Source organism: Dermochelys coriacea, chromosome 6 (assembly GCF_009764565.3).
Source record: "Dermochelys coriacea isolate rDerCor1 chromosome 6, rDerCor1.pri.v4, whole genome shotgun sequence".
Taxonomy (NCBI): domain Eukaryota; kingdom Metazoa; phylum Chordata; order Testudines; family Dermochelyidae; genus Dermochelys; species Dermochelys coriacea.
In genome coordinates this window covers 119003221-119147399 of record NC_050073.1, presented here as the reverse complement: position 1 = coordinate 119147399, position 144179 = coordinate 119003221, and the positions used below count along the sequence as shown (strand labels likewise).

The window sequence follows — 144179 nt, the reverse complement described above, 5'->3', positions numbered from 1 at the left end:
ACCATCAGTCTTATGGGGCCCTAGTAGGCCAAAGTCTTTCCAACCCCCCCACAAGAGTTGGGGCTCCCCATGAACAGCAGGGCCGGTCCATTTGCTGGATCAGAGAAAAGGCCTGAGTCAGTTTAAACCCAGCCTTTTTTCTTTATTAAAAGACTTTTCTTTGTCTGTTTGTTTCTGGAAAAGGATGGTACCTCTCTGTTGGTGTTTAGAACTTGTGATTCACCTTAATCACCCCTCGCTGTCTTTGAGTTCCTGATAGAGCTCCCACTTGGAGTTACATACAGTCCCTGGCCCACAGTGTTACATAAATCATTCACAGAGTTCACACAAAATGGCCCCCACAGATATTGTGTGTGTGACTGCAATATCTGTCACAGAGGGCACATGGGGAGGTAGACTGGAAGCAACTCAGCCACGTGGAAAGAACAGAGTGTAATAAAGTTTCCCTTGTTTGGTTTAACCTGCATTCAGCTTCATGCTTTGCAAATGACACATCCAGGAGGAATCAGTTAGAGTGATTCTACTGCTTTATGTTCTCCAGGCACTGGGTTCAAATCCTGTGTAGGATTTGTTTGAAAGTTGCTGAAGAGTTTGGAATACTCCAAGTAGTGCCAGTGGAGGTGGATTGGTGGGCAGAGTGCAGGTGAAGAAGACAAAGTGTATGATGAATGCTTTTTATTATAGGGGCCTGCACTTTGTCATATGGAGATCACCTCTATAGGGGCATCTTTCTTAAATGGGCTTTGGATCAGACCCTTGTTTAGTATCTATGTTACAGTGAGTATAGTAAATGTTCCCTAAGCATCGCCATTCTAATTCCCTATTTTCAGCTGAAATTTTCCGAGCTTGGGCACTGCCTGAAGCAATTTTTTTGTTTTTTGAAAGCATAAGCAAAATGTTTGAGGCATCTTGGAGTATGACAATGAGTGTAGAAAAAAAATACAATTTCCCCCTTTATAAAATAATTCCTAGGATTTTTTTAACAGCCTTAGAAGAGTATATCTGATGCAGGAGCGCTCTTTAAGACAGAGCCATAAGAAGATCCAGTGACTGAAAGCTGAAGTTAGACACAGTCAAGTTGGAAATTAGATGCACAGAGAAGGTAACTAATAGAGTTGGTCAGAAAATTTTCATCAAAACAGTTTTCAGTCAGAAAATGTAATTTTAATCTGAAGTGAATTTTTTTGTGACATTGTCTTGATTTTTGACAAAATTTTATTTAGAAAGAATTGGAAAAAAATGGTTTGACAATGTCCCATTTTGACATCTTCAGAATGTTTCAATTTTTCATTACAAAATGGCTTTGTGGTTAGAAAGTTACTTTACTGGTTTTATATACAAACAATTACAACAGTCAAAACTGAAACAAAATATTTCACTTTCATCTAAATGAAACATTTCAATTGATCTAAAATGAAAATCACATGTATTTATTTATTTATTTATTCAGACTTTTATTTTGCAAAAAAAAAAATCAAAATTTTGGCAGGAAAAAAATTTGAAATCTCAAATCTCTTTTTTAGGGGATGGAAAATGCATTTTCTGACCAGCTCTAGTAATTAACTAGTGGAACAACCTAGCTGGATATGAGGTGGATTCTCTGTTGTTTGGAGTCTTTAAGTCAAGATTGGATGTCCTTACAAAAAGTTCAGTCACATACTGTTGGGCTCAATGCAGCAATTACTGGGTGAATTTCCACAGCCTGTGTAGTGCAAATTAGACTAGATAATCATAGCTGTCCTTTCTGGCCTTAAAAGTGATGGAAATGTCTAGGATAAAATCCAGCATGGAATTGGTTTGATTTGAGTGAGCATGGAGACTTTTATGCCTGCACATTATATTTGCTGCACTTCTTTTGGCACTCTGTAGCAAAGTGGGCTGCATTTGTGTGTGGCTGACTTACCTCCAGAGTTAAAAATGCAATAAACCTACATACAGAGGGAATGAATGAGACAAGGGCCCCACAGAAGGCATTGACACATTTGTGATGAGTGCCATTTGGGCTGACATAGGGGATTGAACCAGGGACATCCTGAGCTAAAAGCATGAGACTTTACAGCTTGAGCTAAAAAGTCACCTTCTTTAGTTGATGGGGGTACCAGACTCACACCCTCTCTGGGTGATGCACAGACAAGGACTAAAAACACCCGGTCATTTGTGAGTACCTTGTAACACAAAGGCAGAATGGCTCATAGGAATGGAAGGAAAGGGTTTTCCTTATCTGAGGACCAGAGAGACTCCCTCCTACACCATATGTCAGGGGTGGCCAACCTGAGCCTGCGAAGGAACCAGAATCTACCAATGTACATTGCCAAAGAGCCACAGTAATGTCAGCAGCCCTGCATCATCCCTCCTCGCTCCCAGCGCTTCCCGCCCACCGGCAGCCCCGTAGATCAGTGCCTCCCGCTCCCTCCCTGCACCTCCCGATCAGCTGTTTCCTGGCGTGCAGGAGGCTCTTGGGGGAGGAGGGGAAGGAGCGAGGGCACGGAAGGCTCAGACGAGGGGGTGGGAAGGGCTGGAGTCGGGGCAGGGCCTGTGGCAGAGCCCGGGGTTGAGCAGTGAGCACCCCTGCCACATTAGAAAGTTGGGGCCTGGAACTCCAGCCCCGGAGTCGGTGCCTATACAAGGAACTGCATATTAACTTCTGAAGAGCCGCATGGGGCTCTGGAGCCACTGGTTGGCCACCCCTGCCATATGTGATCAGACATTCTGGTCACAAATCATTCCACTATCCACATATAGTCCGATCATTCTGTCTCATCTTTTGTTTTCTTAAGAACAAACCCTGGTTGTAGAAAAAAGAATGTCTGGTGGTGATCTATTGAACTGTTGGAGAAATAGCAGCTGATCAAGCAATTAAATACATGCAATGCACATACGCACAGGGCAGAGTAAAGGCTGCACGAGCTACCTTGTCATGTCCTGCTTTTGGAGTACTTCATCTTCGAATGTATTTTTTGGACTCTCTAGGCTGGGATTTGCGCGCAACTCCCACTGAAATCCCAGTCCTTAGGCACTTTGTTGAAAGAGAAATAAATCACTTAGTACATCATGTGGCCTAATTATAATGACTTGTAATCTGTAAAAGAAAGAGAGCAGAACAGGACTAAGGACTGCTCAGTCTAGGTTCTCTTCCCAGCTGCTATTGACTTGTGGTATCCACTTACCCTATCTGAACCTCATCTTCTCTATCTGCAAATGAGGATAACAATAGTGACTCATCACATGGAGGTCTTGTGAGCCTTAACGTGCTGTTGTTTGCAACACTCTTTGGCTGGAAAGTGCTTTATATATGTTATGTCATAGTTGCTATCTGCCCAGGTGCCCATGACCTTCGTATGTAAAGCCGTCATTCAACAAGGTACCTAATGCATGTGCCTCACTTTAAACTACTGCAGGACCAGGGATCAGTCACTTGCTTAAAGTAAGGCATGGGCTTAAGTACCTTGCTAAACTGGGGGCTAATTAATTGATGTTCAGAGCTGTCTTCAGTGGGAGCTCTTAGAATCATAGATTCATAGACTTTAAGGTCAGAAGGGACCATTATGATCATCTAGTCCGACCTCCTGCACAATGCGAGCCACAGAATGTCACCCATCCACTCCTGTAACAACCCCATAACCTATGTCTGAGCTATTGAAGTCCTCAAGTGGTGGTTTAAAGACTTCAAGGTGCAGAGAATCCTCTTGGTTATGTATGTACGGATATGCAAGTGGGAGGATGGATATTACGTGTGTGTGTGTATACCTATGTCTATATAAATATAGATTGATAGATAGATGTACCCCCATGCTTAGACAAATTACATAATCACCCAACATGGGAATGAGTTATGGTGCTTCACTATATGTAGTATTGAAAGAATTAATAACAAAGGCACATTGTCATGGAGAAAATTTTATGCAAGCTTATAGGCACAATGCAATGAACAAAGAGAGAAATGTTGAGAACAATATCCTCCCTCTATCAGCAGTTCACTTCAGTCTGCTTATACATGATCAAAGACTACAAATATAGTTTAAACAGCATGAAATAATCATTGGGTTTACAATATGAAATGATTTCTTGTTTTAAAAAAAGAAAAACCTACAACAATCCCAGTGCCCCAATGCAAGGAGCATGTGGACTAATTTTGTGATGAGCAGCCAAGCAAAGTCAGTGGTAGGGAAATTAGGGTTAAGAAGCTAAACTCCCTCCTACATCCTCTTTGAAGATTTCTACATTCTGGGGAGAGGGAAATGAAAATATTTTACCTCCTCTATTGCAATAGGGTCAGTGGGCCATAAAAAAAAAATCCACTCACTATACCATACCTTGATGAAAAGGCAATACAGATAATGAAGAGAGGGCTGCATTTCTGCTGCAGGATGCAGTGTCAGAAGAGAAGATCTCAGCCAAGCGCAGTTACAGAAACAGTTCATTCAGAAAAGTCTTTGTCTATATTTACACCCCGCCCGTCAGTCCTTGCACCAGCAAAGCTCCCAGCAATGCCAATGGGAGTTTTGCCCGGGTGATGATCGAATGCCAAATTCTAGCGCCCCCTGCACCTGGCTACGAGGCCCCACACCCAGTGAAAATGCTGCAACTGCACTGCATGGTGCGACCATGAAACAGAGAATCTGCATGCCAAGCAGGTAAACGCCATGGCCGCAGTCTGTGCAGGGCCATAGTTGTGGGTTTGGGAGGAGGGACAGGTACATGGTCAGTGGCTCTGTGCTGCCTATTTTAGATTGGGAGAGAGAATTCTCTTCCTCCGCCCTACAAACTCATCTGCTGGGGCTGTGTGCTCTGCTGGAAGATTTTGCCCTGAGGAAGGACTGTGAGCACTGTGATTTGACTATGGGCAGGAAACATCCAAGAAGGGGAGCCAGGCCTAATACCACACAAACTAAAATCTCACCTTAACAGGATGCCCACAGACCCATTCTGACTATAACAGAAGCAAAACCCGAGATCACTCAGGCAAACACCTCCCAGGCAAGATTTGCCTCTAAAGAAGAGAGAGCTATTAAAACAAAACCCTTGTCCCTAATGAGAGGCAGAGCTGGCAGCAGTGCCTATAGTTAAGGTTTTCTAACACTTTCCATTATAAGCCCGTTTTCAGTTGCTTATAACTTTGCCAGCCTCGGAATGTTTGAACTGATTTTCCTTGTTCATCCTCTGCCTCCGGCTGAATTTGTTTGTAACATTTTATCAAAAATGGCTCAACCATTTCTGAGTCTAGATGAAAAGAGGTAGTTTTTCAAATGCTAAAAATTGTGTCCAACTGGCTTTAGGAAGTGCTATAATGTCTCCATGGTTTGGAAAAGGAGCATGAAATCTGGCAGAGCGCTAGGGGAGTCAGAGAGGTGCTTTTTTTCTGTCCCTGTGATTTATCCAAATTACAATCTTGCAGAAATTGCCATTTGCACATGTCAGTAGAGCTTTCTAGACACTATGCTGTGAAATCTCTGCAAACTCTGTCTGCACTGGACACACTTTGGGCCCCCACTGAGCTTGTGCTTCAGATGGGACACCATCACCAGCCGCTGTTCCGCTACTCTGACCTATGGGAAGGAGTGCTGGGCTGGGAGCCAGGAGGAGACCATGAGTTTTAGTCTCTGCTTTTTCACTGCCTGGTGTTAATGATTCTGTGGATTTCACAGCCTTTATTATTGAGCCAGGCCTAATAATATGACCTTGCAAGGCAAGTGAGTATCGTTCCCCATTAATGATTGCATGCTCTTTGTTCTACAGGACCATTTCCTCATTCAGTGTACAGTATGGACAGTGAAAGAGGCCCAGAGCTGTAAGAAAAGCAAGGATTTGTCCTTTGGCTAAGGGCATTGCAGTGTGTCCCAAGAGACTTGTTTTTCTCCTTGACTATGGACAAAGCTCTATCATAATGCACAAAAGGGACTGAGTTAAGGTCTCACGGGCTACCTTAATTTTGACATGCTCTAACATGGTAGTGGTTGACTTTGCCACCTTACAGTTCTTTACATGTAGTTTCTTGTCTGTGACTGTCATATTGTTCAGTTTATTTGAACTTGTGTGCTGTGGAGAGAAAAACCCCACAGAAGGAAAGCAAACCCATCCCTGCAGCATGACCTCTTTGAGCTGCTATCCAGCTGATGGAGCAGATGAGAGATGCAGTGAGTTACATAAAATGTAGCAACCAGAAACTTAATGAAATGGCTCTAAATGTGACAGCGTTCATGAAAAGATTAATTACCAGGAGTAAAGGGGGAGTGATGCCAGAAATTGATAGGATTGGTACAAAACCCAAAAGCCTGCTGTGCTACTAGGTCCATAATATGCAGTCCTAATCTGCGGGCCTATTGTTTTTGCTACAGAAACAACAGGTTTCAGCCGACGATACAAAAGGGGTTATAATACAGTTTCTGCAGGAAAAACAATAACAGCTATTAGAAATAATTACGTTAAGACAAATCTGCAGTGGTGTGCAGCATGCAGTAATGTCCTCCCCAGCTTAAGGATCTGGGAAGAAAGGTGCAGCTGTTATATTGATCCCCATGGTTCGGTGAATGGAAGAAGAGAGTTGGAGGAAGGAAAGACAAAGAGAGAGGGAGAAAAATTGCACATTTTCAGATTGGCTGTGGAACAGTATCCTCTTCCCCAGTGTGAAAACCGGAAAGGGCCTGATTCTTCGTAGACTTGTGCAATTTCAGCCATGCAAAGTGAGTGTGAAATGTTGTCATTCTGATGTGGTGCTGGTACATTGACTCTGCACCGCTGTAATTGACTCCCCAAGGGGCAGGGCAGTGGCGAATCAGACCCTGAATCTCTCTTAAATAAGATAATTATTGCCATTTTGAACATGTAGGGAAACTTGTCCTCTCCACTTCCCCCGGGGGGGAAAAGGAGTGATTTTCTTGTTTTATTTTTGGCAATCTCTTTGTGTCTTTCTTCTCTCCCGGTTATAATTGATGGGCCTGACATTTGAAAACACCTTGGGAAACCACAAATTACTCATGGTAGGGAAAAAATGAAAAAACTCCATTTTGCAATAGGATTAGACTGACAGATTTGACTAAAGTTGGTTTCCTGTTGAACTTTATGTTGACAGTGAAAGATTGTACAAGAATTTTAGACTCAGATGTCAGATGACTGAAGAGTCTGAGACAATTGTATTAACCCTTAAAACAATGGTATTTTACAAAGTGCTGCCAGATAAATAGTTAGGGAGTATCTCTGGTCTACAAGTTGTATATCTACATTTATGGATATAGATATAAACAGAGCTATCTTGATTTGTCATGGATACGTTTATCTCTGTGTGTGTATATAAAAATACAAATAAGATATAGATATCAAAATATAGACATTTCTGTCTATATATAGATAAAAGTCTATCTATTCACACATAAATATAACATAGAGGTGTGTGTATATAGATGTATAGATACATATAGATGTGTGTGTATATATATATATATATATATATACACACAAATATAGAGAGATTTAAAATATTGAGATAACTATATGGGCATAGATCTGTCTATGTAGTGACAGTTATTTATATAATAATAGATGTAGATCACTAAATAGGGATATGTATTGACAGAGATGCATTTATACCTAATTTTATCTATAAATAAGGATACTGAAATATAGATATATATTCTGCAACATTCAGAGGGTTTATACTTAACATATGGTGTCTCTTTCACACGCTAATAGTAACTTTTTAATTTGAAGTTAACCCCCAATGATCCTAAATCCACACTATCTCCAGGATTAATTATGGGTGCTAGACTACAGTACCAAGCCTCTCTTCTTGATAAGCTTCATAAACCAGGTTTGCACATAGGATAAAACAGATCCTCAGTGGTTAGAGCGTTACCATATGTAACCTACACATGACCTGTATTGCAGCCATTTGGAAAAAGTTGTTTAATAATGTACTTGGTTCAATTATTAGGCCAATCCATGATAGCTAAGAAGAAGCAAAAAACACTGCATTTATGAACATATTATTTTCTTTCCTGAGCAATAAATATTTTTTTAGCATGACTCATGAAGGTTCTCAAGTCAGCTGGGAAATACTGCTTCAGAAGTGATTTATGAAAAATAGGTAGCAGACTGAAAATGTATGCATGGAAAATCCTAGGTCAGTGGGTCTTTTATAGACAGTATCTGCTGACCCTAGCATCATTCCTTCCAGCTAGAGAGCAATGAGAATGGAGAAATAACTAATCTGAGGTAACTGAATTTGCATTGTTCACTTAGACCCAAATCTCCTGAATCAAGTACAGGTTGCAGAAAGCCATTGTGACTCTGGATTATGAGCTATGGAACTATGCTTGGTGGGAGTTTCCTCCGACCTAGCAGAGGAGAAGACTTGAGGCATAGATCATAGTGCAACCTGTAGCAGGTGAGTCTATGTATTCCCTGGACAAAGCTAATTTCATAGCCATACAGACAACCCCTGCACCCCAGTAAATAGGCTGTGTGCAAGGACCAAGACTTTGTCTTAAGTACAGCCTGACTCAAGCTAAACTTCCACTGAAATTCATGGAATTTAAATATGTGGGATTTAGGATTTTTTCCTTAGAACACTAGTGGTTACACACTACGATAACCTGAAACACAGGGTTTTTTCAGTGATGAATGGCCTTTTTTCAAACCTAAACTTTTTACAGAAATGGTCACCGTTGATCAAAATGCTCCTTTCTTATGAAATTTTCTCCAATATTTGAAACTGAATTGTTTTATCAAAAAATTTAATTTGCTGAAAAACATGTTTAAACAGGGTTTTCAGGAAATGGAAAATGTTGAAAATGATTGCAGGGGGAAAATGGAAAACACGTCTGTACGCTGCGTGGCTGTCCCTCCCTGTCTCTGAGGGAGGCCACACCTCCTCGCTACAAGCTCCCAAAGGGAAAGAACTTCAGAATTTCACAAACTTTTGTGAAATAATTTTTCAACTAGCTCTAGCCCTTATACATCCTTTTTTTTGTCCTGATCGTTTTCTGCTCTCATAGTATGGTAAGTTCACAAAGTTGTGGCCTGCAGCCCTGCCACCTGGTATTACAATATGGTCAGTCCTCAAAAGCTAAGCAGGATCAGAATGGATCAGTACTTGCATGGCACACTTCCAAAGAAAGCCAGCATGCCTCAGATTCTGCAAAAATAGTGGTAGTGATTCTGCAAATAGCGCTCTTCCCAGTGATTCAATACTAACCCATTGCCCCAGCATGGTGTTTGAGGGCATTGTACTGCTGGAGGAGCTGCATGTGAGACACCGAACTACAGAGATGACCGTTTATGGCAAGTAACAATCCCCAAAGCGTTTTCATATGAGCCGAGGTGTTTACCTCGTAGTACCCTGGCAGAATTCCAACAAGGGTTACATGACATTCTGCATAGGTAATTATATCCCACCTACCTAACTTCTCCTGCAGTTTCAATTAGATATGATATTCTTCATTACTTCCCTTCTAAAAATGTTTGTCTAGTGTTGCTATACACCGATAAACAGCGGTTTTGTTTCACCTCCAGAGCTGAATATGTTTAATCAGCCAACGCAGATAATTTTGCCATGAGGCTTGAGATTTTTAGTGTTTTTCTTAAAGCCCCAGCTGCTGGAATCATTACATTGCCTGAGAATCTCAATTTTCATTTAATAAAAGGTGTCATAACCATACAGCTACGGGTAGCCTAGAATTCCTCATTACCTGTAAGGGGTTAAGAAGCTCAAATAACCTGGTTGGCACCTGACCAAAAGGACCAATGGGGAAAGAAGATACTTTCAAGTCTTGCGGGGGTGGGAAGGCTTTGTTTTGTGTGTTCTCTTGGGAAGCAGAGAAGCATCAGGTCAGAAAACTCCTTCTCCTATAAACCATCCTAAAAGTCTCTCATATTACACAAATTGTAAGTAAAAGCCAGGCAAGGCGTGTTAGATTATCTTTTGTTCTGCTTGTGAATTTTTCCTTTGCTGGAGGGAGGTTTATTCCTGTTTTCGTAATTTTGAAACTAAGCCTAGAGGCAGTTCTGCTGTGTTTTTGAATCTTTTGATACCCTGTAAAGTTATTTTCCATCCTGATTTTACAGAGGTGATTTTTACCTTTTTTTAAATAAAATCTTTCTTTTAAGAACCTCACTGATTTCTCTATTGTCCTAAGACCCAGGGGTTTGGGTCTGTGATCACTTTGTAACCAATTGGCTAGGATATTATTCTCAAGCCTCCTCAGGAAAGGGGGTGTAAGGGCTTGGGGGGATATTTTGGGGGAATAGGAACTCCAAGTGGTCCTTTCCCTGGTTCTTTGTTAAATCACTTGGTGGTGGCAGCGTACCCTCCAAGGGCAAAGAATTGTGCCTTCGGGAAGTTTTAACCTAAGCTGGTAGAAATAAGCTTAGGGAGTCTTTCATGCGGTTCCCCACATCTGTACCCTAGAGTTCAGAGTGACAAAAGGTAACTTGTTAGCCCTTGTGGTTGCAGAGAAAAGCTTGGAAACATGAAGAACGTGCATCCTAAAGGCTCAAAAGCCAGCAGGCAAATTAAAAGAGCCCCAAATGTATAATTTTATATATAGCATTATTTTTAAGCCAATCTCCTCATTTTGGAAGGCTGATCTAATGATTTTTGAATGTTTGGAGTGGGAAATAATGAGTGATTGTTCTATATCTCTTACCTACCAAACAAGGGTGCTGTGGGGCTTAATTCATTGCTTATTTAATTCATGTGTGCAAAGTGCTTCAAAACCCTTGGATGCACGGTGCTCTATTGGGACAAAGCATGGTTATTAGTGTGAAACCTGAACAGATCTGTTGCCCCAGCACTCTTTTCTGGGGCTACAGTAGGTTCCATTTAAATGATACGCTGCTGTGGAGATGGTTTCTGGAGTAAGAATGCTAGCTGGCTTTGTAGCTCTGAAGGCACCATTTCCCTGTATACGACGTTCACAAACTTCATAGGGTGAACCACTGCTTTACAGAGGGACTGTCTTGTGGACAACTCCCCCTCCGCCTTTTTTTCATGATGGTGCAGTAGTTCCATTAAAGTCAGTGCAACTACTCATGCTTCAAGTTACACGTGTGCATAAGCATTTTCCAGAGCGGAGCCCTACAGTTGTCATTCTGATGCACGGTGCCAGCCAATCTTACGTGAGTCTAATGATTTCCCTTGCTGCCTGGCAGCACTTTCCACCCACCACTGGAAATTCTCAATGGATGTGCCTGGAAGGCTATTCCATTCTGGCTTTGGCGAACCAACAGCTGAAATGGCCCAGCTGATTTTCATTGCCATGCTGCAACTAAGATTGAGTGGTGCTACCTCAAATTTCAAGCCAGATATCAACACCTGGATTGCACCCAGAAGCAGAGGCAACATGTGTGTGTGAGGAGGTCTGAGGGATCACGTCTTCCCAGATTTTCTGTTTGTCTTCCACTGAGCTTGCTCACATGGACTGAGCGTGCTCAGTAACACTGCTGTCCTCAATCTACCCCCCAACCCCCCACCACTATCGGCAGGCATGAGTCGTTTCTGCCCAGAAGCAAAAATATTAGTTTTCAGGAAGAACTGCCATCGCTACTGCTGGAAAGTCCGTTTTTCTCATAGTAAACCCATAAAATCCTATTATATCTTGCAAGGATTCTCTGTATTTTGTCTTGTACAGCACAGGGCCCATTGTCAGCATTTGCAAAATAAGGAACAACATAATAGGATAAGAAGCTCCACTTTGAGCTCTATTTTAAGGACAATAGCAAATGGTGTGATTGGTTTTTCCTTGTATCCAAAGCCGGATGGACAATATTTATGACACAAAATATCCCCAATTTTGAAAACAGCCATATATAAATGAATAGCCTCTGCGTACATTTGAATTTCTTAGAAGTAATTCGGGATAAGATCAGCCTGTGTTCTCCTTCACCCAACTGGCTCTCGGTTAAGGGTAGCGCAGAAAATGGAATGATGTGCGGTACAATCAGGTGCATAGTGATAGGCCATGCTGAAAACTTCTTTTAAGCCAACATAGTGCCAGGTCTTATTTACTTGATAGTTCAGCCATTAATTTAAGAAAGGCACAAATGAATAACTAGCCAGGTTACAGTTGCCTTGTTGGAATCCCTCTGCTATAATCTCATGTTTTTTTCACCTAATTAATTTCCCCTTTCCCTGCACCAGCGTTTCATGAGTGTATCTTGTTTGGAGGAGATTAAGAGTCACACACTTCATTAGCAAGGTGTAAATTATCAGAGAGACCCTCTCCATCCACCTGCTTAATTGGGTTAATGAAGCGTCTCTGTGGGCCTTGCTAAAGCAGCACACTTCCCTGCTCTCTGTAGACTTTACCAACGTGGTTTGGAAAATAGATGGAGGAGCTTAAAGTTGCCACCTTTACGCTTTTCTGCCAGTACAGATTTTTTTAAAAAACAGGTTAATATTGATTGCGAGTTTCAAGGGTCTTGCTGTAAGTCATTTTGTAAATTTGGAGCACTATGTAATTAATAAATGAATTCAGATTGCTCCGTATCAGGCCTTTTGTATAGCCAAATGCAAAATAAAATTCTGCCTTTTCTTCTCATTTCTCTTCCCCCTGCTAAAACAGGTTGACTAGAGTTGGGCAAATAGTGGAAAAAAAGATTCCATTAACAGACATTCCAATTTTTAAATCAGTTCACTTCAGCTGCACACCCACACACACACCCACACACCCTTGTGTGTTTGCTTTTAGTGAATATTCTAGCAAATGAGTTTATTAGCAATAAGGTTCACTGAAGGGATGGGCACAAGTTACAGACTATTCTATCCAAAGGCATTTGCAACTCTTGATTCTGCAACTCTTGATTCTGCAAGTCACGACTTTCTAATCGGGTACAGGGAATATACCATGTAACCTATGAGACTGATTTTCAGAGGTGCTGAGCATATGCAGTGTGTATTGATTTCACTTGGGGTATGTGTACACTGTAAATTAAGTTATGATCGTACAGCGGGCTAGCCACACAAGTAGATACCCAGGGTGGGACCGTGGGGCATGCTGCCATGTTTTCACTACTATTATTACCTGCACTAGCTAGATTAAAGATGGTATGGGTATGCCTACTTGCACCACAATCACACCTTAATATGCAGTGTGGACCTGTGCTTGTGGTTGAGAGATGCTTCGCACAACTGAGGATCAGAGGCACGTATGTGTGCCGTCAAATCATCTTGATTGCTGAATGTCAAAAACCCTCCACACATTTCTCATGAGAAAGTTATAGACCAAGAAGAGTTCATTCAATAAGAAACATATTAAAATTGTGAGCTGTGGGGTGGACGATTTGTGACCAGAATATAAGGTGAAATTCGTTGGGTAAATTATTTGTTACAAATTATTCACCCAGCTCTACCTGACAGAGCAGTGTGCTGCTTTTGATCTCTGTGAGGGACTGTCACAGGAATCAAAAGGAGTTTTGTGAGGGGATTAAGTATAGGAGATGGAGTAGAGAACCACATTACAGATAAGAAATCCACAGTGTGGGCCAAAGTGCCTAATCCCAGCACAACCAGGGAATTATCAAGTTGGCCATTTTGTGAGAAAAAGAAACGTTTTCTGAGATTGACTCAAAAATGTTCTCAATTTTTATGAGACTGTAACAGCTCCCTAATGGAAAAAAAAACAAGCAGGCTATTTTACCACTCACTTTGTTACCTTCATGCTAAAGTTGCGGCAGAAGAGTGACTTCTGCTCGTCACCTTTCAGAAATAAACCACGTCAGTGACCCTTTAAGCAGACCATTCATTCCTTTGCTTTGACAGACCTGGTCCCATTATCTTTTTTCCCCTTATATTTCCTGCATGTGTTCACACTGGCTAGGCAGACTTCATTTGTCCTGTGTTGTTCTTTGCCTGCCACATTTCTGCCTAGGCCCTTAATGCTCATAAGAAGCATATTGTAATGATGCTTCCCATTTTCTCCTTTGGAATTTTTTCTTTGCAATTTCTTGCACCCTGCTCCACCTATTTTCTTGCTGAGTGACTTGACATTTTTATTAGCTCAGTTTCCTGTGCTGGTCACATCACCTGTTCCAGAGGTAGCTCAGACAATAACTGTATCTTTTCACAAATTCCTAGTTTAAAACCTCAACTCCTAAATCGTCTCAAAAGCCATCTTCTTCTTACTGATCCCACTGATCCCTAAGGCTTGCAAGATTTCTTTGGACCTTTGCACCCTCATTCCTGTATTGCATTTCAGTTTTGTAATTAACTGCGCATCAATCTCTTTAAGAGAATGACACATTTATTCTTGTTTCCTTCCTTATTAAAGGCAAGCGATTTATAAATAATTTCAGCTTCCCTCCCCATTGCATATAATAATAGCTATACTTCACCATGGCACTCTCTGTGTTCAGGTTTGTTGTGGGTCAGAATCTGGTGAAGTGGATTCCTGTGTGGGCCACTCTGTGGGCTTATCAAACTGCAAATCACACAAGGAATTGAACTTTGAACATTCGCTTTTCCTCTTATTTATGCTGGATCAAAATAAGTCAACTTCTGACACCATGTCCTATGCCAATGACACAGCATTATCAAAAGAGACACTTTCTTTCAACACTGAACAAGAAACTTTTATTAGAATGAGATCAAAATATTATCCCTAAAGCTGCTTTCTCTCTGCTTCACTGCAGAGCTTCTGCTTAGAATATTTCCCAGCCCCCTGGCTTCCCACAACAGATTTCAATACAAACAGTCCACGTATCCGCAGAACTAGTTCTCTCCTAATGAAATCTTGCGAAAGATTACGTTAACCTCTAACATTTCAGAGATCCACTTTATCCAACACTTTGGCTATTTCCATGCCAATGCAACCATAAAGAAATTACCTGCCTTGCATTATAGCCCTATTGTATATGTTGTTTGCATTGTAACATTATCAAGAATAGATGTTAGCACATGTTAATAACTGTTTGTACTGTACTCATTATGCAAATGACAGCCAGTAAACAGGTGGGAAATTAGATCTATCGGGAGAACCTCGTCTCTTTAGAACGTGGGAATACTCATATGATAGAGAATTGGTCAGGTGCTATGTAAGTCGACTCCATAGTATTCTTTTCAGTAAGGACCTTAATAGAGGTCCAAATGCCAGGTTGAAACTCTGCTTATGCATTTGTCCCTTTGTTGTTGTTGTTCTTAAATAAATCTACAGAAATTGACGTGCAGCTAACTTTCAAGCCATTGAACCTGTATTGGTGTCTCTGGACCTGAAAGGATGTAGCAGGACTTGCTGTTTTCTCTGATTTGAAGGCACATGAAAAATATGTATATTGTTCATGATCTCTGTGGGTAAAATATGAATATTGTTCGTGGTCTCTGCTGGCAATTTGACTCTGGTTTATATATAATTGTTGTCTCATAGAGGAGTTAGTGCAGAAATGGTATGGATGATACTAACAAAGAAGAAATTTATGTTGCGTGTCATTTATATTTTCTCAGTAGAGGTCTACATACACCAATGGATTCTCCATTAGATATAACTGATCAGGTACAGACATATTTATAAAATACAGCTACACATATTTACACTAAGTGCTGAGACACTGAATGGGAGTGTCTTGTTGGCCCAAGGAGTTTGCAGCTCTCTGGATAATATAAGAAATATTATGAGACCATGCATCCTATGCAGATTATTACAAGATGCTATAAATATCTCTTAAGATTTTTTTAATTGTATGATATTGTATTTTATTATCTAAGAAATTGGTTGTGACCATGCGATAGAACATTTAATCATAATACACATGCAGAAGAAAGCAGAGTTAACGTCACATGCACATCCTCAACTTTGTCATTTCCTGCCTTCTGAGTACTTTGCTTTGCAATGCTAATGGCTTTTAGTGGCCTTTTTTGTACAGAATAGCTAGAATGGGGTGTATTTATATAGGCCCAAGGTCCCCAAAGCTAATGTCACTGTTGACCATTGCAACGTGGCATTTGGAAGCTTACCAGTGTTTATGACAAAATGCTTGGCACATAGGAAAATAATGCAAAAATTGCAGAACTTCTTTCAGTAATGGGTGTTGTTCCAGACATGCTTATCTATAGGCAATGTCTCTGTGGAGATTTGAAGACATGAGCACCCAGAGCCTTTTAAACAAAACTAGTTTTTACCCATAAATAACATATGTGTTACTAAAAAAAGAAAAGGAGTACTTGTGGCACCTTAGAGACTAACACATTTATTTATTTAACAAATTCGTTAGTCTCTAAGGTGCCACAAGTACTCCTTTTCTTTTTTGCGAATACAGACTAACACGGCTGCTACCCTGAAACCTGTTATATGTGTTCCTGAAACTCAGCCATCAGAGGCATCTGGCTGTTTGCCTTTGCTAATGAATCAGTGTTGCTGTTTGATGGTATATTAGCCTTGAATTCTGCATTCATTTCTGGCATCTCAGATACCATGGTGATGGGCTCCATATAAGAATCCAAATAGATGGAATCAAATAACAAAATCCAAATAGATGGAATCTGCTGGCACATCTACTGGTGGGTGGTGATGCCATCAAAAGCAGTGTGTGAACTGAGTAGATCTTTTCCTTGGAAATTAATTTGCGGGGAGGGATAGCTCAGTGGTTTGAGCATGGCCTACTAAACCCAGGGTGGTGAGTTCAATCCTTGAGGGGGACATTTAGGGATGGGGCAAAAATTGGGGATTGGTCCTGCTTTGAGCAGGAGGTTGGACTAGATGATCTCCTGAGGTCCTTTCCAACCCTGATATTCTATGATTCAAGCAAAGTGTGGAGAAATTATAATTTGGAATGGAATTAACACTTGATTAAAAATGAGTGCAGTGAGATTCTAATTCTGCTTTCACTTGTGCCGGCGTAAATCCAGAGTAACTCCACAGGTTTCAGTGGAGTTTTTCTGGATTCATACAGATACAGCTGAGAAAAGAATTGTACCCTGAATGAATTATTGAGTGTTTGGGCGTAGTCGTCCATTTTTTGCATCAGTCCATCAGCAACTGAGGCAAAAATTGTGATGTAACAGCCTTTTGCAATGAATCTGGATGACCAGTTAAAATGTTGCCCTCCCCTCCTCATCTGGACCCTGAGAAGCATCCTCAGAACAAAAGTAGAGAGTTAAGCTGAACAATAGAGGTTAATTCAGAGCTAGCTGTAAAAAAAAAGGAAATACTCAAGCAACGCTCAGTGTATACAGAACTTACCCCATTCATGATAGGCACCAGCAGAAGGAAATCCACACTGGCAGCTTTTGTTATTTTTTAACTTGACCCTGACATTACCTGCTGAGTTCCCTGTGCTTTCTGCCAAAGAAGTGTCAGAGGAGGTGGGAAGTTTGCACACCTGGCTGGGTCAGCTTTACAATGTCATTTTCAGGAGCGGGGGACTAGAAAGACAACTCCAGAGAAGAACAGAACCGAGGAGGAGGAAGAGAGGGATGAAACAAACTATTCCAATAAATTCTTTTAAGACATCTTCCAAGATCACCTTTCACCACAGGGGTAAACACCCAGTGGGATAGTAGCAATATCAGTGTGAGAACTCCCTTCTTGAGATCCAGAGAACACATGCCTTGTTCCATATGTCAGGAAAGGGCTGAGACGCTAAGCAATCTGCGGCATTTATTCTGGGCTAGTGCCCAACTATTCTGTCCATATTTCAGATCCTCTGTGGTTGCTTGTCACTGAACTTCCTTCTTCAGAGGGTTATGCTGCAGGTTTGGGACTAAATGGTTACATTACTCTGTTTGAGCCTGATCTTAAGTCAGCTGAAACGTGTGGCGGACCTTCCATTGACTTCCACAGTAGTCCAATCAAACCTGTCTCAGTGAGTTAAATAATTCACTCTAGGTGTTTGGGATTCAGGAAACTTAAGATCTATTCCCTGCTCTGCTACTAACCTGCTGTGTTACCTTGGGTGAGTCACTTTTCCTCACTGTGATTCTGGTATTACACCCTTCCTTTTTCTATATTGTCTATTATTGTCTGTATTGTCTTTTAACTGGGCAAGCGCTATGGGGCAAGGACTGTCTCTTACATATGTTTATGCAATATTAGTACAGTAGGGTCCCACTGTTGATAGGAGTCTCTAGGCCTACCTTAATATTGATAATAATCAGTCAGTTATGTACCATTCGGATCTCTTGCTCTCTGATGGCTATTTCATGACAATGCAGCAGCACCTTAGAGCCTGGCTTAACCAAGTCAGTGATTTTTGGTGTGTTGCACTTGAAGATAGTGCAAAATGAATATGTTTTAATCAGTTACCAGCCAAACCTTTCATCATTGTGGCCTGTAAATGTGGCTGCAAAAACTGCACTGTCTCTTTGCTGTAGCAGAAATAAAATTGTCAAAGCTTCAGCTAGAGCATACTTTGCATTGCAATCAATCTGCTTATATACATGAATGCTTCCAGGTCGTGACCCAGCAAAATGTGATATATATTTGTAGAAGTGTGTGCACCGTGCTGTGCTTCTGGTAGGACAGCTGCAGAAGGAGCAGATCCAACCCCATTGAAGTTCATGGGACCCTTTCTATTGACTTCAATGGAAGCTGTATCCTGTCCTCATGGAAATTATTGACAGTCGGACCTTCCAACTTGAATCTGGTTCTCTTCTCTTCAATTCTAGATAGGTTCATATATGACCCTCATCAGCATAGTATCTGAGCATCTTCCAGTCGTGCATTGAGTAATGTGATTAACATCTGTCACATGTAGTTCATTCTCTCCCCAAAGGGAGAATTGTGTACTCAGTGGAGTGTTTTGTTTTGGTAGGGTTTTGTTTTGGGATTTGTTTGGTTTTAATAAATGTATACCTTGCTCTTTGTTGGGAGCAGAAGGTGGAGAGGTTTATGATGCTCTTTAGGTCCTATGGGAGTTTGTTTCATATTTGGGAGCTGGATCCTGAAAAAGCTCTGTCCCCTGCATAGGTGAGCTTTACCCTTATGGTAGAAAGTTCCATTGTGCCAGAAGAGTGGAGATCTTGACCAAGGTCTTTGTCATGGAACTTTAAGCTCTTTTAGATAGATATGCTGGGGGCAAACCATGGAGTGCCTTGAAAACAGGGTCCGAGCCCTTGCACTCGATTTGATATCCTATTGGAAGCCAGTTTTGAGAACAAAGGACTGGTCCGATGTGCTTGCGGTAGCCCATGTTGCTGAGGACCTGCATTGCAGAGTTCTTCCTAGTTGGAGTTTCCTATGGGCTGATGGCTTTGTGCCCAAGTAAATTGCACTGCTGTGGTTCAGACAGAAAGTGACAAAGATTGTTCATTACTGAAACCAGAATATCATCCTCCAGGATGGGATGGCGTCTCCTCACCAGCTGGAGATGGTGGAAAATATAACTCATAGATGCAGCTATATGAGAGCTCAACATCAGCAAGGAATCCAAGAGTACTCCTAAATGATGGACTGAACTGACCAGCTGTGGGTGTGTACCTTCAATCCAATGGGACTACACTGGGGCAAATGCTTCAAAGTGCTTTCCTCTGCCCACCAGCATCATCTCTGTTTTGCTTAGGTTCAGCTTCAACCAGCCATGAGCTGATCTTGTCTGAGCACTAGGCCATCTTGGTGTAGTGGTATGGTTGAGTGTAGTGAAGGTTAGGTAGAGCTCTGTGTCATCTGTGTATTGCTGGCACTGAAATATGTGTTGTCATATCAGTTCATCTAGTGGCTATTCAGGAACTTAGTGTTCACAAAGGAAGTCAATTATGATGTCAGATCTTAATGTTAGGTGCCATATATTGGATAATTGTATTATTAGATACTGCTCAACTACTGTTGATAGAAGACATAGCTCTAAAACCATCTAGAGACTTGGGAACAAGACCAGTGTTTAATAATATAGAAATTAGAGACAGAAAAAACCTATTAGATTATCTAGTCCATTCCCCTGTCAATGACATAGTGTTCTCCAGTGGTCAAGTCCAGTTATAAAAGTCTTAAAGCAAGGTGAATTTCAGTACTTTCCTTGAGCACTATTCTGCAGTCAAATCCTTCAATCTCTCCCATAGGATTTCTTTCTGATTTTTATGCCATTACTCCTACTTATACCCCTTTGAACCACCCTAATTATTCATTTTAATTGTATTTATTTTTCATTGTTTGTGTTACAGTAGTAACTGAGATGGGGTCCCATTGCATTAGGCACCATACACACATGCATAAGACAGTGCCCCTCTCCTGAAGAGCTTAAACTCTAACTAAACGAGACAAAGGGAGGAGGCAAGAAAGCATTGTTATCTCCATTTCACAAATGAGGCACAGAGATATTAAAACCCCCATCTTGCAACTGGATCCAGAATTCCACTGATCATCAGCGCCACTGACATCCAGATCCAGTTGTAGGATTGGGGCCTAAGTGAACTGCCCAAGGTCACCAGGAAGTCTGTGAGTGAGCTGGGAATTATTAAACCCAGATCCAATGCCTTCACCACAAGACCACCCTTCATATAAAAAATGCATCTCCCTCCTTTATATTTATAGCCTTCAGATCCATAAAACGGATTATCATGACTTCAGTGGGAGCAAGACTGGACTCCATTTATTTGCTCTGTACAGTGACCTTCTGCATATCACCATACATTTAACCTGGTGATTCCTGCATCAAACCCAATGTCTTTCTTGAAACTAGAGCATATCTTTTAGAAATACACCCAGTCATGATTTAAAGGCTTCAGGCGCTGAAGATCCCATCACCTCCCTTGGTAGGTTGTTCCAGTGGTTAATTACCCTCACTATTAAAAAATAATTACACCTTCTTTCCAGTTTGAATTTGTCTAATTTTAACATCCAAGCCCTAGGTCTTGTTATGTCTTTGTCTGTTAGGGCTGGTCTCCACTACAGGGAGATAGACGCTGCTGCAGTTGATGCAGCAGGGATCGATTTAACGAGTCTAGAGAAGACCTGCTATATCGATGGCAGAGCGCTCTCTGATCTACCCCGGTACTTCAGCTCTCCAAGAAGAGTTAGGGAAGTTGACCAGAGAGTGTCTCCTGTCGACTCAGCACAGTGAAGACATCGGGGTAAGTCAACCTAAACTAGGCTATGTCTACACTACCATGGTAAGTCGGACCTATGCTGCGCAACTCCAGCTATGTAAATAATGTAGCTGGAGTCAACGTACCTTAGGTCAAATTACCACAGGAACTATCTACACTATGGGGGGTCGATGGGAGAAACTCTCCCGTTGACTTACTTTATTTTTCTCGCCGGGGTAGAGTACAGGGGTTGACTGGATTGCGATCTGCTGTCAATTTGGCGGGTCTTCACTAGACCTGTTAAATCAACTGCCGGTGGATCGATATCAGAGCGTCAATCCCGGCTGTAGTGTAGACCTGCCCTTAGGTTAACTTACTCCTGTAAAAAGAAAAGGAGTACTTGTGGCACCTTAGAGACTAACAAATTTATTAGAGCATAAGCTTTCGTGAGCTACAGCTCACTTCATCGGATGCATCCGATGAAGTGAGCTGTAGCTCACGAAAGCTTATGCTCTAATAAATTCGTTAGTCTCTAAGGTGTCACAAGTACTCCTTTTCTTTTTGCGAATACAGACTAACACGGCTGCTACTCTGAAACCTGTCATTACTCCTGTAGTGAAGACAAGTCCTTAGACTAAAGAATCCTCTATTATCAGCTTTCTTCATGTAGATGTAGATACTCAGAGAACATGATCAAGTCACCTCTTAACCTTAAACTAAATAGACTGAGATCCTCAAGGCAGGTTTTCCTGTCCTTGAATCATTCTTTTTGCTCTTTTCTGAGCCCTTTCCAGTTTTTCAACATCCTTTTGAAGTGTGGGCATAGTATTCCAATAATGATTTCACCAATGCTATATATGGAAATAATATCACTTCCCTACTCCAGCCTTTTGCTACCCTTGTTTGTACATCCAAGGATTGTATTAGCCCTTTCTACCACCACATTGTATGGAAGCTCATGTTCATTTGGTTTCCATCATAACTTTTCAGAGTCACTACTTCCCAGGGAATGGTTCACCCTCCTATCATTGTGAACAACGTTTCTTGGTTCCTACCAAACTCAAGTTGTTTGATTGTGCCCAGTTTACCATGCAGTCCAGGTTGTTCTGTCTCAGTCGCCTGCCTCTTTTTGTAGTGCTGCTTTCCAATAATCTCCATCCCAGTGAGATCTAGAATAAGTTTCTGATTATTTCTCAAGCTGGATTGCCCACATTTTCCATAGTTGATGTTCTTGCCTGTACCTCTGTCCTCCGCAAGTCTCTGTGTATTATTTCTCTGTCCTCACCGGTGCTGGCAATTCAGTATTTGAGACTTCAGTTTGCATGCTGTTTACCCCCTGTTCCACATCATTAATAAAAATATTAAATAAAGCCAAGCCTCACACTGCTTCCTCCACACCACACTAGGCAAACACCACAACTCAGTATGTTGTCTTTAATCATGGCTCTTCCTTGCTTTCAGTCCTTCAGTCCCTATCATAAGGCTAATACCCAAATCAGCTTGAAGTAATTTTGCAAATGAAATTTACTGAGAGGCCATATCAGGTGTTTCACTAATGTCAAAGAACCTGATTCACCCCAGGAGGGTACAAATTGCAACCCCTGTGCTCTGTAGGCCAGCTACTCCGTAAAGAGTCAATACTACCACATCCCTTCCCTCTGGGTTCTGCCATGGAAGAGCATCCAGAGTTCCAGAGCAGTCCCATTGGCAGAGTCTGTTGGAAGAGGTGCTGAATCAGTCATTCGAGTGTCTGTGATTCCCCAGACTGGATTACTGCAACGAGCTCCGTTTGGAAGTACCCTTGAAAAGCAACCAGTCTAGAACCACTGGAGTTCTACTAGTATAGAATGTGGCTACTTGCCTACCTGGTGATCTGTGTGAAAGGAGCTAGTGGTCAGAATGCACTCCAGTTCTCAGTAGACAAAAGAGCTATCAACACACTCTGTGCTAGTTGCAACCCTTGTTAGCAATCTCTCCAGAGAAACCACAGCTATGGCAACTGGAGTACTCTCTTATGCACAAAAATAGTCCCTCCAAGTCATGCCCATTGACGGCACACTGTGCAGAAGCTTTTGCTTCTGCTACCCATGCTATGCCTATAATGTGGATCAATAGGAGGACTCCAGTCTCCTCGGGTGTGTAGCTGACCGTATTCCTGAGCTCTGATACATTCATTACAGTAAATGTTGATCAGTGCACACTATCCTCCATCGAATGGAGGAAAAGTCCTTTAGCAAGATGATAGGAAGTACAAAACAGCCATTGTATTTCATTGGCAGAGCAGGTCAGGTATTTTTCAATAAAACCTTTTTCATTAAAAGATGCCAGTTTGCTGAAACCAAAATTGTCCATGGGAAAAGATCACTGTTGATCAATTGCTTATTTTGGAAAAAAATAATTGAAAAAAGTTCCAGATTTGTCCAAATGTCCTTTTTGACATTTTAGAAACAAAAAAAAAGTCTGATGTGGGTTTTTTGGGGGAGGGGGGGCAGTTGAAATGACTTTTTGTTTTGAAATTTGTTAATTTCAGTAAAAAATAAAGATTTAAAAAATCAAAATTGAAGGAAAGCATTTTTAAATCATCAAGACTGAATGTTTTGATTTACCTGACCTACATTTTTGGTTTGCTTGTTTGTTTTGTTTGTTTGTTTAGGTGAGTTTTTTTCATTTCATAAAAAAAAATTAAAAATTCAACTTTTGGGATGGGAAAATTTTTCAAAATCTCAATTTTTTTTGTGGGACAGGACCCGCCCAACCCCTGCAGCTCTACTGATTTGAGCTTTGTACACCATCAGTAATGTGCATGCTGGACATAAGTGAAGTCATCTCAAGGCTAAAGGGTTATGATGATCATTTATTTATCATTATTAACAACGTATATTACAGTAGTTCCCAGAGGCTCAGTAACAGAGCTCCATTGTGCTGGGGCCTATAAGCACATGCAAAGACCCAATCCCTGCCCCAAGGAGCTTACTTGCTAAGAAGAACATGTTTTTCTTAATGTTGCATTTGCAGTCCTTTCAGGGCCCTATATCAAGTGCTGAACCAAAAAGCATGAAGGGATTTACTTACATTAATTCTGTCATCTGCTCTCTTTCCCCTCCTGTCACTTCTGTCTCCTCTCTTCTGTCACCCAATCCTTTAGGAGTAATAGGGTTCTGATGCCCAGCCATTGTTAGGGCAAATAAGTCAAACTGATGTGAAAGCAAAATTTACCAGCTTGTGTGGATGGTAAGACTATGTATTTTCTGAGGTTTTGATAGGCATTTTTGAGTCTTTTGTAATCTCCATCCAAATCTGAATAGAAATCAGGCCTTGGAATTGTGTGTGTGTGGTGGGGGACTCCTCACCCCCTCCCAAAAATAGAAAATAATGAAAATAAGGTCAATTTTTTCTCCAGGCAGCTCAATCGGAATCACGGAAACAAGGTCTCTGTTTTCACAAAAACAACCCCTTTCCTCTCATTCCCCCTCTAATGATCCTACCCCCTCTAATGATCCTACCTCATGGCTTCCAAATTGTTTAATTGCCGAGTAATTATACATCACATATAATGACTTCATCCTGGCAAGTGCCTAATATCATTGAATGGTATTTGAGACTAATAAACACATATTTACATTAAGTGCTGAGATACTGAATGGGAGTTATTTAGAACACTGTGCACCATGGTTTGCCACCTAATACCAATAAAGTGCTTAGATCAGCATACTTTCTAAAATGGAGTGTGATGGCATCGTAGACTCAAATGGAAGAACTCTGTAGGTCACAGCATCATTAGAGTTGTTCGTTTTGTTGCATTCTTTATTTTTACTCATCTTCTCTGTATTGTGGCAGGATAATATCTCCAGGAGTTGACAGTAGGTTTCCAGTGACTTTTGGAAATGTTCACCACTGCCCGTTGATATTCTGCTATGTTGATATTATGGTTTACCTGTGATTGGTGCACTTAACATTGATATGGTTCACTTTTTAAGAACATAAAAAATGCCAGACTGGGTCAGACCAATGGTCCATCTAAGCCAGTATCCTGTCTCTGACAGTGGTCAGTACCAAAGCTTCAGGGGGAGTATACAGAACAGGGAAGTTGGAGTGAGCCACACCTGTATTCCCCTTCCAGCTTCTGGCAGCCAGGGGTATAGGTTAACCCTGAGCATAGGATTACATCCCTGACCATGTTAGCCACTGATGAACCTATCCTTCATGAACTTACCTCGTTCTTCTTTGAATCCAGTTATATTTTAGCCATCACCACATCCATGGCCATGAGTTCTAAAGATTAATTATGAGTGGTGTGAAGAAGTACTTTCTCCTGTTTGTATTAAACTTGCTGCCTGTTAATTTCATCAGGTGACCCCGGTTTTCGTATTGTGAGAAAGAGTAAATAACAGATCTTCAGTCATTTTTCCCACCCCATTCATGATTGTGTAAACCTCTATCATATCTCCCCTTAGTTGCCTATTTTCTAAGATGAACAGCCTTAATCTTTTTAATTGCTCCTCCCATGGAAGCTGTTCCATATCCTTAATCATCTTTGTTGCCCTTTCTGAACCTTTGCCAGTTCCACAATACCCTAAAGTCATGTGATAAGTTAACCCTTCAGCAGCAGCAGAGGATGGGAGCAATGTCTTTCCATCACCTTTCTGTCCCTCAATCCCAGGGTGAGCTGGGGATCCTTCCACCAGCCCAGGGTCACTAGAGTGCAAGGCACTCCAGCCATGCACCCTATGCGGGGTGAGGGGGGGATTGGCAGCAGGTTGTACTATGCTGGCTTTATGTCCCCTGGTTCCCCCAAGACACTGAACTTCTTAAGCCACCTTTCCATCCACTGGAGTTGCATAAAAAGGACAGAGTTCGTGATTCTCCTCTCATTGAAGTCAATGGCAAAACTTGATTTAGTTGGCAGTAAGACAGAACACAGTTGCAGACAGTTCTAATGAATAATCATTCTGGAGGCCATCTGATCAGTGAATGACGTAAAAGTCAACAGCAATCCAAAATGGCGTCAGATTCTCCTCTCACATGCCCTTGGTGCACCTCCACTACTGCCATGGAATGATCCCTGTTTTACACCAGTGTGCCTGGGTACAACCAGGCTGCCCTGCTGCAGGGGCCCACACGATGTGAAAGGGGCATGTTCCTGGAGAGAGAGGTTAATGTAAGGGAGCCAGAAGCCTTCACGTGTGCTTCTCTTCTTTGGTCATGTCTCTTTGAAAAAGCATCCTCTGCTTGTGGGACTGCTCCTCACCCTGCTCTCCTGCAGGGCGGGTGTCTGCTGCTGGAGAACAGGAGCAAAGCCAACTGGTGAGGTAACCCCCACAAATAGCTCTATGACTGCATGAGTGTCTGGGTGGAATAGAGGCAATGGGAGAGTAAAGCTGATTGGCTGCAGGTGACCACTGGCTCCCAAATGTGCAGCTTCTGCTGCTCTCGATTGCCTGAGGAACCTGGGCAAGCTCTGGGTTTCTGCTGGCTGCAGACTGCGAATAATGTCTAAGAATGACTTCATCCTGGCAAGTGCCTAATATCATTGAATGGTATTTGAGACTAATAAACACATATTTACATTAAGTGCTGAGATACTGAATGGGAGTTATTTAGAACACTGTGCACCATGGTTTGCCACCTAATACCAATAAAGTGCTTAGATCAGCATACTTTCTAAAATGGAGTGCGATGGCATCGTAGACTCAAATGTCTAAGAATAATGTCCTGGTCCACAGCCTGCAACTGTGGGGCCTGAAACACACACACCCTGCCTTCATTTCACCTGCGAGGGTGATTACTGCGTGGGCTAGAAACCCACCCACATTCCCTGGGGACTGCAACTGCTGGGGGAGGCGAATAAGGGGCACGCTCAGGGCTGCTGCAGAGAGAGGCTCCCTTAGAGAGAAGCTTCCCACCGACCTGAGTGTATGTAGACGTGTGCATATGTGGGCATGAAAGTGTCTTGTATGTTTCTGTATATGTGTGTGTGTATCTATATAATGTATATGTATAGTGTACATATATTTCAATCCACATGTATGTGTATAGTGTGTTTAGTATGTGTGTGTATACAGAATTTGTATGTGTTTAGATAGACATGTATGAATGGTGTGTATGTGTACGCATAGTCTGTGTACAGGGTATATAGTGCATTTAGTGTGTGTGTGTGTATATACATAGTGCATCCGATGAAGTGAGCTGTAGTTCATGAAAGCTTATGCTCATATAAATTTGGTAGTCTCTAAGGTGCCACATATCCTCCTTTTCTTTTTGCGAATACAGACTAACACGGCTGCTACTCTGAAACCTGTACATAGTGTGTGTATATGTAACACCGACAGACCTGGGTTGTTTGGGGGCAGGATTGAACCTGGGTCCTCTGGAGTTAAATGCATGAACCTCTACTGCATGATCTAAAAATCACCTGGGTCTTAACTTAAGGCTGTAGCAGACTCATTAATCTCCAAATGGTCTCGGTGCCCCTAGAGGGGACAGAACACACCCAAGAGGTGTGTGGGTTACATAGACATTGTGTCATGTGCATCCGATGAAGTGAGCTGTAGCTCAGGAAAGCTTATGCTCTAATAAATTTGTTAGTCTCTAAGGTGCCACAAGTCCTCCTTTTCTTTTTGCGAATACAGACTAAGAGGGCTGCTCCTCTGAAATGTGTCATTGTGTGTGTGTGTGTGGTTTATGCACAGTGTGCATATAGATGGGGGGGGGGTCCACATCTTTTTGCTTCTCTTAAACAATAAGACTTTTACAAGTTCCCAGCTGACCTCGGTGACTCCGTGCAAGCCACGGCCCGGGGCAGGACCTGCTTGCTGCGCCAGCCGGGGCAGGGCGCGGTCAGCACGCAGGGGTGTCCGGCCGGCTCTCGGTGGCTGAAGGACCAGGTCAGGATCCGCAATGCGGAGGAGCTGAAGAGAAAGGCCCCGTGGTGCGGGCGGGCACTACCGGAGCACCCTGCCCCGGGCGGGAGGTGCTCGCCCCACGCTCCCTGGGAGCTGCGGATCGAGAGTGACTCGAGGGTTGCTAATGGCCGTGTGGCATCAGTCAAGCGTCGCCATCCGTGACCCGCCGGTGGGCTTGCTCTCCGGGCACCTCCAGAATTACACCTGCAGGCTTCTGAAAACCCTGCTCTTTGCGGTTCTTTCTGGGGCTGTCCGGGCACTGTCCCAGCCAAACAACGCCCCATCCTCCTACCCCCCAAATCCGCAGCCTGTATTTCACGCGGGGTCTTTTTTGTCTGATGAAAGGACAGCTCAAAACAGCGTTTTTCACACCGAAAGCCCTGTTTTGCGAAAGACCCCAGTCTTGAGGAAAGTGGGGAGAGCCTTTATTCATCAGCTGCATTGACTGACTTAAACCCCATCAGTGTTGGCCGTATTTAGGATGCTTTAGTCAACAGGTTGGTGGTGGTGGGTTTTTTGTTTTGTTTTGTTTTTATTAAAGAAGGAATTTCATGGGCAAAAAAAAGGAGGAAAAAACCCACATTATTTTTTGATGTGTTGAGTTAGTAAGAAACTCCCTTTAGGAGCTTGGAATAGATTTCTCCCAGCCTATAAAGGTCAGACATTGGCATAAAATAACTCCCTGCCCGGAAGCGTTTGGCATGACATAGTACTGACCTGGTTCTGTTTGGACTTTACTGGTAACAGTGGTTTGTTTAGTATTGGGTTTGGGATGGGAGGGGTTTAGGGTTTGGTGTAAAATTACATTTATATATATATATAAAACCCATACCATATGGAGCAGATATAAAAACGAATCTCCAGCCTAAGTAAATGATTAAGATTTATTTTCTTCTCACAAACCATATGATGTTGTTTTCCAATCTGTTTAAATGAAGACCATGAAAGTCCTCTCCGGATCGGCTTCTGGGAAGAATGCTTGTTGAGAAGCATCACCCACTAAGAAGTATTTGGTGATAAGCTGATAATCAGGTAGCAGTGACCATCCCCAATACTTTAGACCTTGCTGCTTAGAGACTATTTTATCAGACGGTACCTCCATTAGAAGCTGGTAATCCGCTATCAAGGCATTTTAGAGCCATTTGAACGTAAGGAGATTTTTATTAATGGTTCATGAGCCTAAAAGTCAAAATTGACTCTCGGAGCAGATTTTAACAGTTTGTGGTATTATTTATTATAATGTTTTATTTCCCCCAATTTAAGTGATCTAACAAACGTTAATCAGATCAGGAAGAGGAAAGACGAACGGTGCTGTTAACTAGGGGTGAATTGATGTATTTACTAGGACATTTTTGAGAACTCCCTATAGACCTTTCGCTGTTTAAATCTTTTCTTTTCTTTTCTTTTCTTGTTAACCCGGCATTATAAATAGCAAACTGCAATCATCCAAGAAAATATAGCTCTCCGGATTATAGTGCGTCCTTGTACAGCTGATCTCAGCTGGAAACGCCTACGTGTTTGCTGAAGGTACCCTGACTAGAGTGAAGTGTGAAATCAACACGAGCCCCATCCTAACGCTGTGTAGTCTGAAACATAATTGTCTTAAATTCTCATGAGCCTCGACCTTGCCTGGGTTTGTTCCTTTTGATTTAAAACGATCAGGAGATTTTAAAACCAATTGGGTGTCCTCCCTGCGGGCGGCTTTTGTCGTGGTTACAATAACTTTCTAAAAATTATGTTTACACTTTAAAAAAACAAACAGTAAAGATGGCTAGGAATGAAAGGGTTAAAATCCAGGCTAAGTGCTGTATTGATCGCTATTCATAGTTGTTCAGCGGAGCAAACGATGGGCTTCGGTACGTCGGAAACTCTGCGCTAATTGGTTGGCCAGCTAGATTTGCACTGATTTTATTTGTTGGCTTGGGTGGTGGAATCACCTGTGTTAAAACGCAGTTAAGGTGTGGACGGTGAGGGTCCGGCCCTGCATGCCTGAATGTAGAAGGGTCGGTTGCCCCACTAACCTTTGCATCTGAAAGGTGTTTGTATGCTCGTTAAAAACTCTTGCGAGCTATCGGAAGGAGCAACTGAGGACCTGATGCCGCCCGGATGGCTCTGGGTTTCCTCTGTACTTTTCAGTCACTTCTGGACTGAAACGCATGATTGTCCATCCTTACTCATTTCTGTTCGGTTCACTCATCGGTAACTCCGGAGTTGTCCCTAAGCTAAGTGTGTGTATATACAAAATCCCATTTAGTATTTGAAAGCCTTCTAATGGTCTTTGCTTTTTGGAGGCGATGCACTTTGCAGCCAGAGAGACTCACCGCAGTATGTCGCAATACGCCGGAGTCTTGTTACAATTTCCTGTTCTAGCCCTAATTCTGGAGCGTCTTTGGTGGCTCAAAGACCAGTCCAAACCAGGCGTTCACACCATGCCATCCGAGGGCCCCTAGTATGGCTCAGGCAAAACGCTTTGACTTCAGCAGGGGCTGCAGGAGGGATCCTTTCTTACAGCCTGAAATGGAAACCTGGTAATGCTAGTTGGGGGGTGGGGGAACGATTCTCAGAGAGGAGGTTGGTGGGGACATGATTGTCCATATATATCAAATAAAGCGTTTTGAAAGCCCAGATGGTGAACTGTAGATGTGTATGGGCGTGCGGGGAGGGAGAAGGTATAAAATACACAGGTAATTGAGGACACTCTTGTGTGTGTGATCTGTGTATATCTCGTGTGGGGGTGGGGGGGGGTGTAATCAGAGTACAACTGCACACACACCTAAATATCATGTACTTTAAAAGTTGGCCACCGTCTCTGCAGAGAGGCTGTGGAAATATATAAGATCAGAGAGTAAAACGGGAACGAATGGGACATTTTTAAAAGGGTGATTCTGAAAATGGTTCCAAAAGCAAAGTGTGACGCTCCGTTTGCCGTCTAAACACGGCTGGGGTGGCGTCCCCCCCCGGTAGGAAGTCTCTTTCTAATTCCATTGCAGCAGCCGGTGATTCGTTTTTGGCCATCAAGGGCCCGCTTGACCTCTTTGGGTGACTCTCCACTGTACAGCGCGCAGAAGGGAGACTTTGCCTTGCCAGGCAGCGGATCGGTGGTGTATCCTGTGGGCTTTAGCGCCTGCGCCTTTATTTGAACCGCTGGGCGTGTTCATAGGCCAAGACAGCCACCATCGAGCTGCGTTTCCTCGCTGGAGGCAAGCTCAGTTGGCTTCGTAGATCCTTCCCGGCGTTGTTCAAGGGGGGGAAAGTGACTCCTGCCTCTGCCCGCCCTGCGCTTGCACGGCGGGGGCTGCCAGTGGCTCCCGGGTGGCCAGGGCAGGGGATGAATATTGAGAACAGCGCCTGGCCGGCACTGCGCGCTCCTTTCATGGTCAGCTCCCCCCCACACACTCCCATGGCTGGTGGGGTGGGCGAGGGGTGACACCGGGGCAGCAGCGCCGGTAACAAGCCCAGTAGGGAGGGCATGAGAAGAGGGGAGTTGGGGCCGGACTCCCACTTTCATATAAACCCCAACAACCCCAAACCAGGCGTGCCGGCCAGGGCTTTGGGCTTAACCCGAGCGGGGTGGGAGGCCGGGAGGCAAAGTCTGCGCAGCTGGAGGAAGCGGTTTCTTTTGCACATCTGGCCGGCCCCAGCACGTGTGTGTGTGTGTGTCGGGGGGAGGACTGTTGTTGGTAGCTTGGGTCTTTGCAGTTGTGATGAAAAGCTCCGGGGTCCAGATCTCTTTCCCCACGACACCTCTGTGTGTAATTTGACAGGGACCAAGAACGGGCTCCCAGTGAAGCTAGTGGCAAAATCCCCCCTGACTTCAATGGGGGGGGAGGAGGGAAGACCATAACTCTTTCCAAACGCCCATCGGTAACACAATCAAAGTCTCTGCAGACCCCCATACAACCCCCACCCCCCGCCGCCATCCGCCCCTCCTGCAGGCTTCGGGGTGCTAGGGCGCAATCTCACCGCCTGGGGCGGCCTTTTGGCGCAGGTTTGGGGTACGGGGCGCCGCTGTCCGGTGGGGTGCCCGCCCAGCCCAGTACCACGCCGCACTGAGGGATTCCTTGTCAGGGAACCCACAACTTTGGGGAACTGAGTCAGAAAGAGCAACGCTGTGTTTGGGTGAGCTCCAGGCGGTTTCAGTTCCCAGCCCAGACGGGGATGCTCCTGTGTCTTCTCAGAAGGACACATGCAAGCAGGCGACAGCGATGAGTAAATAACACTGACGTTTCTAAATACCTATCCCCCCACGTAGCCTTGGAAACTGACAATACTCAGCAGTTGGGGGGGGGGGGGAAAGAGGCTTATCGTCTTTTGTTTCAAATAAAAACAAATGATATTAAGAAACTGGAGGGGGCACAGACTGGAGAAGGGGGGGGGGCGAGGACTAATGCAGAGGGGTCGTGAAGCAGAAGGAAAAGCGTTTGTAGATGTGGAAACTTAAAGTAAACAGACACCGGGAACTGCCCCGAGAAAAGCCCATCCAGACGAGCTGGGAGTGCAACTGCTCGTGGAGTTTGCGGCTCTGGCTGGAAAGAATCATCCTGCATAATCGGAGAAGGAACGGCAGAGCCATTGGGGTGAAAGGCAGGAGGTCGATTTTTTTAAAAAAAAGATCTGTCCTCTCGGGTTTTGTTTAAAATTTTCCCTTCCAGATCACAGTGCTTGAGTGAGGGCTCTCACTTATATTGCTTTTTAGAAAAACATCCGCCTTGATACTTGAACCTAAAGCCTCACCGTTTGGCTTAGGCATAACGTAGGTTCGGGTCCCCTGTCTCTTCCCCCGCTAAATCGAATGATTTTGTTCCGAATTTCCTTTCCAGAATGAAGTCTGTAGGAAACGAATCGAACTGGAATGTCGATCGACAAAAGCTGGTAAAAACGCGTCTTGAATGTTTGCTTGCTTGCTTTTTTTCTCAGCCCCTCAATTTTGCAGTTTGCCAATATGGACTCAAAAGACTTTTCACCTAAATCCGCTTTAGCACAGAATAAATAAATATACGGATTTGTTTACATTGATAGCGATCCCTAAGCAAAATTAAAATCCTGAAATTATTTAGCTTTTCTGATTAAGAAAAACGTTAGCTAAATTATTACACTTCCCGACAAGGAAAATCATTTTCAGCTAATATTGCCCTTAAATCCGTTTTTGCCATTGCTGATTTAAACCAGATCAATGGAAAGAAACTTTATGCATTTACGTTGGTAGTCAGGAAGAACATTTCTACAACCATTTCTACATTTTCCTACAGGGGAAATGCACTTATTTATTGATTGTCTTTGAAGTGTTCTGCTCTTTATACACTGGTTAGAAAAGAACTATAAGGATTATTAAGCACTAATTCTCCTTGAACTTCATTTCAATTGAAAACCATTAATTCTTTCTCTATGCATTTCAAAATAGAAAAATAGCAACAAACAGCGTTAAAACTTCCATTCATTTGAGAGCTGACTGATTTGCTGAATATTTGCTTGTTTATTTTTAAAGGATAATCTTGCCTTCCAATTCTAGGGCACACTAAAACAGAAATAAATACATTAATCAGAAGTGAGTCATTTTACATGCATAAAATCTATATAATTTCTACCATCAAGTTAGACTGGGGGAAGGGGGAAGGCTGATGAAATGTAAGAGATTAGGTGACACAACAAGATAATATATAGAGAATTTCCAAAGAAAACTCTCTTTTCTTAACTATCATAAACTAGAATCAAGTGCAAATATCACCAGGTCCTGTAAATCTGTCGTTCAAGAGACTTCAGAGGGATTTCCTTCAACAGATTTAAAAAAAAAAAATCCCCCAAACTGTTTTATTAGAAGTACTTGAGCACAGGTATCACATCCACCTGAGAAAAATGACATACTAGGCTAAGGTTTGAAGTAGATGCATAATAAATAGCTGAAACTGACTTGGCTTCCATTTGTTGAACCGTGGCTACCGAACAGATTATCATTTTAAATCCAGCTAGTGCTGGGCCCATTGCACCATTTGCCCCTCTGCGTGTGTGATGAGAGTGAGAAAAGCAGGTACGGTTTTGTTTTGTTTTTTAAAGGGACCAATTTTCCCCAGCAGTTTCAAGAAAGAAGCAAAACTGACCAGGGCTCTTTGTACTCGGCTTTCGAAATTATAGCTTTAAAACTTTTTTTAAACTCCTTTGTTCAGATATCACTTCTGCCTCAATTGCTCTCAGATTCTGATTGCATCCCCTCCCCTGTTTACCCCAGAAAGTTTATAGTAGCAGGAGAAACAGCCCTTTAACAAAACTTTCTCGTGCCCTCTCTGCATTCCACCCCCCCTAGGAATATGGGCACTGACTACAAAGCCCCTTTCCACTCTCTGAAAATAGCCGATGATTTTTTTCATATTAGCCCAGCCAGTCTTGACATGGCCCACTGAACATTTTTAACACAAAATCAGCCCTTGTATTTTCTACCTGTACCAAAGGAAAAACATCTGCAGGTGGGGAACTTAAATGCAGAGATTTTTCCACTCCATGCATCTGATGAAGTGGGTTCTAGCCCACGAAAGCTTAGGCCCAAATAAATTTGTTAGTCTCTAAGGTGCCACAAGGACTCCTGGTTGGTTTTGCTGATACAGACTAATACGGCTGCCCCTCTGAAACCAGAGAAAAGAGGCTCTCTCAGCTCTGTATAGCAAAGTAATATTTGCATTTCCCTTTTAACCCCCAGCCCCTTTGTTTTTTATGTCCTTTGAAGTATGCTGTCTTGAGGCACTTTCCCACTTTCCCTAACTCACCCTGTACAATTAAAATGGAAGACAACCATAAATTGTGCTAGAACCATTTTAATATAATTATACATATCTGCCAAATCCAGGGAAAAAAAGGTTTATGCATATATATCTTTTTTCTCAATTAACATCTGCAAGCATAAACAACAATGAATTTCTCTGTGTAAATTCATCAAGGTCAGAGCAATTGACCAATGTCCTGTTTTATTTTTACTGCCGGCTTGGCCAGCAGTAAGTTACTACAGATGAGTTTAGTGTCCTTGTGTGTTTTTCTTCTTTCTCTTTCATTCAGAGACAGTTTGTTGTAAAAAGTTTCAGTACAGTTCACCTGTGGTGAAAGGCGATCTTTTTTTTTTTTTTTTTTAAGATGATACTAGGTAACTCAGTTGCTCTGAATTTCACTTATAATTATAACCTATTTAAATCACAGCAGAACCCCTGCTGGGGAGGAGTTCACAGTTGCATACAATACAGGAGATCACAGTTTTGAAGTCTAGCACAGATTAAAAACCACAGATGTACCATTTATATAAGACACACACTGATTGTCTCTTAAAAACTACATATTGACTCCTTATGAACATTTCTTCTTTTTTTTTTTAAATAAAGTAGTGCAGCTAGGACAATCAGTCACACAACCCACACAACCCTGAACCAAGGTCTGTCAGTGCCAACTAGCAAGTTGGGCATAAAACAGTTGAATGAGCTTGAGAAAGAGAGAGAGAGAGAGAGAGGGATGCTGTCCATTCCAAAGATTTTTAACCAAGGGTTGGCTAGCACGCTGGAAACCTCTGGATGAAGGATCTTTCCACACACACACACACAAAAGAAAGGAGAAAAAAACCACAACCAAACCTAGACTTTCTTTTTAAAACTGGCCCATAGGTGGAATGATCTGCCATTCCTTTCAAACAAAGAAACCCAACAATTGGCTAAAACTATAAAGAACACAGGTTGGTCTGTCTGCTTCTGCTCAGTAGATGATCTGTCCTTTTAAGGCCTTCTTCTTTCATTTCTTCTTTATTCCTTTCCAGAGCTTCTGGGCAGGAGGTGAATCTAGGTATGATCACACCAACTGTCTCTTTTTTCTTTTTTTTTTTTCTTTCTTTTTTTTTTCCTCTTTAATTTAACCAAGACCTGACTAAAACTGGAATGTTCAGCCCAGCGTGTATATTATTATTTATTATTATTAATATTTATTCTTATAACAAAGGGGTCCTACAGGCCTTCACAAAACCTGGAACTTCCATGAAGATGTCTGGTCTTTATAATCCAAGCAGTCAGCATTGAAGTTTAGCTTCCAGGAGGCGGTTTGGTCCTTATAATCCAAGCAGTCGGTGGTTGAGTTAAAGCCCAAGCTTGATGCTCCATAGCCCTGGGTGGAGAGGGAAGCTGGAGACTGGTTGAGATGGCTGGTGACTGCATTGGTGCCCATAGGACTGAGTGTGGCCCCTGGTCCAGGAAGCTGGTGATGCATCGGGGTCAAATAAGATCCACAGTCCATCCCCCCGAAGTAGGAGGTTGAGCCAGCGTATCCTTGGCTGTAGCCTGAAGCCTGGGTGTAGGTCATGGGGTAGGATCGCTGCATGCAAGAGGAGGATGTGGACAGTGGGTCTGAGAGTGGGGAGATGGAAGCTGGGCTCCAGATAGACACAGGAGCACTGCTGCTGGAAATGGCTGGGACGGAGGTGCTGGAGGGGGGAGTGAACGGCCCGCTGGTCCCACTCTCCGAACTTACTTCCCGGGCCGGGGAGCTCTTCTTCTTGGCCGGCCGCACTTTGTTCTGGCCCCCGTTCTGCTGCTGCTGCTGCTGCTGGCGGCACTTGGCCCGGCGGTTCTTGAACCACACCTGGGAGAGCAGGCGAGAGAGAAGCCACCGGTTAGTGCTGCTGAGGGCCCTGCCCAGGGGTTAGGTAGTGTCAGGGGCACCAGGGGGCTATTCCAGCTGTGGCTGATTTTAAAGGGGGGGTCCCACACTCTGGGATTGGGAGGAAGAAGAAAGTAGAAATGAGCAAATCAAAATGTTTAATATGGGCATGGCGGGGGGGGGGGAATAACCCTCTCGATCTGCGCTGCCTGCCAGCCTAGGGCCCCCCCAGGGCTTCCAGTTAATTGAAAACAATAGAGCCTTACACCGGGAGGAAACCGAGAGACAAAGGGGAAAGTGTGTTCGCAGAGGCGATGCTGGTCCCTGAGGCAGGCGGTGGGGTGCTCCGCTCCTGGGATTCCACTCACGGCCCAGCTGCCCGGCCACCCCGATGGGGCGTCAGTGACATGCAGAGCAGGTATTTGATTTGGGGATTATTAGGGCCACCGGGAACCCAGGCACCTGGGGCTGCTTCCCACTGATACCAACAAGCCACTGGCACTCGTGCCCTCTCGCCTCTGCCCTTCACTGTAATGGAGGCTCTGCCAGTCCCTAAGGCACTGCTCATTGCCAGTTAGCTAGCTTGGGTCTAGAGAAAGTCTAGGGCCTGTTGTGTGGACAGTTTACTAGGCGATGGGAGAAGAAGAAGAAATAATGGGGCCTTTAACATGATAGCACTGCTGATTTTTACAGATGGCACCTTCGCTGTAGCTAGTTGCTTGTGTTGCCCATAGACTTTATTGCACCAGGCATTGCAGATTCCCAAGATCAGCTGTTGACTACTTAAAGATTTGTTGCCCTTTACTGCAATTGGCCTTTTGGCCCTATCGATGCCCTGGGACCAGTGACACAGAGATGGTAGCATAAACCCTTTCACTCAGGTTTAGGTCCTAATCCTGCAGAGGATCTATCCATTCCTAGGCCCAGTGGCAAAACAGGACCTGTGGGAGCGGGACCCTGGTAAGTTTCAAACAACTGGCTCTGCAGGCTCTCAGATAAAAACCCTACAACCAAGGTGGGTAGCAGGAGGGAGACTAGTGCCCCCAAACAGAGAAGAGTGGGGTAATAAAACACTCTGAAAGTTGTTTGCACCAAAAAATGTTGAGAGCTCAGTCCTTACTCCGGACAAAGGGACTTCCCTGGGATTTTTGGCCTGAGTAAGGAAGGCAGGACTAGATCCCCCCTCTCCCATTCTCTTCCCTATCCATCACTCCAGTCCCTCAGTGAGTGTGAGACCCAGCTTTCTGCTGCTCCTTAGCTCAGTTGGAAACACTGCCAAGGTCCCTCCCCGTGTTGTAGCCTTCATCCACTGACGTCAAAACACCCCTGGCTTTGACTGGGTGCAGGAGGGGTCCCTTGTCTGGAGTCGAATGGCCCCCCAGACCCTTGCTCTCCAATTAGCTGGCTGGGCAGGGGGAGGTAAGGCCTTGCAGCTGTCCCCGTTGCCTATGGAGTCTCTGTAGCCTCCCCCAGTGGCTCTGGGAGCTGTTTCCAAGCTGCAAAGAGGCCCCCTGGGCTGGCGGGCCCAGCCATGGCTGCGGGAGCAGAAACTGGGCCCTGGGTTGGAGTCTGTTTGTGACACAGCTCAGGCAGGGAGAAAGTGGGGAATCAGACTCCCCGCTAAAGCGTTTTGCAGGAGTGCAGCGCCAGAGAGGTTTCCTCCCTGAGCTTCCAATGCACTTTCCCTGGACCCGTTGCAATTCAGCAGGAGCAAGGATCGGGTCCCTTCAGCAGCTTCCAGGAGAGCAAGGGTTGGCTGGGCCTGGGGCTTTTGTCCCTGAGCTGTCCCAGCTCTACAGACACCGGCAAAGGAACTGAACTCGCCCCGGCCCAGCGGCGGATCCTGGCCAGAAAACCTGCCTCTGGCGATTGTGATCCAGGGGGAGGGCTGCTGGGGAGAGGTGGTCTTTGGCTGCCAGGGGATAAAGGCTAGGGCTCCAGGCGGCTGGGGCTCCAGGCTGGGGCTAGGTCAGGGTGGGAGGCAGGACGGCCAGGTGAGCGCTTGGGGGAGGAAAGGGGCTGGTGATGGAGGGTGTCTTGTGGCGCCAGGCCCGGGAAGCTCCCAGCGCTGCGGGTGCCTGGCCCGGGTGGACGGGAGCAGGTTCCCTACCTGCACCCTGGACTCGGGCAGGTTGATTTTCAGAGCTACTTCCTCGCGCATGAAGATGTCCGGGTAGCGGGTCTTGGCGAACAGCGCCTCCAGCACGTCCAGCTGCGCCCGGGTGAAGGTGGTGCGCTCCCGCCGCTGCTTCCGAGGGGTCGCTGCGAAGAGCAGCCGGAGGCCCTTAGTGGCATTGAGCAGCAGCCCCTCAGCCCAGCCGGGCAACCGGGCCAGGCACCGCGCAGACCCCCCCCCGGGGGCAGCCATCACCTCCCCCTCCTGCGCCCCCCGGGCAGCAGCAGCGCCCCGAGCCCCTCATGGCGGGACCCCCGCTCCCCCAGCCCCAAGCACCTGCGGGGAAAGTTAACGCGGCGAGGGAAAGCACAGGGGCGCGTTTCCCAGGGACGGGGAGCCAGATCGCCCTGCTCGGCCAGGGTCCCCCCTGCGCCCCAGCTACCCACCTCCCCCTTCCCGGCCCAGGCCGGCTGCGCCTCTCCGGGCAGGGGGGCAGGGAGTTCTGGGCAGCCCTGCCCCGGCTTCGGAGTGAACCCCACGGCCGGGAGCCGGGGCGAGCCCCGCTCCCTAGGGGCCTAAGCCCCGTCCCCAGCGGAGCCCTTTGCTCCCTCGGCCGCTTACCCGGGTATCCCACCGAAGGATGAAGCAAGTCCATGCCCGAGGTTGTCAGACTCAGCCCGTTGACTGCGTAAGGTGGTTGCTTGAGATAAGACATCATGCTAAAATTGTGCTTGGAGGAGAGTCGGCCAAAAATCCGGGGAAGGGGGAAAGGCCCGGCAGGTCTCGATTCCCTCGGGAGCGGAGAGTCGGGGTCCCGGCGGGCTGGCTGAAATCAGGTGTCTACAAAGTGAAATGGGGGGGGCGGGGGTTGGTTAACCGAGCTGCCTGGAGTCGATCTTTTATCTCCGCTGGCTTGTTTGAGTGTGGCTTTTAACAGGCAATCCCTCTGCTCTTAGACACCGAGACTCGCAGCTACATTTCGGACCGGAGGATACTGACCCGATAAACGCATTTTAAAAAAAAAAAAGTTACACCCCATACAGTAATTACAGCCCGCCTCGCAGGAGCACAACCCCCCCCCCCACGCCCCCCATGCCTTCAAATGCACACATTGTATTGCCTCCCTGGACATTTGCATGGCATTCGTTGGCTGGCACTAGCTAATTGTCTCAAACAAAACTTGATTGGGGCCATTTGCAGACACAAAGACCTCCTTGGCTAAATAAATAATGCTGATAACAAAGCCCATTGGTGAGAAACAAAGAAACAATTCAAGAAACCGATCTCTCCCTCAGTCTGTTGCAGGGCTTTTTAATTACCCCAGCTTTTGCCACATTCAACTGCTACGAACCCCAAAACGCGGAGCTGAAATGCCATCTTGGAAAGAGGCAAACTTTTTTGTCCCACCACAATCATTCCACGTTTGCAGTGATTTCCATCAGCCATTTTTCACCTAATTAGTACTTTGGGTAATTAGATTTAGAGGTAAGTAAGAGATTTATTAGGCTTTCAGAAACTCCTGATTATGGAGCTAACACTAAACAAACAAGCATTTAACTTCCAAACAGAAATCACCACTTGGCTAAACTTGCTTCCAAATTTCCCCTGTTAGTAAAAGAGGCACATTAAACATCCGTAGCATTTTCTTTCCATTGCAACACTGTGTTTACAGGAAGATGCACATCACCATGCATTCCACTCTTGCATTTGGTGATGGTAGAAGAAGAATTTTCCAGCCACAAATTGCCTTTGGTTGTTGTATCCTAGCCCTTCTGACACCTATTTGGAATGCAGCCTCCTTCCCCCCCAAAACTATCTACTTTTTCACCCTGCTTCGGGATTCCAAAGTGTGACATTAACACATCCTGACAGATTAAACCATTAGCATTTCTTTCATAAAATGTTGTCCTGCTCTTGGAAAGAGCCAAGGACTTTGCAACTCTGAGAAAGCTACATTTCCCCCCCCCAAAATGGCGGACAAAGGGTAAGGAATTTCCAAGTGTACTAGTCTGTAGAAGATTTGGATAGTGATATTTAGACTGGCTGGCTTCCTGCACAGACAGCTATTTTAATGAACTCCTTAGCAGGGAAGTTAATTTATTTTTCGTGTAACAAAAACATATCTCCTTTAATTCAAAATTCATGCACCGAAAAAGTGAACGTTTGAGGCACTTCAGGTCCCCCCCCCCCCCAATATTCAAAGATAGACATTTCATTAAATAAATACATCTCAGCCAAGTTATAAACAAAGCCACTTTCCTCTATTTCAGTTCGTATGTTACTGCAAACGCCAATCCACGTCTAAGGAAGCTTTTAAATTAGTATATCACTTGGGGGTTGTTGGCTTTTTTTTTTACTTTCCTGAACTGCATGAATAAATTAATAAATTCAGATACTTATTATTGTATTTCCTCTTGAACCTAATTGTAAATAATTTGCAAATCCTTCTTCTATTAGTGAGAAAAGCGGGATAAGACGATATTTTGTTTTAAAAAGAATATTATGTGTGCATATTTGTGTGTGATATATACATGTATAACACACACATTGTTCATTCGCAGATCTGTTTCACTAAAATCCTTATGGAAGAATTTAAATTAATTTTTTTTTAATTCTCAGAACCAAAAAAAAAAATACCGCTCTTATTTGTATTGTTTTGATAGTTGACCACATCCAACTTTTAGAGGGGCATTCCCAGGCCCGGTTTCCTACTGAAATAGGATTAAAAGCTTCCATCATTGGTGTCAAACTTTTTTCAAGTGAATTCGCTTTAGCCTTTGTGGGAGAGATTCTCTCTCTCTCTCTTTTTTGTTTTAAGTGCCGAAAACCGGCCTCACTTTGAAAGTGGAGGGAGACAATCTAAATCCAAGGCGTTTAGAAAACACACTTGCCTGCAAAAGCGGGAAATACGATGAAAAGTTTGGTTTTCGTCCTACCTGCTCAGGAGCGAAGCCCGGTGCCTGCGGGTTGGCTGATCTGATCTGTTTCATAGCGGGCTCGCTGTTTTATATCTAACGGCTATTCTGCGCAATCTGTCACCTTTTCCCTCTCTCCCAAAGATCCAGTCTACCAGTTGCGCTGCCCTCGCTCACTAATAATTACCCCGTCCGAGAATTAATTATAATAAATGTTTTCTTGATAAACTAACGAGATAATCCGAGTGGCACACGGTCCCTAATTACGGGCCGCCAGACCCAGCTCTGCAGATCATGTGCCCTGATTAATTTTCTGCCTGATGGCAATGAAACAAAACGTATATAGACTGGCACCCTGTTTATCAAAACAAGAAGCCCGGTGTTTGGCCTTTTAGGAACTGCAGGGAAAGTTTTAGGCCTTGGGGAATCCACTGGGCTTTGGCTCAACGTGAGGGAATCATTTCAAGGATGGATCCTGAGAGAACCCCCTTTTTTGTGCGTAGTCACCTTCTGGTTTTTAATTTTTTTTTTTTGACAGTCTCTCTCCCTCTGTCTTTGTAACAGGAAGGGGAACTTTTTGTATTCCAAAGTTGGCCGTGGCTTAAGAGGTCTGATCAAATGTTGCTCTTCATTCGACCCCACCAGTGTAGCTAAAATCAGCCAAAAAAACACAAAATTCCCCCCCTCCCAAAAAAAGTTTTAAAAACCCAGCCCTTCATTGCTATACAATAAAACCACAGGCAGGGTTAAAACCAGAACTCAACCCATGAACGGACTAACCAACCGTATTCTATGAAAAAACCCCAAATCCTGCCAGGTTCGCGCTTTTAAAAAACATTTGATTTGATTTGCACCTTAAACCCGCTTGGGTCTCCATGAACGTAAACAAACATGGACCCAACTGACTGAATTATTCTGCATAAAGAAGAGATTACCACCGGGGAGAAACTTGCACTGGGTGGGTTTAAATTCCTTCCACTAAAGGGGAACACACTGAAAGAGATGTGTGCGTGTATTAGCTCCAGTTTAGTTAATAAAGGTGCTTGCAAAGAAGGAAAGTGTCTGCCACCTAGATAAGCCAGAGTCGCCTATAGAAAGCAAATGGCTCTTTTTTGAAAGCACCTTTCCAAAGCTAGTTCAACTGGCGCTGCAAACCATTCGTCTCCCTTTTAGAAATCGATCCAATTCCTGTCATTCATTTAAACAGCAGTTAGAAGCAGCTTCCCATTTACTTATTTATTTTTCTCTCCACCCCAAGATGCTTTAAAGAGCCCCCCACACACACACACACAGATATACACTTTTTTTTTTTTAATCTGACCCTTTTCTTGTTGCCTCGAGTCCTTTCTGGTCAAAGCCATGTTTGCAAAATGACTTTTCCCTTTGCTTAAGTTATCGATCGGGAGTCTTAGGCAGAAATCTGTTTATCAATAACCGCTGAGGCCAGGGATTTAATTCCAATTATTTTTTATTTAAAAAGTACAGGTACAGCCAGAGAGCGGCTCGAGCCAAGAGGATCAGGCCAATAATCACAACAATAAGGTCTCCCCGCCCCAGCCCCAGCCCCAGCCCCAGCCCCAAGGAAAAGCTCGATCTTGTGGAGGAGAGTCCCGCAGACGACAACATAGAGGAAGGGAAGGGGGGGAAATTCGAGGGGCTGTATCTACCCGCCTCCTCAATTAGCTGATCTGGTCCCTGCATTTTCATTCAGAGGAAAGACTCTAGATTTCGGGGAAATGAAAATGAATTAAATGAGGGGCACACGCGAGCCAGTTTCTAAACACGCCCTCCCTCCCCCATCCGGGCTGCGAAAATCAAAATAACAAGGGGAAACGTTTCCTTCCAAAAATTATTTCTAGAGAAAGTCCTGATGCTGCCCGGTGCAAAGAGAAATCCGCCCTCACCCCTTCCCCAAAAAGCAAGCAGGCGTTTTATTGCAGCTCGCTGCAAACTCTCCCGAGACAAAAAGAACAGGAGCTCAGTTTTACAGGCGAGAATCAGGGGGTAGAGGAGAGTCACATCCACATGCTCCGAAAAAAACCCCGATTCTTTAAAAAAAGCAAACCCTTCTCACTTACCTTGAAGCGTCTAGGGGGGCGTGTGCCGGGGGGAGGGCAAAAAAACGGACCAAATGATCCTGGCCAAATTCAAAATAAAGAGTGCTCCTACAAAAGAAATCACAAAGCAGTAGGTTAGAAATCTTGCATTCTGCATCCACCTGGCCCAAGAAGTCAACGAAAAAAGGGCGAGCGAGGCTACACGCGTCTAAAGGCGATCAATGAGCCGGGGGGTGGATTCGATACGTACAACGGCGGCCGTTGCAGGATCTGGCCAAGTGATTTGCTTTTTAGTAACAGTGGAGAGTGAGTTGGAGCTGAGGTCTCTACCTCTCTCAGGGAGATTTGCTGAGAAAGAGCCGCTCTGGCAACTTTTTGACGCAAACTCTCCAACCAATGGCAGGCAGAGAATGATTGACACATCTAAGCCAGGGGGAAAATAATAAAAACACACAACAGGGGGAGGAAAACAGGCCACTGCTGCACCAGGGAGACAATCAGGCAACAAATAACAGCGACCAAAATGACACAAGAATATCCATAAAAGAAACGATGCTCGCTTTAATAATATACATTCTGGGCTGGGGCATATGAACTAATTGTACAATTAACATGACGGACAGCAAAGATCACGTTACCCTATTGCTGGGGAGAGGAGGAAGTGGGGGGGGAAGGATACACACACACACACACACACACACACACACACACGAGGATATTAAAATATAAGAGTAAACATGATGGGAAAAGGGGGGGGGGGAAGTGGGTAAATACAGGGGAATACAAAGCAAAAGCTGCCAAGGAGCTCTTGGATTAAAAGCAAAACGCCTGTCAAAGACGAAGCATCTGAGGTAGCAAAGAAAGTGAAACTAAGCCAGAGAAAGAGAGAAAGAAAACGCGAGCACAAACTATTTCAGGGGGCTAGCCCCGCACCTGCCATATCAGACACACCAATGTGGATCAGATACGAGCTAGGACAAGGGCAGACAGAAAACGGGCTGCCACTGTCCCTCCGCTAAATTTCCAGGTTAGGATCCAATGGGTTCCTGCAAGAATAAAGAATCCAGAGGGCAAGGAATAGCCAGCGCAAATGAGCCATCAGCCATCCCGGTGTGTGTGTGTGTGTGAATATATATATATATAATCTATGCAGTCAAAATGGGGGATTGGGGAGAGGTGGATTGAATTTACAGTCCCTATCGGACATGCAAATATTTTAATACAAATAAAGGGTCTGCAGCAGGGGAGAGGGATATTGTGCGGTCCTAGCGACAAGCAAAATCCCGAGAAACCCCGAAATGTCAGCTGTCTGCCGGCAGCACCAGGGAGCTGTAGATGCCCGTTGCAGTGATTTACTAGTACACGTTCAATCGGACTGCGATTGCTGCCTAACTCCCCCCCTCCCGCCCCACCAGCGCGGAGAGCAGCCAAATGAACACATTTCAAATAGACTTTAAAAAAACCACCCCCCAAAACTCGCAGCGATCAGGAGACAGAAAGCAAGCGAGCGAGCGGCGCCCCTGCCTCCACTGGCACGGGGGGGGGGGGGAATAAAAGAAAATCAGCTCGATCCTTTGAATGGGGGTGACCTGTGGTAATGAAGTTGGAGTAATTAACGCGTCTCTTTGTGGCGCTTTCTTAGGCGGTATGTGTGTAATCAAATGCGGTTGTCCTTGGGACGGACAGCAAGCAACAAATTATTTCAATGCAGCCGAGTTCGCAATTTGCAGCGCAGCTTCTGGAGCTTTATTTTTTTTTGGGGGGGGGAGGGGAATTAAAACAAAACAAAAACCAAAGCAAAGGTAAAACAACAACAATCCCCCCGCACACACACGCACACCACCTCCCGTCCCTGTCGCTTTGCTCTGCTGTTCTCTCACTTTTCGGGAAGTTTTGCTAGCTGGGACGCACCCCAGAGAACCCGGAACTGAAGTTGCAGCTACTTGCTGGGGACACAGCAGTGTCCAATTCCCGGCTTACCCAAGAGAATTAGAGCATAGATCCATCCATCATCCCTCTTTTTTAGGAGCCCTGACACATTTATTTTGAGGGGAGGGGGATGAGTCCCGGCTCTTTCTAATCCTCCCAGTTACTAGATACAGATCTGTGCACACAATACTTAATTCTGAAATGATGTAAATATCCCGGTAAAGGCACCGCCACCCCATCCCTCAGAATTTCATTCAACATAGCAGTACTAATAAACATCGAAAATCAACTCCCCCCCGCCCCCATGCGTCCCCACACTATTTAGTAACCTTAATCCACCTTGGAAGAAATCGAAAGATAATTCTGCCCCGTGTATCCTGGGCCAGAAGGAATTTTTTTTCTGAGTCGCAATCATTTTGCTTTTAAAGGGGGGGGGGCAGTAAAAGGGGCCTGGGGGTGGAGTGGGGAGGCCTTGGAGATGCAGTTAAATAAAATACAGCGCCCGAGAAATTAGTGAAAAGCGGGGCTAGATCTGGAACGATGTTATTTTCCAAGCCACAGGGCTTGCAGTAAAGATCCAGTCTAGCAGCAGCGCCTGAAACTGACCATGCTTAGATCTTGTGGGGCAGTGTGAATAAGGGAGCTCCCTTCCCCATAGATAGGGGACCGCATAAGGCGAGCTCTCAGCTCTAGTCTAATAACTCTGGAATAATCGCACGGCCAATAAAACAAGTGGCAGAAATGGCCGGTGTTACTTAAATAAACAAGGGTCTCTTTAAAATTCTCATCCACTTCAGATGTCTAAAGTAAGATTGTGATGATTTTGTCACGGTTTGGTAAATTTACCCCTTTAAGAGGCTTTCATAAATCCCAGAACACACCTTCAGCCAGATTTGAATATAGATTTAGGTTTTAAAACCCAGAAGCTGGGAACACCGCTTTATCAAAGAGAATTTCCCTTTAGCTTAGCAATGTGCTGGAATGGCTCTTGCAAAGATTGGATCTGAAAGGGGGGAAAAAAAAGGGGGGAACCTTCTTTCTGGAGGAATTCTGCACAGACTTTGCAGCAGCTCCTGGCTTCAGTTTTCCTGCAGCTAATGGGAAAGTTGCAAAAACTGGTTCTCCAGCTGTAAGAACTTGCGTTTTGTTTCTTTCTTTTTTTTTTTTAACTTTCCAATCTCTTCTTTTCCATTTGGAAACCATTTCAGCCCAGGTGCAGCCCCAGAAACCCAGTCTAGCTCGGGATAAAGTGATAGTGAGTGGACCCTGCACGTTGATCTATAAGAACTTGTGTCCTCTGAGAACCAAAACTCTACTTCTGGGATGAAAGCGCTCTCACTTCTGATTTTCAGTAAGTTCTTCAGCTTCCACTACCAATTGTGTTAAATAGCCATTCATTTCCTCTCTCTCTGCATATATGTATGATCCATTCTCTCTCTTTCGCTCTCTATTTATTGGTGATTCCTTTGGTATTATTTCCCACTCTCAGTTGACTGTTTTGCAAGCGTTTATTGCGGTTTGTATTTATTACCCCGCTGGCTGATAGTTCTGAACTGCTCGGTTTGTATCTGGTGACAAAAAGAAAGAGTTTATCGGAGACTTAAGCAAGCTCCTTTAAAACGAAAAGAGTAATGATTTGCCACCTTTCTGTACCTGGTCGGATCCGGAAAGCAATGCATGGCACTCACTTAGCTTTTCCCTCAGCAGATTTGTGTTTAGTCAAAATATTCTGCACTTCCCTTACAGTTTATCTGCAATCCAGCTGGGGTTTCCAACGCTTCTCCTGACCCCCTAAAAAAACGTATCGGGGGCAGGGGGGTAGTGCGATTTAAACAGCCATTCACAAATACCACGAGACACTTTTCAGAAATGTTACCAGTCCTTGCAATTTTAAAAAGAGCTGCCTTTTCATTTTGTCTCAGAGCTGCATACGCTGCTCCGGGGGTTTTGATTAGTCGCCATCCCAACCTTGATTATACCAACTTTCATAATTTGTATGGGTGGGGGAAGAAATGGGGGGAGAAATCTGACAATCTGGAAGCCGCCCGTTTTACAGCCATCTATTTCCTACAAATGATACAGCGAGTGAGAGGGACCTACACCCGAGGAAGGGCTGAACATGAACTAGGGTCCAAACCAGAAAAGTCTCCCTGAAATCAAGAAATAAATTCGCAGTGCGAATGTGAACATAACCAGAGAAGATCTTGTGTGTTTCCGGAGACAGCTGGATGGGGGTTGTGCCAGACGAGTGTCCTGGGTGTGGGTCGGGTGCGAACGAGTGTGGAAATGTTCTGTGCAATCCCCGGGGAAGTGTGGAAGCCGGTGGGTCAGGTGTGTGCGTGTGTGTTTGTTCATGAAAGGCGTTAACTATCCGCTTCCGTAATTTTCCTCTCTTGCCCTGAGTTGCCTGGATGAGCAGCTCTGTGTAGCAATCAGGTTATAGCTGGCAGTCCTGATATTAAAATAACGATTACACTCCAGTATCGAGCATGCTGGCAAACTTCATAGCCGGCTGGGGGGGGGAGAAACAAAAAAAAAGGGGGAGGGTTGTAAGAAAGAAGAAAATAAATCCTCAGCGAAGCTTGAAACAAGTCTTTCGTTTCTAATCTTTTACAGTCTTTATTTCCCGCATATGGGGGGGGGGACCTTTTTTAGTGAGACCCGCAAAGAACTTTTCCTTTCCTTTGGACTTTTGATTAGAGCCCATCAGTTGCAGCCATATATACAAGAATCGATATAAAGTAATCCGTGGAGGTGGGATAAGGTTTTAATCGAAAATCTTCCTTGCTATTCTTTGCAGATCTTCTTTAGCCGCTGGCTGGTGGTGAAACAAATGCTCATTTAGCCCCCCCTCCTTCCCCCCCACACAATGCAGAAAACTTGCAAAAGATCAGAAACCAACTGTTGTTACCCCATGAATAAGAAATGAACCTCGTGTTATCTTCTTTCTTTCCCTTACTTACATCTATTGCTTGATGGTTTTATACACTCATCGCTAAACATAACCTTGAAAAATATATCCATAGTTTCGTCTTTTAAATGGCACGTTGGAAATATTATTTTACCTGCAAAAGAAAGGGGCGGATTTGTGTGCGGGGGGGGGGGAGGGTATGTGTTACCAAAGATCAAAAAAGTAGAACACGGTCAGGAAACCGTCTAGTAAACGAAATCCTTTCAATTGCTAACGATTAAGGAAGGAATATCACACTTTTTAAACCCGTTTTTGTTTGTTTTTGTTAAATGATGTACAATTTAACTCGCTCCTTTCATTTCAGGAAATATTTATTTTCGAATGTCAAAAAGCAGCCTTTAGTCCTTACAAAATCGCACTAGGTATTTTGCTCAGAGGGGACTGGGGAAAGCCAGCGTTTTATACAATACAACCAGCTCCAATTTGTTTTGTTATTTTAAATTCATTGTAAAGCCATTCTGGCTCCCCTGTGTTCCTGCCTGATTAAACGGTGTTATTTGTCCCCCAAGTGCAAGTCCATTTGAGAGCATCCGCCTCAGGTTTAATGTAAGCAAACTGGACTGAGTAAAAAGTTTACCCGTGTAATTGCAGCTGAGAATCGACCATACTTGGGTTAATCATGATTTGCTAGCTGATGAGTGCGTTTTAAAGAATGGACTCTGGTTGTTGTTGTTTTTAATCTGAAAGAAGCGAGCCTGCCTGGCCATATTTGAAACCCGAGCTGGCGTCTTATCTGTATGAAATTTCAATTTATTTAAAAGCCTGGTATTTAATAAACGACATGGGCCACATTTAGTTTAGGCAGTCCGCCCCCGGTTGTACTTTCTCCGTAATCATGTCTAATGAAAAAGTGGGATTTCCCCATTATTGGGGGGGGGGAGTGAAAATATAATGCATCTTCATTAGGAAAATTGATTGCTGTACTCAAGACAGTTCTTAATTGAAAAGACAACTTGTTTTAATGGTGTGGGTGAGGAGAAGATTACATACTTTATCCAAACACAAAGACAATTAATAACGAGGAGCAGCCTGCTGCCATTAACTCTAATGCAGTTGCATCACTGTCAGTGTAAGTGCCCATACCTGAGCCATACAGTGAAATGCACCCCCGGTCCACTTGCCGGTCGCTAATTTCACCCTGGAACAGGGGGGAGGACTGGCCACGTTGTTTTTGGTCCAGTGATAAACTGATCAAAAGCATGAGCGAGGCATTGATGCCACCGATTTCTGGGTCGTTTTTATAATGGACGCATAAACCAGCAAGTTGTACAAATCCACCTCGTCTCCTTGCGCTTTTTAAAGGGACTTTAATGGAGGGACCGGCATCATTCCGGCCAGAACAAGGCAGCGTGGGGTTAGCATTTAATCGGCCGGCCGCAAACGAGTGTGTATCCCAAAGCCACAGACAAATCGTTTCTCTCATTCCCAGACTTGCTAGAGAGGATCTTTCATCTAAACCACGCCGGAGTTTAATGCATTTGTTTGGGGGTTTTTTTTAACTATTATTTTGAAATAAGCTTTCATTCCATGGTTTTGCTGAAAGCTACATTTATGCAGATCTTAGGGTTGGTTTGTTTGGTTGTTTGTTTCCAAACCAAGCTTTTCTTTTCGGGTCAAAAGAGCAGTGACTCCAGTGTGAAATGTCTGACTAGAGAGAGGGAGAGATGGAAAGATGCATTTAGAGGAGGTGGCTTTCCCTAAATGAAACAAAGTCGAGATCGATACAGCTCCTTTGGCAGAGAAGTTGATTTATGAATTAAAAATAAAACTCATAAGCCAGCAGGCGTCAGTTCCCCTGCCCCACAATAAATACCACAAACACGCTTTTTATGGCTGAATGTCGAGCGTCTCTCCTACATTTTAACAGGTTTCAGAGGAGCAGCTGTGTTAGTCTGCATTCGCAAAAAGAACAGGAGGACTTGTGGCACCTTAGAGACTAACCAATTTATTTGAGCATAAGCTTTCGTGAGCTACAGATCACTTAACTGTTCCTTTCCCGACACGCCCCAGCCTCACTGGAGACGATTTGCACAGAAGTTTTCTGTAGGTCTTTGTAACATTCAAGACAAAAGCTGGGGGGGGGGGGAGGAGACACATGGAAACCGATTTCATTTCACTGCCGCTCCAGATTTAGCTCATCATTTCTTTCTTCTTCTTTGTTAATTGCACCGAGCGGGGTTAGGTTTAATCACTGGATCTGGCCGATGGGCCCCGACAAGGTACAGAGCAGCCCCGCACCACACGTGCCCTGCCCAGGTGCCCATGGAAGACGCGTCGGGAGCTCAGGGGCAGGGGTGGAGGGTGAGTGGTAAGAGAAGGGCAAAGCTTTGTCTGAGAGTTTTGTAGTCCCCGATCCAGCCCCGTCTTCCCAATGGTCTTGGTCCCCCCCCCCACCACCTGCAAATATTATCGCCGGCGGGTCCTGTAACCAGAAGGGTGGGGTCACCCCCGACCTTTCTCCTTCCCCCACCCCCACTCCAGCTGCTGCTGGTGGCGATCGCTGGCTGCAAACCTGGGGGAAGCAGGTTTCCAGGCGGGCCTATTGGCAGATCTAGACGTCCCCCCCCCCCCCTTGCAGCAATCAATCGCTCGCCCTAATGTTCAGGGGGAGGGAGAGGGAAGGGGGAAGCTGCTCATTGCAATCTCCAAGGGGCTGGGGGGTGGCCCAGGATGGCAGCTCCCCAAATAGGATCCACCCCCCCAATAACCCCGGGAGCTTTAGCCCACGCGCCCAGCTGGCTTGGGGGGGGCTCCCTCTGCCGGGGCTGGTTGCAGGCTGGGCCCCCGCTCTGCCAGCCCCTGGCGCAGGGCTCTGGGCCCGGTCGGACCCGGCCACCGAGCCCCGGCCCACGCTGCTGGCAGCTCCCGGCCCTTCCCCGGCTTCAGTCCAGCGAGTCGGGCTTCCCGGAGCTCTTCTCCCCTCGCCGCCCCGGGCCTGTGCCCAGCCTGCGGGCCGCCAGCTGCGGGCTCAGCCCGCCTGGCCAACCCCCGCCAGGGCCAGCTGCCAGGCCGGCTCCCGGCCCGGCCCTGCCCGCTGGCTGCTCGGCCCCCGAGGGGAGAGGGGACGGGACCGGCCAGCGCCTGGACAGCTCCCGCCCTCAGACCGACAGAGCCCAGCCAGCTCCTGTCCTCAGACCGACAGAGCCCAGCAGCTCCTGTCCTCAGACCGACCGACCGACCGACAGACAGACAGACACAGCGTGCCCCTCCAGCTCCTGTCCTCAGACCGACCGACAGACAGACACAGCGTGCCCCTCCAGCTCCTGTCCTCAGACCGACCGACAGACAGACAGACAGACAGACACAGCGTGCCCCTCCAGCTCCTGTCCTCAGACCGACCGACAGACAGACAGACAGACACAGCGTGCCCCTCCAGCTCCTGTCCTCAGACCGACCGACAGACAGACACAGCGTGTCCCTCCAGCTCCTGTCCTCAGACCGACCGACCGACCGACAGACAGACAGACACAGCGTGCCCCTCCAGCTCCTGTCCTCAGACCGACCGACCGACCGACCGACAGACAGACAGACACAGCGTGCCCCTCCAGCTCCTGTCCTCAGACCGACCGACCGACAGACAGACAGACACAGCGTGCCCCTCCAGCTCCTGTCCTCAGACCGACCGACAGACAGACAGACAGACAGACACAGCGTGCCCCTCCAGCTCCTGTCCTCAGACCGACCGACAGACAGACAGACAGACACAGCGTGCCCCTCCAGCTCCTGTCCTCAGACCGACCGACAGACAGACAGACAGACACAGCGTGCCCCTCCAGCTCCTGTCCTCAGAGAAGACCGACAGACAGACACAGCGTGTCCCTCCAGCTCCTGTCCTCAGACCGACCGACAGACAGACACAGCGTGTCCCTCCAGCTCCTGTCCTCAGACCCGATCGGACACCGACCGACCGACAGACAGACAGACACAGCGTGCCCTCCAGCTCCTGTCCTCAGACCGACCGACAGACAGACACAGCGTGCCCCTCCAGCTCCTGTCCTCAGACCGACCGACAGACAGACAGACAGACACAGCGTGCCCCTCCAGCTCCTGTCCTCAGTCTCAGACCGACCGACAGACAGACAGACAGACACAGCGTGCCCCTCCGCTCTGTCCTCAGACCGACCGACCGACAGACAGACAGACACAGCGTGCCCCTCCAGCTCCTGTCCTCAGACCGACCGACCGACAGACAGACACAGCGTGTCCCTCCAGCTCCTGTCCTCAGACCGACCGACAGACAGACAGACACAGCGTGTCCCTCCAGCTCCTGTCCTCAGACCGACCGACCGACAGACAGACAGACAGACACAGCGTGCCCCTCCAGCTCCTGTCCTCAGACCGACCGACAGACAGACACAGCGTGTCCCTCCAGCTCCTGTCCTCAGACCGACCGACCGACAGACAGACAGACACAGCGTGCCCCTCCAGCTCCTGTCCTCAGACCGACTGACGACAGACAGACACACACAGCGTGCCCCTCCAGCTCCTGTCCTCAGACCGACCGACCGACCGACAGACAGACAGACACAGCGTGCCCCTCCAGCTCCTGTCCTCAGACCGACCGACAGACAGACAGACAGACACAGCGTGCCCCTCCAGCTCCTGTCCTCAGACCGACCGACCGACAGACAGACAGACACAGCGTGTCCCTCCAGCTCCTGTCCTCAGACCGACCGACCGACAGACAGACAGACAGACACAGCGTGCCCTCCAGCTCCTGTCCTCAGACCGACCGACCGACAGACACAGACAGACACAGCGTGCCCCTCCAGCTCCTGTCCTCAGACCGACCGACAGACAGACAGACAGACACAGCGTGCCCCTCCAGCTCCTGTCCTCAGACCGACCGACCGACAGACAGACAGACACAGCGTGCCCCTCCAGCTCCTGTCCTCAGACCGACCGACAGACAGACAGACAGACAGACACAGCGTGCCCCTCCAGCTCCTGTCCTCAGACCGACCGACCGACAGACAGACAGACAGACACAGCGTGCCCCTCCAGCTCCTGTCCTCAGACCGACCGACAGACAGACAGACAGACACAGCGTGCCCCTCCAGCTCCTGTCCTCAGACCGACCGACAGACAGACACAGCGTGTCCCTCCAGCTCCTGTCCTCAGACCGACCGACAGACAGACAGACAGACACAGCGTGCCCCTCCAGCTCCTGTCCTCAGACCGACCGACAGACAGACAGACAGACACAGCGTGCCCCTCCAGCTCCTGTCCTCAGACCGACCGACAGACAGACAGACAGACAGACACAGCGTGCCCCTCCAGCTCCTGTCCTCAGACCGACCGACCGACAGACAGACAGACAGACACAGCGTGCCCCTCCAGCTCCTGTCCTCAGACCGACCGACAGACAGACAGACAGACACAGCGTGCCCCTCCAGCTCCTGTCCTCAGACCGACCGACAGACAGACACAGCGTGTCCCTCCAGCTCCTGTCCTCAGACCGACCGACAGACAGACAGACAGACACAGCGTGCCCCTCCAGCTCCTGTCCTCAGACCGACCGCCAGACAGACAGACAGACACAGCGTGCCCCTCCAGCTCCTGTCCTCAGACCGACCGACAGACAGACACAGCGTGTCCCTCCAGCTCCTGTCCTCAGACCGACCGACAGACAGACAGACACAGCGTGTCCCTCCAGCTCCTGTCCTCAGACCGACCGACCGACCGACAGACAGACAGACACAGCGTGCCCCTCCAGCTCCTGTCCTCAGACCGACCGACAGACAGACACAGCGTGTCCCTCCAGCTCCTGTCCTCAGACCGACCGACAGACAGACAGACAGACAGACACAGCGTGCCCCTCCAGCTCCTGTCCTCAGACCGACTGACAGACAGACAGACAGACACAGCGTGCCCCTCCAGCTCCTGTCCTCAGACCGACCGACCGACCGACAGACAGACAGACACAGCGTGCCCCTCCAGCTCCTGTCCTCAGACCGACCGACCGACCGACAGACAGACAGACACAGCGTGCCCCTCCAGCTCCTGTCCTCAGACCGACCGACAGACAGACAGACAGACACAGCGTGCCCCTCCAGCTCCTGTCCTCAGACCGACCGACCGACAGACAGACAGACACAGCGTGCCCCTCCAGCTCCTGTCCTCAGACCGACCGACCGACCGACAGACAGACACAGCGTGCCCCTCCAGCTCCTGTCCTCAGACCGACCGACAGACAGACAGACAGACACAGCGTGCCCTCCAGCTCCTGTCCTCAGACCGACCGACAGACGACACAGCGTGTCCCTCCAGCTCCTGTCCTCAGACCGACCGACAGACAGACAGACAGACAGACACAGCGTGCCCCTCCAGCTCCTGTCCTCAGACCGACCGACAGACAGACACAGCATGCCCCTCCAGCTCCTGTCCTCACCGACCGACAGACAGACCAGACACAGCGTGCCCCTCCAGCTCCTGTCCTCAGACCGACCGACCGACAGACAGACAGACACAGCGTGCCCCTCCAGCTCCTGTCCTCAGACCGACCGACCGACCGACAGACAGACAGACACAGCGTGCCCCTCCAGCTCCTGTCCTCAGACCGACCGACAGACAGACAGACACAGCGTGCCCCTCCAGCTCCTGTCCTCAGACCGACCGACAGACAGACAGACAGACACAGCGTGTCCCTCCAGCTCCTGTCCTCAGACCGACCGACCGACAGACAGACAGACAGACACAGCGTGCCCCTCCAGCTCCTGTCCTCAGACCGACAGACAGACAGACAGACAGACACAGCGTGCCCCTCCAGCTCCTGTCCTCAGACCGACCGACCGACCGACAGACAGACAGACACAGCGTGCCCCTCCAGCTCCTGTCCTGAGACCGACCGACAGACAGACAGACACAGCGTGCCCCTCCAGCTCCTGTCCTCAGACCGACCGACAGACAGACAGACAGACACAGCGTGCCCCTCCAGCTCCTGTCCTCAGACCGACCGACCGACAGACAGACAGACAGACACAGCGTGCCCCTCCAGCTCCTGTCCTCAGACCGACCGACCGACCGACAGACAGACAGACACAGCGTGCCCCTCCAGCTCCTGTCCTCAGACCGACCGACAGACAGACAGACAGACACAGCGTGCCCCTCCAGCTCCTGTCCTCAGACCGACCGACCGACAGACAGACAGACACAGCGTGCCCCTCCAGCTCCTGTCCTCAGACCGACCGACCGACCGACAGACAGACAGACACAGCGTGCCCCTCCAGCTCCTGTCCTCAGACCGACCGACAGACAGACAGACACAGCGTGCCCCTCCAGCTCCTGTCCTCAGACCGACCGACAGACAGACAGACAGACACAGCGTGCCCCTCCAGCTCCTGTCCTCAGACCGACCGACCGACAGACAGACAGACAGACACAGCGTGCCCCTCCAGCTCCTGTCCTCAGACCGACCGACAGACAACAGACAGACACAGCGTGCCCCTCCAGCTCCTGTCCTCAGACCGACCGACCGACAGACAGACAGACACAGCGTGCCCCTCCAGCTCCTGTCCTCAGACCGACCGACAGACAGACAGACAGACACAGCGTGCCCCTCCAGCTCCTGTCCTCAGACCGACCGACAGACAGACAGACAGACACAGCGTGCCCCTCCAGCTCCTGTCCTCAGACCGACCGACAGACAGACACAGCGTGTCCCTCCAGCTCCTGTCCTCAGACCGACCGACCGACCGACAGACAGACACACAGCGTGCCCCTCCAGCTCCTGTCCTCAGACCGACCGACAGACAGACACAGCGTGTCCCTCCAGCTCCTGTCCTCAGACCGACCGACCGACAGACAGACAGACAGACACAGCGTGCCCCTCCAGCTCCTGTCCTCAGACCGACCGACAGACAGACACAGCGTGCCCCTCCAGCTCCTGTCCTCAGACCGACCGACAGACAGACAGACACAGCGTGCCCCTCCAGCTCCTGTCCTCAGACCGACCGACCGACCGACAGACAGACAGACACAGCGTGCCCCTCCAGCTCCTGTCCTCAGACCGACCGACAGACAGACACAGCGTGTCCCTCCAGCTCCTGTCCTCAGACCGACCGACAGACAGACACAGCGTGCCCCTCCAGCTCCTGTCCTCAGACCGACCGACAAACAGACAGACACAGCGTGCCCCTCCAGCTCCTGTCCTCAGACCGACCGACAGACAGACACAGCGTGCCCCTCCAGCTCCTGTCCTCAGACCGACCGACCGACCGACAGACAGACAGACACAGTGTGCCCCTCCAGCTCCTGTCCTCAGACCGACTGACAGACAGACAGACAGACACAGCGTGCCCCTCCAGCTCCTGTCCTCAGACCGACCGACAGACAGACAGACACAGCGTGCCCTCCAGCTCCTGTCCTCAGACCGACCGACAGACAGACAGACACAGCGTGCCCCTCCAGCTCCTGTCCTCAGACCGACCGACAGACAGACAGACAGACACAGCGTGCCCCTCCAGCTCCCGCCCTCAGACCGACAGACAGACAGACAGACACAGCGTGCCCCTCCAGCTCCTGTCCTCAGACCGACAGAGCCCAGCCAGCTCCTGTCCTCAGACCGACCGACCGACCGACAGACAGACACAGCGTGCCCCTCCAGCTCCTGTCCTCAGACCGACCGACCGACAGACAGACAGACACAGCGTGCCCCTCCAGCTCCTGTCCTCAGACCGACCGACCGACCGACAGACACAGCGTGCCCCTCCAGCTCCTGTCCTCAGACCGACCGACCGACAGACAGACAGACACAGTGTGCCCCTCCAGCTCCTGTCCTCAGACCGACAGAGCCCAGCCAGCTCCTGTCCTCAGACCGACGACCGACAGACAGACAGACAGACACAGCGTGCCCCTCCAGCTCCTGTCCTCAGACCGACAGACAGACAGACACAGCGTGCCCCCCAGCTCCTGTCCTCAGACCGACCGACAGACAGACAGACAGACACAGCGTGCCCCTCCAGCTCCTGTCCTCAGACCGACAGAGCCCAGCCAGCTCCTGTCCTCAGACCGACCGACCGACCGACAGACAGACAGACACAGCGTGCCCCTCCAGCTCCTGTCCTCAGACCGACCGACAGACAGACAGACAGACACAGCGTGCCCCTCCAGCTCCTGTCCTCAGACCGACCGACAGACAGACAGACACAGCGTGCCCCTCCAGCTCCTGTCCTCAGACCGACCGACAGACAGAAAGACACAGCGTGCCCCTCCAGCTCCTGTCCTCAGACCGACCGACCGACAGACAGACAGACACAGCGTGCCCCTCCAGCTCCTGTCCTCAGACCGACTGACAGACAGACAGACAGACACAGCGTGCCCCTCCAGCTCCTGTCCTCAGACCGACCGACCGACAGACAGACAGACACAGCGTGCCCCTCCAGCTCCTGTCCTCAGACCGACCGACAAACAGACAGACAGACACATCGTGCCCCTCCAGCTCCTGTCCTCAGACCGACCGACAGACAGACAGACAGACACAGCGTGCCCCTCCAGCTCCTGTCCTCAGACCGACCGACCGACAGACAGACAGACACAGCGTGCCCCTCCAGCTCCTGTCCTCAGACCGACCGACCGACCGACAGACAGACAGACACAGCGTGCCCCTCCAGCTCCTGTCCTCAGACCGACCGACAGACAGACAGACAGACACAGCGTGCCCCTCCAGCTCCTGTCCTCAGACCGACCGACCGACAGACAGACAGACACAGCGTGCCCCTCCAGCTCCTGTCCTCAGACCGACCGACAGACAGACAGACAGACACAGCGTGCCCCTCCAGCTCCTGTCCTCAGACCGACCGACAGACAGACAGACAGACACAGCGTGCCCCTCCAGCTCCTGTCCTCAGACCGACCGACCGACAGACAGACAGACACAGCGTGCCCCTCCAGCTCCTGTCCTCAGACCGACCGACAGACAGACAGACACAGCGTGCCCCTCCAGCTCCTGTCCTCAGACTGACCGACAGACAGACAGACAGACACAGCGTGCCCCTCCAGCTCCCGCCCTCAGACCGACAGAGCCCAGCCAGCTCCTGTCCTCAGACCGACCGACCGACAGACAGACAGACAGACACAGCGTGCCCCTCCAGCTCCTGTCCTCAGACCGACAGACAGACAGACACAGCGTGCCCCTCCAGCTCCTGTCCTCAGACCGACAGACAGACAGACACAGTGTGCCTCTCCAGCTCCTGTCCTCTGACAGACAAACAGACACAGAGTACCCCTCCAGCTCTTGTCCTCTGACAGACAAAGAAACACAGAGTACCCTTCCAGCTCCTGTCCTCAGACAGACAGACACAGCGTGTCCCTCCAGCTCCTGTCCTCAGACAGACAGACAGACATAGAGTGCCCCACCAGCTCCTGCCCTCAGACAGGTAAGTGCCCGGCCAGCTGCTGATCTCAGACAGATAAGTAAGTGCCCAGCCATCTCCCACAAGTTTGCAGACCGGCAAGAAATTTCCTTCCACACAGGGAACCATGCCCCACCATTTCTCTCCCAGAGACAGATAGGGATGTGACCCTCTAATGCTCTTTCCCAGATAGACAGAAGAGTGTTCCCCACCCTCCAATGGACAGACAGAACACAAAGGGGTCTAACCTGCATGCGCCTTGAGATGCCCTCACAATATGACTGTGAAATAATGATAACAAAGTGCTAGCTGGTTCTCTCCCCCAGATGGACAGACAGACAAGCTCTGGCCTGTTGGCTTGGAGGTTTTTCCTCCCTCTTCACTCTCCTGCAGCATGTTCCTACCCAAAGCACCTTGATTCCTTCAGGATCCGTTCCCTGCCCATCACCAGCACACTCCTCATTCCCTAGCTGATCTGCCCTGTAATCAATGCCTTTGGAATTCAAGTATGTTCTCTGTGTGTGTATAAATCTCCCCACTGTATTTTCCACTGAATGCATCCGATGAAGTGAGCTGTAGCTCACGAAAGCTTATGCTCTAATAAATTTGTTAGTCTCTAAGGTGCTACAAGTTCTCCTTTTCTTTTTGCGACTACAGACTAACACGGCTGCTCCTCTGAAACCTGTCAAGTATGGGAAAGTGTAACTCCCTGCTCTCTGCTAAAGCCGGAGGGATGACTTCCCCTCCTCTCCCCCACCGTAGCTTGTGGGAGAGCTGCTCCTCCTCTTCCTTGGCTGGAGAGGTGAGGCTTTACCGCCAGGCAGCACAATTTGAAGTGGGAGCCTGTTGTGTGGTTGAAGAGCTTTTCTGCCAGTAGGGAGAGAGAGACCTTTGCTAGGAGTCCCCTGTCTATGTGCTCTTCTCTAAAGGAGAGTCTGCTCCTCTTGGGGGAAAGACATAAATGAGACAGCATAGCTAGATTTCATGAAAAATCACTATCTTCTGAAATGTCCTGACCCCTAAAATTGCAGGAAATTGCATCCGGCATTTCAAACGTTCTTTGAAAGGCTCCTTGCATTTCTACTGTTAGCTGGTTTTACATCAAGAGCCTAAGATGAATTATCAGTAGATACTAGGAAGAAGCTGGTCTTGTTCCCATTTTCTTTTCTTGGCTGTGTCCTGTCACCACAAGACAATGCAGTCCCAACATCAGGTGGAGGGCATAGTCTGATCTGCTTTCACCACTGCCACTCACTCCTGTCTCTATTGCTTGGTGCAAGACAGAACGCTCTGAGAAGCGTTCTCATTCCAGAGCGGAAATACAGTTGCCCTTATGTAGCAGAAAATCCTCTGTTCCTGTAACCCTTCATTGTGACCATTTCTTGGTGCCTGTGGCCAAGATTTTCTAAAGTGACTAGTGATTTTGGCGGCCTCAGGTGACGGGCACATCACCTGAGATGACGTAAAGGGGCCTAAATTTCAGAAATTGCAGAGAACCCAACTTCTGAAATTCAGGCCCCTTTAAGGTTTCTCAATCTGAGCACCCAAAACCTGAGGTTCCCAATATCACTAGTCACTTTTGAAAACCTTGGCCATATGCGACTGTCCCCATATAGCTTTTCAGTGTCCCAGGCTGAGTGCATGGGTCAGAACAATAATATCTCCTCTGGGATTCTCAATTCTCAGCTTCTCACAATGTCTTGACTTGCCTATGTCATACATCTTTCCCTCTTATTGTTTTAGAGAAAGAAGAAATGTGAAATTTAATATGCCCTGACGCCACCTTAGTCAGTACCATCACTTTGGTAAAACACATAGGAAAGTAGAAACTGTGGCCAAATCTTGCCCTTTGTAAGAGCCATGCATTTAACCTCAACATAGCTGTTTGTGACCAGGGCAGTTGAGCTCATATTGTACTCCATTCTTCGATTTATACACACCTGAGTTTGGGGCTTTGGCTTTGATAAGGTTTCCGTATCTGCACTTTTACTGCGTGCCACCATTGTTTAATCTATACATACAATATGCACCTACTATATATGTGTCTATGCTTTTGTATCTGCTATGAGCAACCGAGAATTAGTTCCCTAGTCATTTCTGTACTGTACACAATACTGACTTTCACAGAGAGTATACTCACAATGTTTTACTGAGATGGCAGAGTTCAAACAATTTATTCAACATATTCATTGTCAAGAAATGCAAAATATTGAATAGATGCAAAACCCACACTGCTATATCATAGTTGTGATGGTTACAATCACAAAATAAACATAGCCCAGCCATACAACATATACAGTACGTGTTACACTACATTTTATATAAACAATTTCCATTCTGTGGTGCTCCCTCACACTTAGAATCATAGAATATCAGGGTTGGAAGGGACCTCAGGAGGTCATCTAGTCCAACCCCCTGCTCAAAGCAGGACCAATCCCCAACTAAATCATCCCAGCCAGGGCTTTGTCAAGCCTGAACTTAAAAACCTCTAAGGAAGGAGATTCCACTTGCTGGGAAACAGTTTAATAAAAAGAAGACTGTTTAAACTTCTATACATAACGCCCATCATTAGGTTAATTATTATATGAAGATTATTGCTCATTAAGAAAATGGAAAATGTTATCCATATCATTGGCCATACATTGCCCCGCCTTTAGTATTCATGGGAGTCTTCCAGTTTGAGATGTACAAATTATTAGTGATCAAATACAAAGCTACTTAAAATTAAAAAAAATTTGCATTGCATTTTGGTCTCAGAGACAAGCCCATATTCTGGAAAAGGTGTGCAACTTTTTCATAGAAAGATGGGCCACTCTCCCAGTGAAAATGGGCTTGGTTTTGAGCAGAAATACTTCTGAGCCAAACGAGCTCCATATTTCTCAAGCAAAGATGGCTTTCACCTTGAAACAAGTTCATTGGCAAGTCTGCATGCTTCTGAGGCTAATATGCCTGGTTTCAAATGCTACCAAAATCGAGGAGATGCAAAAGCATGCACAAAAGGAAATGGCAAATGCATGAATGCAAAATTCTGAACAACGACATTTTCACACATCTCTACACTCAAGGGAGAAAAGGGACCTTATAAAAGTGAAGTCAAGCACTGCTCTGTTTTGGAAGGCTACTGAGCCAGAATCAAAATATCTGGGAGTGATTTGGTAATAGGGCATGGACTTCATTATGGGTGAGAGAGCTACCTATTAGTTTTTTCCTCTGGCCTGCAACCCAGTAGTATCTTACTAATCCTCACAGTACTCCTGTGACCCAGGGATGTATTATCCCCATTTTACAAATAAGGAGAAGAGGTATTGTCCAAGGTCACACAGGAAGTCTGTGGATATCCAGGAACTGATCCAGACCTCCTTACACCCAGTCCACTGCCTTAAACACAAGACCATCCTTCCTCCAGGCTCCCTTGTGTCTGCATTATCATCCCAAGGAGAAGACAATTCACACCAGCTCATTCCAGAGACGGAATTTTGCATGCATAACAACAACCATACACGTGTGAAAAATGAAACACCGCTTACTTGGTTTGTGGACCAAGGGAGAAATGGGCAAATGGACAGCTCCACATGATGTTCCAGAGTGCTAAATTTTTCCCCGATTTAGCTGAAAGAAGTGTAAAAACTCATGTGGCTACACATCTGAGGCAGTTCAGGAGTGTAAATTATTCATTTCAAAGTCAATTGCAACAAACCCTCATCAAGCACTATTTTTGCGCTCACTCCACTTATTACAGCTATGATTGACTTCAGTGGGAGTGCTGCACCTAGGATGAGGCAGCGTGGGTATGACTACACTACATTGTCAGCCTGAGACCTGGGCTTGTTGACGAAACATTTCCAAACCTGACCTGGGCATCCACAGTGCATTGTAAACCTGGGTTTACAATCCCTGAACTCAGTTCTCACAATCATGCTAAAGCGTCCGTACTGCAGTACGCCGACCTTCTGACTCGGGTCTGTGTTTTGAGCTGTGTCTACACTGCAAAATGACAGGGCTTAGACCTGAGTCACAGTGGGACTTGGGCTCTGACATATCCCACTAGTAGGGTCCTAGGACCCAGGTCCAGAGTGCTTTCTGACCCAAGTCAGACTGATTTGGGTGTGGATGGAAGTGGGTGGGGTGATTTGAGTTCAAACTTGAGTCAGAGCCCGGGGTTAGTATGCTGTTTAGACATACCCTGTGGGCATAATCTGAGTCATTAACCCTGTGTTTCAGACGGGGGCACACAACTAACCTATGTGCTTTTGCTAAAACCCCTCACTTTTAGCCCTGTTTGGAGAGCAGCCATTGCAAATACATGGCCCAGAAAGTCCACGCTTTTCAGAGAATGGAAGAACAGTGGTGAATCAAACGTTAGGCAAGCTGGGAAGCCCTGCTCATGCACCACTCTCCTGGGCAAGAGGGGGACACAGCTACTCTGCAGAACCGGATTTCACCCTCTTGCATGAAGCGGTGAAGATGGGGTACTGGGGCAAGGGAGTAATAGGGTGTCTCATCCCCTCTCCGCTCCCTTGCACCAGCACACAAGACAGGCCATGACCTTGCTCCATAGCACTTGACATTACCCCAACTAATTTGAAAGTCACAGCTACACATTTTTTTCTTTGGATTGCATCTTTTCCTAATAGATTTACTTCCTTGCTTCCTTCCGTGCATCACCACCAATTTGTCCAAGGTGAAGGTTACTGGGTGGTCATCCCAGTAGACCTAGAGGGTGCAATGTTTTGTTATGGAATGATGGCTGCCTTAATTTTAGATCACATGATTGTTTTGTGAATTAAGGGAGAAAGCAGGGAATACACCTGTTGGGGCCAGATCCAAAGGCCACTGAAATCAATGAAAATATTCTTATTGACTTCAATGGGCTTTGGATCAAGCCTTTAGTGATTATTTGTTTCCCAAATCATCCACCAAGTATTTGCCATTGAATAACATCTCCAAATCCACCAGATTTTGCTTCCAAATTCTATATTTAGTTTTTTTTCACTCTTAAGGTCCTAGCAGAGCTCATTCTGCTCCCCTTCTCTTGCTCCTCTCCTAGTATTTAAAATCATTGCTCCAAGGTCTCCATCTGTGCTGTTTAAATGGTGCATACTCTGCATGCTAAATCCTTGGCGTTCTTAAGCCACCTGGGACTGGACAGAGTTCCCAGCCTGCGTTAGTGTCCCAAAGACACAAACCTCAGGCTGAGCTTCCTACCAAGCTGGCTGGTTTTAGGGTTTACGGTGCAAGACTCAACAGCCCCTCTCTTGACATAGGGACTCTCCACCTTTTATCCTCTTGAATTGGAGCTAATGAGAGCCTCCTTGTCTGGCTGCCAAATGAGTCAGGAGAGTCATCCCGCATCTCCATGCAGACCTCAAGTCCCTTAATTGCCTCCAAGTGTGCAGGTTTTGGTTGTGTCCGTGCTAGGTTTTGTTTCGTGGGGGAGGGGAAAATCCCATTGTTGCTCTGTCCCAGAGGAAGCCCCCATTCCACCCCCACAGTGGTTTCAACAGCGGAAGAGCTAGAGTAGACATGGAACAGGTGTTCATTCCATTGTATCCTCTCAGAGCAGGTCCTAGACATCATGGGGATAGAAGTGGATGTGCTCTCATGATACTAGGGGGCTCCTGCAGTTACTACCATCTATAAAGCTTCATCCGATTGGTAGTGCAATGATGGGGCATTACTCCCGCTCCCCTCCCCCCCCCAAAACAAGAATGCAGGAAAAGCCTTTGAGATGGCAAAAAATAAGGAAATCTCTAGATTAGGCAGCTATTCTTAAGAGCTAATTATATTCGAAGGGCAAAGAAATCTATTGCAAGTACAGCATCTTAAAAGACAGGAGACAGGCTTCAACTAGACAAGACAGAGGTCACATTTTATTCGTGATTCTCTGTGGTCCCAGAATGCTGCTATGTGGTCCCAGAATGCTGCTTGATTTGTTTCAGACACATACAGAGATTGGCCAATGGCAAATAAACCTGTTTTACCTTAATAGGGTGTGTGCAGAGGCACGAACAATATGAGGCTTATATTTGCGGGTCCTGGCATATGGATTTTTCACACTCAAAGGTGTGCCACAGGGCTCTTTGCTGCTTTTACAGATCCAGACTAACATGGCTATCCCTCTGATACAAAAGGAAATGCAATTAAAAAAAAAAGGACAAGACAACCCAGACAGTCCATCAGCAGCCTAAACATGCCACAGACCCAGAGGCAACTCCAAAGCCCCCTGTACAACCGCCTGTTCCATTTGCCAAAGAGCCAGCTGCTGCAGCTTGGAAGAATCTCTTCCACAGCTTGGTGTCTAGGTCCTGTGATTGCTGTCCAAAGAGCAGTGGTGTGGCATGCTGGGATGAATGGAATTGCAGGATCCCAGTACAATATCCACCCCCCCCCCCACTTTATAATGTTAAAAAGTTGCTTACTATTTTTGATTTCTATATAAACTGCATAAAGCACAAAAGCACATTTCCACTGGCGTGAAGAAAAATGTGAAACTGGGGAAAACTATTAATTAAAACTAAGTTTGTGTCCATTCCACTAAGATCAGGATACTAACATGATCAACTTTTACCTTACCACCAACAGTGGTGAGGCATAACTAACGATATTTGTTATTTGAGAGAGACCAACTGATGCTCTGAATTGTGATGGTTGCATCCATACTGTAACATATGGGCAAGATCCTTGGCTAGTGTAACTTGATCTAGCTCCATTGACTTCAGTGGAGCTACACTGGTTTACACCATCTGAGGATTTGGCCCTATGTGTCCCTATCCAGATTATTCTGATCCCAGGGAAAGTAGAGCAACCTGACTTTCAATCATGAGAGTCAGTCACAATACTATTTGGCAATGCTGGTTCTATATGGCTGAAACCTGGTTCCATGAAGCCGAGGATAGGAGTAAAGATTATATATGTTACTCTTTCCATTCAAAAAATACAAAGCAGCTCTTCATTTTAAAAGGATTGATTTAAGCAGATCAGGCCAGGTTCGTAGTGAAATGCCTTTGACTTCAGCAGAGCTGTACTGATTTCCATCAGCTAAGAAGGAGTCAGCCTAGGTACAAACTAGACTGTTCCCTTTCTATGTGGCATAATACAAACATATGAGGCTCAGACCAGTGAAGCCAATGGGAGTTTTGCTACTGCCGTCCAATGGAGCAGAATCGGGCCCCTGAGGGATCGGGCATTTAGAGACCCAGCTCTCCTGTTTTTTGTAGACTGTGATGAGCTGAAACACTTCTCTGGCAAACCTATTTTTCTTTTCTCAGCCCTGGTTTTTTTTTTAAATTGTCCTGTACATATTGGGTACCTTAAATACTAGGGTAAATGCAGGATAAAAAGCAATGGGGGGGGGAGGGAAGGAGGAAGGAAGCTTCCCTTTTTTAGTGAGACCAAGACTAATTCAATGTAAAAGGACCTACAAGGTACAGTTGAAATGAAAGCACAACATAAGACACAATTATAGCATTCTATAGACTTTCATGTAATTGGCCTACAGTCTACACACTCAGAGTGGCAGCTTTCTAAGCAATGAAGGGTTGCCATGTTGCCTGCTTTGAAATAAAAATAAAGATCCTCCTCCGTCATTATTTTCACTGGATTCTAGTTCCTGCAAAAGTCATTGCCAAAGTGGCCAGTGCCGGGTTCCACCTGTTGCTCATATGTGGTATAGCTTTAAATAAACATAAAGGGACAGCTCCTCAGAATCCAAAGGACAGGGTCTGGCCCAGAGTCCTCATGGAAAAGGAAGACGCAAACAACCTACCGTTAAAGCAGAACTAGCAATGGAAATGGCTTAAAGTGAAGGCAGAGTTCATCTTTCTCTCCTGTCTGCTTTGTAAGCACTCAGTTTGCACATTAAAGATCAGTGTAATATGGAGGGTCGTTATGGTCTGCTCCTTGGGCTGTGAGCTTCTCGGCTCTCACAAGTAGGGTTGGGCCAGGTGAGTAATTTGCTGAAGTTTCCCAGGGTGTAGGGCCTGTAGGAGTGATGAGTCTGTCTTTTGGGAAGATGGGGTGGTGCAAAGCATCCCACTGTTCCAACTCTACGTGTGGTCCTGCAGTAAGCTACTGCACCCAAAATGGGCAACACTGGTAGGGAGCATGTAAATCAGCACATTCCCTGGGCAGCTTCTATCGGTGAGCGCCTGTAAACTCTGAGTGCAGCAGAAACCCCAAGGAGGGTGGAGCTATGAACACCATTATCTCTCTGCTGGGGGTGGGGGGGGGGAATGGTTCTCCAGATACAGGAGCCCCTGCTGGCAATTTGTAGGTCTGGATCATCAGAAGTTAATTAAATCCCGCAATTTGGGATTCTTTGTGTTGACAGGTGCTATATAAACAAAAAGTAGCCTTCTTCATAGCTCACAGCTCAAAATGTCTGGTTTGCTTTCATTTACCGAAGACACTTTTCTACTTACAGAGTTTGATTTATTAATTACCCTAGAAAAATGATACTTTTGATATATATTTACCTAGAAATAGGGTTATAATGTAAGTGTTTTAACTAGTTATATATTGACCAGGAGCTACAACAGGGGATTAACAATAAATGTCTTGTTTATATTCATTTTATAAGTCTGGGTAGTTGTAGGCTACCTACTTTTGCTGTCATTGGCTCTGAGTAAATAAGCAGAATGCACATACCCCTTTTTAGTCAATCCGGAGGCTGAAAGATATGGTTTATGACATTAAAAAAAGGGGAGAAGCACACTGAAAATATTCCAAACATTGTTTCATGTTAATTAAAGGAGATGGATATAGACTAAGATTACTATGCCAAAGAGGAGGCATTTAATTTTTTAATAAAGGTCTTGATTTACAATTACTTTTATATAACCCAGGCATTAGCCACTGCATCTTACTTACAATACACTGACTTTATGGTTTGTTAATTAGCAGATGTTTTCTTCCTTTTTTTTCTTCCATAGTTTTAAAAATTAATCTTGGATGCTTTATAGCATTTCTTTCTCTCTGTGTATATATATAAGCACACAAATACACACACACCTCCCCAGTCAGTAGTATAGTAGGAAGAGCCTCTTAAACTGGTCCAGACATCAGCTGTTATATTCGGGCTTGCTCGATAAAGCTTCTCTATTCTATAGTTAGTTTGCTTCTGAGAGTGCTAAGGCTTTACAATATGCACTGAGATTTTGATAAAATCTCATCAAAGCCTGCTAAAAGATCTCCTTTATCTATTCTGATTGGCTTGATTACATTGATTAATGAAACACTGGAGAATTGTAAGTGATGGGGATTAAATAATGCAATTAGTTTTCATAATTTTAGTAAAAAGTAGAATTAGGTTGGAACAAAGGGGAAACCAGAAAGCAATGTTCAGTGTACAGTATTTATGATAAATCATAATTCCTTAGTTTGCCCCTCAGAATGTTGGCATTTTACAGCCTCCCAGGTGAATGAATGCTTGGGAGGAAATACAAGTCTGCAGTCTTCAAAGGTTAACGGCAAGGTTAGTTTTAGTCCTGAATCATAACGTGCATGTGTAGTGAGCTTGGTAAGGGTGGAAACCAAAGCAGTCATCCAAGGAGTCTTGTAAGAAGTCCAGTAGATAGGAAGTTGGTTTGCTGGATACTGTACTTACCATCTGGTAGTTCATTTTCAGGAGAAGAGGTTTTGTCAGTTAAAAGGGAATTTATTTACTCTCAATGGGTTAAATAGATGCAAGAATCTGATGCAGCAGTGGTGTTGTGTGCAAGGATATGGTGAAACAATTAACACAGCAACTAATGAGACTCACTATAGTGCCAGCTGTTTACTTCAGTCTTGGAGGCTCAATTTTTGTAGAGACTCATTGGGGCAGACCCTGAGTTAGTGTAACCTACCAGAACTCTGCTGAAGTCAAATCCAGCAGAGGATTTGCCCCCTTTATGACCTACCTTGTGAGAGCTCAGAGAGCTGTGGAATTCAGCCTTAAAACCAGCATGGACTGGAGGACAACCATCATTGCCATGACTATGGCCATAGAAAACTAAAGAGAAGCCGGTCTACTGCCAAAAAACCTAAGAGGAACCAAAAGAGGCCAAGGGAGAGAAAATTAAATTTCTCAACTTAATGGTTTCTGTCCAATCTGTGCTCAGTTTAGAAGCAAAAAAGAATGAAGGTATTTCTAGAAGCCAGTCCTGTGAAGTCCCTTTGGAATCTCAGAGTTAAGCAGAATTCTTTCCTTCTCGCACATCCTCACCACTGATAAAGATCCCACAGGTCAAATTAGACCCTCAATTCTGTGCAAACCCACTCTCTTCATGTATGTCCCATAACTAGTACTGTGTGAATAATGGATTTTTCTGTTTGCTGGACTTTCAAAATAATTGGGAAAAAATCATTTTGGCTAGAAGTTGAAGCTAGAAAAATTCAGATGGGAAATAAAGTACAAAATTTTAAAAGGGTAATCAACTATTAGAAGAACTTACCAAGGGTTGTGGTGGCTTCCCCATCAGGGCAATTTTTAAATCAAGATTGGATATTTTTCTAAAAGATGTGCTCTAGTAGTTCAAACAGGAATAAATTCAGGAAAGTCCTCCGGTCCATGTTATATAGGAGGCCATCTTAGATTATCACTGTGGCCTCGTCTCACCTTCTTATCTATGAATGAAGAAGCGATTTTTTTTTCAATTTTTGACAAATCAAAAAGTAAAAAAAATGTTTGAGTCAAACACAATGTTTTGTTCCACCAGTAATGAAACATTTTGTTTCAGTTTCAAGCATTTTTCTTTTATGCTTGGCATTTTTTAAAGTTAAAGAAAATTTTAAAACAAAAAGTCATTTTGACCTGAATACTGGACGCATTTCATTTAGAAAAGGTTGACTGGAAACATTTAGACTTCTTCAGAATGTTGGCTTATTTGTGTGCTTTTCTGGTGGTTGATTTTTTTTTAATTGGGGGGATTTGTTGTTTTGTTTTGTTTTGCTGATGAACAATTTAATGACAGGTTTCAGAGTAGCAGCCGTGTTAGTCTGTATCGGCAAAAAGAAAAGGAGTCCTTGTGGCATTTTAGAGACTAACAAATTTATTTGAGCATAAGCTTTCATGAGCCACAGCTCACTTTATCGGATGCAAGCTGTAGCTCACGAAAGCTTATGCTCAAATAAATTTGTTAGTCTCTAAGGTGCCACAAGTCCTCCTTTTCTTTTTGTGAACAATTAAATGAAACTGACGCAAATTGGCAAAATGTTTCAATATTGCAGCGTCTGCATTTATTTGCTGAAAAAAGTTACAGCCAAAAAATTTACCAGCAACACCAGTGTAAATCCATTGCCTTCACTGGATTTGCACTGGGTGGGATAAATTGGAGCATAGTACATTGATGACGTACAAGAAGGGGTAGAGCCCTCTTCACTCTCCCTTAGTTCTGTTGGCTTTGCAGAGCTAATAGAAGTAAAATGGAATAAAAACATATTTTTGTCACTGAAGCCAGCTGACCTGACTCTGAATGCTCTGGATGGACAGCTGCTCAATAAGAAGGCGCCTTCCTTCCCCTGCCCTCACCCATCCCCCGCACGTTAAACTATTACATCGTTTGCTTCAGTAGGCTTATTTGTTAAACTTATTCCATAACTTTACCATACCTCCTACGAAATAGCTTTTTTAGCATTCCTTGCTTATGATTTTTTTCTTAAAATGAAGATCATACCTGTCCCCTGCTATATCTGCTAACGTGCAAGGAGATGGGGGTATTCTGTTATTAACTCTTTTACTGCTGGATTGCTATCCATATTCCTGTGCCACTCTTTTAAATGGCCATCCGTTGAAATGTATAAGACATTTGGACAGGCCAGATATGATCAGGCAGTGTAGGAGGTACTGTATATGCAAGCCACAGTATCCTGGCATGGCATGATTGGCATTAGTCAAGTGGTTACCTTGGAATCAGGACTTTTGGTTTCTGTTCCTGCCTGCCCATGTGATCATGGGCAAGTCACTTAACCTCTCTGTGTTTCAGTTTCCTCATCTTTAAAATGACTGTAATAGAGTTTGCATCTCTTACAGGGATGTTGTGATTCTTAATCACTGTTTGCAAATGCATCTGTAGAGTGCATGAAAGATGCTGTATAAATGCAAAGTGCTATTATCAGAGATTGAGGTCTAACTGGTATTTTGCACACAGAATATCAATTCTAATGGGCATTTATTTGTCTTCCTATCTAGGTATATCTCTATATCTTGTTTACTGTAGCTGTGCACTAAGCTGTTATTTCAAAGCATTTTCCTTGAATAATGATGATCAGTAAACTGCATAACTGCTTCATTAAATACATCACTTCTCCCTCATAATACCATTCTGAGAAAGAAGAGGTGACAAGCATAAATTGCACAGTTAGAATCCAGATCTGATTTTTGAGGTAGCAGGCAGCCAGGAAATTTAGATACAGATTCCAGCCCTCCTCAGCCCCAAAGTTTAGGGGGGTTTGGAGTCAGGTTTTTTTCTGGGGCCCTCTCTATTGGAAAGCAAATGCTCTGAGAATCAGTGTCTCTAATAAGGCCCACAGTCTAATTATATATATATTCCACCTTACACTGTTAGCCACTTTAAAGTGTGGTCCAGTACCTTGGATAGATGCTCAAATGGTGCAGTGGTGGGCATGCTATAGGAAACTAAATAGAATAGGTTTCCCCGTCACTTCCTTTTTGGGGACTTTTCGCTTTCTCTGTGCTTTTAGCTGCAGTGCATGTGTGGTCTGGCAGACAGGACACAGGACTGGAGCGCCAGAGACCTGGATTCTATTCTGATCTCTGCTAGGTGACCTTGTCCAACTCACTTCCCCTCACTGTGCCTGCATTTCCCCTGCGTCCATCTTGTCTATTTAGACTGCAAGCTCTTCAAGGCAGGGCCTGGCTGTAGGTATGTGTTTGTACAACAGGGTCCCGATCTCAGCTGGGTCCTCTGCGATTGACTGTAATAATGATTATACAATATTTGAAACTAGTCATAAAGAACCCCCTTTAAGTCCACCTTGAAATGAATATGGTACAGGCATTGAGGGAACTAGATACAGAATCACAGCCATTTGACTCCTGCCTTTTCAGACAAAGGCAGCAGCTTTGGTCTCTACCACGCTGTGGAAACGAGCTCATGGCTTGCCACTAGGGTATTTATATGCAGTGCAGCCCATCACCATGGGCTGTACATGTAGGAATAGAAATACTCTTTACCAGACCCAGTCTACTCACTGTAGAGTGCCTACAGCCCAAACTGATTATGAGTTGTTGTACTTGGGGTTGGAGCTCATAAGATCGGCCATACGGCTCAGACCAATGGTCCATCTAACCCAGGATCCTGTCTTATGACAGCAACCAGTGCCAGGTGCTTCAGAGGGAATGAACAGAACAGGGAATCATTGAGTGATCCATCCCCTCTCATTCCCCCATCCCTCCAAATGGTTGAGATAAGCTACCTGTTCTCTTAAAACAAGCACCAGTATCAGATCTAGTTTTATGAAATATCTGGGCCTCAATAGTGCATGCATGGCCTTGCACTGTTTGCAACAGGGAGCTCCAGTGTGAGTGGGGGCTCTGTATGGTTGCAAGCAAGCAAATATCGGAGCATAGTCTGCACTGAAGATAAATAAGGCTCAAATCCACTGTGCACTCTTCCCAAGGGTGACCAGATAGCAAGTGTGAAAAATCAGGACGGGGGTGGGGGATAACAGGTGCCTATATAAGAAAAAGCTCCAAATATCGGGACTGTCCCTATAAAATCGGGACATCTGGTCACCCTACTCTTCCCCCTCACTGTCAAGGGCCCAGGGAAAAGAGGATTGGATCTTGAGTAGAGAAAGGGTGTGGCTGTAGAGATATGGGTTTGAGAGTGATTCTCACCCTGAAAATGAGGCACCTTCACAGGGCTTCAATCCCCTGTTTGCCTTTTCTCTTGCTGAGAGGGAGCAGTTACTTGGCTGAAGCACGGAAGCGCTCTCACTAACATAGGTTTGGGTTCAATTGCATTCCCTGCTCTGGTTAACACTTTTACTTGGTGTTCAGAGGCGCAAGGCTCTATCCCTATGCGGCTCGATCCCCGGAGAGCTCTTATCTTGAGAAGTCTAGCCAGTGAAAAAGAACTGACATTCGAGCTGCCCGGGGTCAACGCATATGTAAATTTGCAACTGCACTGCACTTGCAACCATTCCTGTGCTGACAAAAACGGGCATATGCGAGCACAAGTGATGAGCTAGGTAATGAAATGATGATCTTCGTACGCAAGTGAGAGGACGGTGAACACACTCCTTTTGCATGAGCAACAGAGGCTCTAACCTTTGAAAATTTGACTCAGATTGTACAGTAAGGTGTTTGCAGGGTGTGCTGGTGGCAGATTGTCTGAGTGCTGTATCTCTAAAACCATTGTGCATGCCAAATATGCAGCTCATGAGGCCATGCAAGAGAGCAACTATAGTAAGTAACGGAAATACCCCTTCTATAAAATAATATATTCAACTGCTTATTTGTAGTGTATCAAGCACATAAAGGAAATGGAGGTTTAATCGGGGAAAACATGCCTTAGCACCAGCTACACCACAAGGTTTTTTTGACTAGAACTCTACTAATATGCGTGAATGATTCTGGTAATAGTCCAATTTTATGTTCTGCATGCAAGCACAGTCCAGTGAGGGTAGCAAGTGGGTAGCAACAGGAATCAGGCAGACAAAAGAGAGTAATAGCCAAAGTAGCTATTAAAATTGATCATTTATGAAGTCTCTGCTAATGGCTCATCTCTGAGGCTGGTGCTGCTGCATGTCAGGTTTCTGCTCTTTGTTTTGGACAAAGCAGAGATGGTGCTAAATCTGGGAAGTAATCAAAAGGGGAATGGGGCTTAATATCACCAGGAGTCAACTTCAATAATTCCTCAGTGGGAAAGTGAAATCCGTTCTTCCCAAATACCAGTCCTTTAAATTCTTCCCATTTGATTATACGTTCATTTCACGTAGCAGGGCTAAAATAAACTTTCAGTGGTAGGAGAAAGGTCAGAAGGCAGGAAAGAAAATGAGAATCGTGTCAGCATAGTGCTGAGACAGGCACAAATACACTCCAGCAAAGTTTTCATGGATTGCATTGCATTCTTTGGAACAAATCCAGAGTCAGTTTGAAGATAATAGGAACGTTGAGTACTAAGTAATACACTGACAGAAGACATGACTACATGCTGGCAGAAGACATGTGCATGGCTTTTATAGTAGCTAGGACACTTGCAATAATTGCCTGGTAGTGTGGGGACAGAGAATTAAACTGTCAGGAGGAAGACAAGCTTTGACATCTCATGACTAAGGCTGGAGAAGACTATGTATGTTATGTATCTGGTCTCCTTTGGTCAGACATAAAACTTCAGCTTCCCCATGCAAGTTGAGGAGCTGGGTGAGGGACAGTTGGGGTTTTGGGCACCTGGGAAGGCAATTTGAGATGCTGGGGTAAACACATTAGCTTCTACATTAGGTTTCAGAGTCAATGCACCACAGAAATGAACGTGACAGTTTATCTCTCTTACAACTATTACTGCAAGTGAAAAGATTTTTTTCTAACTTGCAGCCCTATTAACTGAACCTGGGATCTGAGTCACGCTTAGCTCCTTCATTTTTGCATGCCACACTATGCCCTTGGGCACACTTATGAACAGGTGTAAGTAAATGGCTGGCACTGTAAATATTATTTATTACCAACTGCATCCCGAATGTACTAAGCACAGGCTCTCTGCAGACTCAGAAAGACTACACTATGTTGGCCTGCACTTGGTTCATGTTTTCAGGGGCATTTTAACAACCATAAGAGCTAGAAAGATAATCTTGTCTAACGAACAACAACTTAAATGCTGAGCACAAGTCTGAAGCAAGGAGCAGATTCTATGAGAAATTCTGCAGTGGTGGAATCACAGAATATGGGGACCTGGGTGTGACTCTGAGTACATACAGGGGGCAGATATGAGAAGTCAAAAGGCCTCATTTTAACACAGTGACTTTCCAGAGCAGAACCACAATTTACGATATTCAATAGTCTTCTTTCAGCACCGCATCAAACACTCTTTCGAGATAGCAGGGTAACCTCTGGGGATGGGAGGGAAGGTAAAGTCATGAATATTTTCCCAGGCTTTATTGTTGCTTTATAGTCATTCTCTTGTCCTCCCACTTACTTTTCTTCCTTCTTATATTCATTTAGTTAGAGCTGCTGGCCTAAGTATCTTTAAAGCTACTGCTCTAAAAGAAAAAAGAAGAAGTCTAAATACAAGTAAAAGCTTTGTTATCCGGCATGCTGGAGGAATGGGGTTAATCAAATATTCTGGTTAACAGAGAGTTATACGTTACCAATTTTCAAAGAATTAGAATACAATAAATGAATAAAGTATAAATAGTTTAAAGGTACTCACCAATCCGTAGTAGTACTGCCCTGCAGAGTGGCTGGTTTCTTGAGGCACTTAGGCGTATACAGGTAAAGTTTTCTATACAGTAGGTTATCTTATGATACTACATATCACTATGGGCAGCACATGGCGTACACCCAGATCACTAAAAATACACAACACTAAAAATATACTGAACATAATTTAATCTCTCTTTGGTGATTCAGAAGGCATTTCAAGATCTTGCAGTGCCTCAGGGTCATCATTATCAACATCAGTTATCATTGTAGCTGTAGAAGTTGTAGGAGATTGGGCTGAATCTGTAATGACCCTCAGACACACCCTGGAAGCTGCTTTTTTTTAATAAATCACTGATATCAACTTGCTTACTTGTCTTCTGCCTCTTTTGCATAAAAGTAGAGCGCAGAATGTGCAATGGTGTAACCTCCCGGGCAGTATACTAGTCCTGGTTACTAGATTGAAGATTTGTACTGGGAGAGATCAGAAATGCTGGTCCATAGAGCTTTCCAGTTGATAAAGTGCTGGATAACAGCTTTTACTATAAGGCTTCATAGAATATATTCACAAAATACCTTCACCAGTGCACTGTGGGATAACTGAACTATGAATACACAACCCTTCCCAGTCAAGTTTCTTTGCTCTGGCATACATCTTTTGGGCTTGTATTTAGCACATTTTAGCCCTAGGATTTTATTGGAAACCATGGTGTTACACTGCAGCTCGTATTCCTGCTGCCACATTGTCTCCAGCTCAAGGTTCACTAAAGTCTACACCTTTATAGGTAGAAGTAACGATACAAATGAAGGAGCTGATGCGGCTAGGTGCTGTGTCTGATGTGGGTAGCTGGCCCATGGGACTAATCACATGCATAAATTTAAGTAAGTGTTTTGCTGGATCTGGGACAGGGTATGCACCCCCTTGCTGGTTCAAGCCCAAAGTGAATAAGGGGAAATCAAGACTTGTAAATGTCCCCAGCGCCCAAATATTCTCATGCCATCCCTGCTCATAGATGCATTGTTTATTAAAGTCCCACTTGATACTGACCTGACTTAGTGGTTGTTGGGTTTTTTGTGGGAGGGGAAGGGGGAAAAAACAAAAAAATGATTATGCATCTCTGGGCATTGCATTGTTTGAGCCCTAGAGATGAGGAGGTGGAGTTCACAGCTGCGGTTCACAATCGTGTGGAGTAATTTTATCTATTACTACTGAGGCAGGATGAAACACTTCCACTTGAACCCGAGATTACTTCTGTTAGAGGCCCCCACTAGGTACTGTGACACTCAGACATAAAGAGGTACAGAAGGCACCATACAAGTGTCGGGGATCTGGGTGTGACTCTGCGTCCATACAGGGAACAGATCTGAGGATTAAAAAGGCCATGCTTGCACGCATACTAGGGACCGAACCACAGCCAGATGCCCCACATCAGTTCTGAAGAGTTGTTCTGCTTCATGAAATCCCTTTCCTGCTTTTGTGATATTTTTTACTACTATGAATATTTTTGTGCCCATTATGTAAACATAGGAGTGAATCCTGCTGTCCGAACTCAGGCAAAACTGCCCTTAAAGCAAGTAGTAGTGCCTATGTCAGGCTGCAGGATCTGATTATAGTACAGCAACAGCTATCCGTGTTCAAATAAGATAAATCTAGTCCTAAACTCCCATCTAAGAGTAAATTTTCCCATTTACCTTTCATTTGTAGTAGCTTGATTCCACCTAGCCCTCAGCTGCATTACTGAAGTACCTACCATCACAGTCACATATCAGCACTCTCTATTTCAAAGGCATTAGCTGAAATTTGCCAGGCTCAAGCTCTCTGCTTAGGAGTGAGTTTTTCCCAACTTAATGACAAACACTCTGCAATTCCTTTGAGGGGCTGCTCAAAGCCAGGAGTGGGGAAGACAGAGGTGTACGAGATTTAAGTCTGTTTGGCATTTGTATGACTAAAAGCAAACAGCTTAACATGTTCAGATGAAAATGTGTGTGACATCAGTGAATGGTGTGAACCCCAGGCCTTCTGGGAACATTTAAAAATAAAATGTAAGCAACCAGGAGTCCCAGCTCCATGGGGAAATAGCTGCCTTCTGGCACTGCAGGCCCCAGCAGGTTGCAGATCCTGAGGCTGTGGGAAGACAATGATCTATGGTATTCAGGAAAATGATCAGCTTGCGAGGGAAGCCCAAGGGGGTGGGGGTGGGGAGGAGTGAGTGGCTGAATAGTGAGGAGCAGACTTCCTTGTTCACAGCTCCTGATCCTTCTTCCTTTCAAATTCCTCTTTTTGGCTGCATAGAAAATGGAAAGCCCTCCAGTTCCAGGACCCATTAATTCTACTGCATAACCATGATTGATGGAGAAGGAGGGGCCTATGTTCCAGTGTCACAAGAGTTAAAAAACAACAATGTTTTAGAAAGGGCTCAGAAAGCGAGAGAATGAATGTATTACGTGTATACATAGTTTCTTTCATGCCACCCTTAGGTGACAGGTCTAGCTCTCATTCTAGACAAACCAGATTCCTTATTCTAGCCATTTGCTGTAACGCCATTGGGATAAAGTGCTCTGTCTTTGCATCTTTAGGAGAGGATCTTTCACCTACGGAAGAGTTCAACAGCCAAAGTCTTTTTAGTGCTCTCTGTATCCGGGACACCTGACCCATCCAAAAAGGACATCCACAGCCTTACACGAGGAGGTTAATATCATGCTAACGAATCCGACAGGGGGAAGGAAAGGAGGAAGGGGGTGCCATGGCATAATCTGACATTCCGTGACCACTACAAAGGACAGGGTTCCATGGAAGGTTCATGATCAGCCCTTGTAGTTACAAAGCACAAGAGGCCCCATGTGCATCTGTAGGGCAGCTGCCACCGAGGCTCATTTTGGGAAGACTGACCTCCAAATTAACAGTTAAAAACTGGCTTCTGCTTATGAACAATCCCCTCCTGGTGAAATTAGACTGGGACAGCGGTGCATGTCTGATGTAGCAAGCACTCAGAGAGGTTAAATAACCTATTATCAGTTCCAGCCTAAGGGATGTCTCCTTTAGCTCATGTTAGCAAGGCCTATGTTGCTGAAGCTGAAGGACTAGAATTCTGCTCCTGCACAGGCAAGGCTGGGGTTGATTTGTCTAGTCATTATGGCTGTTGCCTGCAACAGCTGGATTCATTACAGAACACATCAACTCCATCAGCGGACAACATGGGAAGAAATACAAGTCATTCCAATCCCGGCTTGGTAGGCAAATATAGGAATATGTTGTCAAATGAAGCTCAACCAATTTAACAGAAGTTTCTTGTGTGTACGCACACATGTGTGCATAGGTTTTGTGGAGTAGCTGTTGTGCAAGGATGTGGTGCATGTATTCACGCGGACACTACTTTTAAGGGTTGATGAACCTCAGGAGGTTCATAATACGGGTTAGGAGCTGGATAAATATCCTAAATTTGGATGCTCACTCAAGGTCTATCCTAACTACGTGAATTCACTGAGTTTGCAAGATTGGGTTGCAAGTCTTCCCAAACAGGTTCTCTCATGAGATTTCTGTTTCTTGGTCCAACTTCTGCTTTTGATACCAGCAAAGTTCCTCTCTTTTGTCATGTTGATCCTTCCAGGCGAAGCTAAAAAAATGATCTAAAATGATTAGAACCTTAAAGAAAGGTTTGGTGTGAATGTGGGCCCACTTTTTTTTATTTGAATTGATGCATCCATTGTTGTCATTAAGACAACACCACAGTTGTGCCTAGAGACCTCCACCCACTATCAGGCATCAGGAGTACACCTGGTAAAGGAGATAGTCCTTGCCCTAAATAGCTTGCCAAGTAAGCAGTCTAGACACAAAGGGTGGGAGAGAGGAAGGATTATTATCCCTATTTTACAGATGGGAAATGGACAGATTAAATGATTAGCCCTAGGTCACACAGGAAGGTTGTAACAGAGCCATAAAATGAATCCAGATCTCTCAAGCCCCTGTCTTGTACCTTAACCATGCCTCCTCAGCACACAAGCCTTTCCCCCTACTTAGTTTAAGGAGAATATCTAATGAGTGGTATGAAAAGTAAAAACATTAAATAACCAATGTTCCACGTGACCAAAAAGACAAACTGTCTGTGATTAAAACACTTGGTTATTTCAAGATCGGGGAATAGCACATAACCGTTATATCTAAATAGCCACATTTCCGAGTGCCTTGGCGGTTTAAGAGCATCACTTCATAGGTCCTTGGGGTACCTGGAGAATTTAGCTTCTCTAAGAGGTTCTCACAACCTACAAACAATTGAACAGCCAATAGACACAGGAGCCCTTGCAGCTGGAGAAAAGAAGTTTGGAGACATACATTTTCCTTTTTCCCTGCTGTAAAATGTACGCATGCAATGGCCTGTGAGAATTTGATGAAAAACCAAGATACCACACTGCTGCATTTGAAGTGTTTTTGTGCTGGTTTTTCTCATTTTATTCAAAAACAAAAGAAGCCAATGAACAGCTAGAGCATACTGATTTGGATCCATAAGCTCAACATGCTTTTTCCTCTCCCTTTTTGTCCTGGATATATCCTAGTGTTGGAACGGATGAACATGGCAGTAGCCAGAACTCAGCAAGATTCTCCACCTAGCTTTACCAAAATCCTGGCCTGAATGTCTTTCCTGTTCGACTCCTAGGAATCATCTGAGCATCATCTGACTTATTCAGCGTTGTGTTGATTGTGAGATGTGAATATGTGTTCACTGTGGACCAGGAAGATATCAAGTTCTATTCACTTACCAGATTTGAGGATTCGGTTGATGAGAGGTTATGTACCAACTTACTATTCCAGCTCTTTAGCAGATTTCTAAGTCATCCTCCAGTGGTGTATGACCAGGCACTAAATGATGAAGTCCAGTATGCAAACAAATAATCTTGTCATTAGAGAAGGGTGAATATCAAAAGGTTTGGAGGATCATTTCCAGCTAGGACAAGTCCCCTGAAGTTCAGATACCTTTCAGCCCTGACAAAGGCCTCTGACCACGACTGCCATGGAAGGCTAAGCTTTCCAACAGTTCTTCCAGCTTCCAGTTAGGCCTGAGATTCCTTGGAAACAACCTTTCTCCATTTGTGACCCATCACACACCCTGCAATGTTGTCTTCTAATGATTAAATGCCTTTTTCAATTCAATACGCACATCTTATCCAATGGATTCTTTCAATCAAATTGCATCTTCTGCCGTGAAAAACAGATCATAGCAAAAGGGTCAAAGGAATAGAGAAAAACTATTTTTTCACCTTATTTGGATATAAATAAGATGTTACTTGTCTTCATTGTAAGGACAGAATGGAGTTGTATGGAGATTCTAGATTCTTGTTCCCCTCTGAGTTCCACACACCCTGAAACTCTCTTTCCTCCATACTCAGATTTAGCCTGGCAGATGTTCCTAGGGTTGCTCTTTCCTGGAAGCCCAGACATTTTAATATTCCATTTAAAACAAGGGTGATTAGGGATGGCCCAATGGACTAGACCATTGTGGAACTAAGTTCAGACCCTGAGCCTGGTTATGGGCCCCCTGAGTTAATAGTAGCACCATGAATAGGGAAACATTTGGCTCCTCAGGGAGAGGGAGGATTGAGAGGCACCCATTTTGGGGGAGGAAGTGACTTGGCTCAGCCAGGGGCATTTGAAGACTGTCTTTGGAAAGAGACAAAGCGTAGCCAGAGGAGCAGAGGTGTGTGTAAGGTAAATGGTGAGATTCCAGACAATTGTCTTCTCCTATAGAAGCAGATTGAGAACATTAATGGGCAAGACAGGGAATCAAGGGCCAGTTCCTGATGCTGCAAGCAAAGGGGGTTGTTCATAGGAATTATGCAGGATGTGGAGGGAGAGAGAATCCTCAGCTCCAGGAGGCCACTACAAGAGGGTGGAATAGCAGATTTGGGCTGATTTTCTCCCCACGTTTGCTTTGTTTCTGCTGTGCACAGATACATGGGCTAGCCCCCACCCGTCAGCCACATTCCAATTTCTGTGCTAAGCCATGGAGCCCCCTGCAGAGATTTCTCAATGGGACAGAGAAGATGCAAATTCCCTGACACAGCAGATCCAAAGGTTTGGCCCAGAGACCCCAGTCAAGATCAAGGTCCCCTTGCGCTTGGTGCTGCACAAGTACATACAAAACCATGTACCTGTTTAAGTGGGTCCAGAATTTGGGCCAATATAGGGGTTACTATGCTGCTCAGTATAGTGAGAAAATGTATTTCTATACTTCTAGTTGGGAAGTCCACAAACCTGAGTTGCTGACAGGTTGAAGACTCATTTTGGGAAGCTTCCTGCAAAGAAAATTGATTTTGGGCACGCACTTCCCCCCCACCCTCTGCCCAATAATTATATATTTATATCATATAAACACACATTACACAAAAATACCCATACCAATTATAAATTATACTATGCACACAAATTATATATTAAGCTACGTATATGCACATATCTTTTTAAGAGGAGTTTATGAGTTTTTAAGCTAACAGAATCAGATATTCACATGTTGCGATATATAATGGCATTTTCCAAATATTTCCATATATACTAAATGAAATGATATCTGTGGCAAAATATAGCTTGACTGTTAATTCTGAACCATGTTGAAGTTGCAACCCTTTTTGCTTTCATCTAAATTGCTCTTTTCAGTGTATTTATATTAGAATTTGAAAACAAATGCAGTTTCCCCAACCTCCCCCCTTTTTTATTGTACTGGATTGAATGCACATATGTTATTATGGGCCTCTTTTTGAAATTTACAAAGGAAATATACACTGACTGTATCATATGCGCCAAATCAATGAAATCCTGTGTTTTCTATTCATTAAGCCCCTAAAGCACTATGTGCAAATTCCCTCACTTTAATTACACACCTCGGGGATGTGCAGGCCAAAAAAGGAGGCAGTCAGAGAAAAAGCCAGGTCTCTGCCAAAAGGAAAAAAAAATAAAACTGGTAAACATTTATTTTCAGCAGGGAAATCTGCTATTAATTCATATAGTGATTTTCCCCAGCTGAAATAATGAGGCAAGCCAATGAATCAAACGTTCACAGTGAGCAAACATGAACAGCAGGAAATCAGCCCATCTCTTATTTACATGTTTATTCCATCAGCATCTGAAGAACATTTGCACGATCTTCTTGTAGTCAAGAGTCAAAGTTTACTCACACTTCTGCCTATGTGATAACATGTGCTGTTCGTGCTAGCCTCCGAGACACCCAGATCTGACACTCCTGTTAGGACTATACTCACCAGTTGCACTTTTTACATCTGTGGTAAAAATGCTGAACCACATTCATTTATTTCAGGTAACAGCAAAGTCAAAGCCTCTCCATTATGAGCAGCATGAACATTTTACCATGCATTTGGACCTGACCCTGCATTCCTTCCGTGCCCCAAATTGCCATTGACTTCAGTGGGAGTCTGACATACAGGACTTTTGCCCTAATCTATATAACTAAGTTCTGTTTTCAAATGTCTGCTACATCCAGATCATGTGTCTGAGCCATCCTTACTCATGCAGCTTGTTCCATAAAGTCACTGGGGTTGCTCCCGTGCAGAAGGGGTTCCAGGATTAGGTCCCTGGGCCTTAACAGGCCATGGAAATGTAATAACTAGTAACAGTATTTGTCAGAAAAAACAGTTTTTCAGACATAAATTGAACATTATTTAAGATTGTAAACTCTTTGGGGCAGGGACTGTCTTCTCATGGTGTGCACATAATAAACCTAAAATAATGGAGTTTGCTTCCTTATTTAGGGCCCTTTGGCGCTCCCAGAACTCAAACAGTAAATAATAATGACAGCATCTGTATTGAATTTAAACACTAAGGCAGCGCATCCGATCAGAAAGCAAGTCAACTGTTACCTCATTTTAAATTGCAAAGATGCTTCCTGTAACTTTCCGTTTTTATATTGTCCTTTACACCCGGGAGCTCCCGGGGGAGGACATGCCAATTTTAACTAGCACGCATTTGATGGTATTTTTTCCAGAGTGTTATGCAAAGAATGGGGTTCCCTTCATGAGTTTTTAATTCCCGCGAACGATCATTCAGATTATAATCTGAAAATTCCTCTAGAGCAAAAAACAAACAATCCCTCCCCCCACACTTATGACCAATGAAGAAAACTTTTAAGTGTCCAATCCTGTGTGGTGGAGCACCTTCAATTCCCACTAAAGTCATAGCTGTCAGAAAGCCCCTGTAGGATTTTTCCATATAGAGCCGAATAATGTAGAATATATTTTTAAGAGCCACATTCCCAAAGTTCAAGTGTAAAGTAGCAATAGTTCAACTAACAGAGTCAATATCTTTCACAGTAGCAAAAAGAGGGTAAATACCGCCCGCATGGTTATAAACAGTCTTTTTATTGATCAGCACCTGTGAAGATCCTCTTTATCATCACAACACTTGAAATTAAATAAAAATGTTTTCAAAAAAAGTTTTAGACATAATGAACATTATTGGGAGGAAACCCCTAAATCTGGACAAAAGTGTCAAATCAGTAATTTAACATATCAGAATTTAAACGTACTTGTACTATAGTTTGAGATCATAGCAGATTTCTGATATCAATAGGAAGTTTTATGCTTTAGGCACAAGTAAGTACGGGGTAACGTCATTGTTAAAGTGCTGCTCCTTCAAAAATCAAAATTTGCAGCTACCAAAGCTTTCTCTAAATAATTTTAGCAGAAATATTTTATTCATTGCTAACAAAAATGATGCATGAGGAATCTTTTCCCTGTTCTATAAGAAGCAGCAATGCCCTATTAATTTTGACAGACAACTTGGCATTAGCCACTTTAAAATCCAACATGGGATAAAGTTATGGATACTAGTCTTTTCTACGGTTTGTCAAGAGATGAGCATTTTGCCAGATTTTTTTAATAATATGCCAAGAGCTTTGTCAGTCCGTTTGTTTAGCTCTGCATGGTTATGCCAGTATTTTTCAACCACCCTACTGTGTGTTACACTGCCCATCACTGCTTTCCTAGCTCCTCCCCTGCAATTAGACAAAGTCAACATAGCAATCATTCTGGGCAGCCCTGAGGTACCTGCAGCTATCAACAGTCCAGATTCACAGTCCTGATGAACAAGCTTTGCTTATTCAATGAATCACTACCCTCAATTAGGGCTTTTTATTATATCTAGGCAATTTATCACAAACACAACAGATGGGACTGATAACACTAAACACATTTAAGTCAATCACCTAAGAAGAAGAAGAAGAAAAAAATCTAGAAAGAAATAGGAGCAAACATGTAAGGCAGCTTGCAGTCAGAACCAGTTACCATGCCGACTAAAGCCTGTGCTGAAGAATTCGCTGGCTGACACACAGGACTCAATGAAAAGATGAAGAAACTGTGCAGGCAACACTACTTTGGCAGGGATGGGGGGAAATCTGAGACGGAGCTGCTGGTATGGGAAGGATCTCACTGCATGCAATTTGCAAACAGCCAATTCAATGGCATGTGATAGACACTAGATGGAATTTAAAGGTCTTAGGGTCTTAAGAGCTGGAATAGCACAAGAAAATTCTGGATAGCAAAAATGGCAGTCCTTCTCACAAAGCGGTGTTACAAATTTAAATCTATATTAGAGACACAAGGAGGGTGTTTACAGAATGCATACTCTAGACAAGCAATCTCCTCCACGCTCTTAGATTTACCTGACTTGTAACAGTATCTTTGCATGGCCGTGATGAAATGGTCTGTGTTTAGCGATGCTGAGTTTCCAGAGACATTCCCATGGTTTCCAGCATGGGGGTCTAAAGAGCAATTACAGTGCTGCAGAACTCATAATGCAACTTCAGAAGGATCTAAATTTGAAAGGGAGTTTCCCAGATTTTTTTTTTTGGTGGGTGGGGGGAATATTGGGGAGGGCGTGGTTGAAGGAGAGCAGAGAAAGGTACGGATAGAGTAACAGGGGGAGAGGATATGCATGGTTGAAGCAATGAAAAAACAAAACCCTGCACTAATTCCACCAGAGTTATTTCCTATATGCATTGCATGTTCCCAGATTTCTTCATGTCTTATAACACTACGTCATCCCCCAAGTTATTTTTAAGGATCTATTTTTTCGATCAGCATCAGGAGGGACACTTGATTGTTGTCCTGGAAGATTTTTGTGGCAGATGGGCCAGTCTACATAGTTTTCAATGTCTGGGATTTTTCAGACAAGATATGTCGATCAATGAGTATGATCCAGCATCGGGCCCAAGCTTCAGAGTTAGAACTTGGAGCTGAACTTCTTCAAAGTCTGCAGTGATAATAGCCGGGGGTTTTGTTCAGCATGTTACTGAGAAAGGGGCCAGCCACAAAGTTTGGATCTGAATCTCAATCCATACCCCAAAGTTCAGGTGCGTTTGGATGTGATATTTTTGGTTCAGCCCTTTCTCTACTAAAACTTAAGGCCAGATCCTCAGATTGCGTAGATTGATATAGCAGCTTGACGTCAATGGAATTGCACTGATTTATACAAAGTGAGGATCTGGCTGGTATGACCAAATGCATTTCACTAAAGATGTAGGAGAGGTAAAATCCACTTCCAAACCAGGGGCCTGGATGCAGGGAAATACTACGGGATACTGAAGCCCCACCGTGGTCCATGCACCACAATGAAATCTACTGCTCAATGTGCAGGTCGCAGCCAAAACAATAAATAAATAAATAAAGTGGTACACCCCCACCTGGAATTTTGTGCTCAGGTCTGGAGTCCCGTATCTCAAAATGCACAGTAAAAGAGACAGGCAATGAAAATGACTGGAGGGATGTGGAGAGAAACATCTGGAGGAGGAGGAGGGGACTGTCAGTTAGAGGGAAGTTAAGCGAGAACATGAGGCAATAAAAGCCCCAGATTTGCCACTCATAGAAAAGAAAAACGGGAACAAAGGGGGTCCAGATCCAACGTAAAAATTTAAAACTGATCCAAGGAAACACCGTTTAACAAGATACAATTATCCTATGGAACTCACTGCCACAAGGCATCACTGAGTTCAAAAGCATAGCAGGATTAAAAAAAAAAGATAAGGCCTTTATAAGAGTATTATAGTCATCCACATTTACATTAGATGGGATAAAAAAGGTGAGTATATAAACTGTCACGCTGAAGGCTTAAATCACCCATTACTGACGGGGGTTAGGAAACAACTTCCCAATGGGCAGGTGTTTCCTAATTGTCAATTACAGGGTTGCTAGCCCTTCCCTCTCAAGTGTCTGTGAGCAGCAGCTGGAGTAGCAGGCCACTGGTTCCTAGCCGCAATGACTGTTTTGAAGGTTTTGTTAATTTCACCTTGAGATAGCACATTTATTCCATATAAATTCTGTACGTGGAGATTCGATTGTGTCAAAGTGATAGACTTTCTTAGGAGCTATTTTGGCTTTTTCCTGGCAATCCCATGAATTTTTGGCCTCAGCTAGTCCTTCTGACCATGCTCCCTTCTTGGGCAGACAGAACCATGCACTGTAGTGTCTACCAGGAGGAATCCAGGAACTCTTTAGGGTATGTCAAGCCCCTTAAATTTTTTGGATGTGGTAACTGGAGCACTTTTATATTCTTTAATGTAAAACTGGGCATTAAAATGACTCCGTACTGTGGTGCCAGGCTCTAAATGAACTCTAAATGAACTGTGGTGCCAGGCTCGCAAACATATTTCATCATAACCCATGTGTAATTAACATTGCCAGTTAAGGACCTGATTCAAAGCCAATGGAAAGACTTCTATTGATTCCAATGAGCTTTGGACCAGACCCTATGCCAGAAGACAATCTGTAAACTCCTTCACGTGGCCACAGTTACACGGACAGCCACTGGATGATGAAAGTGGCTTCCCTCGTTGGATGTCATTCTGACACGAGTTCTCTCTCCCTGCAACTTTAGGAGACAGCTGCTCCTTGCAGACCCAGATTTAGACAAAGATCGTATGCAGCAGCCAATCTGCCACCAAAGTGTAGAGACTACAGGGCTCTGCCTGCAGTTGACCTAGCGTGGCTGTACTGTGTGGGGGAGAGGCAGGATTCTGGTACCCCATGCAGTGGGTCGACACTCCCTGAGCCCTGAAGAACCCAGCTGTCTGGGGGCTTCCAGGAACTGAGCGTGAGGCAATGTTTGGAGAAGGGATGGGACCAGTAGGTCTGTGGCTGTGCATATGTACCATGGAACAGAAGCGTAGCCAGACAGCTGCAGCAAAGGCTGGGTGTAACTCGTCTGCTCTTCTGCAGCCAAGGAGGTTGATGAAGAAATGAATCCATAGGACCCCTGGGAGGTCCCATGCTGGGAACAGGATTTGGCTTAAAATAATGAATGTGTCCTATCACCCATGAGTGTCCCCCTTGTTTTATTATTATCACTAACAATGGAGCCAGTGTACAGCCAGTTGTGATTAAACAGCTTAGAAATTTCTTGTGTATAAGACCGTGATATTCTTGCCTTGGACTTTAGGATGCCAGAGATGTCATCAGTGAAGAAATTGCCACGGTAGAATGTCTCACCCCAAAGATCTGCATCACTGCTGTGTGCCCAGTCAATGCTGATAGTGATTCTGGGTGGATAGCAAGGATGGCAGAAAGGCACCATAATGCTGGAAGGGAGCAAACATATCAGGTGTTGCAGCCAATTGCTAGAGACTATGCCTAAAAATTCTGTATGGCCAGAGTTTTCCAAGAGTACACAGCACTCACAATTGGGGCTGAATTTTTCAGTACAGCGCATCTCCTTGTTAGGCATCACAATAAGGGGTAGGGTTAATCTAGCCCTTATGTAAGTTCCTAAATGAGAGCTGAGCTCCAAGACTTATAGCTATGCTGCTGGGCATAGCAATGTGTATACGTGGGGTGGGCGGGAGCATGGGAGCCACATGGTTGTAGCTCCCTGACTCTAGGGCCATTTCTATGCTGGCTTCAGCATGCTTTGGAGCAGCCTGAGGGCTGCTCTGAGATACACCGAAGATCCATCTGCCAGCCAGGGGTTGAGGAACGTGCATCCTACAACACTGCCCATGCCAAGGGCTTCTGGGGTGATGTAGGAGCCAGCCACACCACTTCTGTAGCAGCTGGGTAGATCTGGCAGCTTCCCGGCCCCTTTGAGCTGCTACATCAGAGCGGAGAATCTGGCTAGCGGCATCTCATCATTTGACTCAAAGACTGGCACCAAGCCTCTTCTGCTCTGGACTGATTTCAACCTTCCATTTTACAGTTTCTGCCATCAGAATGTTCTGTCACTTCATTTCTCCACTGACTTTCATTGAGCCCTGCCTAGGCTTGAAAGCTTGGGGAACTTTTGAAAAAAATCCTTATTTTATTTATATAAATAATTGAAAACACTGAGCGATCGAGTCTGCTCACGGGATGGACTGTCTCTCGGCTCATTCCTAACAGATGTATTGTACTGGGACATGTACAGTTAGTGCCCATGGAAGGCACCAAATTGACAGCAAAGATGACTTAGGACCCTCTCTGTGGCCACTGAATAGATCTAATAGAAGTGCCAGCTTCCAGGAAATGTGTCTCAGTCTCAGAGGCATGGCCGCAAAGGGGGAAAGGGAATTTTAGTCTCCCTGTCACGATTTAGCTTTAGTCTTTCTGCTGACCCACCTAACAAAGGCAACACACCTCAAGAGAAAGGATTGCCTTGTGGCTAAGGCAGTGTCCTAGGACAGCTAGTTAAGGTACCTCTCTATGGCCACCATCACTGTAGTATCTGACCATCTCATGATCCAGAATGTATTTACCTTCACAATTTCCCTGGGAGGGAAAGAGCTTCTCTTATCCCCATTTTATAGATGGGGAACTTTGCCACAGAGACATTAAGTGATTTCGCCAAAGACACAGAAAGTCTGTGCTGGGGCCAGAAACTTGAACCTTAGATCTCCAACATCCTAGGCTCATGCCCCAAATACTGGATCATCCTTCCTTTGGCTTTAATTCTCTGTTCTCCCATAGATTTCCTGTGCCACTGAGGCCCTAATTCAAAGTTAATAGAAAAACTGCCATTGACTTCAATTGGCTTTGAATCAGGCCTATATCACTTTGCCCCTCAATTCCCATCTGTAAAATGGGGTTAATACTACTTCCTTCCTCCTTCCCTTTCCCTGCCTTGTCTATTCTTCACAGCAGGGACTGTTTCTTATTATCCATTTGCCCAGCTCCTAGCAAAGTGGGGTTGAACTTGACCTTGGCCAGGTCTCCTCTGTGCTACTGTAACACAGCTTAGAAACAATAAGAAATGCAGTTCTTGCACTGTACTGTTTTAGTTTTATGTTTAACCGGAATGTACGTAGGTAGAAAATTAGTTCGCAGTCTCTTGCAATAGGCTCCCACGGTGTTCGGCTCAGAGAGGAGAGCCTTTTGCAGAAAAGGCACCCTTAGCTGGATGCTCAGAAATGAGCATTTTAATTAAAGCTTTTAGTCTCGCATGCATTTCACGGTTTAGACATCGGGACAAGAGTTTCTCTTCATGTGTGCTTTCAGACTGCTGTGCCAAGCAAAACGGAGACAGCCATCTTTTAAACGGATATTGTGGTGATGACAATAGCCAAGAAATTAAAGGGTAAGGTGAATATGTCCTTGCAAACACATGCCATTGTGCCTAACTATTGCAGTACCTCCTGTCTTTGAAGATGGTGCAACGTCATGAGTTGGCTATGGGTATCAAGGCAGTATGTATCTGCCTTCATTTATAATTTCCTGGCTTCTATTGCATCCTGTCGTAAACCCGCTACTTACTGTAACTATTCACCCATCCCCACCTTTCCCTGTATTGAAATGTGTTTATAAGGAATATAGCAGAGATTTGAGAAATGAAGGCCCCGATCCTGCTCTGAATCGAGGTACAGTGATTTCCTGTGACTCTAGAGCTAAGAACCAGCGTCAAAGCTGATAGATGCTAATATACCACAGGAGTCTGACTGCTACCAACATGTGACCGGATTAAGAAAGAGCCATCCACAGCCTCAGAAACAACTCTGACATCATAATCAAAAAGGCTGACAAAGGAGGTGCTGTCGTCATCATGAATAGGTCAGAATATGAACAAGCAGCTGTTAGGCAGCTCTCCAACACCACTTTCTACAAGCCATTACCCTCTGATCCCACTGAGGGTTACCAAAAGAAACTATATAATTTGCTTAAGAAACTCCCTGAAAAAGCATAAGAACCAAACCGCACAGACACACCCCTGGAACCCTGACCTACCTATCTGTTACCCAAGATCCATAAACCTAGAAATCCTGGACGTCCCATCATCTCAGGCATTGGCACCTGACAGCAGGATTGTCTGGCTATGTAGACTCCCTCCTCAGGCCCTACGCTACCAGCACTCCCAGCTATCTTCGAGACACCACTGACATCTTGAGGAAACTACAATCCATCGGTGATCTTCCTGAAAACACCATCCTAGCCACTATGGATGTAGAAGCCTCTACACCAACATTCCACACAAAGATGGACTACAAGCCGTCAGGAACAGTATCCCCGATAATGTCACGGCTAACCTGGTGGCTGAACTTTATGACTTTGTCCTCACTCATAACTATTTCACATTTGGTGACAATGTATACCTTCAAATCAGCGGCACTGCGATGGGTACCCGCATGGCCCCACAGTATGCCAACATTTTTATGGCTGACTTAGAACAACGCTTCCTCAGCTCTCGTCCCCTACTGCCCCTACTCTACTTGCAATACATTGATGACATCTTCATCATCTGGACCCATGGAAAAGAAGCCCTTGAGGAATTCCACCACGATTTCAACAATTTCCATCCCACCATCAACCTCAGCCTGGACCAGTCCACACACGAGATCCACTTCCTGGACACTACAGTGCTAATAAGCGATGGTCACATAAACACCACCCTATACTGGAAACCTACTGACCGCTATGCCTACCCACATGCCTCCAGCTTTCATCCAGACCACACCACACAATCCACTGTTTACAGCCAAGGTCTACGATACAACCGCATTTGCTCCAACCCCTCAGACAGAGACAAACACCTACAAGATCTCTATCAAGCATTCTTACAACTACAATATCCACCTGCTGAAGTGAAGAAACAGACTGACAGAGCCAGAAGAGTACCCAGAGGTCACCTACTACAGTACAGGCCCAATAAAGAAAATAACAGAACGCCACTAGCCATCACCTTCAGCCCCCAACTAAAACCTCTCCAGTGCATCATCAAGGATCTACAACCTATCCTGAAGGACGACCCATCACTCTCAAAGATCTTGGGAGACAGACCAGTCCTTGCTTACAGACAGCCCCCCAATCTGAAGCAAATACTCACCAGCAACCACACACCACGCAACAGAACCACTAACCCAAGAACCTATGCTTGCAACAAAGCCCGTTGCCAACTGTGTCCACATATCTATTCAGGGGACACCATCATAGGGCCTAATCACATCAGCCACACTATCAGAGGCTCATTCACCTGCACATCTACCAATGTGATATATGCCATCATGTGCCAGCAATGCCCCTCTGCCATGTACATTGGTCAAACTGGACAGTCTCTACGTAAAAGAATAAATGGACACAAATCAGACGTCAAGAATTATAACATTGAAAAACCAGAGAACACTTCAATCTCTTTGGTCACTCAATTAAAAAAAAAAAGTGTACAAAAATATTACTAAAAGTGGCAATTTTTCAACAAAAAAACTTCAAAAACAGACTCCAATGAGAGACTGCTGAATTGGAATTAACTTGCAAACTGGATACAATTAATTTAGGCTTGAATAAAGATTGGGAGTGGATGTGTCATTACACAAAGTAAAACTATTTCCCTGTGTTTATTCCCCCCCCCTTCCTCAAACATTCTTGTCAACTGCTGGAAATGGCCCACCTTGATTATCACTACAAAAGGTTTCCCCCTTGCCCCCCCCCCCCCGCTCTCTGCTGGTAATAGCTCACCTTAAGTGATCACTCTCATTACAGTGTGTATGGTAACACCCATTGTTTCATGTTCTCTGTGTATATAAATCTCCCCACTGTATTTTCCACTGAATGCATCCGATGAAGTGAGCTGTAGTTCACGAAAGCTTATGCTCAAATAAATTTGTTAGTCTCTAAGGTGCCACAAGTCCTCCTTTTCTTCTCTAGCAGTGGTCCATGATGCCACTCTGTTCTACATATGTGTGTCGTTCCCTCTGCCATAGTATTGCTGCCCATTGCTATCTAATGTCCTTTCTGCACATGTACAGTGCTCCTTCGGGATAACAGTGCTTGGCTCAGCCACCACTGCCCTGTCATTTCCTCAGCCCCCATTTTCATGTCTGTTTCTACTGCTACTGGCCTTATGTCCTCTCCCCAGGCCCTCCTTCATTCTCAGCTAGCCTTCTGTCCATTCTCCACTGTGTTCTGCAGTTCTGTGATGCTGATATAGCAGCCCTCCCTTGCTCCTGCTAGGGTAGCTTCAGAAGCACCGTAATAAAGGGTGTAGATTGGGCTTCTGACCAATAAAACACTCCTGATTTAAAAAAAAAATTAATGAAATCAGTAGTTTGTCCAAACGCACATCAGAAATGGATGCTCAATTCAGGTTGACTTCACCCCTCTTCCAGTGCTGTTTTTACAGGTGATGCCCCTCCTCCCTGACTTCTAAGGGTATGGGTAGGGGGTTGGACTAGATGACCTCCTGAGGTCTCTTCCAACCCTAATCTTCTATGATTCTGTGTCTACACTGTATCTGGGAGCAAGCCTAGATCCACACACTTGTGTTTGCTGGCACGCTAAAACTATCTGTATAGTCGTTGCTTTGACTTCGTGGCTCTGGCAGGAGCTCCACCCAACTCTCCAGACTTCAGAGAGCAAGTCACAACATGTACGCAGCTATTATTAGTGCACCATCATGAGCTCCCTCCCCCCAGTCACAAGTCTGTGGACTGGGGCTGGGAGGCTCATACCCAGATGCCATCTAGACAAGCCCTTGGGCAATGCAGTCTCCTGGGGTGCGATTTCTAAAGTGCACTAATGTGTTGTGCATTAATTGGTCCATGTAGACCCTGCTGGTGTGCAGTGGAGGATCCCTAGTGCACTTTAATATAGTGGTTTTTGAAACAGTGCTTCATTACAGTGCACTAGGGAATTAAGAGATGCCCCCAAAACCCCAAATATTCAGACATCTACACAGAACTAAAAATAAAATAAAATGCTAAAAATAGACTCCAAAAATGAAATGAATGAAGCCCCAAAACCAGAAGCCCTAGGTGAAGGCTATATGTACACTCCATCACCTTAGATATTAAGCAGTGATGCCATTCAGTGCAGTAGTTTTCACAGAAAATGGAAGCTCATTCTCCTCTGAACATCTGGAATGCCTGCAGCCCTAAGGGTGTGAGTTCCAAGTGTCTGTCTGACTGAAGTCATTGTCTTCAATGGGAGCAGGATCAGACCCAAAGCAAACTAATGTTCAAAGGAGTGGCTTGTATTTAAAAGACATGAGCGTGATGGGGATGTGGCGGGGGGAGGGGATGTGTCCATTTTTTTTAGACTAGGATTTGCTAAAATGCTCTTTTGTTTCTCAATAACATTGAAACTAACCATCACTCAGACCAGCAGCTGTAAAATGGAAGCACATGTATTATACATCACTGTCTTGGACATTAGTTCAGAAACTGCAGACTATCATTCCCAACATCAAAGCAGCCCCCTCTACCAAAAGCTTGGCAGAAAGGATAAAGCACTAGCTATTTACCTTGCGACCTGGTTCAAGTCCAAATTGAGCCTTTCATTTAAAAGTAGTTTGGTCGTCTCTGCTCAATCGCTCCTAGACAGTTGACCGTATCACAAAAGCGCCATCCCTGGTTTAAACGCAATTTGGCAAGATTGGCATTCTCTGTTCAGAGGAGACCCTCGGCTAAACTAACACAGACTAAATTACATCTCATATGCCATCCTAGAGATGGCAGTCTTCGAAACTGGACCGAAGAGCCTCAGAATAAGAGCCTGTGGATACTCTCCAAACTGGCGTACGGATAAAGAAATCTGTTTGCAGAGCTGCTACTTTCAAGCCTGTTTCTTAAGCCAAAAAAGAAAATAAAAAGCAAATCACAGCATGGGCTTTTTAAGGATTCAGGCTCGCAGAACCAGGGTGATGACCTCAGGGAGATCAAAACACATTTTACATGGTTGTTGAAATAGCTAAAATTATAAAGGTTATTTCTTTTTTTAAAGCCATCTTGTAAACCACTGGCCTGGCCAGGTTTAAGCAAACAGATACAATTATTAACTCTTTTCAAAGATTCCTAATAGTGATGTTGCCAAAAGATGTTTCAAGAAGGAAACATTCTTTGTGACAAATATATATTAGTTGTTTATTCCCATGCTGAATTTTAAACACATGAGAAATTCCACTGAAGGGAATGAGATTATGCACATGCTTACATTTAAACAAGTCTGTAAATATTTGCAGGACTGGGCCATAAGGTGCATTATGTACATAGAATCATAGAACTGGAAGGGACCTCGAGAGGTCATCCAGTCCAGTCCAGTCCCCTGCACTCAAGGCAGAACAAAGTATTATCTAGACCATCCCTGACAGGTGTTTGTCCAACCTGCTCTTAAAAATCCCTAATGATGGAGATTCTACAACCTCCCTAGACAATTTATCCCAGTGCTTAACCACCCTGATAGTTAGGAAAGTTTTTCCTAATGTCCAACCTAAACCGCCCTTGGTGCAATTTAAGCCCATTGCTGCTTGTCCTGTCCTCAGAGGTTAAGAACAATTTTTCTTCCTCCTCCTTGTAACAAACTTTTATGTACTTGAAAACTGTTATGTCCCCCTTCAGTCTTTTCTTTTCCAGACTAAACAAACCCATTTTTTTCAATCTTGCCTCATAGCTCATGTTTTCTAGCCCTTTCATCATTTTTGTTGCTCTTCTAGGTACTTTCTCCAATTTGTCCACATCTTTCCTGAAACGTGGCACCCAGAATTGGACACAATACTCCAGTTGAAGCTTAATCAGCGTGGAGTAAAGCAGAACAATTACTTCTCGTGTTTTGCTTACCACACTCCTGCTAATACATCCCAGAATGATGTTTGGTTTTTTTGCAACAGTGTTACACTGTTGACTCATATTTAGCTTGTGATCCACTATGACCCCCAGATCCCTTTCTGCAGTACTCCTTCCTAGGCAGTCATTTCCCATTTTATATGTGTGCAACTGATTGTTCCTTCCTACGTGGAGTACTTTGCATTTGTCCTTATTGAATTGCATCCTATTTACTTCAGATCATTTCTCCAGTTTGTCCAGATCATTTTATTTTAATCCTATCCTCCAAAGCCCTTGCAACCCCTCCTAGCTAGATATCGTCCACAAACTGTATAAGTGTACTCTGTATGCCATGATCTAAATCATCGATGAAGCATTCAAAATCACCAGTCACTTTTGCACATTTAGGCTTATATTTTTCAATAACCTTAAATATGCATTTTGTGCCTGCTTCCATTGAAGTCAATGGGAGTTTTGTTACCGACTTGAAAGGGGCCAGGATGAAGCCCTAATGAAGCACATCAGCTATGAAGGAGTTATTAATATGTATTGTGTCCACACTCAAACAGTTCACTGGTAGATATCTCTCCTTTTCTCTTTTTTAAATATCTTACAGAAAAGAAAGCGTCTCACAAAATACCAGGCTAAATGCTCCCACTCTTCTTCACAGGAAAAGGTTATGTAGGTTATGTTGTGTGACATTGAACTCGAGGGAGTTACACCAGGGAAGAATTTAGCCTATTATTTTAATGTAATATATATATATATATACTTTAAAAATACAGGTATGGATACAATAAATAGCATCATCAACACATTTACAGGTAGATCCACGTAAATAAACCAATCACATCAGATTTTCAAAGAGAATTTCAGGGAATGCTCAATACATTGAAAAATCAGACACTGTGTCTAGCTCATGATTCTCAGGCCCCAGCACTGTAAGTAGTCTTAGGCACAAGGTTGAGGTTCAAAATTACTCACAGGTCTAAATGTTTGCACGATTGGGAGCCTGGCTGGCAACGAAGGCACTCTCCAAATTGACGAAGCCTGATCCAAAGTCCACCCTAGTTCTGTTAACTTCAGTGGGCTTTGGATCATACCCCGGTTTGCAAACCTTCTGGATATTGTGTATGAGCGGGTTGTCATGCTTAATGTAGAGACATCAATGTTTAAAAAATTGCGACAGGTGGCTCTGATACATTTTCCATACCACCTATTTGATGTGGTGCTATTTACACCTAGCACACAGTGAGACGGTAAATCGCCCTTCACAGGCAAATATATACAGCTATAATACCACTACTGAAAGTTAAGGATAATATGCTATACAGAGGGCCGCATCCTGGGAGATAACGAATGCCCTCTGATAGGTGCTGTACAACCCCAGCTTCCATTCCCTTCAACCAGAGCTGGCCAGCACCTCACAGGATCAGACCGGTTTTTGGACACGTGGCACTTGATGATATTAGTGAGGCTTCTGAGCTTGAATCAGAGGAAGCATATACTGCTGGCAGGAGGCTGGGGCGGTGTCTAACCTTCCCTCTGTGCATGTGAAACTTTTATGAATCTTAACGGGACTTCCACACATGTGTCAAGGGAAGAATAGATGGGTACGAAAATACAATAGATCATTAGACTAAGCAAATGAACAAATACTCATTTGTTGTATGCAGTGGTGTTGTAGCTGTGTGGGTCCCAGGATATTAGAGACACACATGGATGAGGTAATGAGGCTTTTATTGGACCAACTTCTACTGGTGAGAGAGACCAGCTTTCAAGCTTACACAGAGTGGTGCTGGAACCATTTTTTGTTCTGGGGGTGCACAAGGCGGAAACCCTGTATTTGGGTTGCTATTACTACTTCAATCAATACCCTCTGCACCCCTAGTTCCAGCACCTATGTACACAATGCCCTGAAGACCTGAAATAGAGCTCTGTGTAAGTTCAAAAGCATGTTTCTCTCACCAACGGGTGTAGTCCAATAAAATATATTACCTCACCCACCTTGTCTCTGATTCTCTTTGGACATTTAAAATACTTTTGTGAACAGCACAAATATCAGGCACTTTTTAAACTGTAAAACACTTTTTAAATTCCCAGATCATATCTCCCCTTAACTGAACAACAAAAGAGTAGTAAAGTAAGACCACCCATCTCCCATAAACCTCTTCCAATAAATACAAAGCATTGAAGACCCAGTAACATGATAAGTGCTTTCCATACATACTGCAAACAAATTTTTCATTCTACTTCTCACTAAGCTTTCACATGTATTATGAAAAAACACGAAGATTTCTTTTTATGCACCATATATTATTCTGTAGCTGATGGAAAAAATTGAAACATACGATCTTGTGAATTATCTCCTTCCTTACACTGGATTTGTTTTGTAGTAGTTGCTGACACATTTTAAATGCTAGGGAGGCTAGGGGAAGATCTGAGTATATCTAACTGCCCACAACAGTCAGACTAATTGTCAATGTCCACGAGAATATCACTCTTGTTTTCTTTACAGTGAAACGAGCAGATACAGCTTTGTTATGTTTGGGGAGCAAGCAGGGGGAACATTCTACTCAAAATGATCTAAATAATGGAATACTCTGGAAATTTCCTATAAATGATCTTTGGTCTTCTGGAATTCAAAATGGGTGTGTGTGAATTTTTTCTTCATGTTTGTGTGTTTAAGAAAAAAGGTACAGCGATCACCTAGATCAATGTGGAATAGTCTGTAGCACCAAAATTAGACCCTGATATTGCACTTAGCTCCATGTGGGAGAAGGGGCCAGCCCAAAATGAGCCGATTGCAGAATGGGGTGGGGAATGCTAGTGTCCTATGGGAAAACTGATTTTTTTTTAAGCCATAAAAAAAGATCAATCCTCTTTTCAAATCTCAATATCCAGCAAATGGTATGTCTACCTTAGCAAATACTCCATATCCTTGGGGCTCAGAGGAAATATGTAACAATTAAGGCCATCACTAAACTTTTACTGATGTGCTGATTCGGACACACTGATTTTGTTTAAAAATGGATAGTATGATATAGTTCAATGAAGAATCCCACTGAAAAAACCCAGTGGCACAACTTATCCCATTACTATTACTTTATAGCCAATGCATTATATACCAGAAAAATAGTACTTAGTTTTTGTCACAAACACCACCACACTCAATAAAGAGTTAGTTCTATGTTACTGGACATGACAAATATGATGTATAACCCAAAGGACAAAATGCTTACACAAAAATTTAGTGAATGAAACAACAGTTCTATATTAAAAAGTACTTTTTCCTCATAATCTTATACAAGGAAAATGCGTATCTGCTCAGAACACTGTAAATAATTTTTACCTTGTCTTGTGCATCATTCTTCTTAAGTTATTTACCACATGCAAATTCAACCAACCAGACATAGGAAGAAGAGAAAATAAGAAATTCGGCCCCCTACTTCATGACGTAACATGAGATGTGTGGGAACAAAAGGACATTCCTTTATACTTGTATGCAATCTGAGCTCTGATGCTTTGAAAGCTACTGAAGTCTTCTACAAAACTCCTACCGCCTCTAAAAAGTAATTTATATAATCTCACCAATGGCTTACACAAACACCCACCTCAAAATTCTTCCTTATGATAAAATTGGCTGAACCTGCCTCTGAAGTACAATGGAGAAAACACATGTCTCTTTTCCCTTAATTCACCAAATGCCTGTGGCACATCTCTTCTAAACATACAGCTGTTTATACACAAGTCAGCTGAGCAGAATGTTATAACTGACAAGGGTTTCTTAATATTTGCAGTGTCGCTGTAGGATTTCTTAAGATTGTCCATTGTTATGTTGGCTGACACAGCTATTTTTTAAGATTTATAGATAAGGGGCCCAATCCTGCAAATCCTTACTGTCATTAGTAGTTTTTAATTACCTCTGTAGTCCCCAATGGGATTACTGCGTGAGAAAGGAATATATGAGTAAGTGGTTGCAGGATTTGGCCTTAAATTTTCTTTCAGAAAATGAAGAGGTTTCACACTTAGTGATAATGATAACACAGGGCTAATTTGATCAAATCACTCTAGCATTCTTCATATTGCATGGATAAAATAGCATGCATAATGAGTCATTTTTAATGAGCGTCTGCACCTGTTTATATAGAATGCACCTAATAACAGATAAGTGCCAAGAACAAAAAATGACCGAGTCAAATAAAAATAAATGCAGGTTTCCTGAAAGATCTTGACAAGGGATGAGCAATTTTTGTTTGGGGGAGGGGGAGGGCTGAGTGGGGAGGGGGAAATCTCTCACCTTGTGGAATATCATTAGACAACCCAATAGAAAATGGACACCCAAGTAATCCTCATTAATAAGAGCAGTGGTCAGCTAGTAAAATTTTGACACTGTACATCACAGAAGTTTCACATGCAATAAGGTGTCCTCCTGCAATATGGAACAACTGGGAAGAGTTGCAAAAACATCCCTCCCATCCCACATTTTAAAAAAAAAACTAAGCAGAAAACAAAAGAAATAAAACAACCTGACAACTTTTCACATTGTCTTGTGACTATTAAAATAAAAAAAAAAACTCCTGTGAAGTATCACTGCTATGTTTTAGTCTAATGCTACTTCTAGCTTTTATCCTTTTTAATTAGAAGGCAAATTCTCAGACCTCAGGCCTAATCCCTACACAGTGCAACAAAGCCCAGCAAAGTCTTTGAACACTGCCCAGCCAGGCAGCACAAACCCTAGTAACTGTTGGCAGTAAGAGCAGGACTCTGACCCTCATCTTAGCCATTCTCTTCCAGCTCCTGATGCTCCCTGCCCTTCAGAACCCTGTCTGTTGTTCTTCTGTTTAGACTGAACAGACAAAAGGGGAAACAATGTGGGAAACTTAGAGGATTGGCTAGGTGGGATGCGGGGGAGCTGGTGATGGAACGGAGAAAGTAAATGGAGTTTCACGGGAATGGACACAGTGGGGAGAATTGGATCACCAGATTATGTCTTTAGGTTCAAGAAATTTCTTCATCCCTCACTAAATCTTTTCATGGACAATGCCACTTTTAAACAATTGTTGCATTTCCAATTACTACAGAAGTGTTCAAACAAATGGCAAAACCCATCATGAAAAGTTTGCTCATATTTGAATCTTTTGAGATCAAAATCCATATGACAAATAGCCTTTGCACCAGTTTCTCTCAGACACTTACCTCTCCAAATTATTTACCCTTGTGATATTTCCAGTTCAGAGCAGGATTTGTGCCGAGTCAAGCAAAACATGCAAATACATATAGACACATGAGCTTTCAGAGCTAAGCGGGAACACCACAGAATAAATATTTTGACTCAAAAAGACCAATGTCAGGCATGCCAAAACTAAAAAGGATTGTCTGCATTCTATTACTTTGGCCAAGTACAAATCATTAAGCAAGAAAACAACAGATGCTGCTGCTAGGATTGTGATATCTTCCAGACTGTGTTTATACACAACCATGTAAGTGTGGGAATTCGGGTAGGATGGAGGGATGTTGTGAATGGCACTGTGTTTGTTTGACTACATGCATATTTTCTAATATCTAGTATACCTGTGGAGAGGACATTTCAGAGTGAAGAGAAAAAAACCCAGAAAACTCCACACATTTTGTAGGTTATATCCAGAGCAGCATTTAGCACCAGCCCCAATCAGAGCCTAGCTCGGTGGCTTTTCCTCTAAAGTTTTAAGGAACAGTTTGCCCCAGATCCTCAGCTAATAGCTCCCCAATTTATATCAGCTGAAGATCTGGTGGTCCTTTATCTTTTTTACTCTAGGGGTAAAGTTTGACTCATTGACTTTCAATGAGACCTCTCCTCTTCAGGGCCTAAGCCCCTTTTGAAAATGGGACATAAGTAATTTTGAAAAAAATTGCCTCAGGGGCTTAAAATCCCTTTAAAAAGCCCCAACTTGTGACTGTTTAAATAAAGGTGTAGTTTTTAAAGAGACTTAGTTAAACAAGTGCCAAAGCATTTGTGGACACTCATAAATTGATTTAAACCTGGCTTATACTGACTTAGCTTACTTCAGTTACCAACTGCCAAACTAAATTGATATAAGCCATTTTTAAACCCATTTAAGAGTGTCTCCAGAAGGCTTTACACTGGTTCACTTAAATCTATTTTAAACCAACTTTAGTTCCATTGTGTGTTTAGACAAGGCTGAAGAAACATTTTCATTCTTGATTCACTCATCATGTACTTTTCTGATGCTACCTTCAGTATTAAGTGTAAGCTGTGCTATGATTGTACCATACTGAAGGAAGCTTTTTGTTATCATCATTATAATTGTAGTAGCCACTAACGTCCACAACTAGGTTGGGCCCCATTGTGCTAAGCAAAACTCTCGTGGCAATCATTTCAATGCTAGGAATATTTTGGGTTCTATAACAGAATAGCTGGTTCCATTGAATAGTGCTGCTCTCTATACACCTAAATGATACTGCTCATCAAGAGGAAAAAGTACTTCAACCTCTCTATGTCAGAATGGGAATACAACAGTCTAGCCTTGATGGAATTCTATTTTTCATCTGCAGTTATGATGGTTAGATTCTTACCTTGCTAATGTCACATCAGGGGAGCCGGATTGTGACAGACCCTTGCATGTGTGAGCAGACAGCGGATTGCAATTCCTAGGGAAGTGCAGGAACCTGCAGCTCTGTATCATGTCTTTGATGTACAGTACCGCAGAGGGGGTGGAAAGGGACCGCAGGGTTGGCTCTACCCCTGCACACAGGGGTCTCAAGGAAGAATACTGGAAATCCCTATTCCTCACAATGCCTGAATGGCACAATTTGGCCCCTATGTATTTACAAAGCCCCACAGCACACAGGCACCACTGTTAGACTGTTTGTGAGACAAATATGGTAGTTATTTAGTTAACTGCTCCAAAGCTAACTGTATGCAAGTGTGGAAATCGCATATTGGAGAATGACTGCCTTTTTCTCAGTCTGTGGTTTGATAGGGCTGGGCAGGAAATGGATTTTCCTTCCTATGAGAATTTGCCATTTTGAAAATGTTTCTCATTTTGAATCAGGACTGAAGTTGGAATCTCCAAAACTTTTTCATGAACCAAATATTTAGAACAGTGTTTCAGTTCACACAGAATGTTCTGTTAGCTAGTTTCAAAATGCTTTGTTTTAATTTTGACCTTTTGTCGTGGAAATTGACTACAATTTCGAAACAACGTAATTTTAACAGGAAAGAGAAACTTTTTAGCCTGACAAATTTTTTGTATTAAAACTTTTCCAGTTGGGTGTTTCATCGATCCCAACACTGTTTTGTGAACAGTTTTGGTATTGACCAATCAGCATTTATCATTGAAAAACATTTCATAGACAAGAATACCAGATAGCTCTAGTCCCTGATACAGCCAGGGATGGAAGCACATGCATAACTTTAAGTTTACAAGTAGCCCCATTGACTTCAGACAGGTCCAATGCTTAAAGTTAGGAACCCATGTAAGCAACTTGCTGAATCAGGGTCTAATTCAGCTCTCAAGTACACATTGAAATAACTGCATTGCACTCAGGAAAATGAGGCCATGATCCAGCAAAAAGCCCATAAGCGTATGCTTAATTTTAAGTGAGTAGTTGCATTTTAATGGAACTAGTGCAATGCTTTGCTGGATTGGGGCCAAAGCTCTGAATTTGACCTGAATAACTGGAAAAAATTGGGCACCTAGGTTTCATTATATAATGCAAAAGTGGAAACTGAATAGCTTGACAGACCATTCTGTGCACTTGTTTTGCAGTATTTTATGGTTATATCCAGTGAGAACACTGGTAAAATTTATTATGTGCTGCTGCAGGCAAGTTGTCCTGGGTTTTGTTGTGGTTTTTTTAAGATGGTCAAAGGCAGCATTCTGTGTCTGTCATCAAACTGATTTTTTTTAAATGGACTGGTAGATAGTTTAGGAAAATCCTGCAAAGTTTGTTCAAACTCAGGTCAGATTTACACTCAGACAAAACAAACTTTTGCAGGAAAAGATGCTTGCTTTAAACAAGCATACTTTACTTATTGCAGTCAGGGGCTATCCTTTCCTTTCTTAAAGAGACTCCATCTCATTATCATTGTGTGTAAATTAGTTATTTGCACAAAAGAAGAATGAGCAGATGAATAGTAACATCCCAGGACTCACGTTTATAAATTCACAGTAAGAAATCCTAAATGGTGTGTAAACTGTCGCAGAAAATAGCCCTGCGTATAACTTATTGCTTCTGGTTTAATGATATTTAGCAATTATAATTTTCCTTTCTTATTTCTCTAGCATGCAACTGAACAATATGTGGTGGGGTGTGTTTGTATATTGGGGGATGGGGGAAAATCCAAATCTTTTTTGTATTCTAATTACATGCAAATTTTCAAGTGTTTTTCCATGTCATTAGTCTTAATACTGAACGGTATGCCCTGTAAACAGATTAGAATGAACACAGCTGCTGATAAAATCTTTATATGTCTTTGGGGAAAAAAACCCCACGAATATCTAATTTTCTTAGAGTTAAACGATCAGTTACTGTACATCTCGACTATTTGACTCGTCACAACATAGTCTAATGGGTGAGGTCCCCCTACCGTAGAGTGTAAAGGATCAATGATAACATTCTTTTCTGTCTGGTACACTTTGTGGACCTGCCTCCCAACTGTGGGATGAAAGGAACTTGCTAAACTGTTTCCATTTTGCAACATCTGCTATAATTCCCCTAAATCCAGATTTGTCTGACACAGAGAGCTCCTGTTCTTACATCATTGCCATGTGACAGTATAAGACCAGTCACATCCAGCTTGAGGATTGCAGCTTCAGGCAATGATAATATGAAGAAAACCTTTTTTTGGCCTGGGGTAAAACACTTGTGGCAAAGTATCATTCATCTGGCCAATTTAAATCTTTTCTCAAAAAGGTACCCAGAAACATATGCAGTATGCCTTTGTAAAAGGCTTGAGCTGCTCATAGGCAAATGACCTGAACCAAGAGTACAAAACCCAATGTCCTGATTAATTACTGCTAAGCAGCTCTGATATCCAGAAAAGAGAAGGCTAGTCCTAATCCTTAACCCTGTCCTACATTCTTAAAATAGCCAAAATATTGCTGACAGTTTCAAAAACAGCGATATAAATGTCTTGGACCACAGCTTAAAACAGAGACTGTTAAAATGTTTGTAAATACAGTTTCTGGGAGTGTTACACCAGTGCATTGATTCTGACTCAACACTGGAACAAGTTCTCCATTTCAGTGAGGAAATATTGCCTCAAAAAACAAACACCAGCCCCCGCCCCCCCACCCAACTAAATCCTGTTTGGCTCGTCTGAGTCTCTCTTGTGCTGCAAACCTGCAACTTTCAGCTCCACCACGGCATTATTGTTCCTCATTATGAGCATGAGCAGTCTGAATACACCAAGGCCATTGAAACCCCCCCTTAAGTTTTAACTAGGGAAAGCAGCATCCATCTTCTGGGTATTTATATAAAACGTTGTACAACACCTCATCTGTTTAGATAGATGTTCAGGGTACGGTTTGACTGCTATATAACCCTTCACAATACAATGCTTGGCTGACAATTTTCAAGCCCAATTTTGAAAACTAGCTTCAGCTTCAACAGACAAGATTCAGGTTTTCATGGAATTTTCACATGAGAGAGACGGATTTAACTTGATCTGTTAGTAAAGAAGTCCATATTCCACCAATTTCAATAGGCCCGTGCGTCAGGAGTGAGGGTGGGGGATTTGAGAGGGAGGAGGCAGTCTTTCCACTTCTGCTGGGTATGGGGAGAAGGAAGGAGTTCATCTTGTGAAGGAGGCAGAACACTAGCCAAAAGGGGGGGGGAGTTGCTGAAATGAAGAAGCTCCATGAAATTTCCTCTCCTAAAACCCCAAATGTTTCAGAAATGGAAGTAAGCCAGGCAAACTGAAGCTCCATTTTGGGGCCTTTCAGCTTAAGTATTTATATGCCCCCCCCAACATGATAATAGCCAAGGACCTGACTATCTTTAATGGATTTATCCTCACACCCCAGTGAGCTCTGGCAGTGCTATACAGAAAGGATACATGATTTACTCAAGGTCACACAGGAAGTGTTATGGACCAGGCCATGGGTGGCCTTGCCTAATGGGAAGGAAGCAGGTCTAATGGTTGGGACGGGGTGATCAGGTCTAGTGGCCAGACCCCAAATCAGGAGTCAAATAACTAAGTCCAGGGAAAAAAAGAAAAGGAGGACTTGTGGCACCTTAGAGACTAACAAATTTGTTTGAGCATAAGCTTTCGTGAGCTACAGCTCACTTCATCAAATAGTTTATGCTCAAATAAATTTGTTAGTCTCTAAGGTGCCACAAGTACTCCTTTTCTTTTTTGCAAATACAGACTAGCACGGCTGCTACTCTGAAACCTGTTATAAGTCCAGGGAGTGAACCAGAGCCAAGAGCCAGGAAACAGAAGTTGGAGGTTGGATCCAGAGTATCATCCAGAGCAGGGGCAGGAACCAAGATCCAGGAGCAAGGAGTGGAAGACCTGGAGCAGGAATAAGAAGCTGGAGTCAGGTGAAGGCGCAATAATAGGAAGTAAACCAAACACAGCTGCAGGCATGGAACCCCCTTGAGCAGCCAGGGACCCAGGCTTGCTGCAGGGTTCGAGAATGTCCCTACTGGAGTCTTCAGCCAACCAGGGGTCCAGATTAGTTAGCTGAATCAGCTGAGGGCAAAGGAGCTGGGTCTAGGTTCAACTGTGGGTCCCTGACAGGCAGGAAGACTGTGGTGATGCAGAGACAGGAACCTAGGTGACCTAGACCTGTGCCCTAGTCATGTCCTCTTCTCTTATATGCTGACAATCTGTATTCTGTAGCCATTTCCCCATGAAAAGTGGCGATTGCTAGGGAAGATTAATCCAAACCCAATGTAAATTTTATTTTCAGTTCAAAGGAAACTTGCCACTGTCTGATGCCATTCCACATTTCATTCTCCATTTCACACCACAAGGCCTCACCCTTGTCAGGAGGAAATGGTGTGCAATAGCTATACCAAGCAAATCTGTCATGCAGTCCTGAGTCATCTTATCACCATTGACCATTTAAGATGGTTATACTGCTATAAGTCCATATAATAGTAAAGAATGGATCTTCCATTTCTTCATGGCATGACTCGAGTAAAAAGAAAGCATACACTTTACCGGGGTGCAGTCCTGCTTACTGCATCTAATTTCTACCCGACAGAGAGTTTCAATGTTTTGAATATTTCTAGGACCATACAGTCCAAGATTTTAAAAAGTGAGTGTGATTCGGAGTGTCTGTCTTGAAGGGCCAGATTATCACAAGTTGGGTACTCAGCACTTGGTGAATATCAGGCTACTTTAAGATTTCTCAAGTTGGGCTTTCCAGAACGGACGCACCCAAAATCACGAGGACCTTGGCCATGAATGCTTTCCTTCCATCCAAACCATTTCACTGCAGTTGAAGGCACCTGCAGCCTTCCTGAAATACTTGGCCAGAACCTTGCCATATATGTCAGAGTGGGCGACGAAGGACATGGCATTATTTAGTCTCGTCTGTACTTCTAATGATCTTATGACAAAGGTATGACTAGGTGCATGCATCCCCATACTCAGGGTGACCCTAAACATCTGACTGCCAGAAGCCAGAAGTAGAGGACAGGGGTAGATCGCTCCAAAACTGCCCTGTTTTGTACAATTTCCCTGAAGCTCTGGTACTGGTCACTGTTGGAGACAGGACAGTGGGCTAGATGGACCACTGGTCTGACCCAGTATGGCCATTCTTATGTTCTTATTCATCACAGATGACATAACTCAGAAAGGTTATTTGATTTGTTAATGGTGACTCAAGGTGAGGTAGAGTTTCCAGTTTGGCAGTTGGCTCCCCTCTGTTGTACTTATTTATATGGTGCAGAACAATGACCCCTGTTTGTGAAAATGCATTTTATGGTCCCAGGCCTGCAAGGGGCTCACGGCTGCCCCCTGTGACGGGTTGTGCATGCTTGACTCCTGCTGAAGTTGAGGTCATGGGATTAACTCTTCTCATGAGATGCTCAGCATCTTGTAAAATCAGATCCTATGCCTAAAACGTAGAGTATTGCTGGAGCCGTCAATCTTTCCCAAAAGAAAGTAACTTCCTCTCATAACCACTGTATGGAATGACTTGCCCACAGGGGAAGTCCTTCCCAAACCTGTCAGTTAACAGTTGGCTTAGCCCACAAGCAGAAGGGTTTGTATACCTATACGCTAACCTTTTGAAAGATGACACAAGCTGGCGCAGAGAGATTTCAATACCACCTCTCTGCCCATGCCAGACACCTTGCTCTGAGGAAGGACTCACCTCCAAAGGGATGTCTACACCGCGTTTTAAGCCCCAGGGCAGCAGCCCCAGCTCTGGTCTACAGACGCAGGCTCATGGAATTACTGCATGAAACACAGCAGTGTAGATGTCACAGCTTGGGTGGAAACTCATGCTTTAAAACCCACCACCCTCCCTGGGCTTCAGAGCGTGAGCCCGAATTTCTATGCGGTTGTTTTTAGCACCGTAGTGCAAGCCTCACAAACTTAAATATGTAGACCTGAGCTCAGAGACTTCAGATTTTCAAAAGCGGTGCAAACATACCCAGAAGGAGCCAGGAAGTGTTTGCGCTGTCTTTTCCCTTGGGGATTTCCATGGGGGCTCTCAGCTTTGCTCGACAAGATCCCATGCTGAAGAGAAGAGCTGGTTTTGGTGCCTCTGCTATCCATGGCGGACCATGCCCTCTTTCACCTAGTGCTGGCCATTTTCTGGCTGTGCCAGACCCCTAAGAACCTCCTTGTTGGGGGGATGCTGTAAATACTTTATACTGCTGGCACTTCTCCCTCCCAGTACATTTTTCCTTGGGCCAAGTTCCATGCCCTCAGCAGCTAGCTTAGACCCTGGGTGAGCCTGGCCTAGAATTGTATACAGAAAACAGGTATTTTCAATAGTCAAAGGAAGTGTCTTATGGTTAAAGCACTGGAGTGGGACTCAGGATATTTGGGGTCTGTTCCTGGCTCAGCCAGGGCAAGTCAATCTGGGCAAGTCACTCTGTGCCTCAGTTCCCCCTCTCTAAAATGGGAATAACAGCACTTCCTTTCCCCTACTCTTTGTCTGCATTGTCTATTGCAATGGTGAGCTCTTCGGGGAAGGAACTAGCTATTAAAATCTATTTGTTTATTCACATTTTTCAAATGCATCTATAGTAGCCTATCCAATGCTCTGGGTGCCTATCCCATAAAGTACAAAGCAGAGTGTGAACATAAACAAAGGATGCTCATAAATAACTCCAGCAAAGCCCATCCCCTTCCTCAACAGCCTTAGAGAAGCGGCAGGAGGGGGAAGATGGGTATTGCAGTATGCCTGGAAAGTTAACAGATCCGGGCTCTGGCAGGCCAAGAGAAGGTCCTGCCAACACTCCCTCTCGTTTATATATAGAGAGCACCAATTCCAGCTCCTTTGCTGATCCCAGCTATCGCAGTATATTAGAGAGAGAGAGATGATCTCTCAGGTAACCAGGTCCCAAACTATTACAATAAGCATGTTCTCAATCTCAGGGAAGGCCTATGGGCACTACTGTAATATGACATAATACAGTGTAATAAATGCAATGAAGTAACTGAGTGACTTGTAGCTGGGAGCCAAAGTTTTGCAGCCCATTACCAAGGGAGTGTTTTAAAAGAGAGCTCTATATTAAAGAGAGAGAGAGTGGTGTTATAATCTAGATAGGATTTCTTTACTTGTTAATAGCAGCTTGTTTTTAATTATATAAGGTGTAAATCCATGTGTACATTTTTATTCATTTACTAGACATAGTTTCTTGTTAAATCTACACTCACGATTCTAACTTCACCCCACCTCCCCTTCAGTAAAGCACTTCGCAATCTCCCGAAATTTGGCTATGCCACCATTTCATTTTGCTAATACCCCTTGAAACTGTTAACACTTTCCCCTGAATACTTTCCTAGTGGATGGGAGGCAAAAAGGAATAAAGGCTACTGTCAAATTGATTAAGTGAAAGCTCATTAGAGAAAGTAACAAGAGGTAAAATCTGCATATGCATTGCAGAAATGTGTCTGATCTTGCTAAGTTGTGAAAAGACAAAATGAGCTGAAACCTTCCTTGGCTGTAAGTAGTTCGGAGGAGATTGGGCGGGAGGAGGGGAAGGTCTCTCCAACAGTGTTGTGCTAACTATTCCTACTTATAAATACACATTAGAGCAGCCACTGCTAGCACCACTTCAGTGAAGGGTCTGTCAGTGTTTTAATGATGAACACTGTTGTACAGGGGTTTGTGCCTCAGCTATAAAATTTCATTCTCCCATCGATCCTTGACATACGCAACCTGAACTCAAACCTTCACTGGAAAAAAAAAATCAGTTTAGCTGGTGGCTGCATTTTTTAAAAAAGTCTAAGAATGGAGAAAAATAAAGTTGATGTTAATTACGTGTAGGATGGCAGCCCAAAACCATTTTTCAAACTAAGTTTGGCAATTATTAGCCAGATATTAGAAGGTCTCTTTTGGGGTTAAAATGTTAGCTGGCAGAGTTGTTAACATTTGAAAATCAGCCAGTTTGCCATCAGGAGATAAATTCACCTTAACTAGGGATGGGTTAGAATCATTCATTGAAACTGGATTCAAACTTTCTTTGTGCGTCTGCACATGTGTGTGTGCATGTATTCTTCTGAGATAGCTCCAGTGTAGACTGGTATTACTCTGTAGAGTATAAGGGTCCATGAAAGTCTTTTGCTTACTGCGTTAATAATGCACAGCCTAAATTTCAGAAGAGTGACTGGTGATTTTGGTTGTCCATCTTGTGACACCTTATAGATGGCCTGATATTCAGTGGGTGGGTTGTTTGGCACTTCTGAAAATAAAGCCCTTTCATCTGTCTCAAGGTAGGCACCCAGAAACTGAATCATAAAATCATAGAACGGGAAGGTACCTTGAGTGGTCATCTAGTCCAGTCCCTTGCACTCATGGCAGGACTAAGTATTATCTAGACCATTCCTGACAGGCGTTTGTCCAACCTGCTCTTAAAAATCCCTAATGATGGAGATTCCACAACCTCCCATGGCAATTTATTCCAGTGCTTAACCACCCTGACAGTTAGGAATTTTTTCCTAATGTCCAACTTAAATCTCCCTTGCTGCAATTTAAGCCGATTGGTTCTTGTCCTATCCTCAGAGGTGAAGAAAAACAATTTTTCTTCCTCCTCCTTGTAACACCCTTTTACATACTTGAAAACTGGTATCATGTCCTCTCAGTCTTCTCTTTTCCAGAATAAACAAACACAATTTTTTCAATTTTCCCTTATAGGTCATGTTTTCTAGACCTTTCATCATTTTTGTTGCTTTTCTCTGAACTCTCTTCAATTTGTCCATATCCTTCCTGAAATGTGGTGCCCAGAACTGGACACAATACTCCAGTTGAGGCCTAATCAGCATGGAGTAGAGCGGAAGAATTACTTCTCATATCTTACTTACAATATTCCTGCTAATACATCCCAGAATGATGTTCGCATTTTTGGAACAGTGTTACGCTGTTGACTCATATTTAGCTTGTGATCCACCATGACCCCCAGATCCCTTTCTGCAGTACTCCTTCCTAGGCAGTCATTTCCCATTTTATATGTGTGCAACTGATTGTTCCTTCCTACGTGGAGTACTTTGCATTTGTCCTTATTGAATTTCATCCTATTTACTTCAGTCCGTTTCTCCAGTTTGTGCAGATCATTTTATTTTAATCCTATCCTTCAAAGCACTTGCAACCCCTCCTAGCTTGATATCATCTGCAAACTGTATAAGTGTACTCTGTATGCCACATTATCTAAATCATCAATGAAGCATTCAAAATCACCAGTCACTTTTGCACATTTAGGCTTATATTTTTCAATAACTTTAAATATGCATTTTGTGCCTGCTTCCATTGAAGTCAATGGGAGTTTTGTTACCGACTTGAAAGGGGTCAGGATGAAGCCCTAATGAAGCACATCAGCTATGAAGGAGTTATTAATATGTATTGTGTCCACACTCAAACAGTTCACTGGCAGATTTCTCTCCTTCTCTCTTTTTTAAATATCATACAGAAAAGACAGAAAAGAAAGCGTCTCACAAAATACCAGGCTAAAGTAACATGATAGCTCTGACCTTAATCCACAAAATACAGATACTTTGCAGTTCAGGCTAAAACTCCAGGCTGACAGTTACCCTGACACAAATATGCCTTTGCTTATGAGACCTTATTAAAAAATGTTGAAAATATGCATACATAAGCTTGACATTTATCACTAATTTAAATAGGGAAATGTATCCGTTTGCAATGGAGACAACACGTCTGCATCCAAGTTATGAAAAGAGACACCGTAACAATCTATGGCAGTGACATTCTTTGGCATGTGTAAATTACTGTATTACAACAAATCTGTTCTTTCCATGGGGGTGTTTTGTAGCCTGGTTCATAATATTATGTATTTCAGCAGATCCTTGTAATTACAAATTTAAGTCGTAAATCCTCAGCTTTTCTTTATGTTCTTAAACTACCCCATAGGTATTTTCACTTCCAGCTTAAATCAGACCCAAAATAAAAGGTGAAACAGGGCTGGTTGAATTCCTGCACTTTATAAAGACATTTATTAAAGCCCGTTCTGGGGAGAAATATTGAACGGAACAATCTCCGGCATTCCATTTAAACCCGACAGCACCTCCAAAGAGCCCTGAAATTGTTTAATTAAAACCAAGATGCATGCTAATAAGAAAGGATATCATTTTGTTATTTGGGGTATATAATTTATTTATTTGGTTACAAAATATAAAATAAGAGAAAGAAAAAGAAGGACCAGTAAGCCTGATAATAGCCCTCCATGGAGAAGAAGTAAGTACACGGCCGAAGAAAAGCACAGTAAGAAACATAATGTTAGTAAAACACTCTTAATGCTGCACAAGCTGGAGAAAATGCGACTTTGCATTTGGCCTGCCGCATTGCTAACTGCACGCAATTGAGTCAAAAGTGCACCTTTTAAACTAATACCTTGTTCTGGAGATAGAGCCATGTCTAGGAGCCTACCTCATTAATATGCTATAGTGGTCAAATAGGAGATTAATAGCAAAGTCACCTGCTAAAGCTACAAGGAACCTGTTGATTAACAATAAGCCTCCAAAAATAAGATACCAGACTGCAAAGCAAATTGAGTCCAAGGGCAACAAGTGCTTCTGTAATTTATTCCTTCTTTATACAAGGGCATAAAGCTCCCTTTATAACCGTGTTTTCAAGGCCCTGCTGTGAGCTGTAGGTGTGAGCTTTTCAGCTGATTTATTAATTTTAGTTTCAATCAAAGTGTCACCTGCAGACACAAAAATGTAGGCCTCGCCACAGAAAATACAGTAAAAGAGAGAGAGAGAGAAAGAGAAAGACCAAGGGTTTAATTCCAAGAAACTCTGCCAGCAATTTTTTTGCATGAACACTGGATGGCCTATTCTCTGAGACGCCAAAATAATTCCCAGCGACATAATTAAAAAAATCAAAATTAAACATTTTTGTCATACTTTGAAAGTCAGCCCTAGACCCGGGAAATAGCAGTAACATGGAGGCTGCCAAAACAATCAACCCCTGTTGTCAGGAGGGGTACATTCTCCCCAATGAATTGAGTGAACAACAAGTCCACTGAGCAAAATGTGCAAAAAATTCTCAATTAGTTGTCTTTATTTAGTGAACACTATGGGGTCCTCAACTGCACTATAGAATTATGGCAGGAAAGCTGGGCTCTTCACTGGCTTATTAGCATTCTCACAGGGTTGGAGTGCTGCTGATAGCAGACTGTTGCCTCCAAGAGCTGTTGGTGGGACCCCTACACTCCTCGTGCTTTGTCCTTTTGTTCTTCCCAGCCAGCAGGAAGTACTGCCCCATGTTTAGAGCATTTTGGGATACCTTCATTCCAGTCACAGTTTGCATAACCAACGGGGCCAATGTCTTTGTCAGTGACTCTGAACATCACTGTTACAGGTTTAAATGAGAAGCAAAGACCATACGTGCCATTTAAAAAAACAACCAACCCTGCACATTTGGAAAGTGTTCCCCTTTCCAAATGAACAGCACAGTCAATGGAATAACAGGATTGGGGTTGCAGATGCTAAATGTATGGTGTAGCCCTATTAAATCATATTGGATGGTAGCGACACCATATTAGAGCAAGAGAACACAAACAGGAGTAAATAAAAATATCTTCCCCTACAATTCTAGTCTTCATTTAAATGTACAAGTGAGTTTTTAACAGAAGCAAAACCAACAAAACACACCGTCTTTGCTCATGTTTGAGATGTCTTTTCTGAGCAAGAGGGTATTTGCTGCTTTAGGGAAAACACTATCATTGACTAAATTAACAAGTTGTCTTATCAACTGCCATAAGCCTTGAAGTCTAATTAATTTAGTGCTGATCAATAGCCTTGAATGAGGCATTGATTTCTGTAGCTTTTCAGGGCTGAAACAGAGTGGTATTCTCTGGTACACACACGTTTCTTTCATGAGAACCACATATTTGAGTTATTAACATGTATCCCCCCCCCCATCAATGTACACATGGCATTTTAGGAATTAGTTTCCATAGGGGAGTAGCTTTAAAATTATTTCTAGAAGATAAGGAACATGACAGGGGCTAGCTTTCAGAGTTATATTCAGCCATAAAAAATCTCTTTCTGAACATAATTCACGAAAGAGATATTCTGGGACCAGATCCTGGCATAAATGAAGTCAATGAAACTGCACCAATTTACACAGCGGAAGATGTGGCCCTCTGAATATATCATAGGTGCCCCACTGTCATGCCAATAAGATATTTATTCACTCAGTGCTATAGCTCTTTTGATAAATGGTTGAAAAAGTTGCTGTATCAGCCAAAGCCATAGCCTGTCAGAGCAGCACAGAGTGTGTTTGACTGTGGATGGGAGCCGATAATTATGAGAATACAAGAAAACAATTGGCATGGTATATTCAAACTACAGTTGTTCTAACGGTATCATAATACGAGTAAAACCATCTACAGATTTACCTCTGCAGACTGGTGAAAACAAGAACATTGCCAGCTCCATGGAGGCAGGTGAAACTACAAGGAAAACTGCTTAAATATCTGGATACAGACTCAGAGAAGGTTGCTATGGGGCTAATTAAATGGTTCCGGTGAGCTTTTCCACTAGTTCTGCTTACATTGTCAAAGCAACTCCATGGCATAGCTCCTCTCTCCAGTGTAGCCATAAGGGTAGGGTCAGATTAGGGCTTATTCATCTTGATGCTCAGTTTCTCATGCAAGCACCCCATGGCAGGCAATGGGAATAAGGGCTCATGAAAGTGAGTAAAGAGCTCACAGCTTGACCCTTAGAGAAGCAGCATGAGATCTACCAAAATCCCAAGGATGGATTTTTCAAAGTGCACACGTTCCCTTGAAAGTTTTGTGTTCCTAAATACTTTAGGCAAGTGAGAGAATCCCATCCCTAATTCTTCTATTGCTACTTTTCTTTATTTATAATCGTGCAACTAATGTGATGATTGCTGCCATCACATTGCCACTCTGCTTGTGTTACAGCCCCTGACCCTGCTCTGTTTCTGCCTTGTCTGCCTACACTGTAAGCTCTTTGGGGCAGGGACGGTCTGTGTTTGTACTGAGCCTAGCACAATGGGGCCCCGTTCTGGGTTGATCCTTAGACACTACCATAATAAGCACCACTAATAATAGTAGTAGAATCACTTGTGAATCTTTGGGTGCTGATATGCCTCTGTGAATGTGGACTTGTTTAAACCAGGGAAATTTGCACCAGCTTCATGCAAACCCTACTATAGACACAATGCACTGGTGCAAAGCAGGGTAAGTCACTCGTGGAAGCTCACTGTTTTCCAGAAGTGCAGCATATCTGTGTTGGGGGTTTGCACTGGTGCAAAAATCCCCCCATGTAGAGCCAGGGTCTCTCTCTTATTCATAGCTGTGACACCTGATATTAAATCCCCTAGGGCCCAATCTGCCCTCACCAGCCCTGTGGGAACTGGATTGGACTTGGGGGCTAAATTCTGCCCTCAGATATGTGAATGCAGCAGCTCCCCTTGAAGTCATCCCATATGCACAGTGGAATAACCAAGATCAAGATCCAAGTCATTAAGATTTTTTTCTCTGTCTCTCTCTTTTTAAACGTGTTATTTAATTGCTAAGTACATTTAAAAGGGGGAAGGGGAAAAAAAGAGAGAAAAAAATCCTAAAGGACTGTCTCTTTATCTCATAACATTGGCATAAATAGAGGGTACTTTCCCTGGTTTAAGCGAAATCAGAATCAGGTCCTAAATACATACAAATCAGCATAAATTTCAAACCTATAGTAATGAGAATAGCTGGGGTCTTGCAACTGCTTTGTTTAGCTTCTTTTAATTCCACGGCCCTCCTAAGCCAGACATGCTGCTATATTTATTCCTTTATTAAACACTCCCCATTACCTAAAAAAGATGTACAAGATAGATTCAAAAACAACCTAACTGTAGAAAAGTTAAATTTTAGCTTTAAAAATTTGGCCCCTTTAACTTAAAGTTAAAAAAACCCAACACCACAAAAGTCCCACTCTTAATCTGTTTGGGGGCCTCCATGAGTTTCCATAGCACTTTACAAAAGATCTTTATTGAAGAAAGGATTGGACAAACTTTCCTTATATGTGTGGCCCTAGTCATTAATTGCCCCTATCTTCTTTACTAAGGCCTTATTCCTATGTAAATACCCATGCATAATGTTACAGGCTATTGTTAGGCTAGCGCCAGTCAGTCACCACTTATATGCATTTTTATTTCAATCCGCTGCGCAGAGAATGAAAAGATGTCTGGACTTAAGCTGTTTACCAACTGGGCCAAAGCTGCAGAGAGGCAGAACTGAAGAAAGCACCGAGCAACTGCAGGAACATGCTTTGACAATGCAAGCAGCCATTTTCAGTTGAGTTATTAACCTACCCTGAAACTCTTCTAATCTACGTCTTTTTTGAAAGAACAAATGTGCTGAACCAAACATGAATGAGCCAGAACTATTAAGAGAGAAATCCTCTAAAGGACTATTGAGCGCAACATAGGTTTGTAATCATTTTGTCTCAGTTGCTTGCTACCAACATTATCAAGGATGATCATGCTTGCTCAGTTGTGGCAGATTGTCTTGTAATTAAATGACAGTGCTGTACTGTAAAAAGAACATGCAGAAACACAGGCGACGCCGAGGACTTTAAAGCCGTCCGTCAACAGAAATGTGGGGAAATGATAATAAATTCCACATGAATGTAGAAACTGCACCAAAAATCTGAATCTTCTCTTAAGAAAAACACCAAACCAAAAAACTAAACCATCTTCAGGCTCATTCTTTAATATGTCAATACGTATTTTATACTTTGTGGATCCTCTGGGCAATAAGACATCATGAAAATAAAGAAGTTCTCATCCCACCTTTTTTTTAAAAAAAACCCAGCAACCTTACAAATGTGCTGCAGGCTACTATATTTGCAGTGACTTAATGGCACCACAATCTACATAGTATAGTATTAGCCTTAAGAAACTCTTGACTATTTGCATGCATATTAGAATCCAGTGAGTGCTTAATAAGTGCATATATATGACAGAGGAAACGTCTCATTGCATAGTTAGAACTACAAAAAAACAGCGAGGAAGGCAAAGTCTCCAGTTAATTACCATTACAATGCAATCAAGTACAACAGTCATAGCTGAAAACCTTTTCTATTAAGGCTGCTAGGCTCAACCTTGTCTCTGCAGGTCAGCTAAAGCACTGATAACCTTTCCCGCAGACAAATACATGTAAAATTGGCTCATCTAATTAAAAGCTCAGGGAGGTGTAGAGAAATACCAGCACATTGAGTCTGGGCAAATGAGTATTCCCTCCAGCTGATGAAGCTACAATATGTTGCTACTGTTTGCTCTGGAAGGAAACTGAGTCACTTAACATTTCAATAGGTTAATCAATTGACAATTAAATGGAGAAATTGGTTAACCCTGCCACAATTAACATGACACTCCATTAAGTACACTTTCTAATTGCCACAGTTGTGAATGAAAATTAACGTCTATGTCAAAGCATCTAAAACGGGTTGTACGATTTTTTGTGGTGGTTAAGAAAACGCTGGTAGCTGAAAAGCTTGGTGTTATTTTTATACATTAGGTAGAGTGGGGGAAATTCAACCATCAGCTCCATTTTCAACCACAGGTTTCTAGGTTTCAAAAATGCTTGTAAATTTAAATCATCCAATTGTTTTAATGTATAAGAGTTTGTGACAGTTGATCTTTAAATATTCAGGGTAAATAGGCCAAATCCCCTGAGATGGGATATTAGATGGATGGGATCTGATTTACTATAGAAAATTCTTTCCTGGGTATCTGGCTGGTGAATCTTGCCCATGTGCTCAGGGTTTGGCTGATTGCCATGTTTGGGGTCGGGAGGGAGTTTTCCTCCAGGGCAGATTGGAGAGGCCCTGGAGGTTTTTTTGCCTTCCTCTGTAGCATGGGGCATGGTTGACTGGAGGGAGGCTTCTCTGCTCCTTGAAGTTTTGAACCATGATTTGAGGACTTCAATAGCTCAGACATGGGTGAGGTTTTTCATAGGAGTGGTGGGTGACATTCTGTGGCCTGCGCTGTGCAGGAGGTCGGACTAGATGATCAGAGTGGTCCCTTCTGACCTTAGTATCTATGAATCTATGAATCTATGACAGTTAAAGAAATTAAAAATTCTGAGAAAGGGTGCCTAAAGAGGTATCTTTCTAGAGGTGACATGTCCATGTTCACTCCAAACTAGGGATGAGGAAATCAGATCCAGTCAAACCTTTACCTGTCTCTATAATCAAAGCTTTTCAGAGGTTAAGATTCTAAACTGCAATTGCGATTTCTAGTTTTGGCCCAAGACCCCTGGAAGAAGTTCTAGTAGCCCTCAAGAGTGAAATCTTGGCTCCACTGAAGTCAACGGGAGTTCTTCCATTGACTTGGATGGAATCAGGATTTCATTTCCCAAAGGAGGATGGTCTTGTGAGATTTAGGCAATACGGGTTCAGTTCTTGGCTTTGCAACAGACTTTGTTTGTGACCTTAGGCAAATGATGCAGGCTCACAAAAAGTTTTAGATTAAACCAATCAGATGATCTCTCTGCACTTCCATTGCCCCACCCCCAGCTCCCCAAAATGGCAATAGTAATACAGTAGAACCTCAGAGCTCTGAACACCTCAGCTATGGAGATTGTTCGTAACTCTGAAATGTTTGTAACTCTGGGGTCAGAACTCGGAGATTCTACTTGACTTCCAGTCTGTTATGTTTGTTCAGAGTGTAGGTGTATGTGCTCTGACCAGCATGTAGGGGCCCTCATGTGTTCCTGAAATACATCTGGTTTCTATCGGTACCCATTATTTCTGTTGGAAAACCAGTAACCCCAAGAACCAGACTTGCTGCTCTGTACAAAACATAGTGCCATGGGGAACTAGCTGAGAAATTTCAACTGGAATTTCCACTTGGGAGAGGAAGCTGAAGTGTGGGGAGATCACAGGGAATGCTGTTAAGGTGCCATCGACTCCTTTGGGCTGTGGAACCGGCCCCTGTGGTTGTGGAGCCCACCCGCTCCACAGGAGAGAGCTTATCCCCCTTTGGAGCTCCTCAGTTTGGCAGGGCCCTATTTTCTTGTGGATCCAAGACCACTGTCAGCTAAATTCTGCCTCATCCTTATGCGGGTGACCCGTGGAGGCCAATAGTCCCTTTCCTACAACAGGCCAAGCAGAACTGCAGTCTCTGCACAAAATGCTGTTCTCTGTCTATTCCTGTGTGGGTCAGAGGCAGGTCAAGGTCTCCTGGGGCCATGAGTCAGAGTAAGGGAAGGGGCCCCGGCACTGGAACCATGGCCCTTCCCCACCCCGTCCACCCTTGTCCCCGACCCCATTTCGCCTCTTCCCCCTGTGACCCCGCCTCTGGCCCACCCTTCCCTTTGGCTATGCCCTCGTTCTGCCCATGGCCCTGCCCCCATTCCATCCACAGCTCCTCCCCATTCTGTCCCTTTCCCTGCGGCACTGCCCGCTCCTTTCTGCTCCTCCACCCCCGCTGCAGCACCCAGTCCAGAGAAGCTCTGTGCCCCTGCTGTGGCCCCGGGGTCAGAGCGGGAAGTGAGAGCTCCTCCAGCCCTGGGGCCATGCAGGGGGAGATTTTTCCAGAGGCCCCAAATTGTCTGGGGCTCCTGGGCATGAATCCTGTCGGTCTGTGCGATAATCCATCACTGGGGTGGGTACATGATGCCCTTAGGGTCACGAAGATGTCTGGAAGCAGTCAAGGCCTAGGGCTCTGCTGCCCCTTGCAGAGCTGGCCAGCTACATGTGGGGCAATAAGCCAAACCCATAAAGCATTGCAGTAGTTGGTTTGCTGCCTTGGCATGCCAAGAGCTGAGGCAAAGCAACGTCCTAGCTCTTCACTGCCCCCAATACAGGCCTTTGACTACAAGGCATGGTCCAGCCCCGCGAGAGTATATTCTGTTGCTTACAGACTCCACAGGTGCAACCAACTGATCTTGTAAACTCTGCAAGTCCAAGCGCTCGTAATCTCCTGAAGCCGAATAGCTCAGCATCATCAATTGGTCTTTTTTTTTCCTATGAAAAAAACATGGAAAGACAAACGGTTAAATGAAAGGTCACAATTTTAAGTGCTCAGAAGCTAGGAAATGATTTAGCTGCATTGCACACATGCTTTTTTTTCTATTCCAAATGTATCCTTAAGATACATCTCTACCCCAATACAACACGACCTGATATAACACGAATTCGGATAGAGCGTGGTAAAGCAGCGCCCTGGGGGGGGTGGGGCTGCACGTTCCAGTGGAACAGCGTGTCAGCGGGTCTGGCTCTGATACGTTGCTCTGAGCGGCATGTTAAGGGTGCCGGGGCCGAGGGGTTGGATAAGGGGCAGAGGGTCTCGGTGGGCAGTCAGGGAACAGGGAGCAGAGGGGGTTGGATGGTTCGGAGGTTCTGGGGGCAGGGCAGTCAGGGGACAGGGAACAGGGGTGTTGGATAGGGTGTGGGAGTCCCAGAGAGGCTGTCATGGGACGGGGGTGAGGATAGGGGTCAGGGCAGTGAGGGGACAGGGAGCCGGAGGGGGGTTAGATGGGTCAGGGATTCTGAGGGGTCAGTCAGGGAGTGGGAAGTGACTATTAATAACGGAAATACTCGAGGCTAAAGCAAATTCGATATAACGTGGTTTCACCTATAACGCGGTAAGATTTTTTGGCTCCCAAGGACCACGTTATACCTAGGTAGAGTGTATTAATGTCTTTAGGGGCAAGTGTATTACCCACCCGATAAATAAGATTCATGGCTTCATTGAATTTAAGGCCAGAAGGAACCATTATGATCATCTAGTCTGACTTCCTGCATAACAGAGGCCACAAAACTTCTCCCACTGACTGCTGCATCGAGCACAATCAATCCAAGCACAAGCTATGGGGATGAGTTAGCATTGCTATGCGACTCTATTAACTGTTTCATTTCCCCGCTTTGGGGCATTTAAATCCAGAGCCTATATAGAAGAGCCAATGTGACTGCTGCTCTTTTTTTTTTCTGCAATCAAAGTCAGTGAATATGAGACAAGACACCCCCTCCGCAAAGATAGCTGGTCGGATATTAAACCCGTCTACTGAAAGTAAACCAGTCTTTGATAGTAGCCTGGGAATCCCCCAGTCTGAGATATCAACAATAGTTTCTACTCCACAGGGCAAGAAATCTACATTGGAGCCTTACGGAGTAGGGGACAGAGGTGTGAAGGAGAAAGGATCTTGTCACAACGGAGCCGAAACCACCAAAAATTGAAACAAAGACAGGAGAAAAAAGGGCAAACCCGAGGCTGCAACAAATTGTAGTAGGAGCCATAGCAACTGGCTCCAGTTTAGGAAGGTTCATAGTGGATCACAAGCTAAATATGAGTCAACAGCGTAACGCTGTTGTAAAAAAAGCAAATATCATTCTGGGATATATTAGTAGCGGTGCTGTAAGCAAGACACGAGAAGTAATTGTTCTGCTCTACTCCACGCTGATTAGGCCTTAACTGGAGTATTGTGTCCAGTTCTGGGTGCCACATTTCAGGAAAGATGTGGACAAATTGGAGAAAGTCCAGAGCAGAGCAACAAAAATGATTAAAGGTCTAAAAAATATGGCCTATGAGGGAAGATTGAAAAAATTGAGTTTGTTTAGTCTGGAGAAGAGAAGACTGAGAGGGGACATGATAATTGTTGTCAAGAACATAAAAAGTTGTTATAAGGCAGAGGGAGAAAAATTATTCACTTTAACCTCTGAGGGCAGGACAAGAAGCTATGGGCTTAAATTGCAGCAAGGGAGGTTAGGCTGGACATTAGGAAAAACTTCCTAACTATCAGGGTGGTTAAACACTGGAATAAATTGCCCAGGGAAGTTATGGAATTTGCATCATTGGATATTTTTAACAGCAGGTTAGACAAACACCTGTCAGAAATGGTCTAGATAATACTCACTCCAGACTTGAGTGCAGGGGACTGGACTAGATGACCTCTTGAAGTCCCTTCCAAGCCCATGATTCTGTGATTCTATGCTTTCTCCCACCACTGGGTCCTGAGACAAGTGGACAAGAGACCCACCAACGAGTAAGACCCTCAATATCTAATATTTATATCTGATTTTTCTAAGTAAAGGTTTACAATGCAAAGTTTTACTCATAGGGTAATACTGCACCACTGCACAAGTGCAGAATTAATGTGCCCTGCATATTTTACCTTTTCCCTGCAGAAAAATTCATTCACATGCCCTTCCCAGGCAGCAGTTGCAGGGGCGGGGGCACATCTGGTTCAGACGTCGGGAGCAGCCAGGGGAGATGCAAATCGCCGCCTTGGGGGGCAGAGCTGGGTTCTCTCTGTCCCTCTCACTGACTATTGAGGTGCGCCTGGAGCTGGGGATGGGCAGGGCTGGAGACACCCTGGCTTTTGGCTCCTACCATGCACCTGGCTCAAGTTGCTAGTCCCAGCTGGGCGGCAGGGGGATGGCACTTCCTCTTCCCATGCACGGGCTGCTCCTGGGGATGCATCAGACCCACCTCCGGGAGCCCGGGTCTCTCCACCTGCCTGGGGTGGGGGGCCCGAGAGCAGCCCCTGGCCTGTGTCCCCACCCCCACAGACCTCCCACCCAGGGTAGGTGGAGGGTCCGTGGCTCCCCACATCTGTCTGGGCTTCCTGGGCCAGGCTCCAGCTTCCAGCCTGGCTGGGGGCGGAGCCTCAGGGGGAAAAGGAAGAGCAGGGGGAGGGGCTCATGGTGAAAAGTGGATGGGCCAGCCCCATCCACTTGCAAAAGTGGGAGGGCCATGGCTCCTTGGCCCCCTGGTTCTGGCACCCCAGTCAGGATCTTACCCAGTGTGCAAATGCTTTCATGCTCTGAGATTGGCAAGGCCAAACAATGCAATATTTCTCATTATAGCTAAAAACAAAAGAAAACCCAGCACTTCAGGACCTTCTGGAGGTGGAAAACAAAGTCTGGTCATGCTACCACCGAAGTCAATGGGAGGTTTGCTGTTGACTACAGTGGGCGCAGCCTAACATATAGTTCTAATTGCTAACACTTTCTTTCTAATTATAGCTCAGTTTGGTTAGGATTTTCCTACAATCCCTTGTTTCCCCTAAAGCAAACACCAGAGCACATTCTAACCCCAGAGGGGACGTTTATTAATAACCCCCTTGGCAAATAAGAAAAAAAATCATTATGCTTTATTAGGCACTAACGTATTTCCCTACAGCAAATGCTAATTGATAAAGCCAATCAGACATTATGGGGCAATTAATTTCAGGATGAAAATAAACATGAGAGTAAAACCAAAACAGGATCATGTAGCATATGTACCATCTTCAAGCTTTTTGTGCACATCGGCCATGAGAAGACGAGAAATGATTTGAAATAATCTGCATCCATTGTAAAATGAGAAAATGAATGGGGTATGGAACAAACGATTCTTACTTTGCACCTCCAAGAGGTACAGTGGTTGCACTTTTAAAAGATTTTACCAGTTTTGAAAGATTCTACCAGTTGGGGTACCTCTACACAGAATAGGGTTTGTTCCTGGTTTTCTCTCTTAGAACAGACATCCGTATATTTTGAAATAAAATAAATGTTGGGAACACTTCCACGTTCTTAAATGAAATCCTGGTCTTAAAGCAAAAACTGAAATATGATTACTTTTAATAAATGTATAAGAAAAATGAAAAACCAAACTAATTCCTGTCATGCAGGCTCTACTTTCAAAACATGACTTAACTATCTGGAGATAGGAAAAAAAAGTTACTTAAAATAGCCTTCAACACCATAAGGTCTTGGGGCAAGGATTGTCTTTTTGTCATGTGTTCATACAGCTCCCAGCACAATCCGGTCCTGGTCCGTGACTGGGCTCCTAGGCACTAGTGTGATACATATAATAATAACGATTAAAATGAAAATGTAACAGCCCAGTCACAAACTCTACGCACCAACCCTTTACTAAAAGATGGTAGTGGGGAAAATGATATTTTATTCATTCATCAATCCATATTACTTGCCCCCATTCAAGCAGGGTAGTAGAATTTTGCAAGGCTAAGGGCTGGTTTACATTACACATTTAGATCAACATAAGGCAATTTATGCCGACCTAAAGTGTCTACACTACAGTCTTCCTCCCACTGATGTAAGTGCCCTGCTACAGCAACAAAATAACTCCACCTCCATGAGAGGCGTAGGGCTTCTGTCGCTGTGTTTAGGGCGATGCAGAGTCTGTATAGACACTATGTCTCTAACATCGGCTGTTAGCTGTCTTGTCAATTTCATGGCAGGAGCGGCTGGAAATATAGGCTGATTTACAATTCTAGTGTAGACATATCCTAAATTAAAACACAAATGAAAAAGAAAAGTAGGATGATGTAAAACATTAAGGAAGTACTAGGGAGAGGCTGTGTGGCCTAGTAGATAAAGCACTAGATGGTGACTCAAAAGACTTAGGTTCAAAGCAAGATGACTTTAGGCAAGCTTCAGAGTAGCAGCCGTGTTAGTCTGTATTCGCAAAAAGAAAAGGAGTACTTGTGGCACCTTAGAGACTAACAAATTTATTAGAGCATAAGCTTTCGTGAGCTACAGCTCACTTCATCGGATGCATTTGGTGGAAAAAACAGAGGAGAGATTTATATACACACACACAGAGAACATGAAACAATGGGTTTATCATACACACTGTAAGGAGAGTGATCACTTAAGATAAGCCATCACCAACAGCGGGGGGGGGGGGGGAAGGAGGAAAACCTTTCATGGTGACAAGCAGGTAGGCTAATTCCAGCAGTTAACAAGAATATCAGAGGAACAGTGGGGGGTGGGGTGGGAGGGAGAAATACCATGGGGAAATAGTTTTACTTTGTGTAATGACTCATCCATTCCCAGTCTCTATTCAAGCCTAAGTTAATTGTATCCAGTTTGCAAATTAATTCCAATTCAGCAGTCTCTCGTTGGAGTCTGTTTTTGAAGCTTTTTTGTTGAAGTATAGCCACTCTTAGGTCTGTGATCGAGTGACCAGAGAGATTGAAGTGTTCTCCAACTGGTTTTTGAATGTTATAATTCTTGACGTCTGATTTGTGTCCATTCATTCTTTTACGTAGAGACTGTCCAGTTTGGCCAATGTACATGGCAGAGGGGCATTGCTGGCACATGATGGCATATATCACATTGGTAGATGCACAGGTGAACGAGCAAGCTATTTCACTGTTGTGTGGCTCTGTGTTCCCATCTGTAAAATGGGCTTAATGAAACTGACCCCCCCTTTGTAAAGTGCTTTGTAATCTGCTGATGAAAAGCACTATAAAAGTTAAGTATTATTTTTATTCCTACTCTAATTTTTAAAGTATAACAACTTTTAAACCAGCATCAAGTGTAAGTTTGTAAAATATCATCCAGTTAAAGGTGTTCTGTGGGTCTTGTGTAGACAGATGCCTTGCACTGCTAAAAGGCATCCCTGTCTTTTGCTTTACTCTTACCTCAGTCAGATGCAGGGAACTTAATGGTCCAAATTCTAGAACAGCCCAGAATATGTTGGAATAATGAGGCTGCTGTTGATAAATGGTATGGTCAATTGCTTGATTACACTTTGGTTTGTTATGAAGTATACCCATGAGACCAAATAACCAATGTCAGTCAGGTTTACTGCTATAAGCCAATAATGATACAGTACTGGAAAAAGGTTCAGTACGATTCTAGTCTCTGGGAAGTGATGTTACATTCCCGTTATGCAGAAGGTGTGCTCTCCAAGATACACATTTCACCTGATATTATTTATATGATGATTTTACAAGTTATACATCTCTGTACATGTCATTAAAATCCAACCCATCGGTTTGTCCCAGTTCTATAACTTCTTGTTCTGTTCTTTCCTTATCTTTGTTTTGGATACTAACATTCCAGGTCCTGCTCCGAGAAGGTACCTCCCTAGCTTGTACTAAGACTACAGCGAATGTATCTTGATTTTGACAAGTTTCCTATCCGCTTATGCCAAATACTTACTTCAGCAAATGTAAGGAGTTATGGGATTCTTAGCATAAGTGAACAGGACTATGGTTTAGGACATTTTAGGCTGTATCACTGTTACAATATGTGTGCTTAATATTATTGGTGCTTAATGCACACTAATAGATAGATAGATAGATAGATAGATAGATAGATAGATAGATAGATAGATAGATGGTGGATCATATATATTATTAATATGAGATAGATAGATAGATGCTAGCCAGCATATACTAGGCAACACACCTTCAAAGGTCAATGTTTATGACAAGGATCTCACATTTGGCACTAAAAAAAAAGGGAGTACTTATGGCACCTTAGAGACTAACAAATTTATTTGAGCATAAGCTTTCGTGAGCTACAGCTCACTTCACATTTGGCACTGTCCCTCTACTTTATATGTTTGAATGGCTAAGGGCTGGTCCCGTCTAATCCATATGATTAATTTCTTGCAAAGGGACGAAACCGTGATAAGATTACACTCATTCAGATTCTAACTACAGCTTACTGATTAAATTAAAATATATGAACCATTGGGAGAACCCAAATCTACTTTAACAAATGTACCCACCAAGGGGCAGGGGGATTCTTGGAGTAGTTAAATCAGGATTGGACGTCTTTCTAAAAGACACGCTGTAGTTTAACCACAAGCGATAGGCTTGATGCAGGAATCACTGGGCGAGGATCTATGGCGTAGGTGAGACTAGATGAGAATAATGGTCCCTTCTGGCATTAAAATCTTTGATGGTAACTAACTTCTTTGTTCTATGTAATCACAACTAAGCTGTATCAGAGACTAGCCAACCATAATTCTCTTCCCTTGCATAAGAAAATATATCGGTTATTTCCCCAATGTCATATGCTGCAAATGAAATTTCACTGTATTTTATGGCTGAAACGATCATTTCAGCATGGAATGGGAGGGAAGGGGGTGAATTTACAACATGATTTCCAAGTTGTTCTAGTAAACAAACAAGAACAAAGTTTCCAGTTTGCTTTCCCTTTATTTTCTTTTAAGGGCAATGCACAATCAGAAGGGCCGCGACAGAATCATCTATCTCTAACTATTCTGTCTAGGGTTTTCTATGCACCCATTGCGATGGTATCTGAGCACAATGTGACCTAAAATAGCTTTACCCTGTTGCCTAGTTCATTAGTATTCAATATTATTTTAAGCTAGTGACAGGTCTGCATGTGGCCTACGCAAGGTCACATGGCATTCTCCTGTCGGCTCCCATAACATTACTTTCTGCCCTGTGGCAGAAAAAGGGACCCTGCTTCTCTTCTTATTTTATCACAAGGCACTTCACAGGAATGAGTAGCAGCATAGAGGCTGCCTTTATCTTGTTTCCATATAGACAAGTTGCAAGGGCTGGCTCCAAATTCTCTAAGTCCCATGGACTCTCAACAACTCAGATCTTGCATGGCTCTCTAGAAAAATCAGCGGCCCCAGAGAGTTGGGAGAAGTTATTGGGGCAGTTTCTTCAGCTCCTTTCTTTCTGAAAGGAACAAGGGCTACCGATGGCCTTGCCAGAAGTCTAGATTGCTCAATTTGTGGTCTTGCTGGTCAGGCAACAGCTGTCTCCCCATCCACCCTTGCAATATGCCTTTGAGACATAACATTCTGTTCTTGGCTAGCTGGAACTCTTGGTCTTTGCAAGGTAATTGGGGAATCCATGTTCTAAGGGTGATGAGAATAAGGAGGAGTGCTAATCAGAAGGATCCTTGTCACCCAAGTGCTACAAGGTACTTGGGACCATATAGGCGAATAAACAGGACTACATCCTATTTAGGAGTCTTCCGGGTGATGATTTGGGGGGCATTTTGCTTGGGGAAGCTCCTCCCATGTGTCTCCAAGGATAGACTGCAATTAAGCAACCCCCAGTGGGGGAATGGGAAAATATGGGTCAGCCCTGTTTTCCATAGACCTATTAAGTGAATTCAGAGGAATAGACCTTCCTGCATGAAAGATGGAGCAGGGCAATTTATCCTGGCGCCTCTCTCTACACTTAGTGAGCAACGGGCAATTGGTCATGCACAGGGATGGTTGGCTGCTGGTTTATAGGCATTTTAATGAAGGGACTAGCCTGCGATGGCTGTGTTGAGAGCAGTATGATGCCCACTTACGCTGCACGGAGGCAGCCACGGCTATTGCCACCTTTGGAGGTATGCATCAGGCACCCAGACACAGCTGAGATGGTGCTTGGATTGCTTTCATCATATGCCAGGAGCCAAAAGGCTAAGTAGAGGTGACAGCCTAGAGGTTTTGTGCCAGGTAATTGCTTATATCCTTTTATTCCCCTTTTATCCAGGGACTGTGAGAGTTGGATTCCTCTGTGAATATCTGGATTGGTGGGCACAGCTGCATTCATTGGGAACAGAAGCACATAGAAAGCCTGGGGCAAGGCACACAGCTGGATTCAGAGCCCCTACGTTCCAGATGTCACGGCACAGCATCAAGGGGTTGTTGCAGAAGTTGCTCATCCCATCATCGCTAGCCTTGGAAGGGACTTCTGGAAGGACTCCACAGTCCTTATCATTCACTTTGTAGGCAACGATCGCATTACTTACAAAGAGGTTAGTTTGCGGGTTAGGGTTAAAAGGGACATCTGGTTGTCAAGATGGCATTATCCAGACCTTGTTGTTGTGTGGTCTCAAATACTCCTATAAAGAGCTAGGTGAGGATGGAATATTAGAAATATCAGCATTAGGTAGTGGGGAATGAACATGTTCAACACTGAAACACCTGTTGCTAATCCCTGGCTAATTGGCCTCTCTAGGACACCAAATGCAGGTTTGGACTGGCTAGGGCTGCTGGTGGTGACTCTGTTGATGGGGACAGGGCTTAGTATCAAGTACAGGCATGGCAAAGGGCCTACTTTCTTCCACAGGGAAGGGATGAAGGGTGGGGTTGTCTTACCATTGTCCACCTCCGAAAAGTAGGGCATAGTTGTGCCCCATGGCATTTTGGGTCTATGTGGAGTTCATAAGACCACTTGGACCTGGGATGCTGCTAAGCAACATCCTACTTTTCAGCTAAATTCAATCTGCTAATAAAGTGGCAGCCAAAGGTCTTTAATTATCTGCATCAGTGCTGTGGTTTGTTTGGGCCAGCTGCAAAAGGGGACAGGCGGCCCACACCACACCAATACACAGTGCACAGGCATGGATTCCAAGGCCAGAAGGGACCATCGTGATCATCTAGTCTGATCTCCTGTAGAACACAGGCCGTGGAACTTTACCAGTGATGATTTTATGTTTTCTTCCAGGTCATTGATAAAAAGGTTAAATAGTGCAGTGTAGGGCCAGGAATTGATCCCTGCTTTATGATGGTTCCCTATTTACCTTGCATTGACACCCAATGCAACAGCAGTACACATACCATTAAATGAACTACTCTCCACAGAACACACATTTTCCTGTATCTCACCCAACTATGGATGGGAGAAAAACCCAAACTGCAGGACAAGGAAGTGCTTCCTACAGAGAAGATGGAACTTCCATAATGTGCAAAGAAGTGCTTTCAAGCAGCTCTCTCTCAGCAGGCTCCTGCTGCACATGTGGTCCCTGCCGATGGTGAAAAACTACATGTGGTAGCCCCTAATGGGAAGGTACCCAGTTCCAGTATCCTCTGCTTGGTCCAATCGCTATCTTCCATCCCCAACTTTGCTGCTAGCTTTGGACTGGAGACTCAGCTCTCTGCTCAATTTTTCTCATGATATTTGATGTATTTCTTCAAGTCCTCGCTTTTGGAGTCATGTGAATATATGAGAATCTCAGCTTTCATCAAGGTTGTGAGGAAAAGCTTAAAACCACAACCCGAGTGCACCCTAAAGGCTTGGAAACCGGACAGTAAATAAAAAGAGCCCACTAATTATTTTTTAAAGTCTCAGGATTTTTAAGCCAATCTCATTTTGCGGGGGTCAGACTCATGATTTTTGAATGCTTGGGGTTGGCAATACTGAAGTCCACATCCTACTTGCATGTTCTACCACTTCATTGGGCATTGATGGAGCTCAGCACCTGCATGGATTGGACCCTTGTTGGATCCCCCAGAGGAAGGACAAATAACTGATTTGCTGGAAACTGAGCCAAATACTAAAGCATTTGATCAAGCAAAACTCTCATGGGCTAAATGCTGAGAGATATCTGCAACTCCCACCAAATCCAAGGCAGCTCCTCAGGTGTGACCCATTGATTTCAATGGAAATTTTACCTGAGTAATCTGGCTGTGAAATATCTACATCTATCTAGTTACTCATATGGCCCTCATCACCAAGATGCTTCACAAAGATACTTAGATACTTAACTCCCATTGACTTGGGTGCCTAAATATTTTTGTGAAACTCACCCTACATGACTTGTTCAAGGAGCACACAGGGTGTCTGTGGCCGAGGTGGGAACTGAACCCAGGTTCAGAGCCCTAAGCACAGAGCTTTCTGTGTATTCTTTTACATCCAAAACCAAACAAACGTCCCCACCCCACCTGAGGAAAAAAATATTTTAAAGGAAGGTTTTAAGGTTGCAAAGTCAAGCATCAAAAGTCAGGAAATGCCAGAATTCAGGATGTCCATACAAATTTAACTTGGCTCTCCTGTGTGTATAAAACATGATACTGCCTAACTGGAGGACCACATACCATTGTTTCAGTTGATCCCCCTCTCCTTCCTTACTTCTCCCCTTTGCTCCTGTCCCCATTTCTCTCTCTCCCCTCGGCTCCTATCCACCCACCATGTCCTCCTCGCTTCCACCCCTCCCCACTCGGTTCCTATCCTCCTCCCCTCTCTGCTCCTCTCCACCCACCATCACTCTGACAGCTCCTGCCACCTCCTCTCCCCTATTCTTCACCCCTCTGCATTCCAGTCAGGCTTACTCCACCTTCTCCTTACCCCTGCCTAGGCATGGTGCATTGAGAGCACAGGAGAGACAGTCTCCCTACTCTCAGTCCTGGTGTCCAGTGCAAATTGCAGAGATACTTCTGCTCAGCTGCTGCCGGCGTTGGCTGCAGATTCTCAGTGGGGACGGTGCATATGCCGTGGATAGAGCATGCTCAGTGAGGACAAACTCTTTGGAGAATTTAGCTACCAAGCTCAAATGAGCCTCTACTGAGCATATGCGGAGTGAGATTTTTTGGATGCTTGTAACTTGGCCAAATGTGAGCAAATTTTCACAGAGCTAGCCAAAGGCAGACCCTTGACACCAGGGAAATCCACTTACCCACAACATGTTTCCAGGCCCTGCTCCAAAGTATCAGGGTGTTAGAGCTTCTCATCAAAGTGGTTGCAGAAATGATGTATTCCTCTCCCACCACCCATTGTTCTTAGAAAGGGCTCGAACATTATGGCTGAAATTTCCATAAACTTTTAGCCCAAGGTAGATCCCTGGCATGGAGAATTTCCACCTCAACAGCTACAATTTGACAAAGTTATAAGCAATTGAAAACAGGGTCTTATAATGGGAAATGTTGGGCAACCTTAACGACAGGGGGAGCTGCCAGACCTTCCTGTAATAAAGACACCGCATGTTATCCATCAGCAGGTTTTCTGAACCATGCACCTTCAGATCCCCAGCCCAGACCTCTGCCACTTGAGCAACAGGACTAATTATTTGAGGTAAAGAAACTCAATGAGGGGTTCCTCTGCATTCCTCCCTCTGTCTCTGCCCCTACTCTTGGGCTACATGGATCTAGAGGCTGAGACTGCTCCAGTTCTTCACTTTCAAGAAGCTCCCTGACCTTTGGGTGCAGGGTGGGGCAATTTGAGGTGCCCTCCACCAGCGCTCATGGCCCACCTTCTCCTCCCTCACAGGCCCTGTTTCTCCCCTCCCCCCCACCCTGTACTCCCTGCTGCAGCCAGGGAAGATCAAAGAGTGCCCTCTAGGGTGATGAACCCCCTTTAGAGGGGACTCTCTGGAGCAATGGGTAAGCAGCTGACCTTCTCCCACCCATCCCTAAAGGATTCAGGATTTCATGCAGCTATAACAGCACCTCCTCCAGCACATTGGGTTGCACTGGCCTCGCCTAGGCTCTCATGAACAGCATGTAACTAGTCCCCCTGTCTGCTACAATGCAGGTGACAAGCCTAAGGATAAGAGAGGACAAATAAATATGCTCTAGCCTCCAGTTGCTGCACTTAGTGTGGGCTACATTTTAATGTCTCAAGCAGCTCAGGGTGGTTTTGCCCTCTCCTCTGCAGCAGCAGCAGTCACCTGGGGCAGAGGTTTCTCTGTTTTCCCTCCCATGATCATCTGACCTGTCTCAACCAAGGGGAGCCCATCAGTCGTTCAGAAGTCTACTCAGCAGTCACCCAAAAGAGAAATAGTTCCTGTCCATGTTAAGTCACATGATCGTGTCTGAGCCAACTGGATTGAACCTGGCAATCCAAGGGTGTGATGCGTACCGATTACTTTCTCTCCTTCCTTCAGGCTATTCAAAGCGCAGCTGCTAAGCCAGTTCCTGATGCTCCAGCCATAGCACCTTTGATGGCTTCCAGCCTCTCACCACACTTTACCTTCAAGCTCCTCATTCTCACCCTTGAGACTCTGCTCTCATTTCCTCCTCTCTTTCTCCACCCGCTTCCCAGCTTCTCTCCTGGCTGTTTTCTTCGTCACTTTCTCCCACACTTGGCTTGGCAGTTTGAGTCCTGCTGCTCTTCTTCTAGGCTTCCCCGGAGCGAAGCAACCTCTTTCTCTCCTCCTCCACCTCCCTTTTTTAAAAGAAGCCTAAAAGAAGTCTCTCAGTGCCGCCGGGTAACTTTCCACAACTTCCCTTTCCTGAAGTTTCCTGCCCGGCAATGGGTCTTGTCTTCTTTTGTCTTGTCTCATTGCATCTGGTAGGCTTCTCAGGCCAGGGAATGTGGCACAATGTAGAACTTGCTATCTGGTCACCCTAAGTGTATGTAGAGTGGCAAACTTTAAGCATCCACTTTTGAATATGTTGGCCAATATATATATATATGTGTGTGTGTGTGTGTGTGTGCGCACGCATGTGTGTATATATATATATACACACACACACATATAGATATACACACACACGTGCACAACCATATATATAAATATATGGGTGTGCACATGTAAACACATACACACACACACTTTATCAAGTATAATCTGAAAGCTACCCAGTTCACGCTAGAGATACTGGCCTGCTCTAACTAGCATCAGCATCTGAAGCAGCCCCCAACTGGCCCCAGACTGAGGAACCATAGAAGTGGCATAAAGCCACCTTTGCCTTCAAGTTTGGGTCTTGTGCTTACCACGGTTTGGCTGGACCTGAGGATCTAGGCCACTGTTCCAAATCTAACCATCCATCCACATATGTAGATGTATATTACTGCTGCTCAATTTGTGTCTGAAAATTCTAATCTGAGCACCACTTCAGAATTAGAATAAAAGTGGGTCTGTTCATTTAGCCAAATTATTAATATTTTGTAGTACTCCTGCATTGCATTACCATCTCAAACTCCTGCATGTGGTTTAAAATGCACTGTATTAAGGAAATAATTTCCTGTTTCCTACTTTATGTTACTGATGTGAAATATTCTATTCTTAACCACGTTGTAATAAATTAGATAATTACTTAGCTCATTTTTCTATATGGGTTTGGTAATTCATAATTGTCTCAGAGCTGAGAAAATGTTTCCTTTAAGAAGGTTAAACAAAGAGTTTATTGACATTAGTGAAGATTGGTTAAAGAAAACATTATTAAATAAAAGGAGCTTTATTTAAACACTAAATTAATCATTTAAAGGCAAATTAGAGGTCATAACTCCTCCTAATAAATAATGTTAAACAATAATTAGATACCCATTTTAGATTAAGGCAAGCACTTGGGTTCAGTGGGCTGAAAAACAAGTTTCTTCTCATCTCTTTAAATTTGTTCAATATACATAATTAAAGTGAACCACTGGCCTGCTTAAATTTTCTTTCCAAGATTATAAAAAGATTCTGTTTTTAACTGTGTGTCATATTTGCCATTAGATGATAAAAACATCTTTAAAGCTTCACTTTCATATAAACAGAAGAAAAGATGGGAGCATCCGGAGAGCTCTCCTACAGTGGAAATCGATTCTCCTAAGCTAGTGGTTACAGTTATCAATCTTATCAAACGGGCCAATGCATGAGTGCCCTTAACCACTTTCATTTGTATGATCTCTCTTTGCCTTTGTTAACCTTTCAGACATTACAGAATTTGCAATATGCACTCTTGGCTATAATTACACTCTCAACTCTTTCCCTTTCATTAGCATTCCTAGTCATCTCTTACGTGCAAGATAAAATTAAAAGAAACGGCCTATATTTTATTTCTTTAAAGTATTATATTTTTAGGCTGCGAGTACCTGGTTGGAGTTGCCGATGAGTATTAACAAACCTTCCGCTATCATCCTGTTTCAAAGAGGTGTTTTGTACAGGGAATCACACACTTGGGAGAAACACATCTGTGTACTGCTGGGTTTGCACTAGGTCTTCTCAACATGCTGATGGCTGTTGAATGTTGACAGGTACCTTACGACTGTATTCCAGAGTCTTCAGTGGGTGTTGCTAATTCTGGTACCAACAGGCTTAATCAAAGCATTGGGACATTTTGTTTATAGCGCTACAAGAGTTAAGGGGGTTGGGTTAATGCAATCTGACGTTCGCGCTGATAAATAATGACAATACACACAGCTACCTCGGCATGGATGGGGAACATCAGAAAGCAGTCTTTCTGTAAAGAGATTGCTCTGTAAGGAAAAAAGAGAAGGAGACTCAGGAATGGCTAGAAGTTCTAGAATAATTTAACTCAAATCTATTGTTTACAGTCAATGATTCTCTTTTATACGTGGAATTGTTGGCCTGCTTTTAGACTGGCTACAGTTGGTTTCAAAGAGATGTTCAGGTCAACAGAGGAATTCCTCTGCTATAAAAAGAATCCTTGTTTTACAAATTGTACATTGCACTAAGTGATATCTCATAACTGATCAGTGTCAATAATTGACCAATCTTTCATGTCTTCAGTTCAAGTCATTTTCCATACCTGAGTAGTATGTAGTACCCGTTTTACCCTCCCCCCCTTTTTTTTTGGTCAGTGGCATAAAGGTGTATAAATTTAGCATTAAAATATTATATATCTATAGGGTCTTTTTTCCTCGTTACATTCATTAGATTCTTATTAAAATGGCTAAGACCAAAGCTGTATATAACTAGAATAGACGCCACATCAGAAGCACATCTTTGAGAACGGAAAAATCCAATACTGCAGATTTCAGTTCAAATCCAACATGTTAGGAAGAATAACGTCATAGGGAAAGTTGTTGTGAACAATCCTGATACCTCTCATTAGTGGAAAACACAAAGGAAGAGAACAGGACTTTCCTGATTATTTTAGTGTTTTTTTCTTTAACCACCAAATTTACACACAAAAAGAAAGGCACTTTGTGTTTAAGGTTAATCAAGTTTCAGTACAATTTTTACAAACTGGAATCACACTAATCTTTTTTTTTTCTTGCTCTAATGTGTGGCTGTTGAAATCCTCAGCTGTGATAAATTAAGCTACTTATTAATCTAATTATCGTACATTCATCCTAGAAACTTTCATGTGACTTGAAAAGGCTATTCAACCTTTTCCCTCCCCTCCTAGAAAGGGCTCAACCTTGCACCAATTAAGATCATTCTGAAGTAATGCTTTAAAAAAAGCTTTCTTTAATCACCCAGTGGAACATGGACTGATCGTAAGCAAACTAAAAGCTCTGAGAAAAGTTTTGGTTACCTTCTAATTTGTACATTTCAGGGTGGGAGAGGAAGATACCATTTAGGTATTCTTCTCTTTTCCGCCCCCATCCTCTCAAAATAAGTCTCTGTAATTATTTAGCAAATAAGTTTCCCTTCTTCTACTATACTAAACAACAATGTGCAGAGTTGTTTGAACAAACCACATGAAGTCAAATCCAGTATTTGTAGAATGGGCACATTTTGATTCCCAGAACACATATGAACTACACAGATTTTATAAGGTTCGTCTCATGTAGGTTCAATCTGGGATTAAAAATAAGAAATATGTTGTAAATGTATCATATCTTAAACATCCATTCATTGCCAGATGCCTTAGTTATTATTTTTTTAATAACCGCATCAATGGAGCTAGTTTACATTCAAATTAAATGAGGTATTAATTTGAATGCAAAGTAGCTCAGTTTGTGTATATAGTTTCAATGACAGGTTTACCCAAGATAGAATTTGTGAAGCACCCAATATGGGGGAAGTCCGTTGCCGTTGTCACCCGCCTCCCATGCCTAGCAACTTGCTAACTATGAATAGTTTTTGAAGTGAAGATTAAAAGAGTTGAATTATAAAGTATAATTACATTTTATTGAAACTCTAGAAATCAGAAAAAAATCCAGCAGGAAACTTTCAGTGAAACATGATGTGTTGTCATTATCATTAAAAGATAAAAGTTCCATACTGTTTTTATCTGTTTATTTGGAAGAAATCCAGCCTTTGCAGTTATGCAGGAAACAAAAACTGGAATGCAGGAGTAATTATTAAAACTGTGTGATTTGTTATCTCAGCTACTGTCTTTCCAAATGGTAATGCGATATCAGCAGCTGCAGACGGTCGCTGATTTCCTCTATTAGTAAACAAGTGCTTTGGAGACCTGTGTGAGGCACTTTAAGCCCACTACTCCCCGAAGTGCTGTCAGGCTTAACTACTAATCCATGGTATTTCAGAGCACTGGAAATTCATCTTTATAAAACCTGAACAAAAAGGGAAAAAGCCTGGAGGGCATGAGCTCCCTCTGGTGAGACAAATGACATGTTCATTTATTAATGAAACAATAACCCTGGAAAGAGGATCAAAGCACATTCCATCCTCACTTTACAATCCCCAATTTTCTCAGGCCATACCATTTAATTGAGCCATGACAATGGAATACTTAATTGTTGCATTAAAGTTTGAAGAAGTGACTTCTTCAGAATCAATGTTCATTCTGGATTATTACAGGAGAATGTGGCTGGCTTGTAGTGAGTGGAATTTTATTTTTCTCTACTTTCAGGGCTCTTTTTATAGCGAGAGAGGCTTCTTATCCCTAACCAAGCACATTCTTTCCCATAACTGCACCCTTTCTGCTCCTCTTTGAACGTTGCTTTATGAAACCCCAGTTGCTGGCCTAGTGCAGTGTTCTGACCATTGTGCTTAGGAGAAATGCAACAATGGACCACTTCTGCAACAGAAAGACAAACTGCATGGGAACCGTGCCCTGGAAAGGGGAAGGAAATGATTGGTCTTGTGCCTTGAAATTCTGAAGTAAAGAAAAGACCAATTTATGGAGCTGGCCTTGCTGTATACTCTTTACAACTCTATGGTTTCAAACAGAATGGCAGCCAAAACAAAGTCATCATCTTAATTTTAATGACAGGTTTCAGAGTAGCAGCCGTGTTAGTTTGTATCCACAAAAAGAAATGGAGTACTTGTGGCACCTTAGAGACTAACAAATTTATTTGAGCATAAACTTTCGTGAGCCACAAAAGCTTATGCTCAAATAAATTTGTTAGTCTCTAAGGTGTCACAAGTTCTCCTTTTAATTTTAATGGACATTTTCAGGAGGGGTTGAGGCCCAGCTTGGGAGGGCAAATCTGAGTACTTCTGCCTCTAACTATGAACTGCACTGCTGTTAGCCAAGATAATCAGGGAAAACAACGCCATGCTCCAGGTATCCCTAAACCTCCAAATTCCAGAAGCTGGGACTGGATGACAGGGGATTGATCATTCACAATTGCCCTGTTCTGCTCATTCCCTCTGAAGCATATAGCATTGGCCAGGGTTGGAAGACAGGATATTGGTTTAGATGGACCATTGGTCTGACCTAGTATGGCCGTTATGTTCAGAGACTTCAGTGAGACTACTCACATACTTACAGTTATACATCTGGTTAATCGCCTTTCTGAATCAGGGCCAGAATCAGGTGACAGAGACAGAAGCCCTCAGCTCAGCATCCACAATTCATTTTGCAGGTGCAAAAGGGAGGCCACCCTTCTTAAAACTTACTGTTGCCCCTAGATTTTACTGCAGTGTTAAATTAATGTTAACTCACTCCAGGGCCTAGTTTGATCTATTCTTCTTAGGCCAGGCCTACACTAGGAAGGGAATCGATCTAAGTTACGCAACTTCAGCTAAGTGAATAACACAGCTGTACTTAGATCTACTCACCGTCGTGTCTTCACTGCGGTGAGTCAACTGCTGATGCTCCCCCATCGACTCCTGACTGTGCTCTCGTTCCCGTGAAGTACAGGAGTCGATGGGAGAGTGCTCGGGGGTCGATTTATCGTGTCTAGACGATAGTATAGACATACCCTGAAATAACAAACCTGATATAGACTGTTCTGTGTATATTTTACCCAATATTCTGCTTTCCCAATTTTTAAAGTGTGTTGCAACTTCTAGGGAGACACACATTTTCCCACTGATTTCATCTGAGATCAAGGAGAAACTCCTATTTTCACTTAAACTGTCAGCACTTGTATGGGCAAGTATAAAACTTCCTACACAAATCTTCACTCCTCTAATTGTATGCCAAACTGCGTTTGAGATCCTGGGTATAAGAATAAGGACACAGAAAAGTTGGAAATCAAAATCAGCTTTCCAAAAAGACCAAGATAACTAGTCAGAAATGAATGTATGCATTATTGTTGCAGCAATTGTATATTGTGTTTCGTGTATATACGTGTTGCTTCATTTTCATTACATGCTTCAAAGTTCCAACTGATGACTCATTTGTGTAAATCGGGTGGGCAAAATTAGTTTTTTTTTGTTTTTGTTTTTTTATAATTTCAGCAGATAATTTCAATATTTATTTTTACGCATTTCCCCCCTACTTTTATCTATTTAAATTCGGGGTGAGGTCAGACAATAGGGTGGGTTGGGGGTCAAACAATAATACTTAATGACTGTCAATGTTGTGATTCAGAAAGTTAAAGCTTTGTAACTGTGAAAGCGCAAATTTTCAACATCATATGTCAAAATATACACAGGAAATATCCTTAGGTCAAACCCTAATAAGTTCTCAAGCACTATTTTTCTTTCTTTGCCTCCCTATAAATTTCGATTATTATTGATGGAAATATTTTTTGTCAGTTGTGTGTGTATGGTGAAATCAACATTACTGATAAATCGAATCCCTGCAAGGCTATGCATAAAGTACATTTAATGATTCAATATTCAACAGAGGTTGGGGCTGTTGTTCTTTCTTAGCTGGTTTTATTTTCAGAAACTTTCATTTTCTGGATGCAAGTACAATAAGAAGTTAAAATGAAAATTGGGCACTTCTGCCTGCTGCGTTGAAATGAATATAGTCTAATTAGATAATATAATTCTCCTATGATGTGTATCATAATAATTATAGTACTTTGCACTCACATAGTGCCTATTATAACAGGATCTCAAAGGACTTTACAAACACTAATTACGCTTCTCACTATCCCTGTTGGGTAACCTGGGACAGAGAAAAGTCAAGACACTTACCTAAGGACAGGCAGTGACCCACAAAGCTGGAACTAGAACCCAGGAATCCTGCTCCCAAATTTCATGCTCTAACCACTAGGCTTCACTATAAGGGCTCATGCTCCCCATCACTTCACATCATGAAGAGGAGCAAGAGGGTCCTCAATGCTTTGGAGGGGCGAGGGAGGAGGAAGAGGGTATGCCATAGTATCGCCTTCAGATGGCCAGCAAGAAGGGGGAGGTGTGGGGGGAAAGTCACTCTGCAGCATATTCCATCCGAGCAGGATAAATAAAGATGGCTAGAGCATGTGTAGTATATTAGTGCTGCCCAGCATCTCCCTCATTCCCCGCAGAGCTCTGGCAGACCATGGAAGTTGTATGAGCATGGGCTGGTGGTAGGTCAGTCAATGCAGCACGCCACTTTTATAAGACATGCCAGTGCTATGGGGAACAGCATGGATCCAATGGGGGACCCTGCCCAGGTATTCCCAGGCAGTTCCTGCAGATCTTGGGGCTGGGCAGTATTTGTAGGTCATGTTACTTACATGCTGTCACTGCTTGCCCAAATGGAGGGGAGAAGATGTTCAAAGCATCGGTTCATAGAGGGTCTCTCTGAAATGCTTCATTTCCCATTCAATTCGTTTTACATGGGAAGGGAGCTTTAGGCCCTGATAAAGACAACAACAGTTTGGAGGACTAACCCAAAGCTTGAACTGAACCCCACCTTTGTTAACATTTGGCCTGGCCATTGTATCTACGGGTAAGCCATTCCGTTCATGCATAGTACAGTCCACTCTCCTTTTCCTTTTCTTAGACACTCAGTACATTTCATGGTGGGTTCTGTGATAGGCTGATTTCCAGTCCTGATGGTCTCAAATCTTCCCCAGAGTCAGAGATGCAGCCATTATTCTGTGATGCCTCTAATTTGGGAAAGCTTCAGAGAGCATAAGGTCTTATGAGAGCGCCCAGAAGGGGTTTAGTAGAGGCTATGAAGTGGGCTCAAATCTCACCTTGGAAACAGCAGCAAAATTAGGGGGTGAGGTGGCAAGTGAGGAAGGAAAAAGAACCCCGAGGGAGAGAATGGGAGTCACTGGGTCTAACCTGGCTCTATCAGCCTGAGACATGATTGTGCTGGGAAGAAAGAGATCAAGGCAGGAGATTAGATTTGGGGAAGGGAAGGGGGAAAAGTATCTGGTTGAACTAGGTTGGGTGGTGGAAGAGGAAAAGATGGGAGACAGTGAAGGGGGAGGGGAATGGAGGGAGTGGCAAAGATGTCAGCCCGGATATGTTCAGAGTACTTGATAAGCATCCATCCCCTAGGGGTTGTTTGGCAGGGAGAACCGAGTGCACCCACCCACTGTTCTCTGTAAGAGTGTGGCCAGTGCAGCAGGCTGGGAGGGTGCAATGCGGAGTCAGAGCATAAAGCTGCGCTCTCTAGAATGTCAGCTTTGGACAGTGTCCTCTGTGGAGTGGCTAGGATGGCGAGTGGACGCAGCCGGACACAGCCTTGCCCCAGCAGCGGAGCAGAGTGAGCAGTTATACCCAGGCCTGGGTTCCAGTGGAGTGTGGAGCATTGCAGAAGGCCAACTGGGCTCTCAGGGTTCTGTGACGGGAGAGCGAGACGGGAATAATAAATCAATTCGCTCTCATTTTTTATTTGAAGCTATTTAGAAAACGAAGTGCTCAGTAGCTACTGAGACAGAAGGAGATAATCCACTCCCGCTGAAATCAATGGGAGATTGGCCATTGCGTCAACAGGAGCAGGAGCGAACCCGCGCTTTGAGCAGGACGCAAACCATGCGTGCAGCCCTGCAAAGCCTTGCTCCCACAAGCAGGCCCTGTGATTTCAATGGCACCATGCCACCTGAGTGAGGGGCTGCGGGCTTGGACCCTATATTTCTTACCCATCGGATCTGTACAATTGATACTGAAACAGCCATGCCAAAACAAACTGTAGCCATCAACTCTTCAATGCAGACAGCACAGAGTCTGGGTAAATAAACAAGTCTTATTGAACAGAAAAAGGCTCCACATTTTCTGTTACGTTAGAAGGAGAAAGCAACAGTCTGCGTGGCATTTTCTTTGACGGTAATAATGCTGTCGGAACAGGACCAATTTCTGCTCTCAGATAGCAACACTTGACTCCCAGTGAGTCAATCTCACGATAGGGCTAGCAGGTGTAACTCAGCGCAGTTGCAGCAGCTCACACCCCTGCACACTTGGGCCCATTCGGCTCAAAGGGGTTTGCTCTCACCCGTCCAATGGCAGAATTTGGTCCTGGGGTGTTAGCGAAACATTGTTTATAAAGGGTTGCCCCACTGACTTCAGTATGCACGGGCCAGGCCCATTAAATGCCTATGTACTACAGTGGTGCTTGTCAATACAAGGACCTTGCTATATAGATGATGGATAGAGAGTTGAAAGGTTCCATGGCTGGAATAATGCAACGGTGAATCTGGCCCTTAGATCATTCTTGCAATGTTAGCCTGAGTAAATTATTCAGTCCAGACTGTAAAGTCACTTCTCCATTTTCACCGCAGAACTTACTTATCCACTGAGAAGCTGCACATGAATCTTCTCTATCTACTCGGCTTAACAAGAGAGGGTTAAGGGGTGACTTGATTGCAGTCTATAAATATCTACATGCAGAGTGAACATTTATTAATCTAGCACAGAAAAATATAGCAAGATCCACTGGCTGGAAGTCGACGTTAGACTAATTCAGACTGGAAATAAGGTGCACATTTTTAACAGGGAGTGAGATTAGTCATTGGAACAACTTACCCAGGGTTGTGGTGGATTTTCCATCAATGATATTTTTTAAATCAAGATGGGCTGTTTTTGTAAAAGCTCTGCTCTCGGAATATTCTCGGAAAGTTCCCTGGCCTGTGTGATACAGGAGGGCAGACTAGATGATCACAGTGATCTCTTCTGGCCTTGGAATCTATGAAATCTGCGGTAGGGTCTGAGTCGGCTTTCCCTTGCTTACTGTGGAATTGCAGGAAAATTCGTCAATTTTATTTACGAGAACTGATCACTTACCAGAGTTGTTAGAAAGGTCTGGTTTATTCATTCCTTCTGGGTGAAGTTCAAATCTCCAACCTACAGCCCTGGTAACTGGATTCTTTGCAGATGCAGAGAGTTGGATCTGAAGACAATGAAATCTACCTACAACCTTGCCTGAAAGCATGGAGATGGCCTCTACGGCTGCTTCTCTAGCCTATGATCTTCAATAGAAGCTGCAGCCCTTTGTGCTACTTGCACAAGTCCAGTAACCCCCAATAGTGATACCCAGTGTCCCTTTCCTGATGTTCCCTTTACATACACTGGCCTTTGCAGAAATCCTATCTGTGACACAGAGACGGACCTGTACAGGGGATTCCCCCACATCTCTCTTCCCGGTAATCCTACCTTGGGGATAAGCTGGACCCTCTTTGTTTAGGCCCCTCCATGCCACCGTGAATCCCACCTTTCGCTGATTCATTAAATGCAAAGGCATATTTGGAACTGCTTTATCTGTTGTACATCCAGGTCCAACGAGAAGCTGGATAGAAGACGTAGTACCACATCTAGCTGCCTGAAAACCACTTGCAGGTGCACGTTGGAGAGAAAGGCGTACAGGCAGAGCAGCTATTCAGGGAACCCAGTGAGCACCAGGCGCTACTTTTTCTTACCCCAAAAGGTTTGGAATTTGCCAGCATGGAGGTGAGCAATGGAGGCAGCTGGGGCCAGACCAAGTGCTCTCTTTCATGGATCCAGCATGTTTTTAGAGGACTGGGGCATAAGTGATTTACGAAGGTCACACAGGGAGTCCATGGCAAGGTAGGAGTTGAACCTAGATCTCCTCAGATCTGTGTCTTAACCACAAAGCCATCCTGCTTCTAGACTGTAGAATGTTAAACGTGGGGCAATTTTTCATTGCTATTCATAATAGAATAGCTTCTTGGTGAATGGTTTGGTCAGCTGGATGGTCTGGAAGAAGTAAACGGTAGCCAAAAGCATCATTATTCCGTGCAATATAAGACAGAAAGGCAGAATGTTCACACTATCGAACAGAAGGACTAGGAAGATGTTTTGGAATTCCAGACAAAATGTTTTCTTGTACAAGTTTCAGATAATAAACTGAACTGGGAAAGCAAACTCCAAGACGAAATATTTAATTATCCTTCTCACCATTATGAGGAACTTCTGCCACTGTTCAGGTTATTATACAGTAAATAACCAGTTTTCTAAAGGACAGAGCTGTTTTAATTATATGACAATGAATGCATAATTATTATGTTTGTAGGAATGAATCTCAAGACAACAGACTTGATATTGCTGCTCTAGTTAGTGCATCTTAATTACTTTTTTCATTTATTTTGCATATAAAAGCTATTTGCTAATTGTCTTTGCTGTAATATGCAAAATATAATTAGTCATTCATAATTCTTTATGTGTTATCTAACTGTACATTTGTTATTGAGGAACATATATTAAGAGTTTGAATATTTAATGGGCTTTTGTGGCATAGAATTTTTTTTTTTTTTTTTTTTTTTTTTTTTTACAAAGTTTTTAGGAAATATTAGAGACAGAATTCAAACCTTCTTTTAACCCCTTTTCCTCTGCAAACCTTATAAAGACTAGATACTGATAAATTTAAAGCTAATGGAAATCCATTTCTATTTTCTAAACAGGCAACATAAATCCATTGCTGATCATATGAAATGTCTCGCCATCTCAGACTAAAACCAGACAGATTATACCTAGTTAAAAGTATTGCAAGTTGCTCTCTGCAATGTATTTTAAATCATAATTATAGAACAGTAAGTGCATCAAAATCATACAGCAAAATTCAAAATTTGAATGAAGTTATCTTCAGTGATTCATTTTAATGTGATAATAGTGCCAAGCATTAAAAAAAAATCTGATGAAAACAGAGTATTTTCTGATATGAATGATAACAAGAGGTTGTAATTTCTGTCCCACACATGCAG

At 44.3% G+C, this 144179-nt stretch overlaps 1 protein-coding gene and 1 long non-coding RNA gene across 2 annotated transcripts; one reads left to right on the top strand and one right to left on the bottom strand.

Moving 5' to 3' along the window:
- Positions 1-35637: 35637 nt before the first annotated feature.
- OTX2 (orthodenticle homeobox 2) lies at positions 35638-44050 on the bottom strand. The gene is made up of 5 exons (XM_038406071.2): positions 43801-44050; positions 43572-43658; positions 39200-39418; positions 38573-38724; positions 35638-36444 (listed from the first exon to the last, which is right to left on the bottom strand). The coding sequence occupies exons 3-5, from the start codon at positions 39294-39296 to the stop codon at positions 35824-35826; spliced, it is 870 nt and encodes a 289-aa protein (XP_038261999.1). The 5' UTR covers positions 39297-39418; positions 43572-43658; positions 43801-44050; the 3' UTR covers positions 35638-35823.
- Positions 44051-46437: 2387 nt separating this feature from the next.
- On the top strand, positions 46438-143497 carry LOC122460735. The gene is made up of 3 exons (XR_006282209.1): positions 46438-46830; positions 128040-128304; positions 142735-143497. It is a non-coding gene; the product is annotated as an uncharacterized LOC122460735 (long non-coding RNA).
- Positions 143498-144179: the final 682 nt, after the last annotated feature.

Coding starts and splice junctions, on each gene's coding strand:
- OTX2 (XM_038406071.2), bottom strand. CDS start 39,296: ATGATGTCTTATCTCAAGCAACCACCTTACGCAGTCAACGGGCTGAGT. Junction 38,725..39,199: donor TCCTTCGGTGGGATACCCGG/GTAAGCGGCCGA, acceptor TGCTCTTCGCAG/CGACCCCTCGGAAGCAGCGG. Junction 36,445..38,572: donor TGCCCGAGTCCAGGGTGCAG/GTAGGGAACCTG, acceptor CTGCTCTCCCAG/GTGTGGTTCAAGAACCGCCG.